At 44.7% G+C, this 143822-nt stretch overlaps 6 protein-coding genes, 1 long non-coding RNA gene, 3 other non-coding genes and 2 pseudogenes across 14 annotated transcripts in view; 9 read left to right on the forward strand and 3 right to left on the reverse strand.

The window, feature by feature from the left end:
* The first annotated feature begins 20518 nt into the window (after positions 1 to 20518).
* LOC136521525 (pathogenesis-related protein PRMS) lies at positions 20519 to 21257 on the forward strand. The gene has a single exon (XM_066515270.1). The coding sequence runs from the start codon at positions 20579 to 20581 to the stop codon at positions 21080 to 21082; it is 504 nt and encodes a 167-aa protein (XP_066371367.1). The 5' UTR covers positions 20519 to 20578; the 3' UTR covers positions 21083 to 21257.
* A 13272-nt stretch (positions 21258 to 34529) lies between these two features.
* LOC136525075 (small nucleolar RNA snoR134) lies at positions 34530 to 34676 on the forward strand. Its single transcript, XR_010776403.1, has one exon. It is a non-coding gene; the product is annotated as a small nucleolar RNA snoR134 (small nucleolar RNA).
* Positions 34677 to 34741: 65 nt separating this feature from the next.
* LOC136525070 (small nucleolar RNA U36a) lies at positions 34742 to 34828 on the forward strand. The gene has a single exon (XR_010776399.1). It is a non-coding gene; the product is annotated as a small nucleolar RNA U36a (small nucleolar RNA).
* A 78-nt stretch (positions 34829 to 34906) lies between these two features.
* On the forward strand, positions 34907 to 34998 carry LOC136524983 (small nucleolar RNA Z223). The gene has a single exon (XR_010776323.1). It is a non-coding gene; the product is annotated as a small nucleolar RNA Z223 (small nucleolar RNA).
* A 3623-nt stretch (positions 34999 to 38621) lies between these two features.
* On the forward strand, positions 38622 to 40310 carry LOC136521878 (uncharacterized). The gene is made up of 3 exons (XR_010775702.1): positions 38622 to 38721; positions 39698 to 39841; positions 39955 to 40310. It is a non-coding gene; the product is annotated as an uncharacterized lncRNA (long non-coding RNA).
* A 1132-nt stretch (positions 40311 to 41442) lies between these two features.
* LOC136521877 (uncharacterized) lies at positions 41443 to 47197 on the forward strand. Its single transcript, XM_066515648.1, has 13 exons — positions 41443 to 42152; positions 42234 to 42331; positions 42868 to 42896; positions 43261 to 43501; positions 43575 to 43670; positions 43754 to 43869; positions 43948 to 44028; positions 44715 to 44838; positions 45663 to 45712; positions 46160 to 46250; positions 46360 to 46395; positions 46471 to 46571; positions 46760 to 47197. Exons 1-13 carry the CDS (start codon positions 41860 to 41862, stop codon positions 46874 to 46876), a joined length of 1473 nt encoding a protein of 490 aa, XP_066371745.1. The 5' UTR covers positions 41443 to 41859; the 3' UTR covers positions 46877 to 47197.
* Positions 47198 to 48169: 972 nt separating this feature from the next.
* On the forward strand, positions 48170 to 68380 carry LOC136523312 (protein ALP1-like; annotated as a pseudogene).
* A 9635-nt stretch (positions 68381 to 78015) lies between these two features.
* Positions 78016 to 84524, forward strand: LOC136519995 (serine/threonine-protein phosphatase 2A 65 kDa regulatory subunit A beta isoform-like). 3 transcript variants are annotated; one of them, XM_066513399.1, is made up of 13 exons: positions 78016 to 78251; positions 79578 to 79988; positions 80974 to 81220; positions 81608 to 81720; positions 81912 to 81991; positions 82123 to 82264; positions 82346 to 82426; positions 82523 to 82627; positions 82802 to 82984; positions 83116 to 83208; positions 83800 to 83939; positions 84017 to 84083; positions 84191 to 84524. In XM_066513399.1, the coding sequence occupies exons 2-13, from the start codon at positions 79596 to 79598 to the stop codon at positions 84296 to 84298; spliced, it is 1752 nt and encodes a 583-aa protein (XP_066369496.1). In that variant the 5' UTR covers positions 78016 to 78251; positions 79578 to 79595; the 3' UTR covers positions 84299 to 84524. The 3 variants fall into 3 exon arrangements, with proteins under 3 accessions (XP_066369496.1, XP_066369495.1, XP_066369494.1); XM_066513398.1 differs by having other exon boundaries at positions 78016 to 78246; positions 84179 to 84524; XM_066513397.1 differs by having other exon boundaries at positions 78018 to 78251; positions 84179 to 84524.
* A 3676-nt stretch (positions 84525 to 88200) lies between these two features.
* On the reverse strand, positions 88201 to 89156 carry LOC136523313 (uncharacterized). The gene is made up of 2 exons (XM_066517033.1): positions 88821 to 89156; positions 88201 to 88743 (listed from the first exon to the last, which is right to left on the reverse strand). Exons 1-2 carry the CDS (start codon positions 89154 to 89156, stop codon positions 88201 to 88203), a joined length of 879 nt encoding a protein of 292 aa, XP_066373130.1.
* A 303-nt stretch (positions 89157 to 89459) lies between these two features.
* On the reverse strand, positions 89460 to 90806 carry LOC136519655 (protein ALP1-like; annotated as a pseudogene).
* Positions 90807 to 133802: 42996 nt separating this feature from the next.
* Positions 133803 to 140832, forward strand: LOC136520187 (LRR receptor-like serine/threonine-protein kinase SIK1). The gene is made up of 26 exons (XM_066513628.1): positions 133803 to 134440; positions 134824 to 134895; positions 135110 to 135181; positions 135284 to 135355; positions 135771 to 135842; positions 136049 to 136120; positions 136202 to 136273; positions 136362 to 136433; positions 136523 to 136591; positions 136700 to 136771; positions 136868 to 136939; positions 137021 to 137092; positions 137171 to 137242; positions 137328 to 137399; positions 137485 to 137556; positions 137664 to 137735; positions 137852 to 137923; positions 138000 to 138071; positions 138151 to 138222; positions 138309 to 138380; positions 138463 to 138534; positions 138618 to 138688; positions 138769 to 138900; positions 139012 to 139350; positions 139459 to 139829; positions 140045 to 140832. Exons 1-26 carry the CDS (start codon positions 134196 to 134198, stop codon positions 140405 to 140407), a joined length of 2958 nt encoding a protein of 985 aa, XP_066369725.1. The 5' UTR covers positions 133803 to 134195; the 3' UTR covers positions 140408 to 140832.
* A 2228-nt stretch (positions 140833 to 143060) lies between these two features.
* The window catches only part of LOC136522264 (protein TPX2-like), a 6618-nt gene continuing 5856 nt past the window's right edge, over positions 143061 to 143822 (reverse strand). For 2 of the 3 annotated variants that reach the window (XM_066516088.1, XM_066516086.1), the window contains exons 13-15: positions 143745 to 143787; positions 143544 to 143635; positions 143061 to 143462 (exon numbers count right to left, since the gene is read on the reverse strand). In XM_066516088.1, coding sequence (XP_066372185.1) covers positions 143749 to 143787 — 39 coding nt within the window. In that variant the 3' untranslated portion in view covers positions 143061 to 143462; positions 143544 to 143635; positions 143745 to 143748. The remainder of the gene's footprint in view (positions 143463 to 143543; positions 143636 to 143744; positions 143788 to 143822) is intronic. The other variant, XM_066516089.1, reaches the window with a different exon arrangement.

Below are 143822 nucleotides of genomic sequence, written 5' to 3' on the forward strand. Positions count from 1 at the left end.
CTTGAGTTTTGATCTTGATCTTCCAATTTGAGTACCGAAGGTGTGCAAAGTACACTCCACAATCAAATGGCCTTGTACTCTTTGCTTGTCATGCTTTTAGATCATCTCAAAACCAAACTTAGGTACCTCAAACACTTGTAAACATGTTTCCAACTTGAGAACCTTTCAATCAAAGTGACTCTAGATCAATCCAACATTTGTTACTTTTCTGACATATTTTGTACCCTTCAAAGAAATAAGCATATATCCCAAAGTACAAATCCAAATACCACTAAATTTGGTGGAGGTGTGCAATACTAAGTTATCTAGCAGCTGTAAAAATTTGAGCTTCATTTGACTTCTAGATTGCTGCCATATTTCAATTCTTCCACCACTGCTACATGCTAAAAACTGTTGCACTATAGCTGACAAGATCCACTCCAAAACTGAAGCATTTCTTATCCAATTCTCATGAAAATTTTACAGCATCTTATACCATAAGTCTAGAGCATATACACCAATTTTTATGCCAATCCAATAGGTTTTGATTACTCAAATATGGCTAAGATCACAACTAGCTCAGATTCTCAATTATAGGACAGATTTCAACAATTGAGCTATACTTCATCAAATATGAATCAAATTTGAAACTAACTTGTTTGAATACTTCCATAAGACATATATCCATTCAAACCACTTACTAAAAGTCATCTCATGAATTTATCCAACACAAATCAATCCAACCTTGACTACTAATCAATTATCCATTCAATCATCTCATAGCAAGCAACATTGCATATTTATCCAATTCAATCAACTCATATGCACCCAAATGAAATGATCAACAAGAGATATACCTTGGTTAGCTCATGATTATCCAACTAGCAAGCTTCAACTCAATTATTTGCAAGTCATCAGCTATATCCAATGAATTTCCAACAACTTGAATTATAGCACTTGTATGTTGATAGCACTTGGACTTCACTCAATTTTCACTTGGCATTAGGTTTGGATGTGCACTAAGCTTCATATCTTGACTCAACATATGATGATCAATATGAAATCAATTGAATCAAGTCTCCAATGCCGATGGTACCTACAATCAATCATCCACTTTTTGATGGTACCCAAACAAGTTTGGGTCCTCTCAAGTTAGGAGCAACATACTTAGGCAACGCCTTAGTATGAGTAGCGGGATGTTTTGCAATAGCAACCATAGAGGTACCATTACCATCCTTTCTAAGCACATTATTATCAACAATTGAAATAGGCTTAGAAATATCACCTAGGGGACATGAATGTGCCATGTGTCCCCTTTCCCGGCATGAGTAGCACTTTCTCTTTGCTTGAGCCTTCTCTTCTTTGCTCATGTGGTGCTTCTCATTGCCTTGCCTCTCATGGATTGCTTGAGCCTTCTTCTCAAGCTTGGTAGGACACTTAGAGGCAAAGTGTCCTATATTTCCACACTTGAAGCACTTGATGTGAGCATAATCTTTCTTATCATCTTCATTCTCGCTCATCATCTTGGCATCTTGAGTTTGCATTGGATGCCTTGCCTTTCCACCCCTTCTTGAATTTGCCATCATCCCATGTGGAGGAATCACCGAAGGTTTCCTTAATGGACTCCCATATCTCACGAGCGGTTCCCTTGATGTTTACTTGTTTCATCAAATCAAAGCTTAAAGCATCCATTAGAAAACAACAAGCATGTGCATCAAATTCATAGAGAACTCTTTGAGCTTTGATGAGATTTCTATGGTCCAAGACATGGGTGAGACCACTTGTGACAACCCACCAAAATTTAGGTCCCTTTGCACGAAAATGATCAAGCATGTGATTTTTCCAAAGTGCAAAGTTTGTGCCATCAAAAATGTGTGCCTCACAAACATCTAGCCCATTAGACACCATCCTCTCGGGTCGGTGAAGACCACAACTGAGAGACCTAGCTCTGATACCACTTGTAGGGTCGAGATGACAGACTAGAGGGGGGTGAATAGTCTTTTCTAAAATTAATCGCGTCGGCTAACCGAAACAAATGCGGAATTAAGACGATCGGTCTAGCCAAGACTACACCCCTCTATCTATGTTCTCTAGCACCTTCCAAAGATACTAATCAAACAACAAAGGTGCTGGGCTAGCTAGAGCTCACCTTACCAATTCTTGGAGCAAGGTCACACAAACCTATGCCACTAGTACTTTAAGCAACAAGAGAGCTCCTACACATGCTAGTAAGCAAAAGCACAAAGCCAACTAAGCTCACTATCAATGCAGAATAACAAGGCAACCAATGCTGAATCAGAGAGCGCAAATACTTAGCTACACAAACTAAACAAAGTGACTAACAAGGTTACACAAACCTAATTAGCCACGCAAGGGAGCTACTTCTATGCTACATAAGTAAGAAGGTAACTAGTAAGCTACACAAGCTAACTAGTTACAAGAGCAACTACACAAGCACAATATATATGAAAGTAATTACAAGCTTGTGTAATGAGGATGCAAACCAACGGGAAGAATAAGGTTGACACGATGATTTTTCTCCCGAGGTTCATGTGTTTGCCAACACGCTACGTCCCCGTTGTGTCGACCGCTCACTTGGTGGTTCGGTGGCTAATTGGCATCACCCGCCAAGCCTGCACATCGGGCACCGCAAGAACCTACCCTGAAAGTGAGGGTAGCTCAATGACACGCTCAACTAGAGTTGCTCTTCGTGGCTCCCGCGGGGCGAGCACAATGCCCCTCACAAAGCTCTTCTCCGGAGCACCGCACAAGCTTCTTGCAGGCTTCGATGGAGACCATCACCAAGCCGTCTAGGAGGTGGCAACCTCCAAGAGTAACAAGCACCACTGGCTTGCAACTCGATCACCTAGTGCCACTCGATGCAACCTCATGATGCAATCGCACTAGAATCGCTCTCTCACACAATCGAATGACCACTATCAAGTGTATGTGAGATGGAGGGCTCCCAAGCACTACTACACAAGCCACCAAGGCTCTAGTGTGCTCCACTCATGGCCAAAGGCCGACCACCACTTGTATTTATAGCCCCATGGGCTAAACTAGCCGTTACCCCTTCACTGGGCGTTTTTCGGGTTGACCGGACGCACCGATCGTGAATACCGGACGTGTCCGATCGCTATACCAGATGTGTCCAGTAGCTGCCAGACAGCCACGTGTCCCACTATTGCCTCCAACGACTCTCTGACAAGATGACCGGACGCTCAGCACCGAAACGACCGGACGCTCAGCCGTTGCGTCCGGTCAAGTCCAGTAAGCCTCCAGGGCCGACCGGACGCGTCTGTTAGAAGCTGACCGGACACTGAGCCTTAGCATCCGGTCGAGTACAGTAAGCACCCACGGACAACCGGACGTGTCCGGTCACACCGGACTGGACGCTTCCAGCGTCCGATCAACTGTTCCACCGAACACCGATTTTGCTGATTCACACCAGACACGTCCGGTCGCTGAGTACGTCGCCAAATACCGGACGTGTCCGATCACCATACCGGACGCGTCCGATCACTCTGTAACCAGCGCGACTAACTTGTTTTCAACTCTATCTTCTTCACCCTTGCTCAAATGTGCCAACCACCAAGTGTATAACCTTGTGCACATGTGTTAGCATATTTTCACAAACATTTTCAAGGGTGTTAGTCACTCAACTTGCCACGCCACTCGATCCTAGCGACGATGCAAAGTTAGATCACTCGAGTGGCACTAGATGACCGATATGCAAACAAGTTTGCCCCTCTTGATAGTACGGCCATCTATCCTAAACCCGGTCATAAACTTCTCTACACACCTATGACCGGTGAAATGAAATGCCCTAGGTTATACCTTTGCCTTGTGCATTCTATTCCATCTCCTCCAATGTCGATGCAACACATGCATCAACACGATCAACAATGATATGATCCACTTCATATCATCATGTGATCATATTGGTTCATCAATATTGACTTCACTTGCTTTTCACCGTTTCCTTCATCCATCGGTGCCTAGTCTTGCTCAAACTTCACCGCCACGCGGTCCATTGCTCCAAAGCCTCCGACTTGCCCTTCACGCTTGCAACCGGTCCATCAAGCCAAGTCTTGTCTTGATCTTCTCCACCTTGATCACATGACTCAATGTCATGTCTCATGTGCAATGAGCTCCTTCATCATCACATGTGTGAGCTTTGCAACATCTCTAAGTCATTTTCACCTTCATGGCATATGTTGCTCACACATATGTACCTGTGGACTAATCACCTGTGTATCTCACATAAACACAATTAGTCCACCTAGGTTGTCACTCAATTACCAAAACCACACAAGGACCTTTCAGATACCCCTTGGAGGACTACCGATAATATTCTGTCGACAAACCTATTCCGACTAGCTTTAGCCCATAGTTTAGGGGTCGCAACAGCTACGGATCGACCCCGCTCGACGATGAAGAGGCGAATGCGCCTTATCCGGTGGATAGCATCACCGAACCCATCAATGTCAGGCTGTACATCTGTCAGCAATGGACAACTGATAAGGTGGCGGTCCGCCAGGCCTAGCCTGCGGGAGACGGGACCATTAATGGCCACCTAATTCCAATAGGGTATGCCCACGTCAGCATTGATACTATACTTGATTAGAAGTATAACAAGATGCACACTAATTACCCCACATAGGAAGATAGGCAACACCTTGTTTAGAACAAGGGCGCTCATGTGGCCTTGTGCAAGCGCTTCATTAAGCTTGATCACCAATTGTCTTTGGATGATGATGAGGATGACAACGAATCTTCGCCGCCCAGAGATGATCGCTCACCATCTCCCAACATAGGAGATCACACTACCTTCCCTGCTTCCTTGACATCACCCCCAAGAAGATAGAAGTCTCCTTCTCTTCCTCCTTGTCCTCCATCTTCATTAGCCCCAACAAAAGAGAAGACTCCTCCTCCTCCCTCTTCATCACCCCCAAGAAAACATAATTCTCGTCCTCCTCCTCCTCCACAACAGCCTAAAACAAGATCTAAGGCATCGTTGCAGTCGCAGAAAAGATCCTCGGATTCGGTCGCTAATGCTCCCAAAGTGGACCAACAAAAAAGAAAAGGGCGATGAGTGGCAGCATTACAAACTTGATGAACCAACAAAAGCTAGAAGTAGCCTCCAAGGAAGACAAAGTTAGATTCTAGAATCTATTTGCCTCACTGCCTAAGTGGAGGGTGCAGTCCGAATTCAATAGGCAAATAGAGAGTAAGAACAATCAATTAAGAGTCGAAGAAATACACCATGAAGATCAAAGGAATATAAACAAGATTGTCAAAGACAACCCTAGATTATATAGGGATGATGCCACGAACATCTATTATGATTCACTATATGAGACGGCAAGACCGACAATGCAATTTCAAAGAGGCAATTTCTTCGTGGATGAGGAGGAGTATAAAAATTTGACAACATATATGCGTGACTTGCATGATTATTGCATGGCCCAAGCACTTGAGATGGGATAGGTGGATTTCGAATATATTATCCGCCCGCCGCATGTTTTCCATTATCCTAATGAAGAGAAACACTTTGTTGGTTGGGATCACTTGTTTAAGCTATTCCAGAGACGCGATCTCGATACACAAATGTTGACGCTGTGGACTATGTAAGTACCCTACTGGCACATGTGGGGGTATTAACCCCTATACCCTTACGGCTAGGCTTGGGCCAGCCCGGATCAGGGGGTCCGGTCCACTAAAAGATGACACGCGGCCTGGCCTACTTGTTCGGAGTCCCGCGCAAGGAGTCAAGACAGATTTGGAGATCAAGCAAGATCCTGGTCGGTTAGAATAGGAATCCTTATCCGGCCACCTATGGCAATTGTAACTAGCTGGGATTAGTTTCCAGATCTGTAACCCTGTCCCCCGGACTATATAAGGCGAGCAGGGGACCCCTCTAAAAAACATCTCTCATTGACATACAGCAATACAATCAGACATAGGACATAGGTATTACGCCTTCACGGTGGCTGAACCTGGATAAAACCTCATGTTTGTCTTGCGTCACCGTCTTGTTTGTGGCTTGCGCATCTATCTACCAACAATCTACTATCTTGGGCATACCCCTTGGTAGACTGCCGACCATATTTCATCGATAGTGGCATGCCAGGTAGGGGGTGTGCGTACTGCTCTCCGAGCAAACAAGATGGCCATCATCTCTGGCTCCATGGCTACGCCGAATGGCCTCACGTTCACCATCGGCCAGATCACCTGGACCACTGGCTCCGACGACTTCATCACCATGATCACGGAGGAGGCACGGACTCAATCCGCGTCGACCACTACTTCACCTACATCGACTATGGCTCCGACCACGGTGGACCTGGCTCCGACCACGGTGGATCTGGCCCCGACCATGGTGGATCTGGCTCTGACCATGCCCGCATCACCTTCAGCCACGCCGACAACCCGTCGTCCGCTTCCTCACTACAAAGGGAAGCAGATCGACAACACCGACCTGCTCGACTCCATCGATCGGGTCGGCACCAAACTCGCTGAAACCCAAGCTCTAGTAAGTTCAATTCAAAGTCAACCTAATGAGCAGGTAACTGCTCCCCACAATAGATCTACCCAACTAGCTCGGGCCAGTCGTCCTGCACGACTTGGTACAGATCTCGTGGTCATATCTACTCCTGAAGGGCGCTCCGCTCGTCGCCGGCCAGCCTCCATGATGGGTCTCCGGCTCTCCGAGTACAAAGCCTCGATGGAGAACTACCAGGCCTAGCCCTATGGCCTACGAAACGCTGCCTCCAACTATGCTTACAATATACAACGCTGCTCGGATCTATGTTTTATGCTTCAACCTCGGCCAAAGCTACGCAACTTCGTCAACATGGTCCAGATTGAGGATTGTCAAGAAGGATCGGTCCACATAGTTCAAGAGGGTGGCTCAAGCTCTTCGTCCGGCACCGCATCTAATGCCTCTGTTCGCACCTAGCTCCAGAATCACGACGATGAAGGCGTCGAATACAATCTAGATATCCCAGACCACGCCCCAGGATACCCGCGATTCTCGTCCTTCCCACCAAGGCGGGGAGACTTGATCAACATTGTCAGTAATGATGAACCACCGGCAGTCGGTGAGACAGAACAAGAAAGGCTGGCACACAAAGCACGCAATATTGATCGGTTTAATCGTCGACAAATCGAAGCCAAGGTGGAGGAGGAGGCCCGACGCATAAGGGTCCAGCCACACGATCTTAACAACGCCTTTGACAGGGTGGGGGACAAGCAGGTCTTTAGGACTCCAAGTGCCAACGTAGCCATTGCTATGGTGACAATGCAACGACTACCCAACACCCCGGAAACTTAGGCAGTTCGTGATGATATACAAGCTTACCTGACGGCTACCATGGCCCAGACCGCAGAAATTGTAAATCAAGCCTGGGCTCCATCTGTATCAGTCGAATCAAGCCACAGTCACCAGTACTCAAGTTGCTCACAGCCACCCAACCAACGTGGCTCACGCAACAATGACCTATCAGACAACCATCAAGGCAGAAACGGTGGCCATGATGGTGGTCCGGATGACAACCGCCGCTGGGATGACAACCATCGCGACTTCCGGGATGACAACCACCGAGACAACCACGATAATCGCCGTGATAACCACGATCGCAGGGATAATGGGGGGGGCAACCAAGATCGACGTGATGGCAATAACGATCTCCGCCATTACCTCAGAGAACGCGATCTGCGCGATCGCATCAACCAAAGAGCTAACGATCGTGCATCCCACGAAACTATCGCCGTATGGAATATGATACTGCCCACGGCCCTCTGGGTTTGAAGCAGTTTACTCCGCATCTTCGCCAAGTCATATGGCCCAAGAACTTCAAGCTTGAAAAACTTCAGAAGTACGACAGCAAGGAGAACCCTGAATTATGGGTCATGCTCTACGAAACCGCGTGCAGATCAGCCATGGCTGATGAGCATGTCATGTCTAACTACTTCCCAGTCACTGTTGGTCATGCAGGTCACCAATGGCTAGTCAGCTTGCCGGTGAACTACTTCGATTCCTGGCAAGAACTCAAGCAAGCTTTCATCTACAACTTCATTGCCACTTGCGAGCAACCCAGGAACAAATATGATCTATAGCGGATTCGAGATCGGAAAGATGAGCCACTACACGAGTACGTCCGACGTTTCTCAGAGATGCGCATCAAGGTCCCGTCAATCTCCGACAACAAGGCAATCGAGGCTTTCAACACTAGTCTCCGCTTCCACGATGCCCTACGGGACAAGCTCCTCCGCAAGAGACCCGAATCAGTCACAACGCTCCTTGCCACTGCCAAGAAATATGCGGATGCCGACGACGCTAAAAAGATAATCATCGAAGAAGCAACAAGGGTTCCACGCTCCGACCACCCCCCACACTACGACGACTACCGCGACAACCATGGTCAGAACGACAATTTTGATCGCCGCAACCAGCGCAACGACGCCCGTGACCAGCGTAATCAGCGGCGCAATCACCGTGATGATTACAGGGGCAAGCGTGCTCGGGAAGACGATGGCGAGGTCAACACCATTAAGAAAGGTGGCGGATGTCGCAACTACGAAGAAGACTACGCCAAAGCATTGAAAGGACCCTGCCAGCTCCACCCCAAGTCAAACCATACCATGGAGAATTGCCGTGTTCTCAAGTCTATCTACACGTGTCAATAGGCTCCGGATACGTCCGACAAGCCTAACGACGTAGGGGAACAGTGCAACAAGGACAACGATGATGAAGACGCAGATCCCCATCATAAGTACATCAAGCCAACCGATCGCGTCCACACCATCATTGGAGGCAAAGTGTCCATCGAGACCAAACGAGAACGCAAACTGCTCGCCCGTGCTTGCTTGAACGTGGCCAACACCGACAACCTCATCGCCGATCCGTGGCTCCCTCCTTGGTCTCACCGTGAGATCTCCTTCAGCAGAAAGGACCAATGGGCCGCAATACCTGAGCCAGGACGTTTTCCTCTAGTCCTTGATCCTTGTATAAACAGGGTCCAGTTCGACAGAGTGCTGATTAACGGCGGTAGCTCCATCGATATACTGTTTAAGAATAGTTTGACAGCTCTGAAGATAACCCCGACTGATCTCAAGCCATACGAGGCACAGTTCTGGGGTGTTCTCCCCGGACAGAGCTCTACTCCTCTTGGGTAGATCACGCTACCTGTGCAATTTGGTACCCCAGACCACTTCCGCACCGACTATGTCAACTTTGTGGTCGCCGACTTCGAAGGCACCTACCATGCTATCCTTGGTCGACCAGCGCTCATCAAGTTCATGGCCATACCTCACTACAGGTATTTGGTGCTCAAGATGCCTACTGAGAAGGGGGTTTTAACTCTCAAGGGCAACGTGTACGCAGCTTACACCTGCGAGGATGATAGCTTCAAAATAGCAGAGGCTCACGACCTCTCAATTCACATGGCCAAGACCACGCTCGACGCCAAGAAGACCCCAACCGACCACTTGGAGATCCCAGACCTTGAGGCCCCCTGCAAGAACGTCAAGTCCAAAGAGCACAAAACGATCCAGCTGGTCGATGGTGATCCCAGCAAAACGACCCTTATCGGGGCCAACCTGGATCCTAAATAGGAAGATGTGCTTGTTAGGTTCTTGAGGAGCAACGTGAGCGTGTTCGCGTGGAAACCTGCTGACATGCCCGGTGTACCTCGGAACTTGATCGAGCACTCCTTAAATGTCGACGACAAGGCCAAACCCATCAAGCAGAAGCTACGACGGTTCACTCGCGACAAAACAGAGGCGATTATGGTAGAAGTTACACGACTCTTGGCAGCTGGATTTATTAAAGAAGTGTATCATCCGGAGTGGTTAGCCAACCCGATTCTTGTATGCAAAAAGAATAATGAATGGAGAATGTGCGTTGATTACATTGATCTCAACAAACACTGCCCTAAAGACCCCTTCGGCTTACCTCGCATAGACGAGGTCGTAGATTCAACGACTGGTTGCGAGCTACTTTCCTTTCTCGATTGCTACTCTGGTTATCACCAGATCGCTCTCAAAAAGGACGACTAGATCAAGACATCTTTTATCACACCTTTCAGTGCCTACTGCTACATGACCATGTCGTTCGGGCTCAAGAACGCCGGGGCTACCTACCAACGCGTTATATAGGTCTGCCTCAAAGATGAGATAAAAGACGACCTCATCGAGGCTTATGTTGATGATGTAGTTGTCAAAACCAAGGAAGCACATAACCTTGTTGACAACCTGGAACGCACCTTTGCAGCCCTTAACGCATTCCAATGGAAATTAAACCCAAAGAAGTGCATCTTTGGTGTTCCTTCTGGCATACTACTCGGCAACGTCGTCAGTCACGACGGCATACGCCCTAACCCGGAGAAAGTCAAAGCTATCTTGGACATGAAGCCGCCCAAAAAGGTGAATGATGTTCAGAAGCTTACCGGATGCATGGCCGCTCTCAGCTGTTTCATATCAAGATTAGGTGAAAAAGAATTACCGTTCTTTAAACTGCTCAAAGCATTCGAGAAGTTTGAGTGGTCGAAGGAAGCAGACGCTGCCTTCACACAGCTGAAACAATACCTTACGTCACCTCCGGTCCTCACTGCTCCTAGAGAAGATGAAACACTCCTGCTTTACATTGCGGCGACTAATCGAGTGGTCTCCACTGCCATGGTGGTCGAGCGCGACGAGCCCGGCCACGTCTATAAGGTACAGCGACCAATCTATTTCATCAGTGAGGTACTCAATGAATCCAAGGCCAGGTACCTATAGATTCAGAAATTGATCTACGCCATACTGATAACATCCCGAAAGTTGAAACATTACTTCGATGGATATCATGTGGTGGTCATGACTGAGTACCCTCTACGAGACATCATCAGCAACAAGGATGCGAACGGGCGCATCGTCAAATGGGAAATGGAGCTATGCCCTTTCTTGTTGGAATTTGCAAGCCGAAATACAATCAAGTCTCAGGCACTTATCGATTTCAACGTCGAGTGGACAGACTTAAGCACACCCGCCTCTCAGGGGCCTGATGAGTATTGGAAGATGTACTTTGACGGCTCTCTCAACATCGACGGCGCAGGAGCAGGAGTCCTTTTCGTGTCACCATCCAAGGAGCAGCTCCGGTACGTCCTCAGGATTCATTTCCCAGCATCTAATAACGCCGCTGAGTACGAAGCATGCCTACATGGTTTGCGCATTACGATCGAGCTCGGTGTCAAACGTCTCTATATCTACGGAGACTCAGCTCCGGTCATCAACCAGCTCAACAAGGATTGGGACACGACCAGCGAAAAGATGGATGCATACTACAAATTGATCAGAAAGCTAGAAGGCAAGTTTTACGGCATCGAGTACACACATGTTGTCCGGGACAAAAATCAAGCAGCAGATGCGCTGTCAAAGTTAGGATCATCCTGAGCTAAAGTCCCACATGGCGTATTTGTTCAAGACTTGCTCGCGCCTTCCATCGAAGAGGAAGATCCCACAGTCAATAAGCCTCCAGACCAGCTTTTGGTGGCTATGGTTCTGGCGTCAAACACCATCGAACCACCTCCGATCACTAACAAGCCTGATTGGAGAGTACCTTTCATCAAGTACCTGACAGATGGTGGCGGTTACACCGATCGGACAGAAAACGAACGCCTGATGCGGCGCAGCAAGCAGTATCTGCTCGTTGATGGCAAATTGTGGCGCAAGAACGCAAAGGAAGAAATCTTGATGAAGTGTATAACCCAGGAGGATGACGAACATCTCTTGGACCAAATCCACTCTGGTTCCTACGGCAACCACGCGGCCTCTAGAACACTGGTTGGCAAGGCCTTCCGAGCAGGGTTTTATTGGCCGTCAGCTATAGCTGATGCAGAGAAGCTAGTCTGCCATTGTGAGGGTTGTTAGTTCTTCGCCAAAAGAGTTCACGTACTAGCACACGAGATTCAGACAATACCAGCCTCTTGGCCTTTCGCATGCTGGGGACTGGATATGATCGGGCCCTTCAAGCCGGCTCCTAGGAAATTTACATGTGTCTTTGTGCTGGTCGACAAATTTTCTAAGTGGATAGAGTACATGCCTCTGGTAAAGGCATCTTTAGAAAAAGCCGTCACGTTCATCGACCGGGTCATCCACCGCTTCGGCATACCCAACAGCATCATCACTGATTTGGGTACTCAGTTCACCGGAAACGCTTTTTGGGACTTCTGCGATGAAAGGAGCATAGTGGTAAAATACGTCTCGGTGGCACACCCTAGAGCTAACGGACAGGTCGAGCGAGCAAATGGTATGATCTTGGATGCACTTAAGAAGAGGATGTACAGAGAAAATGACAAAGCTCCCATAAGATGGCTCAAAGAGTTACTAGCCGTGGTCTGGGGCCTCAGAACCCAGCTCAGTCGCAATACCGGCGTATCACCATACTTCATGGTTTATGGTGCTGAGGCAGTACTCCCAGTAGATATAGCCTTCAGATCAACATGGGTAGAGAACTTCGATGAGGACAAAGCCAATGAAGCGAGGGAGCTAGAAGTGAATAGTGCAGAAGAGAAGCGGCTCGATTCTTGTGTACGTATAGCCAAATACCTTGCTGTTTTGCGTAGGTACTACAACAAGAACGTTAAGGAGCGGTCCTTCCTGGTCGGGGACCTAGTTCTGAAGTGGAAGAGGAATCAGGCTGGTGTCCACAAACTCGCAACTCCATGGGAAGGGCCCTTCATGATCAAGGAAGTTACACGACCTACGTCTTACAGGTTAGCTCACCTGGATGGTACGGACGTACCCAATTCATGGCACATCGACAAGCTTAGGCGTTTCTATGCTTAACTGCTAAGATATGTACTCCTCTTGTACTTTCAATTTAATTCAATAAAGCTACTATGATTTCTCCGACCACTCTAATGTGTTACTTCGAAGTCTACTGTTATTCTAACTCAACCAGTCAAAACCGACCACCATTCCTTCTCGGGTTTTCGGAGTAGGCCCTGTCTCCGATTCTTCCCAACGCGTGCATGGGATCTGCTCTCTATGCTACGGGTGATCGGCAGGTCTCCTCTGGTTTGACTTGTGTGTGTCTATGTGTGCATAGGCTACGCACCTTACACTCCGACCACATGGCAAACTAGGGCCGTACAAACCTTTCAGAATGATGTGTCGACTAAACTGGTACAACTAAACAGAACGCTAACATGTTCTCACTAAGTTACACCGACACAAGTTCCAAGCTTAAATACGTTTTCCAAAAAAAAAACAAGCTTATGCTGATATACAGTTACGTTATTACAAGCTTGCCTGAAAAGGTACAAGTTTACAATAACACAACTACATCCTTCTTCTATAGCTCTAGCCTATCCTGTTGGCTGGTCGGGGCACGCGGCACCTGCTGCTCGCTACTTCCGACATTCTGCTTGAGTCTTGGGGACTCTTGTACTAGTCGAGCTGAAGAGGATGGCCCCACCGATGCCTGGCTGGTCGAGACCGCATGCTTTGCCGGTTGGCTCACAACTGATGGCGTTTCTAGCTGACTTATTGATGGCGTACCCTGTACAGGTGCTGTCCTACCTCCACATAGGTTAATGTCGCCAATTATCTTTGAAGACAAGTCCAGCTAGGTCATCCGAAGCTCCTCAGCCTTGTCTGGATCTACCTCCTTTGGGTATCCAGCCTCCAGGCATTTGAGATCAATCAAGGGGTAGTGAGCACGCACCATGCTTAGCACATGTGTGCCTATGTACTCACCCGCCTCCTTCATGAACTCTTGGAACCATCCCCATGCCTTTCGGCACCTATCGACCAGACCGAGCTATAGCGTCCTTGGCACTTCCTCTGTAAGCGTTGGGTCGATAGGGTTGAGGACTGGCAAGATGCCCGTTGCCACCTCCTGGCACCGGTCTTTCCATATGTTCCGATCCTCGGTGATCTCTTGGCACCGCACCTTCCAGCCATCACGATCTTTCATCACGGCTTCCAGATGCATCTTGGCATTGACTTTTAAAACTACAAATCGCACAAGCAATTAAACAATCATATTACGACAAGATAAGGCGGGCAACAAAAGTGAGCATGGTGGTCTGGAACACTTACTTTTCAGCTCCTCCTTCATCTTGGTTGTGTGGTCCCAGAGTTATGACTGGTCGTGCGCCAGTTTCTTACTGTCCTCCTTTAGGCGACCACACTCTACGACCACATGGCTATTCTCCTCTTAGAGACGGACTACTTCGGCTTCTAAGCCTGCACTATAGCTGTGACTACCAACAATGCAACAACACGTGTCATGCACTCATTGTGATAAAGTGACAACTTACTTGTTTTTTCCTGCTCTTTGTTGCTGAGCTAGACGACCAGGTTCTATTTCTACGCCTCTTGCTCCGTCCTCTCATGGTTGGCGGCTTCAAGTTGGTGGCGCAAGCGTTCCACCTCAGCCGCTAGTTCTTTATTGCTTGCTGTGATCCCCTCAATCTGGTCGAAGCACTTCTTTCGGTACCTTGCGGTCTTCATTAAGTCCTGCATGTAAAAAGCTAAGTCAGACAGTTTGACTGGATAGCAGGATCAAGTGGTCAAGCAAAACATACCTGGACTTCCATCACCAGACGTTTCGCCACTCGTTCGACTTTCATAGTCTCTTCGACCTCTGGGATTTCCTCATGCACAACCCATTGGTCATTCCGCCAGCGCGACACATATACATGTTGTCGTTTGTCCTAGGGGCGGCCCAGGACCTCCTCTACTTCATCCTCTTTGGCCTCTTCTTCGAGTAGCGGTGCTGGTCTGGAGTTTGCAGCTTCTACGATCACTATGGCCTTCCCACGGGTCGTAGCATCAGCAAACATGCTCTGTGCCACCTCTGGTTGCTGCTGCTCGGTTTGGTCTGTTACCTTTGGCGCTGAAGTGTCCCCCTCAGCAGGGTTAGTGCTCGGAGCACCTGTACTTGGCTCGGCTCTCCCCTCGACCACCTGCTCGGGGACTATTGTCTGGCCGCTCGTCTGCTAGGGCTCCGGCAGACTTTCTGCTATAGGTTCCTCCATAGCCGACTGCTGGGCAGTTTTCTCTGACACTGCTGGCGGAGCCACGCCGCTCCCGGCTAGTTGGTCAGGATTTTCGGTGGACACCGACCTTTATATCCAAGATAAGTTCAGAAGACAACAGTATTCAATATAAATTGTAAGCTTACATCAAGGTTATAAATACTTACAGCTTGGAAGCGTAGAATGATGTGGCGAAGGCGCATCTCTTCGGCCGCGCTTGCTCCATGTGCTCTGCGGGTGCCACCTGGTCCCCCTCTATGACCAGCACCGGCGCCGGGGCTTGATGCTCGACCCCTTTGCCGCTTGTCCTCTGCACTGTAGTGGTCGGCGATGCGGGTTTATTTGGCACAGAGGAGCCACCTTGCTCCATCGACTCCAGTTGCCTCCTCCTCTTTCGAGGGACGAGTCGAAAGATGTCTGCATCCTCTGTTTCATCGTCTGACAATGTAAAGATCGCCTGACGACGCTTGCTGGCCGCCGGTCGTTTACCAGCAGCTCGGGTTGCTATCTCCTCCCTAACTCTGAGAATGGCCCAGTCGACGTCTTCGATCCCGGCGCTGGTCTGGGCAGTTGGGCCAGCAACTTGCGGCCAATCTACACCAGGGGGTGGAGACACGAACACCGTTGCTCTATCATGACCATTAATCTGGGAAACACAAAGGAGATAACACAGTAAGTTTCTGTTATAACAAAAAACTATGGGTACAAGGCAGAATGAATTACCTTCAGGGGAGGTCAGGCGAGCTTGAAAGCGTGCTCGATGTCGCTCAATCTGACATAATTTGGATCAGCTAAGTTAAATAGCTCTCCAATTCTGGCTTTGACTTTGATCTTGTCAAGCGCCTCTTGCCTGGTCCTCGTTGGGTCTACGCTACCCTGGTACTCGTAGCCAGGATGTACCCTCCTCTAGCAGGGCTAGATCCTTCGGCTGATGAAGTTTCCGACCACGCTCGGACCATTCAGTTTCCTCCATGGGATCATCCCAAGTAGTTCTTGGATCTATTCTAGGTGCTCGGGCTTTTCTGACCAGCTGTTCTTCTTCTCTAGAATGAACCCCACGTCGCATAGTGTGATCGTGTTCGGCTCTTCGCGGATGTAGAACCACTTCTTGTACCAGTCGTCCAGCGATGTGTTCCAAGGGCAGTGTAAGTACTGGGCCTTCATCCCGTCACGCAGATTGAGGTACACACCTCCGGCTATCTTTGAGCCACTGCTTCCTTTCTTCCGCAGACAGAAAAGATGGCGAAAGAAGTCGAAATGGGGCTGGAAGCCACCATATGCTTCGCAAAGATGAATGAAGGTGGAGACAAGAAGAATCGAGTTGGGATGCAGATTGCAAATCCCAATCTCATAATACAAACAGAGCCCCTGAAGGAAAGGGTGCACTGGAACCCCAAAACCCCGCTTGAAGAAATCTTCGAATACCACAATCTCACCTGGTTGTGGATCGGGGTATCCTTCGCCTTCCAGCGCGCGCCATCCTGCGAGTTCCTTGTTGTGGAGTACTCCCATGATGACAAGGTCTTCGATGGTCTGCTCGTTGCTTCTTGACTTCCACCACTCCTTCGCCATGACTCCGGCTTTCTTCTAGGCGTCACTCTTCGCCATGAATCCACCCTTACTGATGGAGGTGGATACGGTGGAGGGGTGATTGGTGATGATTTTGGAGGTATTAGGGTTGGCAAGAGGAAGAAGAAGGCTCCGGCGGTGAATGGTAATGGGGTTTGGTAAAAAGTAACTTACCAATTCTATATTATAAATAACCGAGAGTTCTGCCGTTTCGTCTGCCCGAGATTCTTGGGAGACGTGCGCATGCACCGCAGACGGTTGTTTTCACAACCTCGAGATCTATGCCAACATATGCGCCTCTTCGTTATCAGTGTATGCGCCTCTTCATTGTCAGTGTGAGAGGGCCCATACTGATGCACCTCTATACAGGTGCCAATTGACTGTTTGCTTGAAAGGACAAGAGGGCAGTATGACGTGCTATACCCATCTACTTTTTTGACCCGACGTGTCAGATTGGACTTGACAGAGTAAGAAGATAAATAAATACACCAAATAATAGTACAAGTGGCATTCATTTTTTCGGCGCATGTCTCGTGCTCAGGGATGGTCCAGACCACGGTTGTGCTCGGGGACTGCCCAGACCACTATCGTGCTCGGGGACTACCCAGACCACTACCGTGCTCGGAGACTGCCCAGACCACTACCGTGCTCGGAGACTGTCCAGACCACTATCGTGCTCGGGGACTGCTCCGACCACTATCATGCTCGAGGACTGTTCTGAACAATGCTCGGCGACTGCTCTCCTCGGCTACATGTGATGTGTACTCACATACAGTTGAGAGGCATTTATTTGGACCTTGCTACAAGGCTTATACTTCTCCTTCTAGCGAGCTCGGGGACTACATCGGTACGAAGCACCTGCCGGTGCATCTTGTATTGATTGTACGACGATTGGATTCTTAACTTCAGTAGAAATTCTTTTTAGACCCTGGCACCACGTGCCTGCGTCACCTACTACCAGGCTCGGGGACTAGGTGGGTACACTTCACCTTGCGGTAAATGTGTTTATTTAATCGACCCCTACGCTTTGACTGATTTTCAGGATTACTATTGTCATAGGGTCACTTACATTTCTTATCAGAAATACAAGTGGGCACACTTGATAAGGAAAGAAATCTTTTTCTTTTTTTCTTTAAGAGCACCATGCATTCTTCGGACAACCAGAATCTTCGGCTATAATCGTGGTCTACTGCTCTCTGTACTGATCAGAATGCTGGCGCATTTGATTGGTCAATGTTTCAATCAGTTGAAAATGGCATGAAGACAGATTGCATTAGTCGAAGGAGATCGAACGGCGTGTCGTAGCATAATACATGGTGCTCGGGGACTAGCTGTGGGGGTATTAACCCCTATACCCTTACGAGTAGGCTTAGGCCGGCCCGGATCAGGGGGTCCGGTCCACTAAAAGACCCGCGCAAGGAGTCAAGACAGATTTGGAGATCAAGCAAGATCCTAGTCGGTTAGAATAGGAATCCTTATCCGGCCACCAATGGCAATTGTAACTGGCTGGGATTAGTTTCCAAATCTGTAACCCTGTCCCCCGGACTATATAAGGCGGGCAAGGGACCCCCTCTAAAAAACATCTCTCATTAACATACATCAATACAATCAGACACAGGACGTAGGTATTACGCCTTCACGGCGGCCGAACCTGGATAAAACCTCGTGTCTATCTTGCGTCACCGTCTTGTTTGTGGCTTGCGCATCTGTCTGCCGACAATCTACTACCTTGGGCATACCCCTAGGTAGACTGCCGACCATATTTCATCGACAGCACAATATTATAATTAACTACTCTCTCGATACACAATTAGTTAACGACTGCACATTCCCCATGAATTATACAGGTGTGTAGCAAACCATTGCTTCAAAACAAAGTACGCTCATATGTCTTTCCTGGACCCCGAGCTAGTCAACGGGAGAACATGCAGAGGCATACATAGAAATAAAGTGGAAGATCTGATGGAGACACTGACTGCCATTTTCAAAAATTTCAAGATGAGTAATAAAACCGAAATACTTCTAGTCTACAACTGCGAGTATGTGTTCTCTGCACTTATTTTTATGCTTGTCTTTTGTAGTTACGATTATCCATTAACTAGGGTTTTGTGATTGCAGCAACTATTTTGTCTTCAGTGTTGTCGATATTAAAAGAAATCGTATCAAGGTGTGGGACTCAGAAGAAAAAACCACTTTCTTTGCTCGATCTCCTAGTCGAAGTGCTTAATGCGTAAGCGAACCTAATAACATATTATTTTCTAATCGCACATAGGATATTCTAATGTTGCCCCTTTTTCACACTTTATAATATGGCACAGTGTCCAGACAAGAATGGTCGGTGGGACGAAGGTTCCATTCCAGGTTGCACCAATGCAATTGGAGACCCTAGACCAGCCGGCGGGAAATAATGAATGCGGGTTCTACGTAATGTAGGCAATGCTTCGCTACCTCGGTATAAAATTGGTGGTAGCAGATGCTTTGGTGTGTATAATCCCCATTTCATTTATATCTGTTAATTCAACAAAATGATCTACTTATTTCTCTAACATTTCTGTCTTTCGAAACCAGTTTTTTTGAATGACAGCGCAAGAAATTTAAACACGATATGTTGTTAGAAATGAGGTCATAGCACTGTCATCAGAGCTAACAGCCTTCATCGTATCGGAGTGCTCGGAAAAAAGGAACATTCTCCATTGCACAGTATGTGAAGTACAAGGCGGAGTACGGGCCAGAGCGGCTCGCTAGAATATTGTAATTTCTTTTTTATTTCAAAGGATTGAGAACTTCATAAGTACATTTGAACTGGAACCCTAACATTTGTAATGTTTAATATTGACGGACTTGTCGTCTACGTAACGAACATAAAGCGAAACTTAATTCCACCAATAAAATAAAATAAAATAAAATAAATTATAAAACAGTAAAATACGAAAAGGAGATCATTATCGGTTAGCACAAAACCGACAGTGATGGTAAAGAGGGCACTGCCGGTTCATGGCACGAGCCGACAGTGTTGGTTGAGCCATCACTGTCGGCTTGAAATCCAAACTGGCAGTGTTGCTGAAGACAACACTGTCGGATTGAGCTACCAGCCGGCAGTGATGGCTCGACCAACACAGCCGGCTTGAGTCATGAACCGACAGTGATGGCTTGCTCAGCACTGCCGGCTTGAGACACCAGCCGACAGTGTAGGCTTGCTCAACACTGTCGGCTTGAGCCAAGAACCAACACTCTTGAAGCAAACATCACTATCGGTTAGGTCTACAAACCGGCAGTGTTGTTCAACTGGACACCGCCGGGTGGAGCCAGGAACCGACACTGTTGCCTGTAGATCCGTGTCGGTTTTTAGAAACCGACAGTGATGTCAACCTCCCATCACTGTCGGTATGCCACTGTCGGTTCAAAATCCGGCAGTGAAGGAGGTTTTTGAACCGACAGTGATGTCAAGATCTGGGGTAGTGTAATATTTGAAAAAGAAATCTTTTTTTCTCATCCGGCTTTGGTTGTAAATACAATTCATTTTTAGAAGGCAAGACCGGAGGAGTATTTTCAGATATGTATATACGCTAGCGAATAAATGTCGTAAGTCCAAACTTTGCATGCTCGTAACAGAAATAGATAAGCATGCATCCTTACGTCTGGCTAGCTTTTACTACGTTCTAGACTAGACAGCGTATATGCATGACTTAACCATTATTCCAAGAGGTCCTTTGATTTGTACAATGCATGCTGTAACAGAATCAAAGTTGCCTCAACGATATGCATGTCCTGTTCGTGGAATTCTACGCCCCTTGAATTCGTACGTAGAAAAGATTAATATTAGCACGCCGGCCATTTAGGTACGTGTGCAATAGGAGCATTTTTTCCAAGCAAACCGTAGAAAATCCACATGCTTCTGCCACTATAAATACCCCCACATACTTGCAATATATCTTCCACAAAACACACGCAACTAGGTCACACACACAGATCCCTGCTGCCTCTAGATAGCAGCTTCTACTATGGAGCCATCCAACAAGCTCGCTGTCTTGCTCGTGTCGTTGGCCATGGCTGCCGCCACTGCCGTGCACCCTTCCTACGCTCAGAACTCGCCTCAAGACTACCTCACTCCCCACAACAACGCCCGTGCCGCCGTCGGCGTTGGCCCGGTGACCTGGAGCACGAAGCTGCAGCAGTTCGCGGAGAGCTACGCCGCACAGAGGGCCGGCGACTGCCGTCTCCAGCACTCCGGCGGGCCCTATGGGGAGAACATCTTCTGGGGCTCCGCCGGCGCCGACTGGAAGGCGGCGGACGCGGTGCGGTCGTGGGTGGACGAGAAGCAGTGGTACAACTACGCCACCAACAGCTGCGCCGCCGGCAAGGTGTGCGGCCACTACACGCAGGTGGTGTGGCGCGCCACCACCAGGATCGGCTGCGCCCGCGTCGTCTGCCGCGACAACCGCGGCGTCTTCATCATCTGCAACTACGAGCCCCGCGGCAACATCGTGGGGCAGAAGCCCTACTGATCGATTGTGCCTGTGATGGACGGCTGATATATATATGGACACGTCCGTGTGCATGCATGCACCGCATGACTTTCCATATATATGAATAAGATTTTATTAGTAAATAAACGGCCATCTATAGTGGAATATCTATAGTAGTCATTAATAAAGAGGGTTGCTGTTTACAAGTTGTTTAGTTCCTCCTGTGTATACCAGTCGTACACCTACCACTAGTACAAAGATGCTTTCTACATGCTTTGACATTTTTCACTAGCGTACCGCCAATATGAAAGGCCAGGAAAAATCGAGATCTTCACTAGCTAGCGTCTAACGCCAAGGTGAAAGGCCAGTAAAATTCAGATCTTCATTGGCATCTATCACTACCGGAAAAACGTCCTTTGCTGAGATCCTAAATTTTTGCCGAGAGCAAAAACGCGGGCTCTCGGCAAAGAAAACTTTTGCCGAGAGCCCCTCTCGGCAAACACCGGCCATCGGCAAGTGACAGGATCGCCGTGGGTCTGCCTCTCGGCAAGCAACGGCTCTCGGCGAAGCGGGCCGTTTTACCGAGAGCCGCGCTCGGCAAAAAATGCCCGTCGGCAAAACGGTCGTTTGCCGTAGGCCGCGCTCTCGGCAAAATCAGGCTCTCGGCAAAACATTGCCGCGGGCCCATAGCCGTGACTTGCCCTGACGGCGTCACCTCTTTGCCGAGAGCCCCTACGTTACTGCTCGCGGCAAACATCTTTGCCGAGCGCCGCTCTCGGCAAACATTTGCCGAGAGCCCCTCCCAGGCTCTCGGCAAATGTGGTTTCTATATTTCATGTGCATGTGTTTCTCTTCTCCTAACTCTCTCCAATTAAATTATTTTTTCTTTCATATGCTCCAAACTTTTTTCTCTATAGGCATACTACAGGTTGTACTCAATATTAAAATTTTGTGTATTTTTGTAATTATTTGCTATATATAATTAATTAATTGCATTTCAAGGAGTTTTTTTAATCGATTAAAATTTGAACAGCGATTGATTTAAACACGGGAAAAAATTAAGTAGAAAATGATATTCATGCTATTTATGCATTATTGAGGGCAAATAACATCTTGTTGACGTTTTTTCGCCTTTTATTTTACGAATCGAAGACCACGAACATAAGTCGCCCAACGATTTAAAAATTCTTAAAAAAGGAAATGAAGTCGGAAAATTGTGATATTTGCAATGAAGTCATGGTATCACACTTGGAGGCTGTGATAAAAAATTGAAAATGTTTCGCACAAGTGGTTGCGTATGATTCTTACAATCTGAGACATCTCCGAATAAGTTTCATAAAGTTGAGAAGGATCCACTAGGATTTTCAAACAATGTCACGGTCGAATTAGTTTTGGAGTTCCAAACTTTTTGTATAGCCATTAGAGAGCATAAGTTGTAACACGGCAAAATTTCGTATTTTTCCGGAGCCGTTTGCTGTTTATTAATTTTTTTTGGATATTATTTGCCGAGAGCTTCAGGGGATTGCTCTCGGCAAAGGCTCTTTGCCGAGAGCAACTGGGCCCGCTCTCGGCGCAGATTTCTTTTTTTTTACCTGGCCTGGATCAATGGTTTGCCGAGAGCTGGCTCTCGGCGAATATGTTTGCCGAGAGCTGCTCTCAGGAAAGATTTATTTATTTTAGAAATATCATTTTTGTTCAGTTTGCCGAGAGCTACGCTCGGCAAATAATAATTTTTATTTTTTTTAATATGTTTTTGTGCAGTTAGCTAGTTAAAAAATTCGAACGAAATTTGAAAAAAAATAACTTTACCGAGAGCCGGATCTGGGGGCTCTCGGCAAAGGTGTAAGGTTTGCCGAGAGCCTCCCAGATCTGGCTCTCGGCAAAGTGGCTTCACATATTTAACCGGTTCGGCGCCTTATCTCTCTGTCTTCACGCACGCACACACACCGCCGCCGCCGCGAGCCTCTGCCCCCGCCGTTGCGTGGTTGCGTGGCTGCGGTCGATTCTGGCGGGCTCCAGCCTGCCTCTGCCCCCGCCGCACGCGTCCGACGACGACCTATGGGCCGCTCTTGCCGAAGGCTCGATCCTCGCCGCGGCGCTCCGCAGGCTCGCCTGTGCTTTGACGCCCGACCAGGTAGGTCCTCGATCGCACGCACCACTAGTATGGGCTCCATTTGGGTTTTGGGTTTGTTGCTCGCCCGTGATCGTACGTCATCGCAACTGCAGGGCGGAGCCTCGGCGGCGGCGGTGGGGACGGGGAGCGCCTGGGCCTTCCCCAGCTTTGCCGCCTCCGACCTTGACACGGTACGGTATTCTCCCTTGGACGACCATCAGCTGCTTCCGTAGCCTGTTGAAATTACTTCTGGACTGCACAAATGTATCGGATATATAAACAAATAATTTCTTCAATGATGGCTTTTTATAGTATCTCAATATGAACATCAGCCACGTTCCAGTGTGATGCCGTATTCGAGTACTATGATGATGCACGGGGTGATTTGTAGACCTTATGGAATCTTTTACTTGGGTTATTCTTCACTCTACAAAAATGCTCGAGCAAATTAGTTCTTATGAAATGAAAGTACAATTATGTGTCAAATTTGTCTTTCTGAAAATTTACATTCTTTTAATCATTTAGCCTCAAATTGTCTTATGTGAAAAGAAAAGCTGAATGCTACAAGGGGGTGAACACTAAAAGCTAGCTTATCAAGTATGTTATGAAACAGTGCTGTGATATCTTAAAGAGTTGGATTTCATAATTAGGCGCGAAACTGCAGATATTTGTTTAATGATGCGCTCTACTGAATGACCTACTATAGGCTTCTTAAAAGCATCCTATTGTGTAGAAAAAAGATCTTTTCCTTCATCTTGGTTTGTATTCCATAAGTCTCTGGCATTAGACTATTACCCTAGCAATATAGCATACATGAAAGTTAGTTGTGATCTTTAGTATGTGTTGACATGCATAACATCCAATGAAGCTCAGAGGTTCTTCCATCCAACTAGATTTGGCACTGTTTAGACACTCCAGTGACATGCATTTTGCAGCTTAGCATGTATTGCTTGCTGCTGTTCCTAGACATGCTAAGATCGTAGCTTTATTTTATAATGCAGCCTACAAGTACTGGCAATGCAAACTTGAAACCAGCACTGTCATTGTCAAGTCTGCATTTGCACATAATTGTTTCACCAACATACTTCTCATTTGGACGGTATATTTGCTTCATGAAGATTCACTACCGGAAAAACGTCCTTTGCCGAGATCCGAGATTTTTGCCGAGAGCAAAAACGCGGGCTCTCGGCAAAGAAAACGTTTGCCGAGCGCGGCTCTCGGCAAACACCGGCCGTCGGCAAGTATACCGTCCACCTAAGGTATAACCACTCTTTCTTTGTCCTGGTCATGTATCTCCACGTAACCCAGTTAGGTGTCTCCCATTCGAAAGAGATACAGTTAGAAATATGCAGATCTTTGCATATCAATAACCGTATCTGTTTCGAATTATCCACGTTTTTTTGGACAGCCCGAGGATGCGCAGATGGTGTTAGTTTCCATGGTCTGCTCCGATCCGAGACAGAGTTTCGACAGTACCTTCCTGTTGTTCTTCGGATACACAATCTCCCTGTCGGGACGTGTATTTGGAGAACAGTGGGGAGGTGCTGCCGAAATTCTGTTTCGGATAGGACCAGACCATGGGAACTAACACCATCTACGCATCCTCGGGTGGGATTAGGACCTATCCTTACCTATTAGATGGTAGGAACGACGTGTAGATGCAAGTCCATGGTTATATTTATTACTTGGTGATATATATGTTAGAGGATGGATGACTGTGAGTGGATGTACTCGGGCCACCGGAGCGCCCGTGAGATTACCAAAGAATGGGTCGACAAGACCGAGGCTTTCATCAAGCAAGTATTTGACCAGGCTCCCGGAGCGCGTGCCGTTTTTTGTCCCTGCATCAACTGTAAGAACAGAAAGAGGCAGACAAAGGAGGTGATGACTTCACATCTGGCTAGGCATGGATTTACGAAAAACTATACCCAGTGGACCCACCACGGTGAAGCCGATCGTGTGAGAGAGGAGGTGGTGAGACCACGTGTCGAGGATTACAATGCTGATGCCGGGGGTAGCAGCTTGGTTAGATGACTTTCACGAAGCACACTTCGCCGACGGACGTAGGCAGCAGGAGGAGGAGCCAGAGGCAAGCGCAAAGGCGTATTACAACATGTTGTCTGCGGCAGGGAAACCCCTTCATGGCCACACACAGATTTCAAAGCTTGATGGCATTTCACGCTTAATGGCCTTAAAGTCCCAGTTCAACCTCAGTCGAGAGAACTTTGATGAAATGTTGACAGTTATTGGCTCCATCCTTCCGGCCGGTCACCTTCTGCCACAGAACATGTACGAATCGCAGAAGGCCCTTCGTGCACTTAAGATGCCGTATGAGCAGATACATGCTTGTCCGAAGGGCTACGTCCTCTTTAGAAAAGCACACGCGGATGCAAAGTACTGTCCAAAGTGTAAATCCTCTAGGTGTCTGGAGGTAGACTCTGGTGATGGTGAGAAGAGGCAGAGTCCGTACCCCGTGAAAATCCTACGGTACCTTCCATTCATACCGAGGATCCAATGGCTATTCATGACAGAGGAGTCCGCGAAACAGATGATATGGCACAAAAATGGAAAAAGATACAGTCCTGAGAAGATGGTACATCCAGCCGATGGTGAAGCATGGCATCACTTTGATAACATTCATCGTAACAAAAGTGGGGAGGCACGTAATGTGCGTGTTGCACTGGCAACAGATGGGTTCAATCCTTATGGAATGATGGCTGTCCCATACACTTGTTGGCCCGTGTTTGTTATCCCTCTCAATCTCCCCCCAGGCGTCTCCTTCCAACGACAGAATGTGTTCTTGTCGTTGATAATTCCAGAACACCCTGGGAATAACATGGGTGTGTTCATGGAGCCTTTGTTCGATGAACTGGTCCATGCTTGGGACCATGGTGTATGGACATACGATCGAGCTACAAAGACAAACTTCAACATGCATGTTTGGTATCAATACTCCATGCATGACTTCCTAGCATATGGGATATTCAGCGCTTGGTGTGTTCACGGGAAGTTTCCATGCCCCTTGTGCAAGGCAGCTCTGCAGTTCAATTGGCTGCAGAAGGGCGGCAAATATTCCGTGTTCGACAAACATCAACAATTCCTCCCTGCTGAGCATCCATTCAGACAAGACATCAAGAACTTTACTAAAGGTGTCATGGTTACAGACCCCGCACCACAGATGATGACCGGTGCCGAGGTTCATGATCAGATAGATGCTCTCCGGATCAATGAAAAAGATGGTAGGTTCGTGGGATATGGTGAGGAGCATATGTGGACCCATAAGTCGCCCTTGATGATGCTCCCCTATTATAACGACCTTCTTCTTCCACACAACATTGATGTAATGCACACCGAGAAGAATGTTGCCGAGGCACTTTGGGCAACGATCATGGACATTAAGGATAAGACGAAGGACAATGTAAAGGCGAGACTGGACCTGGCAACGATATGTGATAGACCAAAGCAACACATGCAACCTCCTAGAAGCGGCAAGAAATGGACAAGGCCTAAGGCCGATTACATATTGAAACCGGAACAAAAGAGAGAAGTATTAGAATGGTTCAAAACATTAATGTTCCCTGATGGGTATGCAGCGAATCTGAGGAGGGGAGTGAACTTATCTACCTTGCGAATCAACGGCCTGAAGAGTCATGACTATCACATATGGATTGAGTGTCTTCTTCCGGCGATGCTCCGAGGCTATGTCCCTGAGCATGTGTGGAAGACGCTAGCCGAGTTGAGCTATTTCTTCCGCCAGCTTTGTGCCAAGGAGTTATCTCGTAGCGTGGTTGCAGAATTGGAAAAAATAGCACATGTGTTGCTCTATAAGTTGGAGATGATCTTTCCACCTGGCTTCTTCAACCCGATGCAGCATTTGATTATGCACCTCCCGTATGAGGCACGAATGGGGGGGCCCGTGCAGGCCCGTTGGTGCTATCCAATCGAGAGATGTCTAAAGGTTCTTCGGAAGAAATGCAGAAACAAATGCAAAATCGAGGCTTCCATGGCGGAGGCATTCGTTCTAGAGGAGGTTACTAACTTCACACAAGCATACTATGGTGACAAGCTTCCTAGCGTGCATAATCGACCCCCTCGTTACAATGCTGGTGAAAATGAATCAAAACTCAGCCTTTTCCAAGGGCAACTTGGAAGTGCGAGTGATGCGACCTCATTGTTGTTGAAAAACGAAGAGTGGCTCACAATCATTATATATGTGTTCACCAATCTTACCTAAATGGAGCCGTACATGCAGTAAGTGGCTTCTTGCACGAACTTGTTAATTAAATATGCCGTCAACATTCTGCATCCAACCTCCTTGTTTCTCGTTGTTACAGGGAGTTTATTAATGAGAACTGGCATCTATCAAGGGAACCTACCCCGCAAGAACGTGACACCATTCTTCATCAAGGTGCGGGAAATGGAATCTCTGATTTTATTTCTTGGTTCAAACAAAAGGTACTATGCAATTTAGCTCGTTCGCCGATTGATATTCCCAGTTGCTTGTACATTCCAATTTAACGATCTATCCTCCTTGACCTTGCAGAGCCAAACCGATTTGACTATGAATCCAGAGTTGAGACAGGTTGCCAATGGCTTTGAACATAGGGTCAAGTCATTTTCTAGTTATGATGTGAATGGATACCGATTTCACACAACAAGACACGAGCAGAGCCGGCCCAATCGAAGAACCACGAATTCCGGAGTTTTTACTGGCGGCCTTGATGGGGCCGAGTATTATGGAAGAATTGAAGAAATATACGAACTTAGGTTTCGTGGTCGCAAACCTCTTAACCCTGTTGTATTCAAATGCCATTGGTTTGATCCTCAAGAAACGAGACGAAGTCCTTCCCTTGGGCTAGTAGAAATTCGACAGGATTCCGTCTATGGCGAAAAGGATGTCTATATTGTGGCTCAACAGGCCACACAAGTTTATTATCTCCCCTACTCGTGCCAAAGGGACCCTCGTCTTCAGGGTTGGGATATTGTGCACAAGGTATCGCCGCACGGTAAAGCACCTTCCCCAAATGCCGAAGACTACAACTTCGACCCAAACACATATGATGGAGAGTTCTATCAAGAAGAGGGTCTACAAGGGACTTTTGAGATTGACTTAACCGGAGCTATGGAAATGGAAGTAGACAATGAAATGGATGTTGATGTGGACGAGGGGGGTGAGGTGGAAAATGCGAAGGACTTGGCGTTACTTGAAGGATTACATATTGGCAATGGCAATGATGACATAGTTGCTCCTTTGGAAAATGTTGAACATTTCGACATGGCTGATAGTGATGATGAGAGCTATGATCCAGCTAATCCCGATGGGGATGATTATTTCTAATACATGTAATATTATGTTATTTTTTAATTATGCTTTATTTATTTTGCATCTCTTTATAATAATGTCTTGTTTATGATCCATCTAATCCGATCTTATTGTTTATGTCTTGTAGGTGATTGTGCAAAGATGGCGGGCCGCAGAGCTTTGCGGGCGGTCAGGTCGCTTTACGACACGGGGGGCAATACACCAGGGCCCTCAGGTGAAGCTGGGGGTCGGCACCACCTCAGGGGAGGAGGAGGAGGGCGGACGGGAGGAGGCCTAGGGTACCACCGCCTCAGCCTGCAGCAGCAGCACCAGAGCCCGAGGAGGAGCGGGAGGAAGAGCAGGTGGACGAGCAGGCTCAGCAAGGAGAGGACGAGCTGCAGGCCGAGCAGGAGGCCGACCAGCTGGACGAGCAGGAGGAGCGGGAGGATGAGCAGGAGGCCGAGGTAGGAGGTTCCAGTTCCACCAAAACCTCGGGTGTCTACCAACGAGGTCCGGCGAGCCTACCTGAGCGGCCGATACCTGAGGCTCTACGCCCGGTCATTCGACCCGTTGGGCAAAAGTACGTAACTTTTACATTTTTTCGCTCCTACATATGATAGAATCACAATAGAAACTAATAGTTTTTCTTAATCACTTACGCAGGTCTTGGAAGGTCGTGGTCCCAGGTGCTCACAAAAGGTTGCCCAATGGCATCCTGGGTCTTCTCTACAGGGAACACTTCCCAGGCTTGGTTCGCTACGCCGAAGCTCTGGAGACAGCCTACACGTACGAGCACTACGTCGCCGCCCCTGATGCGGAGGATGAGACGGGCCGCACGTACGAAAGCGTGGCGGAGCGGGTTATGTGCGAGTTTTGGGTAAGTCTTCCTCCCACTACTTTGCTCAATACATTGCATTCGCTAGAGTTTCTTGAACCAGTGTATTGATACATCTTTTCTATATGCGGGACTTCTTCAAATGCGCCGAGGGCTACGAGGCAAGGGCGGCCAAGGCATTGGCCAAATCTTTTAGAGGTCGCATCTCAGACATGCATTACGAGGCGCGGCTCCAGGCCATCATCGATTACTGTGCCATCTACGAGCTTCGGAAGGTAAAGAAAGAAGATGCAAGATTAATGCATCTGACCAAAGAGCAGTACCTGAAGGTAAATATACAACATCAATATTGATTTCTTCTGAGATTGGGTAGGCTTGAATTGTTCTTATATCTGTCAATGTATTTGATGTCGTACAGGTGCCTCCTGGCTGGTGCGCCAATAAAACGCGGGCCTGGCAGATGATGGTCGACAGGTGGGTGAGTGGCAATTGGGCGGATAACCACACCGTCCTCCGAGAACGACGTTTGCTGATGCCAGGTGTATCACACCACCAGGGCAACCTTAACATCCACGAATTCGGGGCTAGATGGGTATGTGACTTGGTGTAGCTTCATTTATTCTTTCAAACGTTTATTCCTGCATGATTTATAATCGTCTTGTTGTTTTTCTCGCAGTCGGCTGCACATCAAAACCAGCCATGCGGAGAGCTCAAGTCATGGGTTCTGGCCCACAAGGGCAAGGCGACAGACAACATCAACTGGAACCCGGACGACCCAGTCGAGTCGTTCACCAACGAGAGCATCCCCGAGCGCATCAGTCAGTACACCAAGGCGGCAAGGGGAGTCCATGGGGCAGACTGGGATCCGCACACCGCGGACATTGACGGCGACATCGTCATGAGGGTGGGAGGAGGCAAGAAGCATGGGCGGTACCTCATCGGCAACAGCACGCTCGACCCACACACCACTCCCACTCTCTCACAGGTCCGGACAAGCAGCACGAGCGGTAGCGTGCCCATACGCCCAAGGCAGGACACTTCAACGCATCGTGTGGCAGCACTACAGGTTATTTCTGTTTTATTCGTCGATCATTGGTTTTACATTCCTCGAAATTGCTTGTAACAATGCGGTGAAAAATTATAGGCCCAGGTGCATGCGCTCGAGGAGCATAAGGCTAGGGTGGAGGAAGAGCGACAGAGGGAGTGGGAGGCCGAGCGATAGAGGTGGGAGGCCGAGCGGGCGAGGTTTGACGCCTTGGCTCAGTACGTGGCAAGTCTTGGCGTCACGATGGGTCGTCCAGCGCCACTAGAGCTGTTCGCTCCTCCACCGCCTTACCCATACCCACCTTACTCATACGTGAGTTCAACTTCTCTAACAAAAGCTCTTTACTGTGCATGTCGGCCATTGTGCCGTTGATATGTGATGGGAGGCCTTCGTGCCGTTGATATATATGTGTGCCGGCCATCGTGCCGTTGATATGTGGTGGGCGGCCATCGTGCCGTTGGTTTTCTTGCAGGTTTTGGAAACCCCACCGTGCAGGGGAGGTGCTGCCGAAATTTTGATGTGTCTAGGCTTAGATTACAATTTTATACCTAGTTCTGCAAATTTTGACTTGTCTACGCTTAGATTACAATTGCATGCCTTAGTATTACTATAATTACTAATTTTTCTTCTCCTTTGTGCAGAATCAATCGGCGGGTTCGAATGATGTGCCTGAGCAGCCGCCGTCGGGAGGGTCGTGGCACCAACCGTATCCACAACTTCCGCCGCATCAGCAGTTGTCGGGAGGGTCAGGGTACCAGTCGTATCCACACCTTCCGCCACAGCAGCGGCCGTCGTCGAGAGGGTGGGAGCCTTGGGGGTGAGCCTGTTGTTCATCATCATGTATTAGCACTTTGTGACATGAACTTGTGTGAGATGAACTTAGCACTTTGAGATGGACATGTGTTGTTGGATTTGAGATGTTTAGATGGATTATAATGTGAGACATGTGATGTGGATGACATATTTGTGATATATGTGATGTGGATGATGTGTTATATTTGTGAAATATGTGTTGTTGAAGCTGGAAATATAAACAAAAATAAAAAAAATGCTCTCTGGACTCTTTACCGAGAGTAGGGCTCACGGCAAAGAGGCCTCTTTGCCGAGAGCCTAGCTCTCGGCAAATATGCCTCTTTGCCGAGAGTTTGGTGGTCGGCTCTCAGCAAACCTATTTTTTTTTGAAACCACCTCGGCCGCAAATCTTTTTTTTAACAATTCTTTGCCGACGGTCGCTCTCGGCAAAGAAGTTCTTTGCCGACGGTCGCTCTCGGCAAAGATGCTGTCACACCGTTAGCGGTTGTTAGGTCGTTACTGGGGCGCGCCAGTTTGCCGAGAGCTATAGTTTATCGAGAGCCTTGACATTACTCTCGGTAAATATTTTGCCGAGAGGTGCTCTCGGCAAAGAATACTTTGCCGGTAGATGTTTTGCCGCCGGCTCTTTGCCGAGAGCTGCTCTCGGTAAATAGTTTGCCGAGCGTCAACTCGTCTTTGCCGAGAGCTTCGGGCTCTCGGCAAAGGCCGGGAGTCCGGTAGTGTATTAGACAACCGCTAGGTATTTGGCTTAAGAAAACCGCCTTCGTTAATCGATTTTCACGTTTTAAGTCACATATCACGTGATTTTTCGCGTGAAAACGCCCATTGCACGGTCACCGACGCTCGAACCCATGACCTCAGGCTTCATGCGTTCGTCCCCTAACCACTTCACCCATAAGACACTTGTGTCCATTTAGGATATTTGCCCTCCCCATTTATGTTTATCTGATTTTGAAATGAGTATTTGGGACCCTAAATAAATTCAAATGAAAAGTTTATCAACTACAAAGTTTTATAACTTTTCAAGACATACAACTTTTGTTTTGGTCATTTCTCCATGTAAGGTCATTTGAAGAATTTGAATTTCAAATGTGCGGAAATTCAAACATAATTTTTTTTGGATAGATGGTTTTAAATAAAAAAGTTGTTAACTACAAAGTTGTACAATGTTTCGAAATCTACAACTTCTGTTTTGGTCGTTTCTCCATCTAAGCTCATTTAAAAAATTCGAATTTCAGATGTGAGAAATTCAAATGTAATTTCGTTAGATAGATTATTTGAAATAAAAAGTCATGACAAATATGCATCGATCATCACCATCCTCCACAACATGGAAGACTTGAGTATAATAACCCGACACTTGTCATGTCAAGTTAGTGGAATTTAAGATGTTACGGAAGATGGGTCAAGAGGAAGCCGCTTCATCGAGCAAAAGCATAGCTCTCACATGTGATGAGCACAAGAAGATAACGCCACTGGTGTTTCTATGTAGTCGGAATGATCAAGCTAGGCATAAGAAGATGATGCCACTAGATAACGAGAGCTTGTACTAGCAAATAAACACCAAAATGAGTCTATCAAGATTCAAACAATTTCAAGCTAGGCACCATATGATAAAGCATGATTTTAGGAAAAGAAATGAAAGTAGTTTCATATTTTTCCAAGCTACAACAAAATTTCTAGGAATTTCCTAAGAGTAAAGCAAATTTTATGATTTTTAGTAGCAAATTTTATGATTTTTACTTGCATTATTTTCCATATAAAAGTTTTGAATATTTTTTTGAAAATTCATTTTTATGAACTTTTTGTATATTTTTTTAAAATATTTCTAGTCTATTTTACCTCTCTGAACTTTTAACTAGTTCAATTATATACATCCCTCTGATGAACCATCGTCAAGACCACACGAGGTGCAAAACCAAACGATTTTAAAAGTTATGAGGTGTCAAAAAATCAGTTTTGTAAATGAGGAAGGTAAATCGGATTGCCGCAAAAGTTAACAGAATTTCTAAATATCTTCTGGTAGTTTTTTGTTTCTGTAGTCTTCCACTTTTGTACGGTGCTGATTTATGTTAAGATTCGTGCTCAGGCAACCCCTTTGCTTTCTGTTTTGCTGTCCCTTTTCAGTGTTGTGGCTGTCTTTTTGCTATGTCTTTGAGGGCCTGTTTAGTTTACGAGAAAAGCATAGGAAAAATAAAGGAATCAAGTTTCTATGGGTTTTTCACTGTAGACGCGTTTGCATCAAAGGAATGAACGGTTACGTTTCCTTTGAAACGGCGAGCGATCCTCTACTTTTTGGAGGAAAAAAACATCCACGCCGAGCCGATGGAATTTTTTCTGCGGCGCTTGCATGCGGCTCACAGGCTAATCAAGCTCATGATGACGGGTGCTGCAGTTTACAGTAGCCATTGATTAGACAAGCTCGCTGTAAAGATGCATGCATCTCTATTTTTTTATTATCTACATGTATTGATTAGACAAAAGTAAGTGGTTGTATCATACGTCCATGTAGCACACTTTTTTGGATACTACACCTGCTAATAAGTAGTTAGCTCTTATTTACTCTAAACAACTATGCTTACTGCAAATCAATAGATTCCTATATTATTAATATTTCTGTGTTTTAAACACCAATTTCTATAAAAATCCTGTATTTTTCAATCATCTGTTTTATACCTCTGTTCCTTTCGTATTCCTGTTTTATCTGATTCATACGTTTTACATTCTTCTGTTCCACACCGGCCCTGAATTATCCCGCGACTTTTGTGAAATTATTCCGTTGCTTCTTTCTGGGAGCTGTAAACGTTAGCCGTGTCCTTCGCAGGCGCTGGCGCCGGCGGCGTTGTCGTCGGTGGCGGCGGCCGCGTCGTTCCCTGCTCAGCTCGCCTCGCCCGCGCGCTGTCTCCCCTGCTCCGCTCGCCTCGTCCGCCGTTGCCTCGCCAGCTCCGCTCGCCTCGTCCACCGGTGTCGCTCCTGCTCCGCTCGCCTCGTCCGCCGGTGTCGTCCCTGCTCCGCTCACCTTGTCCGCTGCTGTCATCCCTGCTCCGGTGGCCTCGTTCGCATCTGCGCCTCTCCCTCCCGCGCCGCAGTTTGTTTGTTGTCTGCGCCTCGTCCGTTGCTGTTTTCGTCAGTTCTGTGGTTACCGTCGCCCGTCGCTGTTTGTCCGCCTCATGTACTGAGGTGAGTCTTCTTCTCTCCCTCCGTCGTTCTCTGTTGCATCTGTCACCCCCAAATCTCTCCTTCCTTAGCCCCCAGTAGGCAATGTGATTGTTGCTTGACCACAGATCCGTGTGTTCCCCCTTTTTCAGTATTTTTTTCTTTTCGTTTTTTATGTTACCCATTTGCGATTAGAAGGGTCTAGACTATTGGATTAGATTGCTGCACGGTGGTAACCCCGGGCTTGTCGGATTTGTACCCTTTGAAGAAGGAAGCCCCAATGCCTGTGCTAGATCTAGCTTGCCATTCAGTGTTGCAGGCCCTGAAAAAACTTTTTTATCGGTCTGTGTCAAAGGAATGGATACAAATATTCATAGCATCTTTGTCATTTAGAGTATTTGTGATATTTTGATTTGCTTTGTTCGTTTGATTGGTGGCAGTGATTTGACATTAACCGCGCTTCTGATCTAACCCGTGAAGCAATGGAAAAAAATAATGGTTGAATTTCTTAATATGAGCTGTCCAAGAAAATAGCCACCTGCCCCTTCGTTTTAGTTGTTTTATATGCATCAGAATCACCATCTCTGCTCATGTGATTGATCTGGCAGTGATGATACAACCATTCAGCTTAAAACGCCAGTGCTGCTTCTGAGAATTCTTGACTGATGATAGAGCCGTATCTGAGCCTCATTTATTCACATGTCTTGCACGTTCATACTTGTTGTAGGAGCATTAGAGAAAAAAATGCTAACATACTAATTAGGTAGAATCTGATTATTATAACATATTTGATTTTCTTCTTTTTTTTTCTTGTACCTTCGGTTCAAGTTCGGTATTATTTTAGTAGAACTTATTTTCAATTTTCTTCAGTTCAAGTCATGTGTAATATGCAGTTCAAATAATTTCGTTTTAGCCCACTATAATCTATTTCAGTATAAGTTCAGGTTGTGTTTCGTATTTCAGTCTTTTTTCTTTTCATTATGTTTTGTTCAGTATAAGTTTCTGAATGTCCTAAAACTTTTCTGAATGATGGTGTGCTGGTTTCACTGCCGTATCTGCCTGTGCTAATTTCACATGTGAAAACGAATAGCCTGTTTTAGCCCACTAGAATCTATTTCAGTAATTTCAGTTTCTAATTGAATGAGTCAGTTTTTCTCATTGTTTCTTTTGGTTTCAGTTAAATGAATAATACTTTTTTCAATGTTTTTTTTTTAGTTTTAAGTCAAGTATCTTTAAATGTTTTTAGGGTGGTGCTTTATAGTCTATAATTAGATGTTCCTGTTTGGTTATCAAGTACTACTAATGTTAGATTAAGTGGTGCACTGAAATTGAAATTTGCTCTAAACTCTCTTTTTATTTCCGTTGTATACTACCGGTATGAGAATAGTTTGTGTGATGGCCTGTTGCAATGTGCTTTGCCTCATTGAGTCAGTTTGAATGAGGCATGTGGTTCTCTGAATGGGTCTATATTCAGCTTCTTGACTCATGGCTGTAGTGTGGTCTGATTAGGTGTGCTTAGTTGATGTCTGAAATCATACATATGTACATGTCCAGATACATATCTGGATTGATATTTTGAAATCTAAACCTCACATGTTGTCTACTAATCTGCTTTAGTTTGGGTTACTTAAGTGTTTTAGCTTATAAGAATTGCCTACATGCTGGTTTCTGGTTTATAAAATATGATCCAATAATCAGTTATAATTTTTTTTTGTTGAACCTGAACCTTACATGTTATATAGTATTGTATAATATTGGATCATGCATTTTTGGGTTATTGACATTTTGTTTGTTTTTTTCCAGTGTTGATTGTGGTATATTTGCTGTGAAGTTTATGGAGTTGTGGGACAAAAACATTGACCTCAGGCATATGTTTGACCAATCTGATATCCCAAACATAAGGGTGAAGCTTGCAGTTGATTTATTCTTCAGCAAAGGAAATTCTATTGACAAATCTCTTGTAATGAACTTCTATAAGCAGGTACTTTTTGCTATTCATACTACATATCTGCTATGTGAGTACATGTTTTTATTGTTGCTTCAATTTTTTTTGCAGGGCATTGATCCTCGTGTCTGTAATTAGTTTCTTGGTATTTTGTTTTGGAGGTTTTTTGAATCACAAATCTTTATGTAATTGGTTAGATACATGGCTGGAGATTTAATGTGGAGGAGTTAAATCCGTGTAAGGAGTGCATTTCACATGTACTGCAGAGATTATATCAAACAAATATGAAAAGTTACAGTACTCATAGTAGCATTACACAAAATGTTTGTGATCTCAATTCTCAGCTTTTTCATAACTTAATATTACATGTCTTGTCATAATATTATAATTTTTTTTATATTTCTTCGAATGGTCTTCAATCTTGTTGTCAACCCGATGTTTTTGATTCTTCTATCTATTGCCTTTCTGTTGAGTTGTTTCCACTGTTGTGTTGATCTTCTCCTGTTATAGTAAATCATAATAATAAGTATTGCAGTCCTTCAACAGATACATTTTTTTTATTTGTGCTGTTGTTTTCTTGTCCATGTATTACTCCATTAGTGATGCTTGTTGAAGTATTCACTTCATTTTGGAGCTGAAACTGGACATCTTCTTCCTCGAGTGATTGTATTTCGTCTTCCATAATTTTTGTAGCTTCAAGCAAATATCCAAACTTCGACTCTGTTTTGCAACTTTTTGTTGCCAATGTCAAAAGTCTTTGAGATAGCTGGCTAAGCACTTGTATATTGATTTGTTCACCTCCTGGATCAGCCACCATATCCATTTGATCCTCTAGGACTTTTGAAATCTCAAACATATACTCATACTGTCTCTTTTTCTTTGACCCTTTTGATGCAATTGTGACAAGCCTTCTGGACAGGTTGTTGAACCTCAGGGTGCTGCTATCTGCTTGAGTTAGCACATGTACTTCTTTACTCATCTTCTTTTCATTCTTTCTCCACCTATCTATTATGTACTTTTCCGAAATTTCTTTAATCTTCAGTTCAAGCATTATTTTTAGAATGTGAGAGCATAGGATCCCATCTTTGTTGAATTTCCCACATATGCAGCTGTATTCTTTCTCTTGTAAGTTAACAAGAACAAGGTACTTCCTCACTCGATATGGTTGTAGTGGCTGATTTTCGTCCACAAATACTTGAAACAACTCATACTTTTCAATTACTTCAGTTTGTAGTGCTGTTGTATCCTGTAGCTCTCGCTGGAATTTAACAAAAATGGCTTTATTGCATAATTCTTGTCCTTGTCGTTCAATGTTGTACTTGGAACACAACACCTTCCTCTTTCTGTTACTTGGACCACAACACCGATCTTTTCTTACTTGTAGTCCGGTAATTGGTTGCAACCACCAGGGAGAACCGAGCCATGTAAGAGTACTCGTTGCAGAATCTCTGTGCTTCATCTGCGCTTTTGAATTGCATTCCTATGCTTGGTATGTACTTGTCATCAATATCTGCTCCATCATTTAGCCTTTCTTCTTCTGTTTCATTTTCTAGGAATATTTCTATGTCTTCTTCATTTATATTGTTGTTGTCAATGTTTTCTGGCTGCCGCAGTCCATCATTAACATTCTGATTTGTACCAGTTTCCTGGTTTGAGATGTGTTGTTGATCCTCTGATCCAATAGCTTCCTGCATAATCAATTTTGTATAATAAACAATTATGTTAGTGTTTAGGTTATTGTTGGAAAAATAAATATTAACTAAACTAGCATCATTGTAGCACACACTTACTGTTTGAAGATTCATTTCATCAAATATGTCTTGACTCCAAGGATTACAGTACTCTTCACAAGAAAAATCGTCTTCATCAATCATGTTTGTTTCATCATAATTTTGTGTTCTTCTTTCAATTGATGTAGCCTCACATTCCTGCAAAATAATTTGTTATTTAGCTCCTCCTTGTAATGAAACTTTCTATTCTTACCAATACTTTTGTTGACACAAATTGAATTTGCTGTAAATTGGATTAATATGTTTCTTTGAATTAATGCATATTGATACTTGATAATGAAAGAACACACATGTCCTATATTATATATGCCTCCTTCATTGTGTATTGAAGTATTGTTTCTTGCAATATCCTGCATGATAAATTATAATTATGTCAATTTCCCTCTGATGTTTTATGTCTTTTTCATGTAAAAGGTGATGATGACTAAAATTACCTGTATGACAAATGATGTAGTTTCAGTATCTTCAATTCTACTTGATGTAATGTACATTGAATTCTGTAAATTTTGTTCATACATATCACATTATGGAAATATGTTTTTATACATATGTATTTCTTAATGTTTGTATTTCCAAATAGATGGCCAAAACTTATATACCTCGTTCTCTATGTTGGCATGTAGGAGAAGTCCAGTAAGGCTGCCTGAAATGTCATGTATATGTGCAAGATTATGTGCTTGTAAGTCAATCTGTCTGAAAATGGGATGCATATAAAAGTCTATTTTTTATTGATGTAGTTTAGTTACCTGGAAGGGCGATCCTGGTGCAAGCGGTAGAGTCATACAGCCTATGACTGGAAGGTCCCGGGTTCGAGTCGCGGTCTCCTCGCATTGTACAGCCGAGGGTAAGGCTTGCCACTGACACCCTTCCCCAGACCCCGCACAGAGCGGGAGCTCTCTGCACTGGGTACGCCCTTTAGTTTAGTTACCTGGAGCATGTACTTTTTTGTTTTAGTCAAGCTTTGTTCCACATATCTTACTATTTCCGTCGACTTTGGACTTAAAGTGATGCTTGTAGCATTTTGTTGTTGCTGTGTGCTATTTGACAATACAGATGTATCTTCAACCCGCAAAAATGTTAGATGATGAGATATAATTTGTTGTAGAAGTTGTCTCTCTCATAATTTTTCAAAAAAATGTATTACCTGTTTTTTTATGGTATCTAATCTTGAAGGTTGAAATTCCCTTGTTCTCGGTGATAGAATTTGGCTTAGTACCTTTGCGAACCCTGACCCCTGTCCAAATCCACTGTCAGTGGTAAACTGAGGACATGCTGTGCATGATAAAAACCCACTCTTCTCTTTTTGTACCCTTGCCAATTACCCTATTTAGGAATCATACCAACCAAAGTTTCTACTGTAAATGGTGGTGTACCTTATCCAAATTCCAACCAAAGAAATTCAGCTTAGACTGTATAAAAATTATCTGCTGTCACATTTTAATGGTATATAGTCATACATGCGTAAAAGTGATTTTATATCCTGCATTGAGAATAAAGCAGCAAGGAAAACTTTATTCTTTCAGGAAGCATTGTTTAGTAGTCCTTGATTCATGGGAAAACAAGGAGAAAATCCATGTGCTGGTTACACCTACAGTTTCTATATGTGTTGTTTCAGTTTTTCTCTGAACTGATGTGAAGTGTCCTTTTTTATTTAGGTTGAAACTGTTGATGACTATGATGAGTATTGTCACTATGGCCGGGTCTACTTGGTTATGGACTTTCCAGACTCTTCTATGCTGCTAGGACGAAAGATCTGGCTCCAGATTCACTGCCAAATTCAATGGGTCTATTTTTTACAGGTATGTTAATTGTTGTGAATGAACCAACTGAGCCATTTTTTGCTCCCTGTGTGGAATGGAATTTCTGTTTTAAGAATTTGTGTTGCTAACAATTATTTATCATCAAATTGCAGAAAACTAATATAATTAGGGACTATTTGGAGGACATAAATGAGATACCAAAGTCTCGCATGTTCTGGCCTCGAGATATATGGAGTAAATATGCAGAAAAGCTTGAGGTATACAAAATATTCAACTTGTTTTTACTGCTATTGAGTAGCTTCACGGTTGGCATATGTTCTAAAGACTAAATTATAACACATCCAGCAACATTTCATCATATTTGAAATTCCAAAAAAGTAGTACGGTGCTTGAATGTTATGGTGACTAATGCACTAATTCAGGCTGAAGAGCGTTCAGTACATGTTAGCCTTGAAGGATCATGCCATTTTCCGTTTTTGTGCAATACCCGAGGTACATAACTTGTTTGACTTTATTTTGCCTATTGAGGACCTAGTTTTTCAACGCTATTTCTGGTGCTCCAATGCTCCATTCATAAATCTAGTTCCAGATTGAACACTGTTATTTAGAATTTTAACTCAAATCTGCACATAAATCCTCTCTCAAAAAAGTACAATTAGATGTGTTTGTAGCTCTGGAATCTGAATTTGTTTGATGAAAATTAAAATTATTAGCTACTGCGCTAGCTTTAAATGATTGTATTTTTTACTACTTCTCTCTATTTCTCAAATGTCCATGTTTATGTCATCTTTCAGATTACAAAACAAGAGGTACCTCTTGTGCTGATGCTTGATAAGAGGACAGAAGTGTTTGGTAGGATTCCTTTTGCTGCTAGCTGGTACAAGCTAGTTCCCACATTGCGTTTTTTTATGCAGCCTTGTAGGTAACACGTGGAGATGCTTATTTTCATATATTTTAGATCTTTTACTATGCAAAAATTTGAAGACTGTGTCCCAAGTTTCAGTGAACCTGCATATCTTGATATATGACTGAGTTGGGATTTTGGTTTACCTTCTTCTGATGATTTTCTCCTGGATTTCGAGATCCTGTTGTTCTTAGTGATTCAAATGGATCTAGTGAGCCTGCACATCTTTTAGCATGTATTTGGGAAATTTTGGAATGGTCTTACTTTATTAGTAATTCCCAACAAAAGTAGATGCAGAACTTTTGTAAGAGAGAAGGTTCTTGTGGTGGATTGATTTAGGTGGAGTACCTGCTTTGCATCTTCTTGGTTTCCTTCTGATCTTGGTGTTAATTCGATGTTTGGTCTTGCTTTCCCTTTGGTCCTCATCGGCTTTCTCTGTCTCCTACGGCGCCGCCGCGGCCATGTACGTAGTTAGCCGCGAATGTGATTTCTTTTTGTTGCATGTTTTCTTTCTTGTCGGTCAAGTTGCTGCCTGCTGTACTTTTACTGATCGTTAGCTGGTTATGTGCTGCCCTTTTTGCCTTTTTTCTGTTGATTCTTTTTTGGAAGATAACAACTGTAAAAATCTTCCAGAAGATAACAACCATTAATATCTTCCAGAAAGTTAGTCATGTGACGTGCATGTGCTGTTATTTTAGTTGTGTTATCTCATGTGACGTGTTAAGCACTGATTGGTTGAAAATATGGAAGATAACAAATAACAAAATCTTCCATGAGATGTGTAGCTAGTACCAAAATTAAGGGGGTCGAAAGAACTATTATTTTCATTATTTCAGGTTACCAGCAACCACGTCCAGCCCAAGAAATTCTCTAGTCCCGGCCCATCAAGCCCAATAATGCGTAGACCCAGTAAACGTAGTATCGGCCCACGAATCCAACCACGCTTGCGCCTGCCTTGCCGTCCCTTGCCGCGGGCGCACGACTTTTCCCCCAACAACCCGATCGCCCACGCAAACCTCTTCCCAACTCGATCAAACCGCGGACGAAAAAACCCCACCAAAATTCCCCCAAATTTCATACCTCCTCAGCCCCAGGAATCTCGAATCCCGATGCTCCCAGCCTCCACCGACTCCCTGGCGGTCGTCACCAGCGCATGAGCTTCCTCCGCTCGCTAGCGGACTCCTTCTCTTCGCTGCTCTTCTCGTCGGGGGGCGGGGGAGCGCCCATGGACGCGGCTGGGGCTGCGCCGTCGCCGGCGGCGGTGGTGGGGGAGCGCGTGGCGGTGAAGCTCAGGGGCTACTTCGACCTCGCCAAGGAGGAGATCGACAAGGCCGTGCGCGCCGAGGAGTGGGGGCTCCCCGACGACGCCACCGCGCACTACCGCAACGCGATGCGCGTCATGCTCGAGGCCAAGGCCGCGCGCGTCCCCGACGCCGTCTCCTCCAGGTGCGCCCGGGTTCGGTTACTCGTCCCCGTCGCGGCTAGAGCTTCTACAATGGTTGGTGACTGACTAGTGGGAGCTTGCAGCGAGAGGGGGCAGGTCAGGGTGTACCAGGAGAAGATCGCCAAGTGGCAGGCGCAGGTCGAGGAGCGGCTCAGAGTGATTGGGCAGAGAAGTGGTGAAGGTGTGCACTCCTTTTTCTTGTCAATTCAGTTCCACTATGATAAGCCACTGCATCGCTAAATGTGATCAGCTATGTGCGCTTTGCGTCTATGATAATCTGCCCTACAGCCATTGTTCACTCTGTTATCTGCTTGAAAGTATGTGCTATCATCTAGACGACTAGACATTCACTTAGCGAGCTGTTCAAAAGTTTGGTATTTTGTTATCTGATTACTAGGGCGTGTTTGGCATGGCTTCTCGTGGCTCTGCTCCTTCTACATCTTTTGTACTGTAGTTCATAGGAGTCGTTTTTCTCTCTCCGTCAAAATGAACGGGGAGCCAGGAGAAGCCATGATTCGTAGCTCCTCTGGCTTTGGCTCCTCCGGTACTGTAGCGAGGAGCCGGAGGCCGAAGGAGCCCTGCCAAACACGCCCTAGTCAGCAGTGTTGTTAAGGGCTTCAAATATTATTTTGTTTCTACATATGGATTTTTTCCTGATTTCCTTGTTCACTGTACTTCCTTGGGAGTTAATTGTGTTATCTTGTCTGTGATTTTCAGGGGCCACTGCTGCAGTAGTGCCTAAGAAGGTACAGTTCTCGACTTCTAGCTGCATGTGGGTTTGTATCTTGTATCGAACTTTTGTTTCACAGCTTAAATATTTGTTACCTTCTGAATTTTAATGTCTTCATCTAGGTTATTTGGCATAGGAATGTGATATAATGTACCTAGTTTTTTTTAGTGAAATTAAAACAGGACTATATTCTATGCAAACTTTTCCTCCTTGCCTGACTAGCCCTATTTCGGTGATATGTTTAAATAGTGCAACAGACTACTTGTTAAGCTAAGTTCTTGTTGGGGGTGGTCGGGGAGCCACCCTCTATGGTATAATTTTTTTCAGTTTTGATATCAAAATATCAAACACTAGAAAAGTTACAAGTATCATTATTGTAGGTTGCTGCAAGCAATCCTATTGGTAGGACTGCAAGAACAGCGCCAAATAGCATCCAAAGATCTCCTTTGCAAAATAGTCCTACCTTCAACAGAGGTGGCCAAGCATCTGGACATCAGAAGATAGGAAGTGGAGCTTCCAGACCTGTTCAAAAGGCTGGTGGAAGCTATGATGACAAGCTTGTTGAAATGATTAATACAACAATTGTGGATAGAAGCCCTGCTGTTAAATGGGATGACGTTGGTATGCTGCTGAGTCCTCTATAGTCCAGTAAAACATTTGTTACAGTATCCTTGATCAGACGTTTGATTTGTAGCTGGTCTTGACAAGGCAAAGCAAGCACTCATGGAAATGGTTATTTTGCCTACTAAACGAAGGGATTTGTTCACCGGACTTCGGAGACCTGCTAGGGGTAAGAGCATTCTGAAACTGTCCTGTTTTGCACACTTGTTCTATTAATAGGAAGATCTGATTAAAGCTCACTTCATCTTTTAGGTTTGCTTCTCTTTGGTCCACCTGGGAATGGAAAAACAATGCTTGCCAAAGCTGTTGCATCAGAATCTGAAGCAACATTTTTTAATGTTTCGGCTTCTTCGTTGACATCAAAGTGGGTATGTGCTTATCCTTAACTTTGTGACAATTTTTCATTGTGAACAGTCTAAATTAATTCGTTTTTCATTGGAGAACAGGTAGGAGAAGCTGAAAAACTTGTCAGGACACTTTTCATGGTTGCAATTGATAGACAACCATCTGTTATTTTTATGGACGAGGTTCGTGTTGCATGCTGTTTGTACAGTAATCATTTGTAGTTAGCTTCTCGATTCATATTCTTTCTGAAATTTATGTAATAGAATTCTATATTTCTATTCAGGTTTGCTTTGCTTCCGTTTTCCCTAGAATCTTTTATTGACGGAACCTTTTGCGAGATTTAAAAGTACTCCCTACCAATTTGTTAGAAACCTAGAATGGTGATGTATCATTAAAAACAGAAAGGTTTGATCATTTGAAAAAAGTATAATTATTAGACATGGAAAAGATATAATTTCCATCCACTTGTTTTCCGTATGTTCTCCACAAAACAGTGGATTTCATTAAACATTGCATTCTGCCCTTAGATTTATGTGACATGTTTTTGTTAGCATTTAACTTCTTTTGGTTGTCCTGTAACTCCGTTGTTTCTTAGTTTGACATTTTTGCTGTGGCCTGTTCCAGAAATCTATTTGATATACACAGATTATTTTGTTTTAGTTTGTGATTTTGCAAGTAAAATCTTTCTGATATTAGTTCTGGTGAGCAAAAGGATGTCTATATCTTCTGTTAGTTCAGTTGCCATATGATATTCTTACAGTATTGAACTGCATTTCTTAGGTGATTTTATAGATTATCATATTTTAGTTGTTTTCTTGTAATATTGGAGGCTGAGGCTTCTTTGTGGTGGCTGGTTTTTACTTTGCAGATTGATAGTATCATGTCTACAAGGTTGGCTAATGAGAATGACTCTAGCAGGCGACTGAAATCTGAATTCCTTATCCAATTTGATGGGGTATCCTCAAACCCAGATGATTTAGTAATTGTTATAGGTTAGCATCTTTATCTTCCTCTAGTTGTTTAATTACGCTTAGCTTTTACAGTATGTTTGGATCTAGCTAAATATATGATACATCTTACATGTGCAATTGTAATTCTAGCTAAATATATGATACATATTACATGTGCAATTGTAAGTTACAACTAGATAGTCCTGAAACCCCATACTAAAATATTTATTTGCAAGTTCTGCTGTTTTGGATTTGATATCCAGTATTTGGCAGTCACTTCAATTTCAATGTAAATGACCCTTAACTTCAACTCCTAGTATTTGGTTTCCATTACTTAAGTAACCTTGTCTAGGACATGTTAGGAATTTTGCTTTGTATTTTGGCTTCTTGTGGGGTCAATTCTGGGCTCCGTCATTTCTGAAGCAGTTTTCAGCCTTATAGGGCAGGAGCTGTCATCACTACAACAACAACAAACAAAGCCTTTTAGTCCCAAGCAAGTTGGGGTAGGCTAGAGTTGAAACCCAACATGAGCTGTCATCACTAAATTAGTCTAATTAATATTCCACTTTACCTTCTCAGCTCTTAGTGACCACATTTCTCATGATTACTTTTTTAGTAAAGAAAAAGGAGCCTGGAAACTAATGATTGTTCTTTGTGTTACCAAAATATGACCTTTATTTTTGTCTTCTTTACATAGCGGCTGGTTTTATAGAACAACTCTAGATTAGCTGTGTTCACTATGTATATGGATCCTATTTGACATGACATTATCTGTATATAGGATTACATGTGTTTTTTTATTTTTTAATGCTGAATTATCTTTTCTTGTGTTATCTATATTTTGTTGATGCCAATTCTCTGTCCAGGGGCTACTAATAAACCTCAAGAGTTGGATGATGCTGTTCTTCGAAGACTGGTAAGATCTATTCTAACATAGATATGGTGTGGTACTGTTTTTTGTTGAGTTCAGAGTTTGTGCAGCATGGAAGCTTTACACCTGATTCCTGAGATACTTGTGCCTCAATCTCTATTGCATTAGTGGATTAGCCTGTGAGAGAAAATTTCTGAAACTGAGAATGGAAAAATGACAGTTTGAACTAGTTACAGTAGCAACTTGTGTTTGTCAATATCTTTTAGTAAAGTAGATGGCTACTATAAAGCATGGTTGATGACGCGACATGTAATTCATTGATACTGTAGTATCATTATTCTGTTCTGTTACTGTATTAGTCAGTGAGTGAGTTAGGAGCTGGGCCTTAGGATCATTGTTGAAGTGTTGTGCACTTATTTTCTCATTAATACCATACTATGCTGTCTTGTTTTTCTAGATATTGAATGCCACTTTTTTTTATCCGATAAATAGGTAAAAAGAATATATGTGCCACTACCTGATCCAAATGTACGGAAGCTACTTCTGAAAAATCAGCTCAAAGGACAAGCATTCAAATTGTCGAGTAAGTGCTCCAAGGTTTCTCTTGATAACTACTTGATCGTGGTGGTTGTATATATAGCATTTTTTTTTACGTTTGGCACAGTAGCTAACCTGGAACTGGTTCCTGACAGACTATGATTTCGAAAGACTTGCTGTGGAGACTGAAGGTATTGTATATTCTAGTTAGTATATGGTTGTTTTGAAAACATGGGCTATGTTGTTCCTGACAGTCCTGTTTGTAGGATATTCTGGAAGTGATCTGAGAGCCTTGTGCGAAGAAGCTGCAATGATGCCAATAAGAGAGCTTGGTCCACAGAATATTCTTACTATTAAAGCAAATCAGGTACGTTTTTAAAACAGTCTGAACTTAGATTCATTTGTTCTGAATTTTTTCACTGTTAAAATACCAGCTCAAACAGTCTTGTAAGGTATCTTTACAGATAACATAGCCTAAGCAGTTATTGCCTAGTAAAACTTGGGAATGTCCGGTATACAAAGCAGTTAACCCCGTTTCTAACCTTATATCTTCAGTTGCGACCTTTGAGGTATGAGGATTTTAAGAACTCGATGACGGTGATCAGGCCAAGCTTGCAGAAGAGCAAATGGGACGAGCTGGAGAAATGGAACGAGGAATTCGGTTCGAGCTGACAGCGACACACGCTGCCTGATGATGGTGATGGTCAAGCGGCCCTATTTCCTTCTTACATGATTTATGTCTCCCACATGGTGGTTCACAACACAAGTGGTCATGCACACACGCCCATTGATGCGTCCTCGTTGGGCTTGGGCAGCACAACATCAACAGAAGCAGATGGTATATAGTATAGCCACTCTGCTGCCCAAGTTATTAAAAAAAACCTCGTGCGTTACTAGTCGATGAGCTGCTTGGGCCGCCGAGTCCGAAATCGAAGTGTCGTCGTTGTGTAAAAAGACAAACACAAAAACTAAAGGCTTAATGGCTTGTATACATTTATGCATTTTAACAAACAGCTGAAGTTTAGGGTTTTGCTAAAAAAAAACTAAAGTTTAGGGTGGTGCCGCTGCAACGTGCCGGATTCAATCCGTGGGTAACAGCAGCGGCAGCACGGGCGGATGTCATATGCCGGTGCTCACAGTGTACCGTGTATGTAGGGGCTGATTGGTTGGCCCGACGGGACGGTCCTAAGGCCCATCCGGCACGAGTTGGTGCAGTCGGGCCTTGTTTTGCTTGTCTCCACTCATTCCCCTCCCCTCCGCCATCCCGGACGACTCCATCTTCTTGCCTCGACCTTCCCTCGTGAGCCAGGATTGAGTGATGCTTGGCGGGAACCCTTGGGGTGCTGCGCAGGAGATGGTGCCGTCCCGTTGATAAAAGCGCGTGCGTGGGTGGGCGTTAGGGTTACCGCCCCCATTTCTCGCCTCTCCTGCCTCCATTTCTCTGGTGCGGCCTCTCTTCTACCTCCCTCTCGCCCTCGGTTCTCCGCCACCGTCGACCACCTTCGGCAGACCCTTGTTGGTCCTTCGGTGCTTCGGACGGTATATGTCGCCTTCCCCCACCTTCTCTTCCACTGATTCGTATCATGATTTTGTTTGCGCCGTGCACTGGTATTAGGGTTCTTGCTGGTACCCACCTAGATCCATGCGATTTTGATGTAGATCTACCTGTTTCTACTTGTTTCGTACTCAGATTTGTGCCTATTTCGATGTGGATTTATCTTGTTCTTTTGTTGTCTGCTTAAGATGTTATGGATGATGATGCCTATTTCGATGTTCAAACTGAGCTCAGTGCCTAGGTCGATGATTTTCTGCATATGGCAGATTAGGCGCTGGAGGAGCACCATTTGGTGTGGCAGCCGCATCTACCTTAGTCATAGTTGTCTGATTCTTTGGTTACTTATTAGTTCACAGCACAAGTGGTTCATCCCTTTCTAACTTGTGGCTCCATACTGTCTGTTGATAGAGATGGACTTGGAAGGTAGACGTCGGGCGGCCGCTGCTATGATAGTAGCAGTGGCGGTGTTGTTTTTCATATGGTTTAGGAGAAGAGTTGCAGATGCCCAGTCAGTTACCTATGGCCCCATGGCAGAGAGGGACCAACAGAGGATTAACAACCTTAGGTACATCTACGAGTCAGATGATGTCCACTGTGTTAATCTGCTTAGGATGAGGAGGGCACCTTTCTTTCAACTGTGTGATCTTTTTCGCACTAGAGAGTTGGTAACTGACAGCAATCACGCTAGTGTTTAAGAACAAGTAGCAATGTTCTTGCATGTTGTTGGCCACAATGAGAGGTTCAGAGTTGTAGACCTCACATTCAGGAGGTCAGTTGAGACAATCAGCAGGTTTTTTCAGAGGCTGTTGTATGTAGTAGGGGAGTTGAGGAATGAATTGATTGTCCCTCCTAGCACCAATGTGCATCCTAGGATCCTTGGGAGCATAAGGTGGTACCCCTATTTTAAGGTTGGTGTCCCCTTGATTGCCTTGAAGGTCATCACTATTTAACCTATCTTTGACTTATTTATTTCACAACCTACTTTCTTCTGTCTATCTAGGACTGCATAGGAGCAATTGATGGAACACATGACTTAGCTAGAGTGCCTAAGAACATGCAAGCTGCCTTTAGAGGTAGGAAGCACACCATCACACAGAATGTACTAGCAGCAGTGGACTTTGATTTGAGGTTCATTTATGTTCTAGCTGGTTGGGAAGGCTCTGCACATGATGCCCTTATATTGTCTAATGCCCTTGAGAGAAATGATAGCCTTAGAGTCCCACCAGGTACAATCCAAACCACACCTAGCCATTCTTAGGGCGCGTTTAGTTCGTGAAAATTTTTGGGTTTGGCTACTGTAGCACCTTCGTTTGTATTTGGCAATTAGTGTCTAATTATGAACTAATTAGGTTCGAAAGTTTCGTCTCGCGATTTCTCACCCAACTATGCAATTAGTTTTTTCGTCTACATTTAGTACTCCATACATGTGCCGCAAGATTCGATGTGACACTTTGAGGTGAAAATTTTTGGGAACTAAACAGGGCCTTAGTACACTTCCATAACATACCTACTAAAGCATGTCCCTATGTTCACATTTTTAGGAAAATTCTATATTGTGGATGCTGGATATGCAGTCAGGCCTGGTTTCTTGCCACCATTTCGTGGTACAAGGTACCATTTTAGGGAGTATGGGTCCAACAGACCTCAAAACCAGAGAGAACTCTTCAATCTAAGGCACTCCTCACTAAGAGTAACAGTGGAGAGAGCCTTTGGTGCTTTGAAGATTAGGTTCAGGATTCTGGACAACAATCCATTTCACCCATACAAAACACAAGTCAAGCTAGTTTTGGCCTGTTGTATCCTGCACAATTGGATCCTAAGACATGGGTAGGATGAACATGTCCCTGATGAATCAGCCTGGACTCCAAACACCACTGACAATGCTTCACAACCAAGGCACAATAGAGGGAAGCATGGGCTGCTCAAATGTGGCAGAACAGGGGCTCTTCTAGAGTTTAGGGTCAATTCTGTTGAACCACTTGTGCTTTGTGTTCTAATTAGTAGCTGTGATGTCCACTTTATTTATTTATGAGACCTAAGGCACTGTGCAATGATGTGAAAACTATATGGTACCTGTAATAAGTTTGGATTATGTTTGTTTGGTACCAAATGAATTTGTTCACTGTTAATTGATTATGCACCTATGCTTTGTTCATGCTTGATATGGTGGTTATGTGGATAGGGAATGACAGGGTTGGGTGAGCAGATTAACAACATTGATGAGGGTGAGCTCCTTCTTGGGGCTAATCAGCCACTGGTAGTTGCAGTTGAGGATGACAATCCTGCAGCCCCTCGTCCCAACGGTCCTATGCAATGGACTCCTGTCCAGTCTGGGTTTATGCTAAAGAGGTTCCATGACCTAGTTGTGCAGTGTGGCAGAACCGCCCGAAATAACACGCTTTCGGGGGCGCTCGTCTTCCGCTAGACACTAAGCACCCCGAAAGTGGGCTACCTCGGACGGTTCCATCGAGCACACCTCAAGGGAGAACTCGAACCATCCACGTTTTACATCCAGGATCCAATAATGAGAAAGAGTTTACAATACTTAGTCCATTTCATACAACAAGAATTCTTGAAAATAAATTATTACAATACCAGGTTCAGAGTGTAGAAATTTAACAGCGGAATCGAAATAAACATCTAACGATAAGATACAAGGATCCGTCTATGCCCACTAGAAGAATCCTATGCACAAGTCACTCCTCAAGCTACACCTGCAACAGGGGTAAATAAACTCTGAGTACACAATGTACTCGCAAGACTTACCCAACTAGTGGGAATAATTTCCTGACTCCAAAGGATATGATAGGCTTTATGGTTTGCTGGGTTTCTTTTGTTTGCGAAAAAGCATTCTAGTAGCGAATCCTTATGTAAGTGTTTTATTAGCAGTCATGATTAGTTCATTAGCTAACCATTCTATGTAAGAACCTATTCTACTTTCAAGCATGAGTTGAGCAATCAAATCCATTCATCATCCTTCATCTTTCAGTTCTTACTACGGTGCTAGACCATAGCCAAGTCGTACCGCATCACATGGCGATTCGTGAACCAATGTATCCTAGCTGGGTACCCCGAAACACACGCCCCGCTTGTACCCTAGGCACAAGCAAGACCAACCCACCACTCTCCTGTCAAGGGGTCCAGGTCCCCATCCAAACTAGGACACCAAGCCCCAACACCTGAGTTCCGGACTCAGTGTGGTGCTTAACCTCCACCATCCCCGCCTCCAATCAGTCGGTCCAAAAAGAGCCGGAACCCATGATAAGAGAGTAATGAGCCTTTCCGCTCCCATAAGCAAGTATGTGCTCAGGATAATAAGTCTGTGACCTGACCACCATCCACAGCAATGAATGGTCCTTAACCGACACGGATAGGGAAACAGTATAACCAAGCCATGCCCCGTTGGCCGCGGGACACAACCTATTATACCCACCAATACCCATACAATATCCCTGTCCGGTCTCCATTTTCCTTTTTCACCATTTTATTTAGAGAGTGATAATAATAATCACCTATTGTGAGTAACGGTAGGTTACTCACGCTACCGAAGATTCTAAGCATACCAGCTACTCGACCTATACTAGTAGGACTCATAGGTAAAAATATCTATGCATGTAGTTTCAAAAAAACTTCGGTAACGTAAATGCACATCTCATACATATACAGTGATTATTCAAAATAAGGGTTATGCACCGGGGCTTGCCATGGGTAGGTGGGGTGTCAGATAAGTCAGTCGGTGGCGGCTCCGAGGCTTCCTCCAGTACAAAGATCTCCTCCTCGTACTCCTCGATCACCTCCTCATACTCCTGCTCGCCCGCGGTCACGAACTCCACCAACTCGTTCTCTACATGCATGCAATGATGGTGCAACACTTAGTACTACGACAGCAGCAACTCTTAAAATAAGAATACATCTACCAAGTTACTAAGCTAACTCTAATGACTAAGATGCTATGCTACCCATCCTTTCCACTAAACCGGTATGAAACATTCAAGTATTGTCTTAGCAACTAAAATGTATTTCTTCTTTTATTAACGATTTAATGTATATTAAAACAAGGAGCACCTAACTACCTTATTTCTCGGTCTATTCTAGGGCCACAAAAATGACAGTGAGCATATAATAATACAATGAACCTACTGTAAAAATTTCATGGTCAAAGCTATTACCAATTTGCCACAAAAATTCCTACCAATACTAATCTAAATAATACTAAACACTCACAATTGATTTAATAGGCCTCAGTATCAACTCAGACATGCATAAACTAACTATGCCATAAGATAGACAACATTTTTAGGAACTCAACAAAATTTATTTCACAATTTTTGGACACCTATGTGAATTGATATTAATTTTCAAAGTTCAGCTCAGAAATTAAAATATAAAGCTATTTCTAATTCCTTAAGAAAAGGAAAACGAATTCCACCCGTGCGGCTCACCACCACGCGGACGTGGCCCACACGCGCGTCGCGTGGCCCACAAGCACGGCCCACGCACACAGGCTGGCCCGCGGTGTGAGGGAGCCCGCGCGCGTGGCACTTTTGCAAAAGCACCCTTTCTCTTCCTAGTATTAACGCCGCTCTTATGCACACTATTCCTATAGTCGGGTCCTTTGCCAATAGGCCCTCGCCCCCAATCATCTTTACATCCGGCCGGTCCCCAACACCCCCACGCTCGCCGGCATGGCGTCGGCTGGCACGGGACCGCCACACCGTTCAACCGGGGGGCCTCCGACTCACCTAGGAGGCCGACCCCCACCTATAGGACGACGCAAAACTTTAGCAGCGGTTGGACGAGGCGGGACGCAGTAGAATGTCCTCTCCATGACAATGAGCACCCTAGGGCGGCGTCAACCAAGTTTCGGTGAGCTATGGCCTTACGGAAATGGTAGAGACAGCGAGTGAGTACCAGTGACTCACCACAAGCCTGCCCATGGAGATGGTTCGGCTAGAGATGCCCCGAGCAGGGCTGGCCACGTGCGACAGTGCCTTTCGACGATGCTCCACGGTGGCACGGACGCGTCAGTGACGAAGTGAGGGCGGTAGCGGTTGGACGGAAGCGCGCAGGGCGAGGAGGGAAGCAGTGCGAGTGCAGTGGCGCAAGCAATTGGACGCGGGTGGAGGAATTGAGGCCTGCCCTCGGTCATGGCCAGGATACGACCTTAACGGCACGCCGGAGGAAAGACGCCAAATTGGCGCTTGGCCAGGCCACCATTAAGGCTGTGCGGGTTCGGTTGGCGATAAGATGGGAGGACGAAAGTGCAGGTGCTAGTAATTGCTGAAAGGTGACCGCCTAATGGCTCACACGTGGGCGTGACGCGGCGGCGAGAACAGAGGAAGAGGAAGAGAGATGGTGCGGCAGGGCACCGCTCGGCTATCAACAAGAGCTAAAGAACGACATCACTCCTAAACTCAATTTTACAGAATAAATTACCAAACATAGCTTTGTCAATCTGTTTTCAGACTTAAGAAATTGACTAAGTCTTGAGTTGGATTTGCTTCAAATTCGATTTCCAAGCTATTAGAAATGTTAGCTAGCGTTATTATCTTGTTAAAACAAAAGTTGCACTATCTTCTACAAAATATGTACTTCAAACTTTATTAAGGTGTCACATATATGTTTTATAGCATTTTTGCTTAATAAAAATTGGTTTCCAACCTTAAGTGATATAACATGACTATTGAATTCTCTTTATGTATCATTTGTGTTAATCATTTTTTTCATGCCAAGAAACTTATTTTTGCACCTTCTCACATGCTGAAAGGTCCTAATGGCTAGAGGGGGGTGAATAGCCTATTAAAAATTTCTACAACAACACTTAACAAACCGGTTAGACAATTATGAGGCGAAGCAAGTGTTGCGCTAGCCTACTAAAAAAGCAAGCCACCTACTACAATTTTAGTTTATATAGTTTCTATCCACACTATAGCTATAACACTATACTAAGTTAGTGTGCTCTCAAAAGCTAACTAAAGAGCCACACTAATCAAACTAACAAGCTCTCACAACTAGATACACTAAAGAGCTTGACAACTAGTTTGCGTTAATGTAAAGAGAGTGAGCAAGAAGGTTATATCGCCGTGTCGAGGAAGGAGCCAATCAATCACAAGAATGAATAACAATGAAGACCAATCACCTCAGAATCAAATGATGAACACAATGATTTTTTACCGAGGTTCACTTGCTTGCCGGCAAGCTACTCCTCGTTGTGGCGATTCACTCACTTGGAGGTTCACGCGCTAATTGGCATCACACGCCAAACCCTCAATAGGGTGTCGCACAACCAACACAAGATGAGGATCACACAAGCCACGAGCAATCCACTAGGGTGCCGCACAACCAACACAAGATGAGGATCACACAAGATGAGGTCAAGAACCCTCCATAATCACCACGATCGGAGCCGAAGACAATCACCAACCTTCGCTCAACGATCCTCGCTGCTCCAAGCCATCTAGATGGCGGTAACCACTAAGAGTAACAAGCGAATCCCGCAGCGAAACATGAACACCAAGTGCCTCTAGATGCAAACACTCAAGCAATGCACTTGGATTCTCTCTTAATCTCACAAAGATGATGAATCAATGATAGAGATGAGTAGGAGGGCTTTGGCTAAGCTCACAAGGTTGCTATGTCAATGCAAATGGCCAAGAGAGTGAGCTTGAGCTAGCCATGGGGCTTAAATAGAAGCCCCCACGAAATAGAGTCGTTGTACCCCTTCACTGGGCACAACACGGGGTGACCGGACGCTCCGGTCATGCGATGCGTGCCACGTGTCCCCTCTCTTCAAATACAGAGCACTCGATCTCAATGGTCAAGTGATGACCGGACGCAGCAGCTCAAGGTGACCGGACGCTGAGCCCCAGCGTCTGGTCATTTCCAGTAAGCATCCAGAGACGACTTTTCACGACCGGACGCGTCTGGTCACTCACCTTCTTCACTGTGAGTTGCCACGTCATCATGACCGGACACACCCCTTCAGCGTCCTATCACCAAGTGTCCCAGCATCCGGTCAAAGACCGACGCCAGCGACTTTGTAGCTTCTACTGACCGGACATGCCAGTTCAACCGAGGCCAGCGTCCGATCGCTACGTGACCAACTCCTTTTCAACTCTATCTTCTTCACCCTTGCCCAAATGTGCCAACCACCAAGTGTGTCACCTTGTGCACATCTGTTAGCATATTTTCACAAACATTTTCAAGGGTGTTAGCACTCCACTAGATCCTAAATGCATATGCAATGAGTTAGAGCATCTAGTGGCACTTTGATAACCGCATTTCGATACGATTTTCACCCCTCTTAATAGTACGGCTATCGATCCTAAATATGATCACACTCACTAAGTGTCTCGACCACCAAAACAAAATGGCTTCTACTATTTATACCTTTGCCTTGAGCCTTTTATTTTTCTCTTTCTTCTTTTCAAGTCCAAGCACTTGATCATCATCATGGCATCTCCATCATCATGTCATGATCTTCATTTGCTTCATCACTTGGAATGTGCTACCTATCTCATGATCACTTGATAAACTAGGTTAGCACTTAGGGTTTCATCAATTCACCAAAACCAAACTAGAGCTTTCAATCTCCTCCTTTTTGGTAATTGATGACAACCCTTTCACAAAGATATGAATTGAAATTCAATTGAATCCATGTTGCTTGTCTAAGCATATTTACTATGTGTAAAAGGATATGGACAAGTTTCATGAACTCCAAATGGTAGCAATTGCTCCCCCTATATATGTGCTAAGAGTTTAGATTGTAGCTTGCACATATGCTTAGATAGGAAATATAGGAGACAATATCTACCAAATGATGCTAAGGTATAAAAGATGGACCTTTGAAGCGTGATACCAATCAAAGTGCACCATTATACTATCCTTAGCACCATGGTTAGCTTGATTGGTTGATCCAAATATGATGTTATCAATATAGATTTGCAACACAAATAAATCTTTTCCAATCTTCTTGATGAAAAGAGTGGTGTCAACCTTGCCCATCATGAACCCTTTAGAGAGTAGGAAGTTCCTCAATCTCTCATACCATGCTCTAGGTGCTTGCTTTAGGCCATACAATGCCTTCTTCAACTTGTACACATGGTCAGGCTTCTTGTCATCTTCAAAACCGGGAGGTTGCTCAACATATACTTCTTCATTGATGTAACCATTGAGAAATGCACTCTTAACATCCATTTGATAGAGTTTGATGTTGTGGGCACAAGCATAGGCTAGCAAGATTCTAATTGCTTCCAATCTAGCAACCGAGGCATATGTTTCTCCAAAGTCAAGACCTTCAACTTATGTATATCCTTATGCTACCAATCTTGCTTTGTTCCTTACTACAATCCCATCTTGATCTTGCTTGTTTCTAAAGACCAATTTGGTTCTAATCACATTATGTCCCTTTGGTCTCTCTACTAATTCCCATACTTGATTTCTTGTAAAGTTATTCAATTCTTCATGCATAGCATTCACCCCATCAACATCCTTTAAGGCTTCATCTATCTTGTTTGGTTCAATGGATGACATAAATGAGAAATGCTCACAAAATAAAGCCAATCTTGATCTAGTTTGCATACCTCTTGAAATATCTCTAATTATAGTGTCCAATGGATGATCCCTTGCAATATTTGTTGGTTGGAGCATTAGAACTTGATTGCTTGCACTAGCTTGATCATTGGGTTGAGATGATGTGCTAGCCACTTGATCTAGTTCATTATCATAAGAGCCACTTGTACTAGCTTGATTTGTGTCATCTTGCATATTTGAGTTAGAGAGCACTTGCACTTGATCATCTTCATCATCATTCACTTGCCTAGGCCTCAATTTACCAACCTCCATGTTCTTCATAGCATTTGAAAGTTGAATGCCTCTAACATCTTCTAAGTTCTCATTCTCTTCTCGTGAACCCTAGGTTTCATCAAATTCAACATCATGAACTTCCTCAAGAGTGCCACTATCCAAATTCTAAACTCTATATGCTTTGCTAGTGGTTGAGTATCCAAGTAGGAATCCTTCATCACATTTCTTATCAAACTTGCCCAATCTAGTGCCTTTCTTCAAGATATAGCATTTGCAACCAAAGACCCAAACACTCATTGATATGGTGTCTTCTCTTTCAATGGGTGACAATAGAGGCGGTTGCTACAATAGCAAGTCGTGTTGATAGCTTCGGCCCAAAAAGATTGACTCACATTATACTCACTAAGCATAGACCTTGCCATATCAATGAGTGTTCTATTCTTTCCCTCAACAAGGCCATTTGATTATGGAGTGTACTTGGCTGAAAATTGATGTCTAATTTCAAATTCATCACATAACTCATCAATTCTAGTGTTCTTGAACTCACTACCATTGTCACTTCTAACTCTCTTGATGGTTGTTTCAAACTCATTGTGAATGCCCTTGACAAATGATTTGAATGTGGCAAACACATCACTTTTGTCCACTAGAAAGAATACACATGTGTATCTAGTGTAATCATCCACTGTCACAAAGCCATATTTGTTACCACCAATGCTAGTGTATTGTGTTGGCCCAAACAAATCCATGTGCAATAACTCAAATGCTTTACTAGTACTCATCATATTTTTCTTAGGATGGGTGTTTCCAACTTGTTTGCCGGCTTGACAAGAGCTACAAAGTTTATCCTTCTCAAATACAACATCTTTCAAGCCTCTAACCAAGTCATGCTTAACCAATCTATTCAATTGTTTCATTTCAACATGACCAAACCTTCTATGCCATAACCAACCCATGCTAGACTTAGTGCACAAGCATGTAGATAATCTAGCTTCACTAGCATTAAAATCAACCAAGTATAGATTCTTATATCTAAAGCCTTTGAAGATCAAGTTAGAGCCATCTACACTTATGATCTTTACATCATCTACCCCAAATATGCATTTGAATCCAAGATCACACAACTGAGCCACGGATAGCAAATTAAAGTTCAAGCTCTCTACTAGCAACACATTAGATATGCTTATGTCATTGGATATTGCAATCTTACCAAGTCCTTTGACCTTGACTTTGCCATTGTCACCAAATGTGATACTATCATAACCATTATTGCCAATGGTGTTGATTGATTTGAACATTCTTGCATCACTGATCATGTGTTGAGTGCATCCACTATCAAGAACCCAATGCCTTCCTTCGGCTTTATAATTGATCTACAAAAGAAGATCAATTCTTTTTAGGTACCCAAACTTGCTTGGGTCCTTGAATGTTAGTGACCAAGCTCTTTGGCACCCAAATGGCTTTCTTCTTTGATATCATCTATGGTTTACCAATGAACTTAGCCTTTACACCATTTGCACCCTTGGTAAGCATATAGAAAGAATCAAGCTTAATAGAGGATACATTAGCATTTTTGCTCTTGTTTTTGCACTCATGCTCTTTATGACCAACTTGCTTGCAACTAGTGCAAAACCGACCATTGTTCTTCAAAAAACTAGTCTTGTGAGGAGCAAAGGCCGCCTTGCCTTTCTTGGGGGTATAGCCCAATCCCTCTTTGTAGAGAGAAGCTCTTTGGCTACCCAAGCACATAAGCAAGCGGTCATCACCACCATAGGCTTTAGCCAAGGTGTGAGTGAGCTTATTGACCTCCTTCTTGAGGTTCTCATTCTCAACCATTAGTGAGGCATCACAAGTGAAACCATCACTACTAGATGAGGTGGAAGTAGAAGTACTACAAGAAAGATTAGTAAAAGCAACAATGATAGGCATAGATAATGATTCATCAATTATATTACAAGTTAAGCCTATATTGCAAGTTTCAACATGCTTCTTTTTAGTTTGCTCATCAAGCAAAGAGGAATGAGCCTTTTCAAGCTTTTTGTGAGCCTTGCCAAGCTTCTCATGGGCTTCCTCTAGCTTCTCATGAGATGCATTAAGCTCATCAAAGGCTTGCTTAAGGGCTTTTAGTTCCTTATGCAAGCTTTTGTATTCCCTTCTCTTAATGTCAAAGTGTTCTTTAGCATCTTCTAGCATGTCAAATAGTTCATCCTTAGTCGGTTCATCATCATCACTATCACTTTCATTTTCGTTTTCATTATCATGTTCCTCATCACTTCCATCATCACAAATTTGTACCTTAGTGGCCTTAGCCATGAAGCATGATGGAGTGTCGAAGAGAGAAGGCTTCTCATTGATTGCAATGCTTGCAAGTGTCTTCTTCTTGATGGTCTTGTCATCATCACTTGAGGAGTCATCACTATCCCAAGTGACCACATATGAACCACCCTTCTTCTTCTTGAAGGTCATCTTGTCCTTCTCTTTCTTTTCCTTCTTGTCCTTCTTCTTGTTCTTCTTGTTGTCATCATCATTGTCGCTATTGTATGGACATTGAGCAACAAGATGATCTTTGCTTCCACATTTGAAGCACCTTCTTGACTCTTCCTTGTTCTTGGATGAAGATTTCTTTCTTCTAGCATGATACCCTTTCTTCATCATGAACTTGTCAAATTTCCTGATAAAGAGAGCCATCTTCTCATCATCATCATCATCATCCCATGAGCCATCATCTTCACTTGATGTATCTTGCTTTGCCTTGCCCTTGGATGATGTGGCTTTGAATGCCACACTCTTCTTCTCATCCTTCTTCTCATCTTTCTTCTCCTTCTTTTCTTCCTTCTCATCATCATCTCTATAAGTATCATCGATCATTATATCTCCCAACACTTGGTTTGGTGTCATGGTATCTAAACCACTCCTCACTAGAATAGTGACCAATGTGCTAAATCTTGAAGGCAAGCATCTCAAGAACTTGTGGGAGAAGTCCTTATCCTTCACCTCTTCTCCAAGTGCTTTAAGATCATTGACAAGCACTTGAAGCCTATGGAACATCTCCGGCACACTCTCATCCTCCTTCATCTTAAAGCTTGCAAACTTCTCTTTGAGAATATATGCCTTTGCACCCTTCATGGCTTGAGTGCCCTCAAATGATTCTTCCAACTTCTTTCAAGCCTCATGAGCCATCTCAATATTCTTGATTTGCTCAAATGTTCTTTCATCAATTGCATCATGAATGGCACTTAGAGCAATGTCATTGTTTTAGAGAAGCACTTCTTCGACCGCGGTGGGATTCTCCGGATCTTCAATCTCAATTTTGGTTTCTACCACCTTCCACACTCTTCTATTGATTGACTTGATATGTGTGGTCATCTTTGATTTCCAATATGGATAATTTGTGCCATCAAATTGAGGTGGCTTCTTGGTGTTGTTGATTTGAGCCATTTTTACACCGAAGGTTGTTAAGCCTCAAATCACGGTGACATCGGCTCTGATACCACTTGAAAGGTCCTAAGGGCTAGAGGGGGGTGAATATCCTATTAAAAATTTCTACAACAACACTTAACAAACTGGTTAGACAATTATGAGACAAAGCAAGTGTTGCGCTTGCCTACTAAAAAAGCAAGCCACCTACTACAATTCTAGTTTATATAGTTTCTATCCACACTATAGCTATAACACTATACTAAGTTAGTGTGCTCTCAAAAGCTAACTAAAGAACCACACTAATCAAACTAACAAGCTCTCGCAACTAGCTACACTAAAGAGCTTGACAACTAGTTGTGGTAATGTAAAGAGAGTGAGCAAGAAGGTTATACCGCCGTGTTGAGGAAGGAGCCAATTAATCACAAGAATGAATAACAATGAAGACCAATCACCTCGGAATCAAATGATGAACACAATATTTTTTTATCGAGGTTCACTTGCTTGCCGGCAAGCTACTCCTCATTGTGGCGATTCACTCACTTGGAGGTTCACGCGCTAATTAGCATCACACGCCAAACCCTCAATAGGGTGTCACACAACCAACACAAGATGAGGATCACATAAGCCATGAGCAATCCACTAGAGTACCTTTTGGCTCTCCACCGGGGAAAGGTCAAGAACCCCCCACAATCACCACGATCGGAGCCGAAGACAATCACCAACCTTCGCTCAATGATCCTTGCTGCTCCAAGCCATCTAAGTGGCGGCAACCACCAAGAGTAACAAGCGAATCCCATAGCGAAACACGAACACCAAGTGCCTCTAGATGCAAACACTCAAGCAATGCACTTGGATTCTCTCCCAATCTCACAAAGATGATGAATCAATGATGGAGATGAGTGGGAGGACTTTGGCTAAGCTCACAAGGTTGCTATGTCAATGCAAATGGCCAAGAGAGTGAGCTTGAGCCGGCCATAGGGCTTAAATAGAAGCCCCCACGAAATAGAGTCATTGTACCCCTTCACTGGGCACAACACGGGGTGACCGAATGCTGCACCTCAGTGCCCGGTCACGCGATGCATGCCACGTGTCCCCTCTCTTCAAATACAGAGCACTCGATCCCAATGGTCAAGTGATGACCGGACGTAGCAGCTCAAGGTGACCGGACGCTAAGCCCCAGCGTCCGGTCGTTTCCAGTAAGCATCTAGAGATGACTTTTCATGAGCTTGACCGGACTCACCTAGCGTCCGGTCACTCACCTTCTTCACTGTGAGTTGCCACATCATCATGACCGAACGCACCCCTTCAGTGTCCGATCACCAAGTGTCCCAGTGTCCGGTCAGAGACTGACGCCAGCGACTTTGCATCTTCTACTGACCGGACAAATACTTTCTTGATAGCTATTGTTGTAAGAAAACTCAGCTAAGTTCAAGCATTCATCCCACTTCTTAGGAAAAGAGATGACACAAGCTCTCAATATATCTTCAAGTACCTGATTTACCCTTTTTTGTTTGCCCATCCGTCTACGGATGATAAGCTAAACTTCGGAGGAGACGAGTACCAAGACATTTCTGAAGTTGCTCCTAGAAATGAGAGACAAAAGCTAACCCTCTATCAGAAATAATAGTAAGAGGAACTCCATGTAGGGTCACAATCCGATCAAAATACAACTTGGCATACTTCTTGGCTGAATATCTGGTATCCACTGGAAGAAAATGAGCTGATTTAGTGAGGTGATCCATAATGACCCAAATAGAGTCATAGCCCTTGGATGTGCGGGGTAAACCCACAATGAAATCTATGGAAATCTCCTCCCATTTCCAAATAGGGATAGGCAAGGGTTGCAAAAATCCTAGTGTACGCATATGGTCTGCCTTAACTTTTCTACAAGTGTCGCATTCCGCGACGTACTTGGTGATATCCTACTTCATATTTGACCACCAATACAAGTGGCGCAAATCATGATACATCTTGTTACTTCCTAGATGGATGCACAACTTGGAATTATGAGCTTCATCCAAAATCTTTCTTCTAAGCTCCTCGCTTGACGGAACCACCAATCTGTTCTAGAACTTCACTACACCTTGATCATCAATACTAAAATGAGGGTCACGCCCTTCGGTGATTAACTTCTTAATGTGAGGGATTCCTAAAGTATCTTGCCTTTGCTCGCTAATAAGTTGCTCAAGTAAATCCGAAACTAGAGCAATGTGAGCTAGCACTTCAGCATGATTGAGAGACAAAGGTGCTTCTTCCACCTGATGTGACTTTTGACTCAAAGCATCAGCTACCACATTAGCTTTTTCAGGATGGTAATGAACCTCCAAATTATAATCCTTGATTAATTCCAACCATCTCCGTTGCCTCATATTCAGCTTAGACTGAGTGAAAATATATTTGAGGCTCTTGTAATCCGTATAAATATGCACCTTATTTCCCAACAATTGATGCCTCTAAATTTTTAGAGCGTGCACCACAGCAGCCAGCTCTAAATCATGGGTGGGATAATTCACCTCATGCTTTTTTAGCTGATGTGAAGCATAAGCTATCACACGCCCACCTGCATAAGCACACATCCCAGTCCAGTTCTCGAGGCATCACAATACACATCAAATGGCCTATCAATATCTAGTTAGGCGAACAGGAGCAGTGGTAAGAAAATGCTTCAGAGCTTGGAAAGCTTCTTCACAAGCTGGACTCTATACAAACTTGACATCTTTCTAGAGCAACTTGGTCATTGGTTGAGCTATCTTATAGAAGTCAGGGATGAAGTGCCGATAATATCCAGCAAGACCAATGAACTGACAGATCTGATGTACTGACTTTGGAGACTTCCAGTTTAACACATCTTGCACCTTGCTTGGATCTACTAAGATGCCTGCGGGTGTCAGGACATGCCCCAAAAACTACACTCGATCTAACCAAAACTCACACTTGCTGAATTTGGCATACAACTTGTGTTCTCTCAATTGAGTTAGTACTATTTAGAGATGTTGGGCATGCTCTTCCTTGTTCTTGGAGTATATCAAAATATCATCAATAAACACCACTACAAACTTGTCCAACTCTGGTATGAAGACTGAATTCATGAAATACATGAAGAATGCAGGAGCATTGGTGAGACGAAAAGACATGACTAGGTATTCATACAGCCTATACCTAGTAGAGAAAGCTATCTTTGGTATATCTTGTGGTCTGATCTTAATTTGATGATAACCCGAACAAAGATCAATCTTGGAAAACACTTTCGCACCAGCCAACTGATCAAACAAAGTATCAATACAAGGTAAAGGATACTTGTTCTTAATGGTTACCACATTGAGAGGGCGATAATCCACACACATCTGAAGTGTGACATCCTTCTTCTTCACAAAAAAGGCTAGACAACCCCATGGTGAAGAGTTAGGACAGATGAATCCCTTTTCCAACAATTCCTCCAACTGCTTCTTCATTTCTGCTAGTTCCTTAGGAGCCATGCAGTAAGGGCGCCGCAAAATAGGAGCAGTGTTAGGTTCTAACTCAATGGTAAACTCTACCTCCCTATCCGGTGGTAACTTGGGTAGATCTTTAGGAAAGACATCCGGATACTCATAGACCACAGGAATAGAGGCAAGATTAGGAGAAGCTTCAGCATGAGCAACAACTAGTAAGGCGGGATCTGAGGGCATAAGAAGAGACATTCTATCCTCCGAAGAAGGAAGTCGTAACTCAACAACTCTCTGCTTAAGGTTCAAAACTACCCCATAAACTCACAACCAGTTCATACCCAGAATTGCATATATGCCTTACCTAGGTAGCACCATGAACTGGAGATGGTAAGTGTGAGTGGCTAACACCAACCTGACTGTGTTAGTCCGGGTATTAATGCACAACTGCGCCCCTAGAGTGCTGATTCTATAGGCAATAGGAATAGCCATAAGGGATATATTGTACCTCTATGTAAACCCCATGCTCATGAATGAATGTGATGCACCAGAATCAAACAACACATATGCTGGGTGGGAATCAACGGTAAACATACCAGCCATCACAGGTTCATTCTGCAAAATCTCCTCAGTCTCAGTGAAGTTAATTTGTCCAGAGTGGCTTACGGGCACCTTCTTCTTAATAATCATCCTCTTGACCAAACGAGAGTTGGCTGAAGGCTAGGAAGACTATGCAAACTGGTTCTGAGGACACTCCCAAGCATAGTGGTCTTCCTTGCCACACTTGAAACAAGCACCAAGTTTGTTCCCTTGTCCCTAACGAGGCGGAACCTGCTGTCCCTGAGGTTGCTGTTGCACCTGCTAAGTAGGTGCATAGTACTGAGTGAGAGGTGCCTAGTAGGTCTACTGAGGCTGACGGAACAACTACCCACTCGAAGACTGATAGGGCTCTCGCTTGACAACCTATACCTTCTGAGCCTGGGGGTGACTAGAAGACCCAGTAATCACCCGCTTGCGCTTCCACTCAGCCTAAGAGTCACTAAAAGCTCTAGTTTAGTTTTGGTGAATTGATGAAACCCTAAGTGCTAACCTAGTTTATCAAGTTATCATGAGATAGGTAGCACATTCCAAGTGGTGAAGCAAATGAAGATCATGACATGATGATGGTGATGCCATGGTGTTGATCAAGTGCTTAGACTTGAAAAGAAGAAAGAGAAAAACAAAAGGCTCAAGGCAAAGGTATAAATGGTAGGAGCCATTTTGTTTTGGTGATCGAGACACTTAGTGGGTGTGATCACATTTAGTATCGATAGCCGTACTATTAAGAGGGTTGAAACTCGTATCGAAATGCGGTTATCAAAATGCCACTAGATGCTCTAACTCATTGCATATGCATTTAGGATCTAGTGGAGTGCTAACACCCTTGAAAATGTTTGTGAAAATATGCTAACACATGTGCATAAGGTGATATACTTGGTGGTTGGCACATTTGAGCAAGGGTAAGAAACTTCACCGGCGGAGTGTCCGCCCATAGAGTGCGGTCAGTCCGATGGTGCCACCGGCGCCCTATACAGAAAAGATAGGATTTCACAGAGTGACTGGACGCTGGGTCACTTTGTGACCGGACGTTGGATATGTGCGTCCGGTCCTGCTGACGTGGCAATGCACAGAGGAGACTGTGTGTGACCGGACGCTGGGTGAGTCCAGTCGAGCATGAGTGGAGGCTTACTGGAAATCACCGGACGCTAGGGTCCTATGTCAGGTCATGATCTAACTGACACGTCCTGTCGCAGCTGGAACCTTATTGGAAGTGACCGGATGCTAGGGTCCTACGTCCGGTCGTGGCACTATGCTGCGTCCAGTCATCACTTGACCGTTGGAATTGGGCGCTCAATATTTGAAGAGAGGGATGACATGGCAACCATCCATTGACAGGACGCTGGCAGGGTGCGTCCGGTCGATCTGACCGGAGCGTCCGGTCACCCCGTGTTGTGCCCACTGAAGGGGTACAATGGCTCTATTTTGTGGGGGCTTCTATTTAAGCCCAATGGTTGGCTCTAGCTCACCCCTTGGCCATTTGCATTGACATAGCAACCTTGTGAGCTTAGCCAAAGCCCTCCCACTCATCTCCACCATAGATTCAACATCTTTGTGAGATTGGGAGAGAATCCAAGCGCATTGCTTGAGTGTTTGCATCTAGAGGCACTTGGTGTTCGTGTTTCGCTGCGGTATTCGCTTGTTACTCTTGGTGGTTGCCACCACCTAGATGGCCTGGAGTAGCGAGGATCATCGAGCGGAGGTTGGTGATTGTCTCCGGCTTCGATCATGGTGATTGTGAGGGGTTCTTGACCTTTCCCTGGCAGAGAGCCAAAATGTATTCTAATGAATTGCTCGTGGGTTGTGTGATCCTCATCTTGTGTTGGTTGTGCGGCACCCTATTGAAGGTTTGGCATGTGATGCCAATTAGCGCGTGAACCTCCAAGTGGGTGAATCGCCAAAACAAGGACTAGCTTGCCGGCAAGCAAGTGAACCTCGGTAAAAAATCATTGTGTCACCATTTGATTCCGAGGTGATTGGTCTTCATTGGTATTCATTCTTGTGATAGATTGGTTCACTCCTTGACTCGGCGGTATAACCATCTTGCTCACTCTCTTTACATTACCGCAAACTAGTTATCAAGCTCTTTAGTGTAGCTAGTTGTGAGAGCTTGTTAGTTTGGTTAGTGTGGCTCTTTAGTTAGCCTTTGAGAGCACACTAACTTAGTATAGTGACATAGCCATTCTGTGGTTAGAAACTATAGAAACTAGAATTGTGATAGGTGGCTTGCATTTTTAGTAGGCTAGCGTAACACTTGCTTCACCTCATAATTGTCTAACTAGTTTGCTAAGTGTTGTTATAGAAATTTTTAATAGACTATTCACCCTCCCTCTAGCCATTAGGACCTTTCAGTCACGCTGAAGTCCCTCCATGGCAATAGTAGCATTCATCATAGCACCAAAAGTCTGGTAGTTCCCTATGTACATCTCCTTCTGCAGACTACAAGAGAGGCCACGATAGAAACGATGCCTCTTCTTCTTATTAGTGTCGACGTGGATCCTAGCATACTGTGCTAGATGGTTGAACTTGTTCACATAATCCATCATAGACATGCTCCCTTGCTTTAGGTCCAGGAACTCAGTCAACTTTCTCTTTAGCAAACTAGCAGGGATGTAGTACTCTCTGAAAGCAGCGGTATACTCTTGCCAAGTCACACGGTGGTCCACCGGCTGCATGGCATTGAACGTGTCCTACCATGCACTGGTAGAACCCAACAGCTATTGTGCTACAAAGCGCACCTTCTATTCTTTAGTCATGTGGAGCAGCTGGAACTTTTACTCTAGAATACGAAGCTAATGCTCCTTATCCAGAGGCTCAACAGTCAGCGTGAACGTGGGTGGGTGCATCTTCAAGAAATCCTAGTAAGAACAGGGCCCCTCGGGACCGTGGGCACCACCCCCATTCCCGCCATTGCCTCCATGGCCTCCCTAAGTGAACCACCAATCACCTGGGCTAACATCTCCAAGGCACGGGCTGACTCATGCCGGGCAGCCAGCATCTCCACCATCATCTCTGCGTGGGTCATCGGAGGTGCCGGTGGTGGCGGAGGAGGACCCAAGAGTGGGGCCTCGTGACTCTCCCCGTTGCCATTCTCATTGCCACGACCACTTTCATCTTGCCCTTCGCCAAGGCCACGGCCCACCCCGGCACTGGTGCTCCCACGACCAGACCTCAGGTTCATCTGTAAATAGATAGGAACCCACTATTAGGGACAACACCTCCAGATCCGGAACAAGAGACTTAGAGAAATGATAAGGCTTTTTATGAAAGCATTAATTTTAGTTCTTAAAGCACTTTGCTAACCAAAGTTATATGTGAAGGAGGGTTTAGCTTAAATAAACTTCTCTTTTCATAATGCATGCACCGACCTATACACTCAAGCCGGAATATAGCGGCATTCGCAAAAAATTTTGGCACATCGCACACTCACTTTCCGCTTGCTAAATGATTCTTACGCAGCATAAGTTAGTGTACCTGTTGAAAATTGATTAGATAAAACCAGTGCCGCTATCCTAGATAAACCATATTGCTGGGGCTTATACTTATTTACATAACTTATCGCATCCTACCTTTTGCAAAACTTTTGTTGGTCAAATTTTAAGTTTTTGAAAAGGGTTCTTAAACTCATAGACTCATTATTGGTCTCTAATACCACCTGTGGCAGAACTACCCAAAATAACACGATTTCAGGGGCGCTTATCTTCCGCTAGACACTAAGCACCCCGAAAGTGGGCTACCTCGGACGGTTCCATCGAGCACACCACAAGGGAGAACTCGAACCATCCATGTTTTACATCCAGGATTCAAAAATGAGAACGAGTTTACAATACTTAGTCCATTTCATACAACAAGAATTCTTGAAAATAAATTATTATAATACCAGGTTCAGAGTGCGCAAATTTAATAGCGGAATCAAAATAAACATCTAAGGCATGTCCCTATGTTCACATTTTTAGGAAAATTCTATATTGTGGATGCTGGATATGCAGTCAGTCCTAGTTTCTTGCCACCATTTCATGGTACAAGGTACCATTTTAGGGAGTATGGGTCCAACAGACCTCAAAACCAGAGAGAACTCTTCAATCTAAGGCACTCCTCACTAAGAGTAACAGTGGAGAGAGCCTTTGGTGCTTTGAAGATTAGGTTTAGGATTTTGGACAACAAACCATTTCACCCATACAAAACATAAGTCAAGCTAGTTTTGGCCTGTTGTATCATGCACAATTGGATCCTGAGACATGGGTAGGATGAACATCTCCCTGATGAATCAGCCTGGACTCCAAACACCACTGACAATGCTTCACAACCAAGGCACAACAGAGGGAAGCATGGGCTGCTCAAATGTGGCAGAACAGGGGCTCTTCTAGAGTTTAGGGTCAATTCTGTTGAACCACTTGTGCTTTGTGTTCTAATTAGTAGCTGTGATGTCCACTTTATTTATTTATGAGACCTAAGGCACTGTGCAATGATGTGAAAACTATATGGTACCTGTAATAAGTTTGGATTATGTTTGTTTGGTACCAAATGAATTTGTTCACTGTTAATTGATTATGCACCTATGCTTTGTTCATGCTTGATATGGTGGTTATGTGGATAGGGAATGGCAGGGTTGGGTGAGTAGATTAACAACATTGATGAGGGTGAGCTACTTCTTGGGGCTAATCAGCCACTGGTAGTTGCAGTTGAGGATGACAATCCTGCAGCCCCTCGTCCCAATGGTCCTATGCACTGGACTCCTATCTAGTCTAGGTTTATGCTAAAGAGGTTCCATGACCTAGTTGTGCAATGTGGCAGAATCGCTCGAAATAACACGCTTTCGGGGGCGCTCGTCTTCTGCTAGACACTAAGCACCCCGAATGTGGGCTACCTCGGACGGTTCCATCGAGCACACCCTAAGGGAGAACTTGAACCATCCACATTTTACATCCAGGATCCAATAATGAGAAAGAGTTTACAATACTTAGTCCATTTCATACAACAAGAATTCTTGAAAATAAATTATTACAATACCAGGTTCAGAGTGTAGAAATTTAACAGTGAAATCGAAATAAACATCTAACGATAAGATACAAGGATCCGTCTATGCCCACCAGAAGAATCCTCCGCACAAGTCACTCCTCAAGCTACGCCTGCAACAGGGGTAAATAAACCCTGAGTACACAATATACTCGCAAGACTTACCCGACTAGTGAGAATAATTTCCTGACTCCAAAGGATATGATAGGCTTTATGGTTTGCTGGGTTTCTTTTGTTTGCGAAAAAGCATTCTAGTAGCGAATCCTTATGTAATTGTTTTATTAGCAGTCATGATTAGTTCATTAGCTAACCATTCTATGTAAGAACCTATTCTACTTTCAAGCATGAGTTGAGCAATCAGATCCATTCATCATCCTTCATCTTTCAGTTCTTACTACGGTGCTAGACCATAGCCAAGTCATACCGCATCACATGGCGATTCGTGAACCAATGTATCCTATCTAGGTACCCCGAAACACACGCCCCGCTTGTACCCTAGGCACAAGCAAGACCAACCCACCACTCTCCTGTCAAGGGGTCTAGGTCCCCATCCAAACTAGGACACCAAGCCCCAACACCTGAGTTCCGGACTCAGTGTGGTGCTTAACCTCCACCATCCCCGCCTCCAATCAGTCGGTCCAAAAAGAGCCAGAACCCACGATAAGAGAGCAATGAGCCTTCCCTCTCCCATAAGCAAGTATGTGCTTAGGATAATAAGTCTGTGACCTGACCACTATCCATAGCAATGAACGGTCCTTAACTGACACGGATAGGGAAATAGTGTAACCAAGCCATGCCCCGTTGGCCACGGGACACAACCTATTATACCCACCAATACCCATACCATATCCCTGTCCGGTCTCCATTTTCCTTTTTCACCATTTTATTTAGAGAGTGATAATAATAATCACCTATTGTGAGTAACGACAGGTTACTCACGCTACTGAAGATTCTAAGCATAGCAGCTACTCGACCTATACTAGTAGGACTCATAGGTAAAAATATCTATGCATGTAGTTTCAAAAAAAACTTCGGTAACGTAAATGCACATCTCATACATTTACAGTGATTATTCAAAATAAGGGTTATGCATCGGGGCTTGCCATGGTTAGGTGGGGTGTCAGCTAAGTTAGTCGGCGGCGGCTCCGAGGCTTCCTCCAGTACGAAGATCTCCTCCTCATACTCCTCGATCACCTCCTTGTACTCCTGCTCGCCCACGGTCATGAACTCCACCAACTCGTTCTCTACATGCATGCAATGATGGTGCAACACTTAGTACTACGACAACAGCAACTCTTAAAATAAGAATACATCTACCAAGTTACTAAGCTAACTCTAATGACTAAGATGCTAAGCTACCCATCCTTTCCACTAAACCGGTATGAAACATTCAAGTATTATCTTAGCAACTAAAATGTATTTCTTCTTTTATTAATGATTTAATGTATATTAAAACAAGGAGCACCTAACTACCTTATTTCTCGGTCTATTCTAGGGCCACAAAAATGACAGTGAGCATATAATAATACAATGAATCTACTATAAAAATCTCATGGTCAAAGCTATTACCAATTTGCCATAAAAATTCCTACCAATACTAATCTAAATAATACTAAACACTCACAATTGATTTAATAGGCCTCAGTATCAACTCAGACATGCATAACCTAACTATGCCATAAGATAGACAACATTTTTAGGAACTCAACAAAATTTATTTCACAATTTTTGGACACCTATGCGAATTGATATTAATTTTCAAAGTTTAGCTCAGAAAATAAAATATAAAGCTATTTCTAATTCCTTAAGAAAAGAAAAATGAATTCCACCCGCGTGGCTCACCACCACGCGGACACGGCCCACGCACGCGCGCGGCGCACGTGCGCACGCACGGCCCGCAAGCGCGGCCCACGCACACAGGCCGACCCGTGGTGGGAGGGAGCCCGCGCGTGCGGCACTTTTGCAAAAGCGCCCTTGCTCTTCCTAGTATTAACACCGCTCTTACACACTATTCCTACAGTCGGGTCCTTTGCCAATAGGCCCTCGCCCCTAATCATCTTTACATCTGGTCGGTCCCCAACACCCCTGAGCTCGCTAGCGTGGTGTCAGCTGGCACAGGACCACCACGTTGGGCAACCGGGGGCCCCTCCGACTCACCCAGGAGGCCGACCCCCACCTATAGGATGACTCAAAACTTTGGGCAGTGGTTGGATGAGGTGGGACGCAGTAGAATGGCCTCTCCACGACGACAAGCACCCTAGGGAGGCGGCAGCCAAGTTTCGGTGAGTACCAGTGACTCACCACAAGCCTGCCCGTGGAGATGGTTTGGCCGGAGATGCCCCGAGCAGGGCTGGCCACATGTGATAGTGCCTTCCAGCGATGCTCCGTGATGGCACGGACGCGTTAGCGACAAAGTGAGGGCGGTAGCAGTTGGACGGAAGCGCGTAGGGCGAGGAGGGAAGCAGTGCGAGTGTAGTGGCGCAAGCAATTGGACGTGGGTGGAGGAATTAAGGCCTGCCCTCGATCATGGCCAGGATGCGGCCTTAACAGCACGCCAGAGGGAAGACGCCAAATTGGCGCCTGGCCGAGCCGCCATTAAGGCTGTGCGGGTTCGGTTGGGGATAAGACGGGAGGGCAAAAGTGCAGGCGCTAGTAATTGATGAAAGTTGATCGCCTATTGGCTCACACGTGGGCGCGACGCGGCGGTGAGAACAGAGGAAGAGGAAGAGAGATGGTGCGGCAGGGCACCGCTCGGCTATCAACAAGAGCTAAAGAGCGACACCACTCCTAAACTCAATTTTACAGAATAAATTACCAAACATAGCTTTATCAATCTGTTTTCAGACTTAAGAAATTGACTAAGTCTTGAGTTGGATTTACTTCAAATTCGATTTCGAAGCTATTAGAAATGTTAGCTAGCGTTATTATCTTGTTAAAACAAAAGTTGCACTATCTTCTACAAAATGTGTACTTCAAACTTTATTAAGGTGTCACATATATGTTTTATAGCATTTTTGCTTAATAAAAATTGGTTTCCAACCTTAAGTGATATAACATGACTATTGAATTCTCTTTATGTATCATTTGTGTTAATCATTTTTTTTCATGCCAAGAAACTTATTTTTGCACCTTCTCACATGCATTAACACATAAACATGATGCTCATAAAGTGTTTTTAGTAGAAGATTTGCAGTGTAACACCGAGGGTGTTACATGCAGGGTGTGAAATTTGATAAGGGGTTCAAAGAGGTACATGTTAGGCAAGTTGCTAGCATGATTTCTGAGTTTGTTGGGGTTAATGTATCCACCCAGCAGATTTACAATAACCTGCACAAGTGGAGGCAAAGATGGGTTAAAAATGTTAGGCTAAAGGATCTGAGTGGTGCTCTTTGGGATGTGGACCACCACATGATAGTGCTAGATGATTAGCACCTCATTGACCACACTAAGATTAGAAAATAATTGGTTAATCCAGGCACTCCTTCTTAACATATGCTTACCTCTTTCTAATAGTTTACTGTCTTTCACTACCTAGGATCACCCTGCTGATGTTAAGTTCCTGAACACATCTATTGAGAACTATGTTCAGATGGAAGCTATCTTTGGTGGCAGCCAGGCCACTGGCAGATACGCAATGGGTTCAAATGGACCTCTGGGTACACCTACTGACATGGGGCAAGGTGATGTAGAGACTGGTGAAGAGAATAATGACTTAGGTAGGACAGAAGCCCAATCTGGGAAGGCCAAAGAAGCTGGTACTAACAGCTCTAAGGGATCTGATGAGAAGGAAAGGGGTGGGAAAAGAAGGAAGCTGGCTCAGGAGGAAATTGACCTAATGAATGACATGATTAAGGCTGTGGACTGTTGGAGATGCCCTCAAGGCTCCACAGCACAATGAGGTGCATCAGGACCTTTATAGCTGTGTCATGACTTGCCCTGGGTACTCACAAGAGTCACTCATGTTTGCCCTTGTCTACCTACTAAAGAACAAGGCAGAGGGACTGTGCTTTGTTCAAATGACAGAGGCTCATAGGATCTTGTGGTTCAGGACCTACCTGAGCACAACCTATTTTGCTTAGAAGCATATGTGGTAGCCTCTCCACTTTTGCATATAGCCATGCTAACTGTCTTATGCTGTAGAAATTCTTTTGAGGTGTGGCACTGACCACCTGTGGTGCTAGCAGGAACCATGTGTAGCCTGACCAAGGCTGATTCTATTTTTGTATAGCATAGGAGACATGGTGATGGATGTGAGGCTGTGTTCATCTATGTGGTGTAGACATTAACACCTGGTGATGGATTGTTACTTTGTTGGGGTGAGACATTTCAGATGTTGTTAATCTTGTTATTCTTATTGTTGGAGTTTCTATTTGACTGATGATGCAAACTATAGCAATCTAAGGTGGCTGTGCTTATTCTTCATGTTGCTGCTTTATTGTCTTCTTGTGTTTACTCATGTCTATCATCAAACCGTGCGATACATCCATTCCCAAGCAACTGTTGTAGGCATGCCTACTAGATGGCTGAGATTGACGTATCACATGCTTCCATGGCAGCCATGAACTTGCCTCACCAATTTGTGTCCTTATTTGCCACCTGGGATGATTGCATATGATATAAAGTTAGTTTGCAGTTAGCTAGGGCATGTATTTTTATGTGCCTATGATGTCAACCATTTTACTTTATTGTCATTTTGAAGCACCTCATTGGTGAGGCATCGAGGATCAATGATTTGGTTCCATCCAAATCGTAGATCTTCAATGTCGCACTCATGGTATGTTTCTAATTTCTAGCTTGACTGAGGCTAATATAATTGTGAGATTCTTTTTATGCCTACGATGATAACAGTGCCGGTTTGAGTAATGGATTATACAAACTAATGACCTTCGACTTGTGAGGTACTGGAGCATTGTTTCTTCTATCTTCTACTTATGGTTCTTATGGTTGTCATCAAATCATGAGAGACATCCATTCCCAAGCAACAACTAGGCGATTGTGATGATCTGATGGCTAGGCTGGACGTCTCTCATGGTTCCATGCCTGTCATGATCTTGGTTTTCTACTATCTGTTTGAAGTTTGTTGCTGTCTATGTTTCTTAAGCTCCAAGTTCAAGGTCAAATGAAAAGACAATTAAATCTGAGGCAAATCGATTGAACTAGCCCTCATCTTATCAACATCTTATACTTGGTTTTATGTGTTTTTTAAGGGACACATGGCTTGGTATGTTGTGTACCACGGCAAGCAGCCTAGGGTCTATGCAATCTGGGCTAGATGCAATGCCCAGGTAACTGGTTTTAAAAACAACAGCTACAAGAGTTTCCCTACCAAAGAAGAGGCAGAAGCATCCTACTTGGAGTTCATGGGTTGTGAAGATGACAAAGTTTTTGTCAAGCCTCCACCAAAGGTGGTCAGGAACACACCGGTGTTATTTGTTGTGGCTATGGTGCTGTCTTTTTTTCTTGCTGGTGCTCATGTGGTTCGTTCTTGCTTGTTGCTACAACTGCCTGTGATGCTTAAAATGTGCCGTGTAAACTTATAATGACAATGACCTTATGAGGTACTATAACCCTAATGTTGTTGACTATTAGATGTGAAAATTGTTGTATGCTTGTATTTTGTCATTAGATGCTCCAATGTCATTGGCAATGGCAGCGCACAATGACCTGATGCGCAAAAACATCTCTATTGTCTGTCTTGTACTATTGAGTAGGGTGGTAACCTCACCAAAACCATACCTGGGTGCTCACACCTTCTGTCGTGCGCCAAACCAAACACAGCTGGGCACACCAATTCATACCACAAAACATTCCACACAAGCAACTAAACACGATTCCTATGATCCAGTATGCTACACTCATTTGCAACCAAACGGGCCAAAGTGCATGGTCTCATCTGGTATGGTTCGAGCCTGCACAGGCCCTCCATCCCGACTGGCAGAGCAAGAAGCAATCAATCACCCCCGTAGTGTATCGGTGAATGGTGTGATATGGTATTCGCAGTGTGGCATGTGGGTACCCGAATGTTCTTTTCTTCCTGTGATCTGCTGCTGCTGCTATACACATGCGACTCACGTCCAGCCTCCCCAGCCATGATGAATGGGTAGAGCGTACTACAGCGTAGCAACATATGCCTCGGCTCCGGAGGCACCGATGGGTGCTCGCGTCCCGTCAGGGCCATCGGCGACGATGATCCGGCCATGGCCGCTGCACCTGCACTCCTCTTTTCTTCTTCTCCTTTCACCTCACTACTCGCTCCTGAATTCCTTGCACGCATCGAGAGGTGAAACTGAGATCTTGTTTAGTTGGCCGAATTCGGCGCCGCCGGATTCACGGTAGCGCACTGTAGCATTTCGTTTGTATTTGGTAATAATTGTCCAATCGTTGACTAATTAGGCTCAAAACGTTCGTCTCGCAAAGTACAACCTAATTGTGCAATTAGTTTTTTATTTCGTCTATATTTAGTACTCCATGCATGTACCACAAGTTTAATGTGACGGAGAATCTTCTTTTTATATAGTGCCAAAATTGGGAGTTAGGAGCAACTAAATAAGACCTGAAAGAGAGCCTTCAGAGATAGAGGCATCTCTCTCTCTCACGGGGCCATGCAATGCAACCGACTGTGCGCCCTCCTCTAGTCACCTAGGCACCTTAGCTCAGCTAGTGTGTGTGCCTATGTCACTGTGTGTGGGGTGTCACGCCCTACCCTGCTACCACTCACACCACAAAGTGGCAAGGGTGCTACAGAAGATAATGTATATTGTTTCTCATATATGCCTCAACAATTCACGTCCATTTTTTCATATAAGGGACTTACTATAGCGTCGTTTATATGATGTGCATATCATTCCATAAAAAAGCAACCCATCTTTGCTCGTTAATGTCATAACGGCCTGTCATTTCTCCACCAAGACCCGCGGAGCAGCCATAAGAAGCACCGCAAGACAACGATACAACTGATGTGTATAGGGTAAACTCTCTTAAATCTATTTTGTTTTTGTCTGTTTCGTATAAGGGTAAAGCACATTTTTCAACCTCTAACTCGTATTGAAGTTCGATTTTCAACCTTCAACTATGAAACCGGATAACAGACACCCTCCAACTGTCAAAACCTGACAAATTTGGTCCTTGGCTAGATTCAAAAGCGGTTTTCTATTTTCTAATAATAATAAACATCCGATTTGATCCCTAGAAGTTCATAATTAATTTATTTCAAATTATAAAAATATAAAACTAGTTCATGTCTTCTTCAAAAAATATTATATTTAAAACAATTTTAAATATAGCATCAACATATATATAACATTTTTAGAAGAAAACATGAACTAGTTTAAGATTTTTATAATTTGAAATAAATTAATTACGAACTTCTAGAGATCAAACTGAATTTTTATTATTATTAGAAAATATAAAACTGCTTTTGAAACCCACCGAGGGCTAGATTTGTCTGGTTTTGACATTTGGAGGATGTCTGTTACACAGTTTTATAGTTGAAGGTTAAGGCTGTGTTTGGTGCGGCTTTCCGGTGCTCCGGCTCTGCTACTGTAGCGCAACTGTAGCGGAGCCGGGAGAAGCATCCCTTCGGCAGTGGCTCTCCTCTGGGCTGCGCAGGAGCCGGAGCCTTTTTTTTTGGTCGCTACAGGATTGCACAGGAAAGTAACAGGGATGAAGGAGCCGGAGCCGAGCATGCAGGAGCCCAAACAAACGACCCCTAAAAATCGAACTTCAATGCGAGTTGGAGATTGAAACAGTCATCTTAAGTAGGCTCTTCGTTAGTCGGTGTATGTTACATACAACAAGTTTGTTCGAGCTTGTTCACGTGTTACATGAAAATGCGATGAAATACTTACAACCACATAATAGGGGTGCCTTATTGTAGATTTCTACATATCTTAAAGTTGATGCAAGTACGCCGGTTAGTTCCTCCACAACCAAAACACAGAAAAGCAGTACAAGGAAGAGGTTGTCTTCACTGACAAAATTTCCACCCCCTTTCCCCTTTCATATCAACCTTGTTTATACATAACATGATGTTCTACCTTTTAGGATTTATGGATGTTTGGATTCTCCAGACTCCAGTTAATAGACTCAGCTAAACTTTAATTGGGTTGAAGTAGCTAAACTCAGCTAAACTTTAGCTGATTTTTTAGCTGGGCCATTTAGATCCTTAGCGGCTAAAGAGCCTAATCACTGGTTGGTTTCTGGGCTGATAAGCTGAATTAGTGTTGGTTCGCTGTGAGAGGAAAACACTGTTGGCTGGCTGATAAGTCCTGGCTAAAACCAATAAACGAACATGTTGAAATTTAGCTATCTAAAATTTAGTTGGTGGATCAAACAGGCTCTTAGTAATTGAATCTCTCTACAAATAAGATGTTTAGTATTTACCAAGTATTGAGAATATAGTTCACGAAATGTGATGGAGTCCTATAAAACTAATTATGCTACTTTTAAACATTGCGTCATATGGATTTAAAATTTGGTTATAAAATTTAAAGGAAATTTATAAACGCTTGAAATGATAACTTTTATTTTAATATTACTGGTTACTAATCTATATCTCTTATAATCCTAAACCCCACAAAAATATTATCTTTACATACAAAGTTTCCACCTCAGCAGTCCACTGTCACTTGCAATTAAGGTTCACTAGCACAAACAATTATGATATCTACATCACCTAGACATATTATCCACTAGCATACATTTAGTTGTCCATGTCAGCGTTCTACGATATCCACCAAAATTAGTTTATAATAGTTAATCTCTTCATAAGAACTGTATAAATAGTTTAATTCACTAGTATATATTTAGTTGTCTACGTCAGTGTTTCAAGGTATGCACTAATATTAGTTTATAATAGTTAATCTTTTTATAAAAATAGTATAAATAGTTTAATCTCATTCTAAATCAGTAATTCCCGCAGCAATACAAGCAAATCACGTTGCAACGAAGCCTCCCGTCCATAGGAGCGGATCGTGTTTGCGAACGGGTCGACCCGCCCCTTGCAGGGCCCCTAGTTCCACATCGCACGCCCAGCCAGGCCTTCCAACATCCACTGCCTTCCGTCCGTCTCAATTCCCTCGTCGCATTCCGCAACACCTGCTCCTCCTCGCCCCCTTCTCTCAGCGGCGACGCCTCGGGGCGCTCCTACCTGCCCCCTCTCCGGTCTCCCCCGCCGTAGGCGAAGCAGTCGGCCGCCGCAGAAGCCCGATCCGGACCTCCGAGAGGTCAGGTGAGATACCGCTTCTCTTCTCCCTCCGCCTTCCACCGCTAGATCTGCGCACCTCACCACACCGCTCGACCACCTCCGATCGCCGCGCCCGGCCCTCGATACCGCTGCCGCTGCCGTCGTCGTTCTGGAGCTCAAGCCTCCTTCGTTCGCGCGTCTACGTGTGGTTCCCCTGCCAGATCTGGGTTGTTTTTGGTCGATTGCGCTGGTTTTGGAATGGTTGCCCTAGTTTGAGTTCTATTCTCGCGGATTGGATCAATCATTGCTCGTGATGTGTTGTAGATGAGTAGATCGCGTGTGCGCATGTTATCCATCACGTTGTGTGCATCAGCTAATCATCTCGTCGTATCGGAATTCGCTCATTTATTCAGGATCTGCGACCATGCAATTTAATTTTGGAGTTGAATATGTCGTTACATAAATCAGATTTCAGAAACAACATCCATGTAAAATTTTTTGGTTCCCAGAATTTTCTCCATGCCGATTGAGTGAGAAGAAAAAGCAACCAAAGAAGTAGAAAGCTATAAATAAATAAAATGCTCCTGGGGACCAAATTACCAGATCTATTCATGCCAAATTTTACTATCTCGGGGCATTTGCCTGCACTCGATTCAATTCCTCAGAATGCTTGGATGCCATAATGATGTTTCTTTCGTGAAATCCTATTTATAGGCAATATAAATAGGCATCTTTGTGTGGCATTTTTTCTCCCCGGATCAACCAATTATTATTGTTTGAACTGAAGCCCGTGCCATTTTTAATTGGGTAGTTGAGACTCACCTCTATAGATGTTATGAAATGTTTGACCCTTCGAAGTAATTTGTGAAATTGTGATGTTCTACTTGTCAACGTGAATCTTGAATTGGTTAGTTTTATTTGGATCATATGTATCACGGTAGTGAAGGGCGGGCCTGGTGCAAGCGGTAGAGTCTTACCGCCTGTGACCGGAAGGTCCCGGGTTCGAGTCGCGGTCTCCTCGCATTGCACAGGCGAGGGTAAGGCTTGCCACTAACACCCTTCCCCAGACCCACAGAGCGGGAGCTCTTTGCACTGGGTACGCCCTTTATATGTATCACGGTAGTATTCTTGTGTTGTTCAAGCAAGTCAATCCCAAGGAGCTTTTAGTTGTAAATTTGCAATAGTTTGGTTCATCTTCTTTGGTTATGCCATCAGAGATCTGATTTTTGTATATTTTATCCAAATGTTCCTTTCAAATTTGCTTCTATTTGTTTATGCAACCAAAGTTGTCTTAAATTTTATTTTTTTCTTAGGAATTTTATATAATTATATACAAAGCTCCTAATGTTGTTTCCAAATTTACCAATCCAGAAATCCTTGATATACCCGATGGCTATGATTGATGAGCCTCTGTATCCAATTGCTGTACTGATTGACGAGCTTAAGAATGAGGACATTCAGTTGCGTCTAAACTCCATTAGAAGACTTTCGACAATTGCACGGGCTCTTGGAGAAGAAAGAACCAGGAAGGAACTGATTCCCTTTCTTAGTGAAAACAATGACGATGAAGATGAGGTGCTTCTTGCAATGGCTGAGGAATTGGGTGTGTTCATTCCTTATGTTGGGGGTGTAGAACATGCTCATGTTTTGCTTCCACCTTTGGAGACATTATGTACAGTGGAGGAAACTTGTGTCCGTGATAAGGCAGTTGAATCTCTGTGCCGTATTGGTGCACAAATGAAGGAAAGTGACATTGTCGACTGGTTCATTCCAGTAGTAAAGGTAAGATGTTCATTTATAGAAAGTATTTGGTGTAATGCTATTGTACATAAATATGCTGCCATTGTTACTGCATTTAGTATTTGTGGATGTGCTTTTGTTGGATCAAACAATCAGCATTATATTTCATGGCACATGCACTATTCATCTAATTTTCCTTTACCTTACATGGCTAGTGCACTGCTTAGATGTGGCATTTTTTTCCCCACTCCCATGCTTTAGTAATTTAATGTGTTGTACTGATAGGCTTCATCAATTTGTTAGATGTCATAGCCAGTCAGCTAGACCACATAGGTCAGATTGGCAGTATGAGAGGCCCATTGGGTTTAGGATTACAAATAAGATTGCCACCTTGCTTAGGCATCAAGTAAGCCTCTCTATACAAGGATATGAGATGTATCAATCAAAGGCAAGCAAGAATTATCATTAGAGATCCTAATCTACTCTTGGGCCATGGGATTGGGCGTCACCATCCTTGGCGCGCCAAATATCAAGTGTTTGGTTTGGCTTGTACCATCAAACCCCCATGTTCTGCACGTCTCCCTAATCCAGGATGTGACATTAGACCTACTAACTATTGAGTCAAGCAAGCAGCATTTTTCCACATGCAGTCAGTGCTTTGCTTGCTGTACTATGTGCCCTATCAACTGATACTCTAATATTTCTCTGTTGTAGCTTTGCAATTGCTTGAACTTCAAATGCCAAATTATACATGCTTAACATTGATTGATTAGGATGCATCATTTTCTGAGTATAGCATCTCCTGCTATGGCACCACACGATGCCATACTACATGCCATTGTGCTACTTTCTATTTGATCTCGTATTTGTGCATATTCTCATACTAATACGGTTTTACCAATTCATTTTGTTTAACATTCAGTGTTTATTATTAGAAGTAATTTGTGCATGTTATTTCATGTTATGTTCTACTAGTACCTATATGTCCACCCATCAGTTTGAATTATCCATGTTTTACTCTGTTCAGAGGCTAGCTGCTGGTGAGTGGTTTACAGCTCGTGTATCGTCCTGTGGTCTTTTCCACATAGCCTATCCAAGTGCGTCGGACCAATTGAAAACAGAATTGAGGACTATCTATGGTCAGTTATGTCAGGATGACATGCCTATGGTCAGAAGAGCAGCTGCATCAAATCTTGGAAAGTTTGCAGCCACAGTTGAACAGAATCATTTGAAGACAGAAATAATGTCAATATTTGATGACTTAACCCAAGATGGTACACTTCTGTTTCTTGGTTGTTGCAGTGATTATGTCCTGTTTCTTGACTTTCTTGTTTGAGATAACTGTTTGTGTATCATTTTTCTCAAAATAGTTTTCCGTATGCATCTCTGATCATCCTTGGGGCCTGAAAGTTGAAAGAGATTTTTAAACATTTTTCTCTTTTGTGGCAAAAAAAAAAGGAGTTATGAACTTGAAAGCCTTTTTGTAATGCTTAAATCTTAAAGCCAAAATTTTCTCTGAAAGGCGCACTACAGCAGACCTAAAATCTACCTGTGTTTAACAATTTATTCATGCTTGAATCATTGAGTTAGTTTTTGCATAGTCATACACATTTGGGACACCATCAGGACTATGTCTAAAACGTCGTGGTCTTTATTTTCAGATCAAGATTCAGTGCGTTTGTTGGCTGTTGAAGGTTGTGCTGCTCTTGGTAAATTGTTGGAACCACAAGATTGTGTAGCACACATTCTTCCAGTCATTGTCAATTTCTCCCAGGTACATTGCTCCCATGTTAGACCCATACATTTTGCAGCAAGTAATTTGCTTTCTTTGTCTGGATAAATTATTGGAAGACATGTTTGTAGTAGCTTGATAATTTCTTGGAGTGACCTCTTAGTTTTTCAACTTATTGCAGTTCAGTGCATCACCACTGATAAATGCTACTTGCTTATACTCGCTTTGTTTAGGATAAATCATGGCGTGTTCGTTATATGGTCGCCAATCAATTATATGAGCTATGTGAGGCTGTTGGCCCTGAGCCTACAAGGTATTATTTGTCCTAACTGAATTCAACCTATTATTGCAGGGTTGTAAAACATGTATCTGAATTCTTGAGTATCATGTAAACCCATAACCTTTTCAACTGGATTAATTGTATTTCTCTGTTTTTGGGATTAGAGCTGATTTGGTGCCTGCATATGTTCGTCTCCTTCGCGATAATGAGGCTGAAGTGCGGATAGCAGCTGCTGGAAAAGTAACTAAGTTCTGTCGCATATTAAATCCACAGGTTTCAATCCAACATATTCTTCCATGCGTTAAGGTGGGGCAAAGCAATTATTGAACACCATTTCGTTGCTATTTTTCTTCTGAGTCAATTAACTAATGCCAATTGCATTTACAGGAATTGTCATCAGATTCATCCCAGCATGTTCGTTCAGCTTTAGCCTCAGTCATCATGGGAATGGCTCCTGTACTGGGAAAGGTGATATCAGTGATGCAGACATATGTTTCCAGAATATGGTGTTGACAACTGTTGGCATTCCATGTAAGCTGATCTTAATACCTGTTTTTTTGGCAGGATGCTACCATTGAACAGCTTCTTCCAATTTTTCTCTCGTTGCTGAAGGATGAATTTCCTGATGTTCGATTGAACATAATCAGCAAACTTGATCAAGTTAATCAGGTCAGTAACATTTTTGTTACTGGATTTATTTGCCTTTTCTTTTCCGTTTTGGATTTTTAAAGTCTTCTTTTACCAGCTATTAGTATGTTTTTTTTTTAAGTTGCTGTCCTTGAAAGGCTTGCCTTTCTCTTCAAAATTATCTGATGATTGGTGATTTTTGTTTTGACCTTTCAGGTTATTGGAATTGACTTGCTATCTCAATCACTGCTACCAGCCATCGTAGAACTTGCAGAGGATAGGCACTGGAGAGTCCGGCTTGCAATAATTGAGTACATCCCATTGTTGGCGAGTCAGCTAGGTGTTGGGTTTTTTGATGACAAGCTGGGGGCACTCTGCATGCAATGGTTGGAAGATAAGGTTTGTATCATTAGGGTTATGTCAAAACAGTAACTCTATATGGCTGTCTCCAGCATCTTTCCCTATATCTTATATCCTTGAGTGCATATAGGACCTTGTGATGTATTGACTAACCAAAATTTGGATTTCAGGTCTTTTCAATCAGAGATGCTGCCGCTAACAACTTGAAGCGCCTTGCAGAAGAGTTCGGTCCAGAGTGGGCAATGCAGCATATAATTCCTCAGGTTATTTATCTACTATCTTCTATTTCCTACAACTGTGCATAATATAATCCTTGATGCTAATTTATTTATCAGCAGTAGCTACAACCTCTGTAAATGTTAATTATCTCCAAAAGACGAGTAAAATTGATTATTATATCCAAAAGAATTGTCCACCCCAAAAATTAACATGCTGCTGCATATTATTATCCTGGTATCCAGCGACGGTAGCTAAAATTTAGGAAATGCGCTAAAAATGTTCTCGTTGTGATGACATGGAGTTTCTCCTAGTCTTAGAGCACCTGCAGTGTGCAAAAAACTGATGCTTCAATTAGGAGAGAACATCCAGGAATCATTTTCAACACTGCAAAGCCGATGCCTCGTTAAATTTTTCAGTCATCGACGCTTGAAGAAAGCATCGAGGCTTGAAGATTAAAAAATGATACACTCGCACAACAATTGTTCTGGGTCCCATGTTGTTCAAAGACATGTCCAGGCATCCAATACACATTGTGAGCAAAGAAAGATTTGAAGTATCGGGGATCCATGTCAGTGAGGTGACGTCTCAGCGTCGGAGACACTGCGGTTGCTCTTACAACTCGTTTGTTTTCCCAGGTGCTGGAGAAGATCAACAATCCACACTATTTGTACCGCATGACGATTCTGCAGGCTATCTCCTTGCTAGCTCCTGTCATGGGTGCAGAAATCACTTGTCAAAAGCTGCTTCCAGTCGTCATTAATTCTTCAAAGGACAGGTGAGTGACTACTGACTAGAATGTTAAGAAAAATCTTATCCTATCAGGTTCTCAATAACATGGTCTAAATTTTTCAGGGTTCCTAACATCAAGTTCAATGTTGCAAAAGTACTACAGTCACTTATACCGATCCTTGATCAATCTGTGAGTTCCTCTGGTTATTTTGCATGTTGCCATTTTTAAAGTGCTACATTTGTATTTCGTGTTATTGGGGAATATCATCAATGCTTACTCTGTAGGTTGTGGAGAAGACCGTGAAACCATGCCTTGTTGAGCTCAGCGAGGACCCTGATGTTGATGTAAGATACTATGCAAATCAGGCACTGCAGGCGTGCGATCAAATGATGGTGTCAAGCTAACTAGTCTTGTGTTAAGTATTTAGAGTTTGATGTTTCATAGTCCAATTTTGGATTACCTGTAATTTGGCCTTTAGATTGAGGAGTTCCGTGTAGCCTCAGTGACAGATCAACACTGCCATGCTGATAAATGGACGATCCTGATCCCTTGTTCGTTGTGTTATTAATGTTGTAATTGAGCAAGACACAACACGTTACTATGTGTGTTCACATGGCAGATTGAACGTTACTGTCGTCTTGTCCAGTTTGATGCTTGGGCCTTGCACTTTCGACCACTTTGGTCACTACTATTTGAATCTTGAATACACAGCTTCATTATGCAAGGATTTGTACGGTACTGTTCACCTGCTCACCACTCTGCTGCGCCTCTGCATTATCCACTGTACAGTGTACTCTACTGGACTGCAACAGCCCGTCGGTGGCTGGATTGTTGTGAGAGGAAAATATTATTGGCTGACTGATAAGTCCTGATAGGCTATCAGTTTGTTGCACACGACAAGGTGTAGAAGAAATTGAAATGAAATGAGAAACCATGAGCTGCATCCCGTCCTGCTCGCTTGGCTTATAATCTATTTTTTTTTTCAGTAAACGAATAGTGTTTTGCTCTTACAACAAATCACGGTGTTTTGCTCTCACAATAAATCAGTCAATAGTATTTTCGGCCATGCCTTATCAGCAAGCGAGGGTTGGGATAGGACGTGTGATCTTACACAAAATAAGGGCTTCTGTGCATCTGCACATCACAGTTGCAGGACAGCACACAGCAGTATTCGCAGCGCACTGTAGCTGTCGTTGCGCTTCAGGATACTGGAGTACTACTACTCTTTAAGCTGCATTGTTCAGACATTGTAGTATCATTATTACTCTGTTCTGTTACTGTATTAGTAGTCAGTTAATGAGTCATTATCCTCGTTACTACAAAAATCTTAGAGACTGCATTTTAACCTGCTGCTTAGAATAAAGTAAAGTAAAACTGAACATGTACATTTTAGTATCATTATTACCCTGTTCTGTTACTGTATTAGTAGTCAGTTAATGAGTCAGTCAGGACTAGGTAGATGGGCCTTGGGATCATTGGTGGAGTGCTGAGCACTTATTTTCTCATCATTACACCTTACTATGCTGCCTTGTTATGTTTCTCTATATCTTGAATGCACTGTTTTTGCTATCCGATAAACAAACAGGTGAAAAGAATATAATGTGCCAGTTAGACTGTCTCCAACAACGTAGGCAACGGCGACGCAAATGCAAAATCAATCGTGCACAGTGTTTTACGTCCTAAAATCACGCTCCAACGGACGACGCAAACAAGGCAACCATTTTGCCTCGCAGGCGAGCCGGAAGGCAAAAACGCGTCATCTCTCTCGACGACGCAAAACACTGTAGACGGAGGCGCCACCGCGTGGAGAGAGCGAGGCAAAGGGAGAGGGAGGAAGGAGGCGGAGGGGGAAGGGGCCGCGCCGCGCCACACACTGGATACAGCGTCCTCGCGCCACGCCGTCACCGGATATGGCCGGGGGAGGAGGCCCCGTCCCCGCGCCGCGCTCCTGGACCGGATCCGCCGCCGAGGATCCATGCGAAGCCGCCGCCCCTCGGACGCCGTGCTCGGAGGAGAGGGAGGGGTCGTCGTGCCGTGGTTGGAGGAGAGGCGCGGCCTAGATCCACCGGGGAGCCGTTGGAGGAGAAAGAGGGGTCGCCCGCGCTCCTAGGGCCGCGCACCACACTCGCCGCCGCGCTGCGCGCGCCGGGCCCGCCGCCCGCCGGAGACAGAGGAAGGGGCCGCGACGAGGGAGGGAGGGGCGCGGGGCTGGGAGCGCCGTGCTCGCGACAAGGGAGGGAGGGAGCCGCGCCACGCGCGCCGGGCCCGCCACCCGCCGGAGACAAGGGAGGGGCGTCGGGCTCACTACGGTGAGAAGGGAGGGGCGCGGCGATGGGTGGGCGTGGATTTAGGTCTGTCTGTTGGAGAGGAGATATTTAGGTCTGTGACTTTTTTTACTGTAGATGAACTACAATACCGAATGAGTATCGTATTTGGGTCCTCGTCGGAGTCGGTCTTACCAGATCCAAATGTGCGGAGGCTACTTCTGAAGAGTCAGGCTCAGCTCAAAGGACAAGCATTCAAATTGTCGAGTAAGTTGCTCCAGGGTTTCTCTTGATAACTAATAGTACTTGATCGCGGTGGTTGTACATGTATCATAGAAGAATATTCTTACCATTAAAGCAAATCAGGTAGGTACATTTTTAAACAGCCTGGACTTCCCGTTCGGCTTACTGGAAGTTGACTAAAAGTGGCTGAAAAATATTGTTCTGACTGAAACGTTGTGAGAGAAAAATACTGTTCCGGCTGAAAAAAGAAGCCGAATAAGCCAGATACAAGGTAAGCCGAACGGGGCCATTTGGTCTGAATTTTGTCGGTGTTAAAATAACAGCATAAGCAGACTTTTATTTGCTCTAGTATCTTTACATACAACATAGCCTTAGTAGTTACTGTAATTCCCAGTGAAACTTGAGAATGTCGTCATATGTACAAAGCAGTTTTTTTTTATCAAAATATGTACTGTAAAAAGCAGCTAAACCCCGTTTCTAACCTTGTATCTTCAGCTGCGACCGCCTTTGAGGTACGAGCGAGGATTTCAAGAACACGATGGCGGTGATGAGGCCAAGCTTGAATATCGAAGAGCGAATGGGACGGGCTGGAGAAATGGAACGAGGAATTCGATTCGCGCTGAGGGCGACACGGTGGCTGCCTGCGTGATGAATGCTGATGATGATAATCGAGCGGCCCGCCAGTGGACACCGGGCCGGGTGGTCCAAGTCCAAGGCTTTCCTCGCCTTGGCCATGGCCAGGCAGGCTTCCTTATCCTGGCTCTGGCTGTGATGCGACTACGCGAGTGAGATCGATCTGATCTGGCAGGGCAGCCCAATAGGCAATGCGACAGGTGACATGACAGACAACTGCCGGTAGTGTCTCGGAGGAGGAGCAGGTCGCCGGAGGAGAGCGACGACGGGCATCCATGTCCTCCTCCTCCCCCATCCTCCTCCTGGCATGCATCGCACGGTGATGATACAAGTGCTAACTGCTAGGCGACGAGTTAACGTCGAAGCTAGAGCAATGCTCTGGCAGCATATCACCAGCGTGAATGCAGTCATGGCTTTAGGATTCTCGTTTAGGTGAAACGGACTAATGAGTCAGGGCCATGTTCGCTTGAACTACTTCAGCGATACTTTTAAGCGAACGAACAGTGTTTTTCTTCTACAATAAATTAGTATAAGCATCGTATCAAATTTCAGCGAAACGATGTCTGCATCGATCAGTATTTGAGAGGGGTGTGGGGTGTGATTGATGTGGGCTGCAATGCATCAGTACTTTGCGTGTGTTTGGTTTGGGAGCCAAATGGAATGGGTTGGGTCCACCCCACTTCTCTGGTTTGAATCAACACCTCTCTTGTTTGGTTACAGGGATGGGTTCAACCCAATTTTCTGTTTGGTTGGAGGATACAATGGGTTCGAGTGGTACCATTCCTTGTTTGGTTAGAGGGATGAGGGTTGGCAGGGAATATGATCACCTCTTTGGTGAGATTACCACACATTGCAATTTGCAAATATCTTCACTTCCAATCAAGTTCAAAGCATATTCATGAGAGAAAAATAATATGCAATGACACGTACAGAATCCCATGCATCAGGTTCAAGCCTTACTTATAAAGCAAGTTCAAGATATTACATAAGTCCAAGCCTTACATGATAATAATTAGATGTAGCCTTACACATCAGGTTCAAGCCTTACTTAAATAAAGCAAGTTCAAGACATTACATAAGTTCAAGCCTTACATTACATAAGTTCAAGGCTTACACGGTTCGATAAGTTGTACCAAAAGAAACCTCCCACTCATCCAACATCACTCTTACACTCCAGGAAACTTATCACTGATGAACATTGAAAACCAATGAAGCTGGTTCTCATATGGCAGGTTATAGAAAGATTTAGCAATAGTAGGGTTGGAACACAAATGAAGATGGTACGCAGATACGTGGACCGAATTAAAACCAGGAAAGGTATTTAGGATCTGAAATAGGTCAGGTGGCAACTCATTTTCTGGTTTGCCAGCAGTTTTTATAGCTTCAGCGATGTTCTCACCTACACTTTTGAATACGGCAATCAACCCCTCCTCCTCAATGTCAACAACCTTGGCCTTCTTGTTGGGTCTAGTAGCAGATGATGGTCTACTAGTAGATGATGTTGCACCCTGAGTGGTATGACCATCACTCAAACCATTTCCAGTAATCTCCTCCTCATCTTGGCTATCGGCCTCATCATCTTCTCTACCCAGTGCTACACTTGAGTCCTTTGCAAAGTTTCCTATAGCCATACTATTTCCAAATATTGCCTCCATCTCTTTATAGTGCAAGATGGGCTTGTTCAAAAACTCAGCATCAGACTTATGATCCTAGAATGGAGGAAACATTGTAGTCAAAATATGAAATGATAGAGTCCAATTACAAAAGAATTGAGCAACAACTTTACCTTCACATGGCCATTGTAGTGCTCATCATCAAGTGTAATCATGCAGTTATCTTCATCAAACAGTGCAGCACTCAACTTCTTAAGTTTAAGTATCTTTGCCCACTTTTTTTGCCATGTCTTTAAATGATTCTTGACTTGGTCACTGGTGTGAATAGTGTTGAACTTCTCATTGATAGCCCTAGCACAACCATTGTAAAAATGTTTCTTGAATCCCTTTGATGTCTTCAAACCACTAGCCACCAAATCGGCCAGGTGACTAAGCATGAAAGCAGACATTGCTGATGTCCATGTAGCATGGCCGCTAGTTCCACCAACTCCCTCAACTGCATCCTCCATTGCCTGCCATACAAACACAAAATCAGCAAGATGAGACCCACAAATAGGAATTTCAGCAAACGTTACACATGATTGAGCAACAAATACCTCCTTACAAATGGAATTCAACAACAAATATAATCTTACAAATGGAACTCAGCCACAAATATATCCTTACAAATGGAACTCAGCCACAAATATGTCCTTACAAATGGAACTCAGCCACAAATACTGCCTTACAAATGGAATTCAACAACAAATATGATCTTACAAGTGGAATTTAGCTACAAATATGTCCATATAAATTCAATTTAGGAACAATTATTAATTAACATTGTTATTTTGCCGGTCTACCCACATTTGATCTGCTAATTGCTGCCTGAAATTAACCATAGCAGCATGCTCATTTGCTTGGCCAATGCGTGTTGAAGCATGGTTATAGCTAGGCAAAGTAACATCCTCTATAAAAAAAACTCATCATTCCCATCTTGTACGACCCAATTGTGAATGATGCAGCAAGCACAAACAATATCTACTTGTGTTGGAAAAGGGAAGAACGGGGTAGCATCATCAAGAATTTTGAATCTTCGCTTTAGTGCCCCAAAAGCACGCTCTACTGTCACACGAAGAGATGAGTGCCTAAGGTTGAATAATTCCTTCTCATTTTGTACTGGATTAGTTCCCCACTCATTCAAGTGGTACCGGACACCACGAAAAGGGGACAAAAATCCAAGTTTGGCTCCATATCCAGCATCCACTAGATAGAATTTTCCTATCATTTGATGGACAGATTAGTCACATGTCTATATACAAAAATTTGTATGGACAAGTTGAGAGACTGCTAATCTATTACCTTGTGGAACACGAAGGCCATTCTCACGTTCTAAAGCATCTCGTAAAACTAGAGCATCATGTGTTGTCCCCTCCCAACCAGCCAAGACATAGGTGAATTGTAGATCAAAATCTACGGCTAACATTACATTTTGTGTGGCAAAGAATTTCCTACCACGAAAGGCATGCTCAATATCCTTAGGTACAGATGCTCTCACATGTGTACCATCAATTACTCCAATACAATCCTATTTTTCAATATGTTTATATTAGGGACCATATGAATACAAATCTCAAATCTCCAAAAAACAAAACAAGTATAAGCCTCACACCTTAAAGTAAGGATCCCATCTGGAGCTCCCTGCAATTTTCTTGGTATGTCCATAGACGGGGGCCTAATTAGTTCCCCTCGTAGCTCACCAATAGCACGTAATACTTTGTTGAAATAGCGGCTCACTGTTTCTCCTAATTTATCAAAATTAGTTCCAACTAACCTATTCCGAAGGTTATGTCCCACAGTGTTTAGAAACATACCACTTGTTGCTCAACACACAAGTGGATGGTATCTTTAAGTAAACCACGATCTCTAAAAAGTTTGCAAAACCGAAAATACTTATCTCTGTTAAGTCTTAACATGTTTAGGCAAGTTGTATCATCCTTCCAAATTTTGTTGTTTAGATATTCTAGTCTAATCCTATCCCTTTCCTCCATAGGCCCATAGGTAATACCAATCCTTCTTGCATCACGCTTACGTTTTCTAGTCTGAATAATCAAGGCCATCATCGACAACAACATGTATGCAGCAGCTGCAAAAGTTACAATCTTGATCCTCTTATCCATCTACAATACAAGAATGATTTTTAAACCAATAATGCAGCCATGACATTGGTTCTGTTCAAAATCGATTAGCAAATAAGTTAAAATTTGTAGACCACACAAGATGAAACATGGGTTCCAATTTCTACCAAATACAGAGATGAGTTCACATGCTAGGGTTTCTTACCTTGGCTGTAGGGGACGAGATGGCCAGCCGTGGAGGCCCAACCGTGAAGGGCGACGCCTGCAGGGGAGGGAGGACCGGCTGGAGGGGAGGGAGGACCGTGCAGTGGAGGTGACGAGAGAGGGGCGGCGTCGGATCCCGGCGACGGAAGAACGGAGGGCGGCGGGGGAGCGAGGACCGGCGATGGGAGGCACGAACGGCAGCAGGGAGGGAGGCCGAGCAGTGAGCGGCGATCGGCTTCTGCGCTTCGCCTCGCAGAAACGAAGCCACGGGGGTGAGGATAGCGTGCGGGGGTGACCAACGCCAGGCGCAAGTGATGCGGGTCAGCGTGGTCCGCTCGTTTTGGAGGAATCCATTCAACCCGCATCTGGACAGCATATTCTCTACTGGGTCGAACCCAACCCACTTCATTTTTCATCCAAACACGAGTTGGCCTGGGTCGAACCCGCTTCAACCCAGTTAAACCCTCAATCCAAACACTACCTTAGTAGTGTACGGCATTGGCAGTGTGGCATGTGGTGTGGTGGCTGGGCCCCGGCATTGGTGGAGTGCTGAGCACTTATTTTCTCATCAATACACCTCACTATGCTGCCTTGTTTCTCTACTCTATATCTTGAATGCCACTGTTTTTTGCTATCCGATAAACAGGTGAAAAGAATATATATGTGCCAGTACCTGATCCAAATTACGTTCAAAAAAAAGTACCTGATCCAAATGTGCGGAGGCTACTTGTGAAAAGTCAGCTCAAAGGACAAGCATTCAAACTGTCGAGTAAGTTGCTCCAGGTTTGTCTTGGTAACTACTACTTGATCGCGGTTGTGGTATACTCTATGTAGCATAGAAGAATATTCTTACTATTATTAAAGCAAATCAGGTACGTTTTAAAACAGCCTGAACTCTAGATTGATTTGTTCTGAATTTTGTCGCTGTTAAAATAGCAGCATAATAAACAGACTTTTGGTTGTCCTAGTATCTTTACAGATAACATAGCGTTAGTAGTTACTGTAATTCCCAGTGAAACTTGAGAATGTCGTCCTTTGGATCAGTTACTGTAATTCCCAGCTGAAGTTTTTGCAAAGCAGTTAAACCCGTTTCTAACCTTATATCTTCAGCTACGACCACCTTTGGAGTACGAGCGAGGACTTGAAGAAGTCAATGGCGGTGATGAGGCGAAGCCTGCAGATCGAAGAGCGAATGGGACGAGCTGGAGAAATGGAACGAGGAATTTGGTTCAGCTGACGGCGACGCGCGCTGCCTCATGAGTGATGATCAAGCGGGCAAGCGGCCCGCCAGTCGACACCGGGCCGGGTGGTCCAGGTCCAAGGCTTTGCTCGCGTTTGCCTGGCTCATCTGGCAGCCCAACAGGCAAACAGGTGACGTGACGGACAACTGCCGGCAGTGTCTCGGACGGAGCAGGCCGCCGGAGTTCCTCCTCCCGGCATGCATAATGCATTGCACGGTGATGATACTAGTACCACGCTAGGCGCCAACGTTGGAGCTAGCTAGAGCATATCATCATCAGCAGCATGAATGCAGTCATGTCATGGCTTAGGATTCTCGTTTAGGTGAAACTGATTATTAAGCCGTCTGTGTTGCAGCATTTGGTTGGGGTGTGATGAGCTGAGCTGGGGTGGGCTGCATCGGTGAGTGGAGTACGTATACTACGTGGTGTACAGCATTCACAGTGTGGCATGTGGTGCGGTGGTTGGGCTTGGGCCCCGCCATTTTCGGTCCCCGAATGTTCTTTTCTTCCTGCGACGATCTGATCTGCTGCTGCTGGCCCTGCCCCTGGCCTGCGACACACATGCCGTGCCGGAGCACGGCCCTGCTCGGCGTGGAGTGCCCGATCCCGGCCGAGTGGTGGTGGGGTGGCCTGGATTCATCATGGGAATTTTTTATTATTTTTAATATTTTTTATAAACTAATTTTAAATTTAACACTGTTTTTTTTTCAAAACAAACACTTTTGGCTGGCGCGGCGAAACGCCTATCCCGCACCATGCATGGTGGCGCGGCAACAGGCTGACGTGGCGACGACCGGGGCTGCTGACCAGTGACGTGGAAGGATCTGCCGCGCCACCAATCTTGGCGTGGCACTGACGCGTCACGGTGCAAGACACGACAGTACCTGGACGGTTTAATCGGAACTTTCCGCATCGATAGTGGGAGTTACTCTACGCATTGCTTGACGTAAAATCAATAGTGCATTTGTTTCTGTGTTTTGTTGAATCATTTTCACGGCTCGATAGAGAATTTGATAAGCCAATGATTTTTTTTCCATCTTTCATAATACGGTTTAACCAGCATGTTAACTAATCAATTACGAAAAATTGGATCGGATTTTGCGGTTCTTTTTTCTGTAGTACCTCGACGTGACATGAGCGTGAAAGAGGTTCAAGAATCAGTTTTTTTTATAAGGGCTAAAAACGAATCACTTATTTTTTGACTGTTTGGCCCCATATTGTAGGATTGGCAGCGACGCGACCATAGACCCTAGCTTCCTCGACCCCTCGCGCAGCACGGTCGACTACTGCACATCTAACCAGGGTGACTTCTTCGATGATTTCGTGGTGGCGATGACCAAGCTCGAGAGGATCAGGGTCAAGACGCCGGCCACCGGCGTCGAGATACGCCGGGACCGCTGGTTCCCGAACTAGTTGCTACTTAATTTTGCCGACAGTGCTGCCGTGATTCATTAAAACGAATATGAAGTAAATAAATGAAGTCTGTGCGCAAGTTGACAAGATGCCACATAACATTTTCATTGGTTTGACATAAGTTCGACATAACATAACCAACTAAGCCTGTAAGTTTTTGACGCTAATATTCGTTCGACCTAACAAACTAAGACCCAGGAGTGTAAGGATTCCTCGGACATCTCTGTCTCTTCGAATTTGTTGGCAACACATTGGGAATGTAGCCAACGTCGGTGTGGTTGCGTCGCCGGTGCTTACGGCTCGTACCCTGTAAATATATGATATGCACGATTACTTATAATATTTATGATCGTTAGTTCATGGAGCCTACGTATTTAAAGAAACTACCTTTCTTAGTATATGTGAGGCTCCTTGGGTACCAAGCGGGGCACCACCTAGCTGAGACATGCCGATCTCGTCCTACGGCCAATCGTCCCACTGGTCATGCTGTCTACGGAAGCCCGGGGGATCATCGTCGTTCTCGGTTGCAGGGTCCTTCCCAGCGCTATAATGTGGTGGTGTACGCACTGCGGAAGTGACACCTGTCACCGGCTGAGAAGAGCCGACTGGTGTCCTCAAAGAGGCTGAAGATGTGTCACCCGACCGCGTCGGGAGTGGCGGTTCCACCCAAGGAGTGTCCATGCAGCTCAGCTTCTGAGCTAGCTTCCTACAGCTCTTCTTCACCTTCTGCATAAATAGACGTTAAAGTTAGTGCATTTCCCAAACGCATATATACTAAAGAAATATTTTTGGAATGGACAAGTTTATGTTTACCTCCACAAAAGCCTCGAGAACGTCTGGCCCCTGCCCTCTAGACTCATGAAGCCGGAACGCTGCTTCATTGGACATCCTTGACAATTGTGTCGCCTGGGTACAGAAACACGGTTGGACAGTTTTAGTACACATACTTAATACCAAATGAATAACAAATTGTACCATTCAAGTATCTTACCATGTATCTTTGAAGCGGGGCTCTCTGTAGCTGTGTGTCCTCCCTAGTGGCAATGTCGTACACATCTTCGATCACATCTTCCTCCGAGTCCTCATCAATCGCCTCCTTAGTGTACGGGGGACTAGATATGTGTCCTCGTAGACCTGTGAAGCCACCACAGGTACTCATCGAAGGAGTGTTGGTCATGTAGAGGACCCGCATGGACTGGCTGTCGTTCCCTGTTCTGACACAAGTGGATGTGCGCATTGTGTGTCACGCGCCAATCTTTAGTCTTGTACCTCTTCCTACGGTCATACCTGCAATAAAATGATGTTAGTTGTACCACACACACCTCTGAATTGTAGCTTTGTTATTAATCGATAACGCACCCATACAATTCTTGGTTGGTGGAGTAAAGCGATGGTGGGTAGCCTGTCATTCTTCCAAACTGTCTGCAGACCCTGATGGGCAAGTAAATCTCGACCACGTGGAAAAAAATAAGAGGGACGTTGCTGCGATATTCGTCTGACTCGTCCCTAGTGACAGGACTAAGATAGTACTAGAGCTCCGGAGCATTCCAAGGACACCAATGCACCTGAACATTTCATAATTGAGTTAGGTTGTGATATAGTGTACATCGAACAAGACAAAGGTATGATAGTAAAGAGAGCGTAACCTGGTGCTGTGTCAGGACGTCGAGATCATTCGTATACTCCCTATACTTGCGCCTCGTATTCTCTTTAACTAACTCTGCTTCTGTCCAGATATACAGAGCTGTAGGGAGTGTATCCTGCCCATTCTATTTGAAAGCTCTAGTTTGGTTTTGGTGAATTGATGAAACCCTAAGTGTTAACCTAGTTTATCAAGTGATCATGACATAGGTAGCACACTTCAAGTGGAGAAGCCAATGAAGATCATAACATTGACAATGGTGATGGCATGGCGATGATCAAGGGCTTAAGCTTGAAAAGAAGAAAGAGAAAAACAAAAAGCTCAAGACAAAGGTATAATTTGTAGGAGCTATTTTGTTTTGGTGATCAAGACACTTAGAGAGTGTGATCACATTTAGGTTTGATAGCCGTACTATTAAGAGGAGTAAAACTCGTATCGGAATGCGGTTATCAAAGTGCCACTAGATGCTCTAACTCATTGCATATGCATTTAGGATCTAGTGGAGTGCTAACACCCTTAAAAATATTTGTGAAAATATGCTAACACATGTGCACAAGGTGATACACTTGGTGGTTAGCACATTTGAGCAAGGGTGGAGAAGTTAGAAGTAAAAACGAGTTTGTGTCGCTGGTTATACAGTGACCGGACGCTGGACCTCTGAGGGACCGACGCGTCCGGTCATGTGTAACAGTGAGATGCTGGCGTCGGTCTATTGACCGGACGCTGGGTCGCTCAGCGACCAGACACTGAAGGGCTACGTCCGGTCAAGTGGTCGGTCTGCACAGTGCTTAGGGTTATGCATCGGACGCTGGGCTGTGTCCGGTCAAGCTTGACCGGACACGTCCGGTCGATAAAAATCGGTTTTGGACCCTTACTGGAAACGACCGGACGTTGAGGGTCCAGCGTCCGGTCAATTGACCGGAGCGTCCGATCGGTCAAGGTAGATGATCATTGGAGTCAGACACGTGGCTGACTACGAGCGACCGGACGCTGGGGGCTCAGCGTCCGGTCAACTGACTGGAGCATCCGGTCAGTTCGCGTTATGCCCAGTGAAGGGGTATAACGGCTATATTTCATGGGGGCTTCTATTTAAGCTCCATGGCTGGCTATAGCTTACATCTTTGGCCATTTTCATTGACATAATGACCTTGTGAGCCTAGTCAAAGTCTTCCCACTCATCTCCATCATTGATTCATCATCATAGTGAGATTGGGAGTGAATCCAAGTGCGTTGCTTGAGTGTTTGCATCTAGAGGCACTTGGTGTTCGTGTTTCGCTGTGGATTTCACTTGTTACTCTTGGTGGTTGCCGCCACCTAGATGGCTTGGAGCAGTGAGGATCGTTGAGCGGAGGGTGGTGAATGTCTCCGGCTTCGATCGTGGTGATTGTGAGGGGTTCTTGACCTTTCTCTAACGGAGCGCCAAAAGGTACTCTAGTGGATTGCTCGTGGCTTGTGTGATCCTCATCTTGTGTTGGTTGTGTGGCACCCTATTGAGGGTTTAGCGTGTGAAGCCAATTAGCGCGTGAACCTCCAAGTGAGTGAATCGCCACAACGAGGACTAGCTTACCGGCAAGCAAGTGAACCTCGGTAAAAATCATTATGTTCATCATTGATTCCGAGGTGATTGGTCTTCATTGTTATTCATCCTTGTGATTGATTGGTTCACTCCTCTACACAGCGGTATAACTATCTTGATCACTCTTTTTACATTATCGCAAACTAGTTGACAAACTCTTTAGTGTAACTAGTTGTGAGAGCTTGCTTGCTTGGTTGGTGTGGCTCTTTAGTTAGCCTTTGAGAGCACACTAACATAGGGTAGTGTCATACCTCTTGTGTGAATCGACACTATCTAAACTAGAATTGTGGTAGGTGGCTTGCATTTTGAGTAGGCTAGCGCAACACTTGCTTTGCCTCATAATTGTCTAACCTTTCGTTAAGTGTTGTTGTAGAAATTTTTATTAGGCTATTCACCCCCCCTCTAGCCATTAGGACCTTTCAAGTGGTATCGAAGCTGAGATCACCGTTATTTGAGGCTTAACAACCTTCGGTGTTAAAATAGCTCAAATCAACAACACCAAAAAGTCACCCCAATTTGATGGCTCCAACTATCCCTATTGGAAGGCCAAGATGACAACTTATATCAAGTCAATCAATAGGAAGGTTTAGAAGGTGGTAGAAACAAAAATTGAGATTGAAGATCCGGAGAATCCCACCGCGGCCGAAGAAGTACTTCTCTAAAACAATGATATTACTCTAAGTGCTATTCATGATGCAATTGATGAAAGAACATTTGAGCAAGTCAAAAATATTGAGATGGCTCATTAGGCATGGAAGAGGTTGGAAGAATCATTTGAGGGCACTCAAGCCATGAAGAGTGCAAAGGCTTATATTCTCAAAGAAAAGTTTGCAAGCTTCAAGATGAAGGATGATAAGAGTGTGTCGGAGATGTTCCATAGGCTTCAAGTGCTTATCAATGATCTCAAAGCACTTGGAGAAGAAGTGAAGGATAAAGACTTCTTCCACAAGTTCTTGAGATGCTTACCCTTAAGATTTGGTACATTGGTCACTATTCTAGTGAGGAGTGGTTTGGATACCATGACACCAAACCAAGTGTTGAGAGATATAATGACCGATGATACTTATAGAGATGATGATGAGAAGGAAGAAAAGAAGGAGAAGAAAAATAAGAAGAAGGATGACAATAAAAAGAGCGTGGCATTCAAGGCCACATCATCCAAGGAAAAAGCCAAGCAAGAAACATCTAGTGAAGAAGATAATTCATGGGATGATGATGATGATGAGAAGATGGCTCTATTTGTCAAGAGATTTGGCAAGTTCATGGTGAAGAAGGGCTACCGTGCTAAAAGAAAGAAGTCTTCATCCAAGAACAAAGAAGAGTCAAGAAGGTGCTTCAAGTGTGGAAGCAAAGATCATCTTGTTGCTCAATGTCCATACAATAGCGACAATGATGATGACAACAAGAAGAACAAGAAGAAAGATAAGAAGGAAAAGAAAGAGAAGAAGGATAAGATGGCCTTCAAGAAGAAGGGTGGTTCATATGTGGTCACTTGGGATAGTGATGCTTCCTCAAGTGATGATGATGATGATAGTGATGATCACAAGACCACCAAGAAGAAGGTTCTTGCAAGCATTGCCATCAATGAGAAGCCTTCTCTCTTCGAATCTTCATCGTGCTTCATGGCTAAGGCCACTAAGGTACAATCTTGTGATGATGAAAGTGATGAAGAACATGTTGATGATAATGAACATGAAAATGAAAATGATAGTGATAGTGATGATGATGAACCTACTAAGGATGAATTATTTGACATGCTAGAAGATGCTAAAAAACACTTTGACATTAAGAGAAGGGAATGCAAGAGCTTGAATAAGGAGGTAAAAGCCCTTAAGCAAGCCCTTGATGAGCTCAAAGCAACTCATGAGAAGCTAGAGGTAGCCCATGAGAAGCTTGGCAAGGCTCACAAAAAGCTTGAAAAAGCTCATTCCACATTGCTTAATGAACAAGATAAAAAGAAGCATGTTGAAACTTGTGATGTAGGTTTAACTTGTGATATAATTGATGAATCACTATCTATGCCTATCATTGTTGCTCCAACTAACTCTTCTTGTAGCATTTCCACTTCTACCACATCTAGTAGTGATGGTCTCTCTTGTGATGCCTCACTAATGATTGAGAATGAGAATCTCAAGAAGGAGGTTAACAAGCTCACTCACACTTTGGCTAAGGCCTATAGTGGTGAGGACCGCTTGCTTATATGCTTGGGTAGCCAAAGAGTTTCTCTCTACAAAGAGGAATTGGGCTATACCCCCAAGAAAGGCAAGGCAACCTTTGCTCCTCACAAGACTAGTTTTGTGAAGAACAATGGTCGATTTTACACTAGGTGCAAGCAAGTTGGTCATAAAAAGCAAGAATGCACCAACAAAAGTAAAAATGCTAATATATCCTCCATTAAGTTTAATTCTTCTTATGTGCTTATTAAGGGTACAAATGGTGTAAAGGCTAAGTTCATTGATAAACTATGGATGGGCTCAAAGAAAGCCATTTGGGTGCCAAAGAGCTTGGTTACTGACCTTCAAGGACCCAAGTAAGTTTGGGTACCTAAAAAGAATTGATCTTCTTTTGTAGGTCAATTACAAAGCCGGAGGAAGGTATTGGGTTCTTGATAGTGGGTGCACTCAACACATGACCGGTGATGCAAGAATGTTCAACTCAATCAACACCAATGGCAATGATGGTTATGATAGTACCACATTTGGTGACAATGGCAAAGGCAAGATCAAAGGGCTTGGTAAGATTGCAATATCCAATGACATGAGCATATCCAATGTGTTGCTAGTAGGGAGCTTGAACTTTAATTTGCTATCCGTGGCTCAATTGTGTGATCTCGGATTCAAATGCATATTTAGAGTAGATGATGTAGAGATCATAAGTGTAGATGACTCTAACTTGATCTTCAAAGGGTTTAGATATGAGAATCTATACTTGGTTGATTTCAATGCTAGTGAAGCTAGATTATCTACATGCTTGTTCACTAAGTCTAGCATGGGTTGGTTATGACATAGAAGGCTTGATCATGTTGGAATGAAACAATTGAATAGATTGATTAAGCATGACTTAGTTAAAGGCTTGAAAGATGTTGTGTTTGAAAAGGATAAACTTTGTAGCTCTTGTCAAGCCAGCAAACAAGTTGGAAACATCCATCCTAAGAAAAGCATGATGAGCACTAGTAAAGCATTTGAGTTATTGCACATGGATTTGTTTGGGCCAACACAATACACTAGTATCGGTGGAAACAAATATGGATTTGTGATAGTGGATGACGATACTAGATACACATGGGTATTCTTTCTAGTGGATAAAAGTGATATGTTTGCAACATTTAAATCATTTGTCAAGGGCATTCACAATGAATTTGAAACAACCATCAAGAGAGTTAGAAGTGACAATGGTAGTGAGTTCAAGAACACTAGAATTGATGAGTTATGTGATGAATTTGAAATTAGACATCAATTCTCGGCCAAGTACACACCTTAATCAAATGGCCTTGTTGAGAGAAAGAATAGAACACTCATTGATATGGCAAGGTCTATGCTTAGTGAGTACAATGTGAGTCAATCTTTTTGGGCCGAAGCTATCAACACGGCTTGCTATTGTAGCAACCGCCTTTATTGTCACCCATTGAAAGAGAAGACACCATATGAGCTCTTGAATGGTAGAAAGCCCAACATTGCATATTTTTGGGTCTTTGGTTACAAATGCTATATCTTGAAGAAAGGCACTAGATTGGGCAAGTTTGACAAGAAATGTGATGAAGGATTCCTACTTGGATATTCCACTACAAGCAAAGCATATAGAGTTTGGAATTTGGATAGTGGTACTCTTGAGGAAGTTCATGATGTTGAATTTGATGAAACCAAGGGTTCACAAGTAGAGAATAAGAACTTAGAAGATGTTAGAGGCATTCAACTTTCAAATGCCATAAAGAACATGGATATTAGTGAATTAAGGCCTAGGCAAGTGAATGATGATGAAGATGATCAAGTGCAAGTGGTCTCCAACTCAAATGTGCAAGATGATACAAATCAAGTTAGTGCAAGTGGATCTCATGATAATGAACAAGATCAAGTGGCTAGTACATCATCTCAACCCAATGATCTAGCAAGTGCAAGCAATCAAGTCCCTATCCTCCAACCAACTAATATTGCAAGAGATCATCCTTTGGACACTATTATTGGTGATATTTCAAGAAGTGTACAAACAAGATCAAGATTGGCATCATTTTATGAGCATTTCTCTTTTGTGTCATCCATTGAACCAAAGAAGATAGATGAAGCATTGAAGGATGTTGATTGGGTAAATGCTATGCATGAAGAGTTGAACAATTTCACAAGAAATCAAGTATGGGAGTTAGTAGAAAGACCAAAGGGACACAATGTGATTAGAACCAAATGGGTCTTTAGAAACAAGCAAGATCAAGATGGGATAGTAGTAAGGAACAAAGCAAGATTGGTAGCACAAGGATATACACAAGTTGAAGGTCTTGACTTTGGAGAAACATATGCCCCGGTTGCTAGATTGGAAGCAATTAGAATCTTGCTAGCCTATGCTTGTGCCCACAACATCAAGTTGTACTAAATAGATGTGAAAAGTGTATTTCTAAATGGGTACATCAATGAGCTTGTGTATGTTAAGCAACCTCCTGGTTTTGAAGATGACAAGAAACCCAACCATGTGTACAAGTTGAAGAAAGCATTGTATGGCTTGAAGCAAGCACCTAGAGCATGGTATGAGAGATTGAGGGATTTCCTACTCTCTAAAGGGTTCACAATGAGCAAGGTTGACACCACTCTATTCATCAAGAAGATTGGAAAAGATCTATTTGTTTTGCAAATCTATGTTGATGATATCATATTTGGATTAACCAATCAAGAATTTTGTGATGAGTTTGAAAAGATGATGGCTAATGAATTTGAAATGTACATGATTGAAGAATTTAGTTACTTCCTTGTTCTTCAAATCAAGCAATTAAAGAATGATACATTTGTGAGTCAAGGCAAGTATATCAAGGACATGATCAAGAAGTTTGGCATGATTGATAGCAAAGTCATTAGCAAACCAATGGGAACCACTGGCAACTTAGATAGTGATGTAAGTGGAAATATAGTGGATCAAAAGTTATATCGGTCTATGATCGGAAGCCTACTCTATGTGACTGCATCAAGGCCGGATGTCATGTTTAGTGTATGCATGTGTGTAAGATTTCAAGCCTCACCAAGAGAAAGTCATTTGAAGGCTACAAAGAGAATATTGAGGTACTTGAAACATACACCAAATGTTGGTTTGTGGTATCCCAAAGGAGCAAAGTTTGAGCTAGTTGGTTACTCCGACTCGGATTATGTGGGATACAAGGTTGAAAGGAAGAGCACCTCAGGCACATGTCAATTGTTAGGAAGATCACTTGTTTCATGGTCATCAAAGAAGCAAAATAGTGTTGCATTATCAACCACCGAAGCCGAATACATATCCGCCGGTAGTTGTTGTGCACAAGTACTTTGGATGAAGGCCACTTTGAGTGACTTTGGAATCAAGTTGAAGAAAGTGCCATTGCTATGTGACAATGAGAGTGCAATCAAGCTAACCAACAATCCGGTTCAACATGCAAGAATAAAGCACATTGATGTCCGCCACCATTTTATAAGAGATCACCAACAAAAAGGGGGACATTTGCATTGAGAGTGTAGGCACCGAAGATCAACTTACCGATATATTCACCAAGCCATTGGATGAGAAAATGTTTTGCAAGCTAAGGAATGAGTTGAATATATTGAATTTCTCAAACATGTGTTGATGCACCCCCACTCATATGACATGCCTCTCCTTCGAGCAATCAAAGTAAAAGTTGATTGGCATGGCATACATTCTTGCTAAGGACATGTTTAGTGCATCTAGTCATATTTTCAATCCTATTAGGAACTTTCGAGTGGTTCTATTTCATTAGGCTCATTCATGAAAATCAAATGTATTTGATGTTTATATGGTATCACTATTGCTTCACTTGATCTAGTGATAGCATATGACATGTTTATGGGCTTGTAAACCTAGTGTTTAATCTAGAATATAAGCTCTAAGTGTTTAACTCAACATGGTATAAGATAACCCTTATTAGGAGGTGTGAAGAAGCTTGTCCTTGGATCAAACCGAGTTAAATATCTTTGGTAAATGATCTAGATTAGACCAAAATTTGGGAAAATGATCCTCACCCCCATTGATTGACATTGATAATCTCAACCCTACAAGTAATACTATCTATATTTAGAACCTTTGTGATCATTGATGACAAAGGGGGAGAGAAACAAAGATAAGGGGGAGAGAAACAAAGATAGTGAAAAAGGGAAAGAAACATAAAGATATCTTGACATATGAAATAGGGGGAGAGATATGAAAAGGGAAAGGGATCAACTAAAATTTTAAGCACACAAGTAGGGGGAGCAAGCTCATGAACTTGTATGGTGCATTTGTATGTGCATTTCATATGTTTGCTTGCATGGCACAAGTATTAAATTTAAACATCCATGCTTGTGTGATGAATGATTAGTTGTAAGATTGAATGATGAAATAAAATCACTACATAACTTTCATTTCCAAGTAAGTCTTTACAAGTGGTATCTTTCTAAAGTATGTTTTCAAGTGGTATTGAGCTAACCATGGTGCTAAGGATGATATAATGATGCACTCCGATTGGTATCACGCTTCAAAGGTCCATCTTTTATACCTTAGCATCATTTGATAGACAGACTCCTATATTTCCTATCTAAGTATATGTGCAAGCTTCAATCCAAACTCTTAGCACATATGTAGGGCGAGCAATTGCTACCATTTGGAGTTCATGAAACTTGTCCATATCCTTTTACAATTGGTAAATATGCTTGGGCAAGCAACATAGATTCAATTGAATTTTAATTTATATCTTTGTATAAGGATTGTCATCAATTACCAAAAAGGGGAGATTGAAAGCTCTAGTTTGGTTTTGGTGAATTGATGAAACCCTAAGTGTTAACCTAGTTTATCAAGTGATCATGACATAGGTAGCACACTTCAAGTGGAGAAGCCAATGAAGATCATAACATGACAATGGTGATGGCATGGCGATGATAAAGGGCTTAAGCTTGAAAAGAAGAAAGAGAAAAACAAAAAGCTCAAGGCAAAGGTATATTTGTAGGAGCTATTTTGTTTTGGTGATCAAGACACTTAGAGAGTGTGATCACATTTAGGTTTGATAGCCGTACTATTAAGAGGGGTGAAACTCGTATCGGAATGCGGTTATCAAAGTGCCACTAGATGCTCTAACTCATTGCATATGCATTTAGGATCTAGTGGAGTGCTAACACCCTTGAAAATATTTGTGAAAATATGCTAACACATGTGCACAAGGTGATACACTTGGCGGTTAGCACATTTGAGCAAGGGTGGAGAAGTTAGAAGTAAAAACGAGTTTGTGTCGCTGGTTATACAGTGACCGGACGCTGGACCTCTGAGGGATCGGTGCGTCCGGTCATGTGTAACAGTGAGATGCTGGCGTCGGTCTATTGATCGGACGCTGGGTCGCTCGGCGATCGGACGCTGGGTCGCTCGGTGATCGGACGCTGAAGGGCTGCATCCGATCAAGTGGTCGGTCTGCACAGTGCTTAGGGTTATGCACCGGACGCTGGGCTGTGTCCGGTCAAGCTTGACCGGACGTGTCCGATCGATAAAAATTGGTTTTGGACCCTTACTGGAAACGACCGGACGATGAGGGTCCAGCATCCGGTCAACTGACCGGAGCGTCCGATCGGTCAAGGCAGATCATCGTTGGAGTCGGACACGTGGCTGACTACGAGCGACCGGACGCTGGGGGCTCAGCGTCTGGTCAACTGACCGGAGCGTCCGGTCAGTTCGCGTTATGTCCAGTGAAGGGGTATAACGGCTATATTTCGTGGGGGCTTCTATTTAAGCCCCATGGCCGGCTATAGCTCACATCTTTGGTCATTTTCATTGACATAGCAACCTTGTGAGCCTAGCCAAAGTCCTCCCACTCATCTCCATCATTGATTCATCATCATAGTGAGATTGGGAGTGAATCCAAGTACATTGCTTGAGTGTTTGCATCTAGAGGCACTTGGTGTTTGTGTTTCGCTGCGGATTTCGCTTGTTACTCTTGGTGGTTGCCGCCACCTAGACGGCTTAGAGCAGCGAGGATCATTGAGCGGAGGGTGGTGATTGTCTCCGGCTCCGATCGTGGTGATTGTGAGGGGTTCTTGACCTTTCCCCGGTGGAGCGCCAAAAGGTACTCTAGTGGATTGCTCGTGGCTTGTGTGATCCTCATCTTGTGTTGGTTGTGCGGCACCCTATTGAGGGTTTGGCGTGTGAAGCCAATTAGCGCGTGAACCTCCAAGTGAGTGAATCGCCACAACGAGGACTAGCTTACCGGCAAGCAAGTGAACCTCGATAAAAATCATTGTGTTCATCATTGATTCCGAGGTGATTGGTCTTCATTGTTATTCATCCTTGTGATTGATTGGTTCACTCCTCTACACGGCGGTATAACTATCTTGATCACTCTTTTTACATTATCACAAACTAGTTGATAAGCTCTTTAGTGTAACTAGTTGTGAGAGCTTGCTTGCTTGGTTGGTGTGGCTCTTTAGTTGGCCTTTGAGAGCATACTAACATAGGGTAGTGTCATACCTCTTATGTGAATCGACACTATCTAAACTAGAATTGTGGTAGGTGGCTTGCATTTTGAGTAGGCTAGCGCAACACTTGCTTCGCCTCATAATTGTCTAACCTTTTGTTAAGTGTTGTTGTAGAAATTTTTATTAGGCTATTCACCCCCCTCTAGCTATTAGGACCTTTCACCATTGCTGCATTGAATATGATAATGAATTAGCCATTAATAATCTCATCATATGTAACTGCCTCGAAGAATATAGTGAACCAAAGTACTTACCGGTAAACCAGTATTAAGGGGACTCCCAATGGGCCATCGTTCCCAACACCAAACCTAGAGTAGGTAGGAGCAATCCCCAAGGTTCGCATACCCTGAGGTGTGACGACAGACAACGCATAGCTATCGATACGTCCATGCTAGGACTGCGCTGCCCCAGCTGTACGTCGCTATGTTCTCCCACGGCTGGCGTAGGACGTCAAGGATGATCCAGCTGATGGTGTTGCCCGAGGCGTCTGGGGAGAGGAAAGCACCAAGAAAGTGTCAGAGCCACACTCTAGTGAACCTATCGATCTGAGCCTACTCAGCCTGTGGGTCCAAGTAATCAAAGCGCTCTGTGATCCAAAACGATGAAACATCGGAACTTTTTCTAAAATTCACCAAAGAAAATGAGACCCGGTGGCTGCAGAAAAGCAATGCAAATATTAAATAGGCTTGAATTGCTCACTTATTTTTCTTTGAAACCTCATCGTCTGGTGGAAGAAAGCCAGTGAACTGAGCCACCAGCTCCCTCCAGTGATCGTTGTCAACTATACCCGTCAATGAAAGTCCTCCCAACCGAAGGCCAAAGATGGCCTTCACGTCCTGTATGGTCAAGATCATCTCGCTGCAGGTAGGTGGAACGTGTGGGTCTCAGGCCTCCACTTATTATAAAAATAGAACGAATGTTAGTTGACTCCAATTTGTTATAAGAATGTTTACGTACAAAGAAGGCACTCGCACATGTCTACAGCTGCAATAGGTAGTGCTGGGTCAAGGGGCGAAAGACCGTAGTTAACAAGCTCGAGGAAGCCGGCACGCCGTATATACGGCGCGTAACGCTCGTTCCACTGGTGCGCCTTGGTGTGCGTGCGGGGCCTTAAAGGAGGCAATGCCACCTCTGCGTCGGTGTCACTCAAGATGTGTGCTCGGTGCTGGTCGTCGTACTCCACCTCAAGAATGGGATACAACGGGTGTTGCGTGGGAGGGGTCATTCTGTTACAAATTGATAAACAAATTGTTAGAGTATTCAAATTAACATTATATAGCATTAAAAAATTTGAACTACTTGTTATGCAATACGAACACAATATGAAAGCACATGTATATATTCAAAGTAACATTAACAGACATATTAAACAACTTCACTAGAAAAATAAGCATTTAACGAAACTTCATCAAGTCATCCAAATCGACATATCACGCACTACTAAGCACCGACACTTGAAAACTAGTATCTATACCCAAAATCCCTAACTAAATAACTAACTATAAACTAAATAATAAATAACTAATCAATCCATAAACCCAAAATCCTAACTAACAGTAACCTAAACCCTAACTACCAAAATCCTATTCTAAATCAATAATAATCATAAAACCCTAACTATCCTAAATCACTAACTATCCTAAATCACTAACCTAGCTATCATAAATCACTAACTATCCTAAATCAATAACAATCATAATAACATAAAATCGAGAGGGATATACCTTGATATGAGCGGGCGGCCGTGACGTGCCGGCGTTCATGGCGCGGGCGCTGCGCGGCGGGAGTGGGCGGGCGCGGCAGGCGCGGGCGGGCGGCCGTCCGAGCGCTTGAGGGCGCTGGTGGGGGGGGGCGCTGCGCGGCGGCGGGCGGGCGGGCGGACTCGCTCGCGATATTTAACTGGTCCTGCCGCGCCATGCACCGTGGCGCGTCAGTGCCACGTCAAGATCGGTGTCGCGGCAGACCCTACCACGTCATCGGTCAGCAGCCCCGGTCATCGCCACGTCAGGCTACTGGCGCGCCACCATGTATGGCGCGACAAAAAATGTTTGTTTTGAAAAAACGAACAAACAGTGTTAGATTTAAAATTAGTAAAAAAAAAAAAGGCAGGCTGGCCCTCGCCGCCAATGGGATCTGGGATTTGTCCATGCTCCGATCCATCGCTTAGCGCGTGCCCATCACTCATCACAGTTTGCAGCCAAAGCCGCGCGCGTTGACAAAACATCTGCGCCGGCCGCCTGGCACCAAACATTGGTCATCTATACAAAATCTAGCTCCACATCATCCAAACGATTTTTTTAAAAAAAGTGAAGTACTAGTAAATTTTAGTAGCTAACCTTTCAAAACAAAATTAGCGTAGCACAACTAGTAGTCGTTGTTACTCCCTTTTTTTCAATAGTCCATTGCATGTATCCAATAGCACGTGACTGAATTTTAGTCGCGTAAACTTCAGTTGGACTAGCTAACTTGGGCTACTACTACTAGCATAACACGAGTCATCAAATTATCTTACAGTACCTTGAAATGATTAGGAAGGAGATCGAAAGAAGAAGAACCCTAGAGGAACTTGGAACACAGAACACTCAACACTGGACAAATGCATTATTATGCTGAAAAGACTCAGAGCCCGTTTGGAGGGGTTTTTCTGGGCTCCGGCTCTGATACTGTAGCACGGAGCCGAAGAAGCTTGAAATCGTAGCTCCACCGGTTCTTTCTCTTCTCAGTTCATTTTCTGCCCCGAAACCTAAAACGACTCTGTGCTACAGTGGTGATACAGTGATTTCGAGGAGCCGGAGCTCCCGAGAGCTACCGCCAAACACAGCCTCAGTACAAGGGTGAAGTGTGTGCATCTCCTTCTCGCCAATCATCGCGTGTACTACTAGTGTGCTATTGTGGTCATAGGCCCCATAGCCCATAACCCCATAGGGAGACGAGATGGTTGGCGTGCCCATGGGGCCGCCGACCGAGGTGACGCCGCTTTCCGCTAGGCACCCTAGCCTCTAACCTAAAAACCTCACATCCCACAGCTACTTCTGCTAGGATCGGAGGCTAGCTAGATCGCACAAACAAACACGCCCGGTCGAGCACATGTCTCACGTCCATCGTTCACATGCTGCTGCTGCACCATCCGCCATCCATGGAGGCAGGCATGGAGCCGGCTGCCGGCCTGGCTGTTGCTCCAGGCCTCCCCAGCCATGATGGGTCGAGCGTAGTACTACAGCGTGGCAATGCATATGCCTCGGCTCCGGAGGCACCGATGGGTAGTGCTTCGCCTTCACGTCCCGTCATGGCCATCGGTGAGACGGTGACGACGATCCGGCCGCTGCACTCATCTTCTTCTCCTTTCACCTCACTGCTCGCTCTGAGTTCCTTGCACGCATCGATCGAGAGCTGAAATTGAAAGACACCTCTGATCTGATCGACCTCTCTTTCTCTCTTCGAATTGGGGCTGGCCGGCTGTGCAACCGAGTGTGAGGAGTCTACTAGTCACCCTCCACCTAGAGCTTAGCTAGTGTGTGTGCGCCTGCTCGTACTCCCCCTAGCAATAGCAACGTGGCGCGAGGCAGAGCACTGCTGGATGCGTACGCAGTGCTCTGCCCTAGGAGTACCTCTAGACGTGCTGAAACGAGCAGTTGCTATCGCTAGGGGGAGTTGAGAATCGGTAGGAGATGGACAGTACACTGTACATGCTGTAGGACCAAGATCTCAACAGTAAAGCTATGCCAGCTGTAGGGGATGCAGACAGAGAAAAAGAGAGAGAGCGCGCGCTAAACAAACGCACACAGGGTCTTTTGGCTGAATCGGTAGGGTTCATTCCGTTAGGGACGACGGTTTGATTAAGGCTCCGTGTGTTAATCAGAGAGAGAGAGAGAGATGCACGGCAGAGCAGCAGCAGTTCTGCCTTGTGTTGCTGTATGCATACTAGGACAAACTGACACAGAATGTGTAACTGTAACCATATAGTACAGTATAGGACATTTTTGCTGAACTAGTGGGGTTTGGTAAATGTTCCATTTGCAAATGTAGGCATGTGTTCTTGCAACTTTTCATGGACCAAGCAACACAGGCTTTGCCTTTTTTCTTCTTCTTCTTCTTCTTCTTCTTCTTCTTTTTTGCCTTGTTCAACACATCCATTTGTTTCCACTGTCAGGAAAACAAACAAATGTCATATGCTCAGCTCACAAGTCACATGCAACAATTTCATATGTTTGCAAGCTGTAACAACTCCTACTACTAAAGAAAAAGGAGAGCACTCAAATCCAAACAGCTCCCTAAGCTGGGCTACAGCCACAGCAGCAACAGTATTCCACATTGTTGGCCTCAGGCCCAGTTTAGATCCAAAAAATTTGGCAAAATGAGCACGGTAGCGTTTTCGTTGTTATTTGGCAATTAGTGTCCAATCATAGTCTAATTAGGCTTAAAAGATTCGTCTCGTGGATTTCATCTAAACTGTGTAATTAGTTTTATTTTTTATTTATATTTAATGCTTCATGCATACGTTTTCGTATTCGATGTGATGAAAAATCTTAAAAAATTTGACGTTTTGGGAGGGAACTAAACAGTACCTCAGCCCTCGTCTCTCTCTTTATCCTGCTCACAGCAGTGCAAGTGACAAACTTTTCCTCTCCTCCTAGCTCCCCCAGTTGTGGGGCTGCCATCATCATGCTGGCCTGGCCTGGCCCGCCTTCCCTTCCTTCCCTCACATCACATGGTCTGTGCCAGAGTAATGGGCCATCACAGTACCACTGCGCCCTTGCCCTCCTTTTCGTCTGGCTGGAAGGCACACTGCCTTTTGCAGATCACCCCCTCACAAGCTGGGATATAGCAGATGGTTCCTCTTTCACTCACTGCATGATGCTTTGCTTGGTGTAGTGCAAGGCTTAGTTCTCTTTTAATTACTACTTATACCTGGGGGGGCAGCCTGCATTGTGTCACTGTGTGTGCATGGCTGGATCAGATGTGGGGGGGGCTGGTGCATGCAATGCAGGTGTGGTCCATGTTGTGGCTCATTCTCTTTGTACACAACTAGCTATACAACAGCAGCAGATCATCAGCAGCTTGCTTGCTTGCTTATTTCTGTCTTAGTTATGGATAATATAAGGATGGGATGCTGCCAAGATCCAGTGGTCACAAATAAATCATGGCAAGAAAGAAAGTCAAGAACCAAGGATGGGGCCCTTGCTCCTTTTGAGTTGGGTGTGTAGATACATCACATATACCGGTATGTAGTATGTGCCACATCCTCTCGTATCTTGGTCAATGCCATCAATATTTTTAGAGTTCCATGCCCATGCATGGGCACATACACATGTGCCATAGCCACATTGTACACACACTACACTTTTTGGACGCCATATGTTCCTTCCACCATGCCTTCTTCATTAGGAGAGAGAGAAGAAGAAGAAGATACCCATCACGGATTCTATGATGGGTTCAATCAATCCATCCCAGATGCATACAGTTTCCACTCACGATGCAGGCGGGGCGGGTTTTTAACGTTGCCCACCAACCCGCCCCGCAAAATCAACGTTCGCGGACAACGCGGTTCAGCTGCAAGTTTCTCGTGGCCTAATATCGTTTGGTCCACCAAGCACACTGAACAACACAATAAGCTCACTAAGAACCCGCAAGAACCGCAACGCTTGGCATCTTGGTGCGGGTGCTTGGTGCGGGTGCTCAGTCTGGTACTCGTTGTCGGACGGGCCAAAATGACTGGACCGGCTTCGGTATCTTCGATAAGGCCTGATGGTGCCGTAACAGAAGCTCGCACGATCATCACAACAGCTTCGCAGCCTAGTAAACTTAGGACAGAAAAATGCACTTTCGAATTTTATTTGTCAGTACTCGTTTTCGAATTTTATTCGAAAAATGTACTTTCGTAAAATTCATCCGAAATTTCACCCCAATTTTTTTTTACTAGCACATGAAGTATATTTCAGTCAATGCAGAGTTGCAGAGTGACATCCATACGTTACGTCTTTGTTTAGTAATAATAACTTTTGTTACAGGATATGTGTCTTTGTTTCTGTACCTGTATTTCTTGATGTTGTTATATTTGAGAACGTACAATATATATATATAGCCGGGATATGAAAATTAAAATGATTAGTGCAAAGTTGTATCATCCTTGCTCATCGATTAACTGGATATGAAAATTTAGCTTGCAGGTTCCAAGTTCTTACAGGATATGTGTAGATACTGTAAGCGCAGAGAGATAGTGTACACGTAGCCTCCATTGCAGTGTAGAGGGTCTCGCGGGTTTTACAGCGTAGTCTCTTATGTCCGCGGAAAATTTGTCCGCAAAGTTTATAACTTAGCGGCTGACCACAAGACCGCTAACAAACTTTACGGCGAGCGATGCGGGTTAGCGGCCGGCCGCGAACGAGCCCGCCTGCTAGCAGAGTTTCCACTCCACACAGACAGAGTGCACGCGTAGTACATGGCGCGCACACGCACCATGAATGTATGAATAATACGAACCAAAAAAGGATATAGGGCCTTGTTTGTTCACTTTGCAAATTTTTTGAACTTGATGAATAGTACCACTTCATTTTATTTGGCAAATATTGTCCAATCGTGGACCAACTAGGCTCAAAAGATTCATCTCGTGATTTTCCAACTAAACTATGTAATTAGTTATTTTTTTTACCTACATTTAATACTCCATACAAGCAGCTAAAAATTGATGTGATGGAGAGAGAGTGAAAAAACTTGGAATTTAGATGGCATCTAAACAAGGCGTAGATACACACTACACTACGGTACGGTACTGTTCACCTGCTTCACCACTAACAACTGCTGCTGCACCTCAGCGTTATCCACTGTACGCTGGACTGCAACAGCTCGCCGGCCATTTATTTCAGTTTCAGTTTCTTGCTGCACTGCACTACACAGAAGAAAATTGAACCCAAACCATGCATCACTGTTCATTGGTCAAAATCTCCACCGGCCGTGGCTTTGAAAGCACAGCCACAGGCACAGGAAGGAGAAGGAGATAAAAGCTGCCGATCCAACTGATGGGATGAGACACAAAATAAGGGCTTCTGTGCATCTGCACATCACAGATTCACAGTTGCAGGACAGCAGTATTCCTCCCTTGGCTGTGCGCACTGTACCTGTTGTTGGCTTGTTGCATGCGCACTGTATCATCCTTGTTACAAAATCTTTAGAGACTGCAGTTTAACCCTGCTGCTTAAAATAAAATAAAATAAAAACCGAACATGTAATGGTTTTAAGTGAGCTAATGACTTGTTCTGAACATTGCAGTGAAATGAAACCTGAAAGCGAAAGCTTCCAGAGAATTGACACCAGACCCGGAGAAGATGGGAACAGTTCATGCTCGTTGTTCTACTGTTGCCTCGTTGGTCCCCTACTCCGCTGCCACGCAAAGCCTCTTTCTCTCCAATGCTGCCTGCACCGGTTCACCCTGAACTGAAACCGAGCAAGCAGGAACAGGAGACGCATGGATGCAGATTGAGAAACTTTGCCAAGAGCTGGCTGGCTGCTCGTATACATACACGACACACATGACACATGCGTCCAGCATTCCTGCTGGGATGGCAAACGCAGGCTCTGGCTCTCTCCACACTGCAATGGCAATATGGCATGGCATGGCATGGAGATGGAGCCATGGAGGCATGGAGCAGCTAGTATGTAGCAACCTTTTGTTGACTAGTCCAAAACTAGGCACGCAGCCCTTGTCCCATGTGTCATGCACTCATGCATGGGCATGGCCGGCCGCAGCTGACCTTGTGATGCGTTGCGACTTGCAAGGCAGGCAACGAGTGCAGCAGCGAGCTGGCTGGCTGTGTGTGCTGCGGCTGCTTGGGCGCTTGGCCTTGCCCAGCTCTAGCTCTGCCTGCCTGCCAACTGCCATGCATGATGCAGCCAGTTATTGCTCGGCAGGTACAAAGGTGCAACGCCTTTGCGCAGCACAGTGCACACTACACAGCCGTCGCCGTTGTACTGGGCTTGCGGCTCAGCTAGGCTTTCGGGCAGCAGGGCAGAAGAAAAGAGAGCGACGCCATTGGATGGTTCATGTTCATTGAAGGCAATGCAAGCTTGGATGCATCTTTACCTTTGTTTTAGCTCTCTCATTTCTCCTTTCTCCTTTCTCCTTTCTTCTTTCAGAGAGAGAGAGAGAGGGAGAGTGAGTAGAGAGAGGGGTTTTGGAATGTTCATATTTGTTCCCATGTGGTGTAGCCTAGCCAGGCCAACATCTCTCTCTCTCTCTCCTGTGTTGTGTATAGCTGCTGCCTAGCTGCTTTGTTTATGCATGTTTTTCCTCCATTGATGGTTGATGCTACTCTGCTTGGCCTGCTGCCTCGTGTTGTCACACACAAACACACACACAGAGGGAGAGGCTGGGTTGTGCATGCAGGCCTTGCGATCGATGCAGCTCCTATAGCTGTGGTGATGAAGGCTGCTGCAAAGCCTGAGGCTATACTTGCACTTTGGGTGAGCCTGATCAGCCTGAGCTGTGTGAGTTTATGGATCATGCATGCATACAGTACACGCATCAGGGCTAATATATAATTAAGGCATCTCGTCTAGCCTCTGCATGCTAATATTTCTGCTCTGCCGTGTTGTGTTGCTCCATCAGATCATTGATCGAGCCAGTACTTTCTTGCTTTGTCTCGCCTCTAGCCTACAACTGCATGCAAGGAGCCTGCAGGCAGCAGCCAATGTATGCATGCATTGGGCAGCTCAAAGGAAGACGGAGACGATTGAACCAGTGAGCAGTGCATCATCGATCAGCTTTGTCAGGGCACATGTTTAGAGCAAACGGGGAAAAAAAGAGACAGAGATTTCATTTGAGACGACATCTGGGCATCATGCGCAAAGGCTGTAGCAATTGTTTGTACGTGCGAGTTGCAAACTACTGCAAGCATTGTACTACGATCATATCTCTGATGTCTTCCTCGTTAGATATAGGTTAACTTATATATAACATGCAATTGATAGCACTGCGCGAGATGTCGCATCCATGGAAAATAACGGCCATGCTTCTTTTTTTTTGGAAAAGAATGGTACGCGCACTCTCCAGTTCAAATTATAACAGCCTATTCGTTTGGCTGTGGCTTGTCGTAAATGATCATAAATTTTTAGTCAGAACAGTATTTTTCTCTCACACAAACCAGCCAGCAGTACTTCTTCACGAACCAGCAATGAAACGAACCAGCCAACCGAACAGGCTATAAGTCATTTCAATTTTTCTAGATAATAAGGCGACTTACAATTTGAAACCGAGGAATTAATGAATTTGCAAGAATACGATTTGACGTACTACCTGTCGGTTGAAGCTTACAAAGTTTGACATTTTTTCAAATAAAAAATACGCACCAAATGTAGAGTCGCAACGTAACTAAACTAATGTTTTGGTTGTCCGAAGTCAGCTCTTCCAGACATACTCCCTCTCGGTTAAAAAAGAGTGCATGTCTCGTTTTTCCAATGAATCTCAAATTTAACCAAATATATACAAAAAAATAATTTTTATATTACCAAATAAGTATTGTTAGATTGATTATGTAATATATTTTTATAGTAAACCTATTTTGAGATAGAAATGTCGATATCATCTTTCTATAGAGATTCAGTCAAACTTAAATGATTGAATCATCGATAAACGAGATGCACACTATTTTAGGACGGAGGGAGTAGACTGACGGATACTTTTTCTTGGTTTAAATATAGAAAATATATAATTTTATGAAACCATCTTCGTAGACAGTTATACTCCCTTATATTCTAAATCATAAGATGTTTTGGCCTTTTCTATATATATTACATTTGTTATGTATTTAGATATACAATGTGTCTAGATATATAGTAAAAATAATATATCTAGAAAAGCCAAAACATCTCATATTTGAAACGGAGAGGGTATTTGTTTGTGACGGGAGGCCGCTAAATGTCGAGTCAGGACTAAACTAACGTTTTGGTTGTCTGAAGCCAACTCTTCCAAACATACTCCCAGGGTCCCAAAAAATACACGCCTCATTTTTCAAAGAGTCAACAAATCTCAACTAATAAATACAAAAAAAACACTAGTATATATATTACCAAATAAGTATTGTTAGATTGATCATGTAATGTATTTTAAAACTAAACAAATATCGAGATATAAATAGAGATATTATTTTTCCATAAGCGAGAGGATCATTGTTCATTGATAAGCGAGATACACACTATTCTAGGACGGAGAGAATAGACCAGCCAATATTTTTTTAGTTAAAATATAGAAAATATATAATTTTACTAACTATCTTTGTAGACAATTATACTCTCTCCATTCCAAATTAATTACAAAATGTTTTGGATTTTCTAGGTACATAGCATTTGTTATGAATTTAGATTCTAGATCCATCGCAAAAACAATATATTTAGAAAAGACAAAATATCTTATAATTTAGAATCGAGAGAATATTTATTTTATTTTTATTTTTTCTTTTATAAAGAGGGAGTGCTTGTTTGTGACGGGAGGGAGTGCACACTTGGGTACCCATTCCCAATATATTTCCATGGAAGACAATTGTCCAATGGTTATCAACTCGCTTCATCTTGGACAGTGGCGCAGCTAGCTAGTAGGGTGGTGGGTGGCACGGCGTGGGCCACATGGGCCCAAAGATCATTACACATCCTCGATCGTTTCTGTGGTTTATAAGTCGGTTGATGTTGTTTTATTGTGAGAAAGAAACACTGTATCATAACTGATAAGCATGGCTGATACGATCAAGTGAATATGATGTGTTGGACGTAGATATGGAACGGAGAATCCATACATCTGTACAACAACAACCACAACAAAACAAAAATTGAATGGTATGTAATGTAGTTTATAGGTACTGAAAGATGATGTTAAATTGGACCACCTTTTACCCAATATCATAGATATGTACGGCACTGATCTTGGATCCTACAACACATGCACATGCTCGCCTTGAATCGATCAATGGATTAAAGGATGGATGGATTAATTCCATTCCTTCCATCAGCTACCATGCATAAGGTAGTAGTATTATATACTCCTACAGAGCTAGACCCTGATCTATCTGCATGCAAGCAAGCGTACGTAGCACGAGTTATTATATTCTCTGCTTGCGTATGTAGTGTAACAACAGTGCATACGTGTGTGTGCCGCACGTCAATACGATGATGCAGAAAAAAGGCCATCGCATCGCTATTGCACTGCAACCCGTCTCTGGAATCGATCATGTACCAAGTGTGATCTGAGCCCCTGAATCCTTGGTGCCTGCTGCCTGCGGCAGTGCAGTGCGGTTTCTGAATCCCTGGTGGGGGACGGGGTACATGCTGCGTGCAGGGAGAAGTAGATGCTGCTCACGGAGCCGTCAGAGGGCCTATGCTTGTGTTTTGTGCATAGCGTTAATGGCCGGCCGGCCTTTTGGTACTTGTCGTACGTGTACGTACGCATGCCGGATTTTGGAAGGAAAAACGAAATGGTTCATTAATTGTTTTTTTTTCGAAATACTAAGGGCTCGTTCGTTTGGGACAGGATGACGCCAGGATTCATTCCGGCTGATGAAATCTTATACAATCATAAACTAACGATCCAGCCGGAACTATTCCTGGAGGCCATTCCCCAGGAAGCGAACGGGGCCTAAAGGTAAAAAATGACATGGATGTCCTGTGAATCTACTGAGAATGAAATCCTGGCGTTCAAATCATGTCCCAAAAATGATGTAATTCTAAGTTGTGATCAGCTTTTTGAAGTAGGACCCACCGAATATTTGTGAAGAATTCTTTAGAAGTTCTACTTGTGAAGAATTCTCCAGAAGTCCCATTCCCTCCATCCTATTTGTGAAGAATTTTCTAGAAGTCCATAAACAATGATGGAGAGTGGGGTACATGCGTAATTTCGTGTCTCTGCTAATCTCACCTTGAAACTCGAGAATTCCATCTTTTTGGGATGGAAGGAGTAGAAGTTTATCTTCATTTTTCCTGACACCTGTCCTGCTCAGTGGTCGTGGACTCAGGATGTGCGGTGAGCCTAGATCCAGCCCACACCTTCAAGGTGATCGCCTTCTCAGTGCCATGGTGGGCTATGGTGAGGAGTGGGCAAGGTGAAGGAGGAGCCGGCCGGCTGGCGAAATGGTAAACAAGGATGGGTGCTTGGTGTACTAGGCCAAAGCGACAATGGATTTGACTGTGAGAGGGGAAGAGATGGATAAGGAGGGAAGGGGAAGAATATAGGCCACGTTCGGCTGGTAGAATTTTAGTTGAAACTTGCTGAAAAATACTGTTCTGGCTGAATTGTTGTGAAAGAAAAACACTGTTCCGGCTAAAAAAAGAAGCTGAGCAAGCCGAATATAGGGTAAGCCGAACGGGGCCATAACAATGACATGTGGGACTACTTCCACTTGTCGTGTCATAATATTTTATTTATCTTAAATACTTTTTCCTAAATAATTTTTGTTTGTTTGATTGTATTAATAGTCATCTCTTTGTTCATCTAATTACGTTCATGGGTACCATCAACTATATATCTATCACCAAACAAATTTTATTTGGCTTAAAGTCATTAACGAATGTGATGGCTTTTTCTAACGCTGATGTATATATATAATCGATTTCTGGCTTCGCCTGTCCCTTCCTTGAAGAACTTGGCTAGTTCAAGGGATCAATCAACACCCTCGACACCTAATGCGCTCTCTTAGTCGATTTTGGTTGTTGGCCTTCAATCTTATGTGGAGATAAGTCATCATTACGACTTACAGGTCACTTAGGTGAGAATAATTTCAATCCCTTGGTTGTGTACTTCTAGTGCTTCTAGTGTCGTCGAAGGCTCCCTTCTTGTCCTTACATGTGAACATGAGGTACTACTTTGTTCAGTAAAAAACTGGCACTGCACTATTGTGCACCACGTTGGTCGTTAAAAAAACCTCACTCATGTAAGGAACACGAGGGAGAAGTGTAAAGACAAGGTTCGCCATGCGCTACAAATAAACTAGTATATATATGTAATAAAAAGTGTAATACAGTCTGAGTGTGTGGATGAATACGCTTTGGCAACTGACTAACAATGATACATTCTAAGGGTTCATTTGTTGGTAGCTCGGAGCGATTCTACTGGTAGTCATATGCGTGGCCAAATAGGTGGCATGCCACTAGCAAGTCAGAGGAACTTCATATTAGCTTAGGCGTGGCACTATAGATACTATACGGTGATTAGGCACTATGCCTTATTCATGTTGTATCTGCTGGCACATCCTATCAATAGCTCGGTCCAGACATGGCCCTTAGACCTCTTAGTCGTGCCGCTGGTACTATGGCTGTGGTGCTATAGTGTGCTTGTGCCGGCTCAGGCACAATAGTCCCGAATTTTTTATTTTTTTAGCTTTAAAAAAAATCATAAATATATCCTTGGAGGTATGATTTCAAAATCTGGACCCTTAGCTCGGCGTCATCGTTGGTGACGCCGAACTTACACGTCTCGACGTCATAGATTCTGGCGCCTAGGTTGGGGCCACTTTGGTGGCGTGGACGCTGACATGGCAGCCAGCTCGGCGCCGTGGATCTTGGCGTCGAGCTTGGTGCCGTGATTATTGGCGTCAAGCCCTGTCTTACGTATGGGCCCTCCCTTCCTTTCTCTCTTCCTTTCTCTCTTCCTTTCTCTCTCTACCGCTCCCGAGCCACCGCTGCCGCACCGCCGCTTCCGCCGCGCGCCATCGCCGGCTCCGGCCCCTGTAGCGCCCGGCCGCGCCACCGCCGGCCCGGCTCGTCGCCCTCACCCACGTCGGGCGTCCGCTGCGACTCCATCGTAGGTCCATCGATCCCGGCGTCCGCTGTGACTTCGTCGACGTCCGCTGCGACTCCGTCCTAGGTCCATTGATCCCGGCGTCCGCTGTGACTCCGTCGACATCTGCGACCCCATCCACATTTCTACCGCCGGCCGTCCTAGGGCCGAGGGCGGTGGCCTTTGCCAAGGGCAGAGGGGAGGGGGTGCTGTCCGCCTAGAAGGCCGCAGCAGCCACCATGCCCGAACAGTTCGGATAGGGCTGTTTGCCTACAACGTCGCCTGCTCAAGCTCTTGAACTCATCGGACAGGTAAAAATTGTGAATATGCAATATAGGTACATAGATATGTAGATAGATATTTAGTTAGTGATCTAGTGAGATAGATATGTAGATAAATATTTAGTTAGTGATCTAGTGAGATAGATATGTAGATAGATAAAAACATAGATACATAGGTACATAGATATAGTAAGATAGCTACTTAGATAGGTAGTTATATATTTAGTTAACTAAATAGAATCTAGCTATTTAGTGAGTACACTGTATATATATACGAAGTTATTATCTTATTTACTTAGTTTATAGTTAGAAAGTACTTGTTAGGTACTATCTATCGTCTAATTTGGACTAAAGGACATATGTTTCGTTATGTGTTTGAACTAGATGGACAACCTAGTGACCATATATCATGGAGACACCGTTGAAAGCGATCGCTATGGATATGTTGAGTTTGTTGATATGCAAAGCGTGCATGTGCTATTCAATGATAGGCCTTTATTTAGTGAGATGGTTGCAAGGGCTCAGAAGGAGTTGCATTGCCTTGGAGATGATGATGATGATGATGGCATTGTAGTTGAGGGTGTACTGCACCTAGGTTCTCCCCCCAACATCCTCAGGCGAATGATCCCAATTGGGTGTGCGGATCAGTGAGAGAACTATGTGAGATTGGCTATGAAGAGCCAGCTGTAATGTTTGGACGTGGTTGTGCGTCGGGTGGGTTTTCCCCACCAATGGGTCTGCAGGCACACTTCGACCCTCCCGTCCTGGAACCTGATATGGATGTGGAGGTTGCACCTACGGTTCCCGATGCTCAACCTGCCCCCAATGAGCTAGTTGGAGATGCTTGTCAGACTCATGATGTTGTGGCAGATCCTCCTCATGAGATCCCTTTGACACAGAATCATCCAAGTAAGTGTCTTATTCGCATGGTTATTGAGAGCTTACCCCCTTCCTTACATCCATTTTTTCACTCTTTTCTCATTTCTCTACTTATGTTGCAGGAGACATTCCTGACAATGTGGATGTGCCCCCTATTGTTGCGCAAGTGCACTGTGGAGATAGATTCCGTGGCTCCAATAGTGTTGAAATTATGAATGATTCGGAGCCATATGAGATGGCAAGGGCTCTTGATTCTGATGATGATCGCCCTATGGGAGAGCTGACAGAGAGTGATGTTGAGATACTGAGGCGTATATTTCCTGGCCGCCGTGATCCAAGAGTTCATGAGTTCAGCGATCTTGCTCATTCCGATCAGACGTGTGCAGAAGGACGTGATGATGAGCTCCTAGAAGCTCCTGAGGTTGGCCCTAACATGTTAATTGAGAAGGGTAGGGTATTCAAGGACCTCCCTGCATTGAAGAGGTGGTTGCAGGCGTTTGCAGTGATACGAAAGAGACCTTACAAGGTCTTGCATTCATATGCGGAGCGATGTTACATAGTTGTGTGTGACAAGGAACGTTGCCCCTAGAGGGTTTGTGCAAGGAAGCAAAAGATCACCGAAAAGTGGAAGATCACAAAAGTTGTTGGGCCACACAATTGTGCTGACCATGTGCTCACACTGAAGTATCGGCAGTTGACATCTACCCTCATTGCCAAGCAGTTGATGGGAATATTACAGGGAAAACCCAACATGAAGGTTAGGACAATTATCAGGACCGTTGAGGTGTTGTATGAAGGTTATGTGATAACTTATGGTAAAGCTTGGAGGGCTAAGCAGCGAGCGTGGAAGATGATATATGGGGACTGGGAGGATGGGTATGAGCAACTGTCAGTACTTTTTAATGCAATCAAAGCGGTGAATCCAGGCATGCATTATGAGTACATCCCAAAACCAAATGCATGGAAGGATGGGAGGCAGATATTCGTCCGTGCTTTCTGGTGCTTCCCTCAGTGTGTCGAGGCCTTTAGGCACTGTCGTCCCATCTTCTCCATTAATGGTACGTTCTTGATTGGCAAATACCAGGACACACTTCTTATAGCCATATCCTGTGACATGAACAACAAGTTGGTTCCTTTGGCATTTGCTTTGGTTGAGAAGGAAAACAATGATAGTTGGGGATGATTCTTGAGGCTAGTCCGGATACATGTGGTTGGGCCTAGCAGGGAGGTTGGCATCATATCTAATAGGCACTAGGGCATACTTAATGTCGTGCAAGAGCAGATAGAGGGGTATACACCTTTGCACCATCGTTGGTGTACTCGTCACCTTGTAGAGAATCTACTCTGGAAGGATAGTGTGAAGGATAACTTTGATCTGTTCTAGGAGGCTACTCGACAGCTTGAGGACAAGTACTTTCAGAAAAAGTTGGAGCAGGTTAGAACTGCATCAAATGTAGAAGGTAGACAATGGCTCACAGGTTTGATGAGGGATTTGGAGAAATGGACAAGAGATCACGATGATGGTGGATAGAGGTACGAGTTTTGGTGCAGCAACATGGCGGAGTCATTCAATAAGTTGCTATCGTGGATACGTGGTATGCCCGTGAATGCAATCGTTCAATTCACCTTCTATAAGATTGCTGCCTAGTTCAACGATAGACACGCCCATGCATTGAAGTTGCGGAGCGATGGAGAGATATGGGCTCCGAAACCAAAGGCACACCTAGAGATGGCAAAATGAAAGGGCTAGCACACATGAGGTTACATGTTTTGACCATGCCACAGGGACTTATCAGGTTGAGCATAGGGGCGGTACAACGTCCGACGGCGAGGTTCGAGAGTCGAGGGTGCATGTGGTAATCCTCCAAGATCTCACATGCACTTGTGGTAAACCAATGCAGTATCACTTCTATGTTCTCATTTGGTGGCAGCAGCTAGGCATAGTAACTTTAATATCAAGAGCAGGATACCTCGCGAGTTTAGTGTTGACACACTTGTGCACACATGGAGCCCCCGCTTCATGCCTTTCTGGGACCCTAGAGAGTGGCCTACATATGATGGGCCAAAGTACATTGCGGATCCAGCTTACCATTGGAACAAGCATAGATCAAGGAAGAGGACGAGACACAGGATGGTTATGGATCAGATACCCGGAAGAACGATACGTGGGAGAGGAACCCCATTTCTTACTGACCCCAAGCAGTACGAGTGCGGCAAGTGCGGTAGACTAGGCCACAACTCACGCACTTGCCATTGGCAAATTAGTGAGGTACGACTATTGGTTGTTTTCATTATTGCATATTTGTCGTATTCATTCACTTTTTTATGCATGTCTCAATTTATGCTTGTAATTGTGTCAATTACTTGTACATTTCTAAGTTTATGTTTCATTGTATATTGAATTTCTATTTCATTGACTTTTTTTGTAGGATGGCGCAATTCCACCTACTCGACCCGGCGTACAAGGAGACCCACCAAGGACGTCTCATAGCGGAGGGGCAGGTAATAATCTATACGTCTTGTTCAAGTTTTTGTGAGCGTACATGTGTTCGTGAAGTAACGGGAGACTATGTTTTATTCCATGCAGCACCTTCTGCACCTTCGTCCTAGAACCCACAATGGGTTCTTGGACATACAGTACAACAATAGGTACACTCCTTTCCTACAAAGAGCTGGCCTAGATGTCATCTATGTTCATGTTCGTCGGGGGTTGCCTGTAACACCCCCTTGGTGTTACATTGTACTATTTTTGCTAAAACGCTGCATGAGCATTATATTTATGTGCAATAGTGTGTAACATGAAGTATAAATCAATGTTCGGCACTTGAAACGTTTATCCAAAACAAGAAACAAATGTTACGTTTCATGTCGCATAATATCGTTAGTATTCTAAGCGAATTTTTATTGAACAAAAATGCTATAGCACGTTTATGCGAACTTTGATAGAGTTTGTAGTACGTACTTCGTAGGCGACGATGAAATAGGTGTGGTCGAGGACGAGGCTCGCTAGCTAGTATACCCAGTAGATCGGAATTGGAATTCGACGTGAAACCGTTCGAAGTTTAAGTCATTTCGCGTAAGTTTGAAAAGAGGTCGACGAAGCCATGTTCGGCACATTTTGTATAGCGATCGGGTTAAGAAGTGGTGAGATGTTTTGGCATGATTGGCTAGCCTTAGGTACCCTCTTCCGTGTAGAACAACTGGTTTGGCGGTTGTAGCATTCGAGTTTGAGTTTTGGGCCGCTTTAAAAAGCGTGCACGTCACATAGTTCAACCAAGCCGGCGCTGGCCGCGGTCACCGCCTCTACATGGCACTGCTACTACCGCTGCTTGCCACCAGCTAGCGTTTCCAAACTGGCCGCCGTCGCGCTTGCGCGTGTACTCCACGCGTTGGCCCAGCACTATCGGCTTGGGTCCCCTGCTGTCGTGCACTGGCACAGCGCGCGCGCTAGGCCCGGCCATGCTGGTGGCTCTGCTCCCCCTTCAGCATGTCCGCCGTGGCTGCTGCTCGCGTTGCGTCACGTCACGTTGCTCGTATTGCGTGTCGTCCGACGCTGCCGTCCTGGTACTGCTCCCGTTGACGTCGGTTGTGCGTGCGCGTGGGCTCGTCCAGCTTGTCGCGTTCTCGCGCTTGCGCTCAAGGCCACGCCAAAGACACTAGTCACTTCGCCTGCAAGGTCATCGGCCGGCCGAGCCACGCCAAGCAACCGAATCGATGTGCAGCCCTTTTCTGTGTATCGTGCACATGTGGTGGTCGCGTGGAAGGATGACGTCATGCCAAATCGGTCACTGTGGTGGTGGTACAAGGGAAGGATGCCAATTTGGAATTCTGTCGCCGCCGGCCACCATAAGTCCTTAGGAGTCGCCACTGCAATTGCCCACAACCACTCCACCGTTTTCCAATTAACCATGCCCACTACGAGCCCAAATAGTTAGCGTGTGAGTGAAGCCATCCCGGCTTTCGTTCGGCTTTCAGCGAGGTGAGATGGGGAGAATTTCCCCTCGGTGGGCTGCCATGGCCGGCGAGATAGAGTTCTCGGCCGGGGCGCTGCTCCTTGCTCGTTTGTTTCAATCGGGCACGGCGGTTGCCTCTCCTTGACTCACTTTCCTTATTCGTGCAGTGGCTCCACTGACAGTGCTGCAGATCATCAGGGACGTCCTCTCGGCGTCCGGCGTGAACCGGAACCTCACTCGAGCAGAGCAAGCAGAGCAGCCCGCGGTGCGTACTGTTGCTCTTAGCTTGTTGACGTCAACTCTGCGTCATCCCCGTGTCACACATGTTTTAGGGCCCTTTTCTTGTAGAAAAATAAATCCGTGAATACGTTAGAAATACGGTCGCGGCCTGCGCTTGCGCCTAGGCTAGCCGCGTCTGCGCCCTCGCCTACTGGGCCAGCTTGCGCTAGCACCCGCGCCCCTACCGTGGGCCGGCTTGCCCGCACCGCGCTCGGTCCGCTGCCGTGCTCGCGTCCGCGTTCGCCTGCTGGGCCGCGCTCGCCGCGCCAGGCTGCTCTCACGTCCGCGTCCGCCTGCTGGGCCGCGCTCGCCACGCCGGGCCGCGCTTGCATCGCGTCCGCGCCTGCCGCTTGCTGGGCCGCTAGTGCACGCCCGCCGCTTGCTAGGCCGCTCGCGCGTGCGCCCCGTCGTGTTGGGCTGAGCCGCTCGAGTTGGGCCGTGCAGTAGAATTGCGTTTTCCAATTTCCAGTGAACCGTAAATGCTTAATCAATTTAGTTTTCAAGGTAAACTTTGATAATTTATGGTAAATCTTGTAGATGTCCAAAAATAGTGAAACCAAGTTTGTTAGGTTCACAAAAATACCATCTACTTGTTAGTATAGTTAGATTGCAGTTAGCTGTGGAAAGTATTGGGTCATAAATTCAAAACTAGAGAGCTAACATTATGTAGATTAATATTTGTAGGAATATTTGTGGAAAATTGGTGATAACTATGGATATAAAATTTTTATAGTAGGTCCACTAGGTTATTAGGTACTTGCTGTAAATTTTATAGCCTTAAAATGAGTTGCTAAATAAAGTAGCTATTACCCTTGCTTTATCATATATAGCGTAAATCAGCAAATTGGAGTAAAAATACCTGTAGTTGCTATAATAATGTATGCCATACTTCATACTTGTTATTGGTAACAATAGATAACTTAGTACCGTGGTCGGTAGCACTAGCTTAGTGGTTAGACAGATGTACTTTTGTTTTAAGAGCTGTTGTTGCTATATTACTAAGTATTGCATCATTATGCACTACTAGAGAACAGACTTTAGAACGATGTCCCAATTTAGCATTAGCCTCGGCATTTTTTGTCCCCGGGACTAAAGGACCTTTAGTCCCGGTTGGTAATACCAACCAGGACTAAAGGTTCCTTTACTCCCGGTTGGAGCCACCAACCGGCACTAAAAAGTCCTTCAACCTTTAGTCCCGGTTGGTAATATCAACCCGGACTAAAGGTACACACTTTAGTCCCGGTTGGTAACACCAACCCGGACTAAAGGTCCCCCGATGGGTTAGTTCAAAAGGAAAGCATCCCATCCATTGTTAGATGTGTTGTGTAGGTGGGGTGGTAAGCTCCGCGCGAGGCAGGGCATGAGGTCTTGGGTTCGAATCTTACAGGACGCAGCGGTGGGAGACAGTATTTTTTTTAAGCTAGGAGGATCTTTAGTCCCGGTCAAACTGGGACTAAAGGTCCCCACCATTAGTCTCGGATTCATAGTCCCGGTTGGGAAACTGGGACAAAAGCCCTTTCCCAACCGGGACAAAAGCCACGTTGTGTAGTAGTGATGTCATGCATGTAGATCGCGAGTTGGTGGAGTTCGTGCCCGTCGACAAACAGGAGTACGACGAGGAGATCCTCGTGCAGGAGGGGGCTCAGACAAAACCCTCGCTCCCATCGCTAGATGTTTATTTAAATTCCGCTATTTATCATTCCACACTCTGACAGTTGGTAATGTAATAATGTACTTTTAAGAATCTCTGATGTATGAAATGGACTTGTATTATAACTCGTTCGTATTATTGGATCCTTGGAAAAAATGTGGATCTTTCGGGTTCTCTCTTGGGGTGTGCCTGATGGATACCGCCCGCTGTAGCTTGCTTTCAGGGTGCTTAGTGTCTGGTGGAAGACGAGCGCCTTCGTAAGTGTGCTATTTCGGACGGTTCTGCCACATTGCCCAAGTTCAACTCAACGGGCATAACTGCGTTGGCTGACAGGTGTTATCTTCAATCATTGCCTCCATTCATGGCCATTTGTTCATGCGCTTGCCTTTTTGACATGTAATCTTGCTTTGTCTAAAATATAGGTGGCGGTCGGAGACTCACAGCTTTCACTTGCCTTTCGGAGAGATGATAGTCATGCTCCAGGACTGTTAGAAGATGCTAGGTCTGAGGATTCACGGTAACGCAGTGACTGGGCAGCGCAGGTTAGAAGGTTGGAGAGCACGAGTAGAGGCCTTCCTTGGGCGTGAGGTTGGCGAGCAAGGGGCTCGCACTTCTGGAGTGGTTCGTAGGTCAACCTCCTCGTTGGCAGCCGACGTGGGCATAGCTTTGGGACAAGGTTAGGGTTCCACACGTGAGGTTAGAGCGGGCGTACATTGAGTTCACGAATGAGCTAGACATGCTCACGGCATCTAGTGTAAGTAAATTTTATTTTCTATGCTGGTTTGAAATGGTTTAGTATAGCATCTAACATCTTGTTTGGACATATTGTAGGTGTCCTGGGAGCCATACGATGGAGAGGGGGAACTTTCTTTTTAGTTGAGCAACATGTGTGGGTGCGACGACGACTTCTACAGGATGAGGTGCCCTCTAATTTGTTTCTATGCTGTCGAGTTCCACCTGCCAGATAGAGTTGCACGCCAATTTGGAGTGAGACAGCTTTGCCCAACGACTCCGTTCTCGACTGCCGTTGACTTACACAAGTAAGTGTTTTGCTATTTCAATTGTCTCGTGATGGTCTATTTCCATTAATTCCTATATAAGATGAAGTAATGATGACACACGTGCACTTTTAATATGGTGACATGTACATGGATTGAGAAACTAACATCGTACGTGACGTGCAGGTTGGATTGTCAGAAGAACAAGAAGATTTTTTATTGGGAGAAGCACCACCAGTACTACATTAAACAATGGGAGCTGTTGCACGACAACGTGGACGAGAACAACAAGCCACACACGAACTGTGAGTACATGCACTACCAAGCTTGGTACCAACGTGCGACATGTCGCAGGCTGAGGCTACAATAGATAGAAGATGACTACGTCGACATCGAGTCCTCCGACGATGAAGACACGGCGTATGACCAAACTACTCGTGTAGGAAGGCAGGTGGAGGCAGGACTAATCTTGGACAGAGTGGTCAGTCAATTGTCTTATTTTTCTATGTTAAGTTGCATACCAATACATTCTACGTTTGAGGTCTCTATTTTAGTTAATGGCACCTTCGAGTCGTAGCATCCTTATAATTAATTTAATCATGCAACATAATCATGCATTCAGAATAGGACTAGATGGAGTTTGATTTCTTCCATTCTTTAGAGAATCCGTTCTATTCATAAACCAAACATTTAGCTAGGTTTCCTTATCATTGGTCTGGATGCAAAAAATAAAAATTGAACAGACCTACTACTAGCAGTAGATGTCAATTAGCTAGGTGTTTTGAAGACAATTCAATACAATAGATAGAGTTGAGGAACTGGTCAGGAATTAACTAGTACTCCATACTAGATTAGTAGCATCCTCATTTTTCAATGTCCACCACAATCTTACTGAGAACTTTGTTGCAGGGCAATACCCTCAAATGCTCGGTTGAAGACATTGAGTGTTTTCGTCCGAGAGTCAGGGATGACGACACGTGTAGCTTCCTAGACGTAAGATTCAAAATATTCTTTCAAATATATTATTAATACGTTAAATTCTTTCAGTTAACATAATTTTGTACAACAGAGACTATCACGTCGGCTACGCCATGCGGCTGCTCGTTGTGGTTGCAGGACAGCCATGACACAAGACGTGCATGTTCCTTCCGTAGGCTTAGGTTCGTCTAGCCAAGTACCTACATGGTCCATAGGCATTGCGTACGAGGACGACGACGAGGTGGACCTGAGGCACGAGGAGCTTGGCCCGTCTCAGCTCTAGGACGCTCCCTCGACTCAGCCTACACAGCCTTCAGGCACTAGGTGACGCCGTCCACCTGACCCTTACACTCCAGGCACCGACGCTCTTGGTCACAAGGGTAAGAGTAAGACTAGGAGGCAGTGAGGGTTTGTGATAGATGTTATTATGCACTATTATGGACTTTGTGGACTTTCATTATGAACTATTGTGGACTGTATGGACTATTATTATCGAATATGAACTACTATGGACTATAATTATGGACTATGTGGACTATTAATATGCTCATGTATATGGTTTCAGATGAATGTAGCATATATTTGTATGTTTCAACATGTTGTATTAAGGTTAAATATTCATCTCATATTTGTGTATGGATTGCATAAAAAAATAGAGGAAATTATGCCGAAATTTTTTTGCCTAAAGTACGTATTAATCAGCGGCATCCGTTTTACCGGTTCAAAATAGTGATTGAAGTCTAAAATCGAATAGACTTTTCAGTCATGGAATCTAGGGGAAATAGCCTTTATAGTGAGTTGTCATGTCACCGTCGAATAGACTTTTCAGTGTCCTTTGAAATAGTGATTTAAGTCTAAAATCGAATAGGTTTTTTAGTCAAGGAATCTAGGCTCTCCAGTGTCCTGTGATGTAGGCTTTTTAGTGATTCTGAGTAGACTTTCTAGGAGCATTTACAACACAACACAATGGCTAGCAAACCTGCCTCCACCTATATATATGCGTTCTAGGATGCATTGCTAATCAAAAGGAAAACCAAACTAGTATTCGATTTCGTTGGAGTAGGAATGTCTAGAGGGTCATCTAGAGGAAAGGGTTTCGGGAGTGGGAGAGGAAAGGGGGGGATGAAGGGAACTCCCATTATGTGGGAGGGGTCTATTGGGCCTGATTTCTTTGAGGAACCAGTGTATCAGTTTCCCCCCGAGAGCAGGATTGATTTCACAAAAGAGTGCCCTCTCAGAGGATACGATAATAGGAAGGAAGATTGGCCAAAATGCATGAATGGTGAGGACTACTTAGTGCAGATGTTCACCGAGAGGATCAACGGAGGTCATCGCTTCTTCAAATGCCCACGAGCATGGGTAATTGCTATTACATTTCGTTTGTTAAATATGTTTCTCGAATACCCTTACAACTCATAGGACATACTTATTGTAGTCTTCTGAGTCCGAAGAAAACTATGGATTCACTAGGTGGGTCGATTCTCGATCAATTTATCTACATCAGCAGTACATCTACTATCTGTAGGACCAAATCTTCGATCTACAAAGGGAAGTTAGCAGCGGGTACAAGGAAGACGAAGACGACGACAACAACAATGGTGCAAGTTCATAGGAGGCACTCTGCAATGATCCATATTGCACCTGCCCTAATCACAAGAACAAGGGGCCTCCACCGTCACCCCCGCCATCACCACCACCAACAATGGGAGGCTATTGCGGAGAAGGTGCAACACAATTTGCTATGTGGCCACACTATTAGGACGACCCTATCTTATTCACATGGCACATCCATGTGTTTGTTGTATGGTTTAATTATCTAAGGCGTGTTAGGTTTAGTCGAAGGAACTATGTACCCTTGTTTGGTACATGTTCTCACATGCCATTTCTTGTGCTTGTTGTTCGCTTGAATTACCTAAGGCATGTTAGGTTTAGTTCAGGACCTCTGTACCCTAGTTCAGTACATGTTCTCACATGCCATTTCATGTGTTGTGTGTGTTGAATTATATAATGCCTACTTCGTTAGGTTTTGTTTGCAGCACGTGATGTGATCATATTTCACTACGTCCGCAATATTAAACTGAATATTATGACCACAAATAATGAAAACAACTACATAATAAAAAGTCCAATACTATGACACATTAAAAAACACAATAATACTAGAAGTACGTGCCGACAAACTAAATAACGCAGTACATGACCTAAGCGTGCCCATACTTAAAGTGCATTACATGACAATTGACAACACAATGAAAAGTCCAACAGTAAACAACATTGTTCATGAATAAACCATAGAATTAGCAAGTAATGGAGACTACTGAGTGCAACGAGCCCACTTTCTCTTTCTCAGGGCATCGGGATTCTCCTCCATCGCTGCTTTTGTTCAGCGTGCACGCTCAAGCTTCTTCTCCCTCTCCTCCCTGTATGCAGCAACACGCCTCCTTTCCTCCTCTTCCTTGTGCTCCTTTTTTGCAACCTCCTCTCCATGTCTCTTCTCCATCATCTTCTTGTCCTCTGTCTCCCAACGCAATAGTTTCTACATCTATTCCTTGTCTTTAGGCTTGATCTCAGTGTCGATCCACTGCTCAAAATCATAGAGCGGTGGAGGGGTCTGCAAAAAATGCAATTGTTACAAAACAAAAAAATCATACAAAATGTCATATGACACAAACATCAATTCCTTACCATCTTGTTAATGCGGCGCTGACGAAGTGTACGCTCAAACGCAAAATTGGAACACATCCAATACCTCTGCCTATATGTGTCCTCTTCATCAGACTTGGCTACCTTGCAAGGATCGCCGCAAAAGCACATGGGCACTGGAACACTACTAGGCAGAGGCAATAGGTCGAAGCATTTTTGGTCATCCGGCCATAACTACAATTTAGACATTTTCGTTCTAAGAACCGAAAATAATTAACATTAAACCCTACACCTAGGGTTTCCCATTTGATCCATAATAATGAACCCATATCATAACAACGTGCGCTGAGGTTACCTTGGTTTGGTAGCTTTTTCACGCCTTGGCATCCTACGGTTGTATAATATAAATATTAAAATTGTATGAAACCCTAAGTAATGATGATTCTTAAGTTGAAAAATCCGACTAATATATACCAAATCGATTTAAAAAAAATTAGGAGGGAGCGAGGATACCTTGCTCTTGAAGATCTACGGATCAAATCAAAGTTTCCAAGGTCCAATATACCGATTCGTGAGGTGTGGCGAAGTGGAGAGAGAAAAAACTCGAGAGGAAGGAGAAAGAAGAGAAAGAAGGCTCAGGCAGGAAGGTTGGGCGCTGGGTTAAAACAAAAGCTCGGCGCCAGGATCTTTGGCGCCAAGCTCGGCGCCAAGATCTACGGTGCCGAGCTTGGTGCCAAGATCCATGGCGCCGAGCTGGCTGCCATGTCAGCGTCCACGCCGCCAACGTGGCCCCGACCTAGGCTCCAGAATCTATGGTGCCAAGACATGTAAGCTCGGCGCCACCAACGATGGCGCCGAGATAAGGGTCCGGATTTTGAAATCATACCTCCAGGGGCATATTTGTGATTTTTTTTTTCAAAAAGGGCTAAAAATAAAAAATTTGGACAATAGGCCAACCAGGCTGGCTCACTCGCATTGTCATCATCATCGCCGTGCTTAAGGCCACGCCTCTCGCTTTGCCCCGGCCATCGTTGCGTCGCTCGCTCCGCCTCAACCATTGTTGTGCACCTTGTGCCACTGCGCCTTGCGAGTATGTGGGAGCGAGGCGGACTGACGTATGGAAGGAGACTAGACAAGGGAGCTAGGGTTTTGGAAGGGTTGTTGATATACTTCACTCTCCATGCATTTACGGTCCTAATGTACCCTAAGGCCATATAATGGTAGGAACAAATGGAGCCGAGATAGTGCCTAGTCCATAGTCGTGTCGTGCCTAGGTCAGCACTACGATCCAAGATGCCGACACCTGCACTATAGCCATTGGCATCGGGGCGGGCCGCGTTAGTGCTATGCTTTTTAGAGTTATATGCTTAGGGCCACTGAACAGGCTTAGCCTATTTGGCCATCTATATAGAAAGGCACAAACACTAGAATCAGTACCAAACGGGTAAAGATCAAAATGTTTAACTATGAGTGGACTACATTTTGGATTTTCTACCTATTTTACTTCTTGACTCCTCTTTATGCTAGCATATGTATTTGTTCCGTTAATCTTTATTTAGCAAAAAAGTTTAGGATTTTGTTATTCATATTTTCATTTATATGGCTTTTTGAGAAAAAAAAATCTTGTTAATCAGAATGTAGTCTACTTGCCAGAAGTAGTCATAAAGTGATTCTGATTCATCACAAAACGTTTCTAGAAAAATCTAGATCCTATGAGAATATGTATCTTTACCAAAAACATCCTGAATGTATCTTGCCATGTTAGAAGTAGCAAAATACATGTTTCACTCAAGTATCCCGTGACATGTACCCGCCTATCTTCAGGCTTCTCTTCTGCAAACCTCAAGCCACTAAACATTGATCTCCACGAGCACTCCAGTGCATTCTCTCCTCATCAAGAAAAAACAAAAAAAAAGGACCATTCTTTGTGCAAACCCTAATAATAACAAACACTCATGGAGTACTAATCCCATGGAGCCACGAGCACATGCATGCATATGGTGTGGTCTAAGCCTAAGACCGGCCGGCCAGGCTCCTCCAACCATGATTAATTAACCAATAATTGCAGCCATGGACCTCCCCTTCAATCATAAATCCTTAAGCATCTCCCTCGGTGTTTCGGCTGCACTTTAAGCTGACTTGTTCGGCTTATTTTTTTAACTAAAACAGTATTTTTCTCTCACGTTCTAGCATAAACAGTGTTCCCATATAAACAGTATTTTTTTAATCCCCCATGGGCGACAGTTCGCACGGCCGCACTGCATGTCTGCACGGCCGGTCTTCGTGGTCAGGCCTGGCCGGTGGGTGGTGACCGGTGACAACCACAACGACGAGGAGGACACGCCGGCGGCGGCGCCGGCACGACGCGACGCCACTCTGTCACAGTCACAGCCGCGGCGTGACCCCGTGGCTGGCCACACGGTACAGTACCGATCTGTACGCGCAGCGCGAGATGCCGCGCCCGGCCCTGGACCACGCCGGCGGCCACAAGGGAGGCCACAGGGTTCGGCGCCCGGGGACGATCCCAACGGACTCTGGCGGGCGGGTCCTTTTTACGCGCGCTCTTTATCCCCGCTGACAGGTGGGTCCAGGTAGTGCGGCCGGCAAGGCTTCGCCGGCTGACAGGTGGCGTCCGCTGCTGGTGGGACCATCGTGTCATTGAGGTCAAAGGCCGACGACCGCAACGAGCCAAACGGCGTGGAGGGGTTTTGATTTTTGAAAAATGAAAACAGGAAGGCCACGGCCCACGGGCCCCTACAGGCTACACGTATGCCAGGGGCCCAGTCTCTGACGCGGTGGGCCCGGGACCGTCAGCCTTAAAACACCCCTCCCTCCCGTCCTCCGTCTTCTTTCTCTCTCCTACCACCACCACCCTATGCTATGCTCTGATCTCCCCCTCCTCTCGCCTCTCGCTCTCTCCTCGCTGCGCGCAGAGCAGCGGCTGCCCCCCGAAAGCAACCCCACAGTCACGTCGCTATCGCCAGCGCCACCACAAAAACGCATCGCACGCAGAACATCTCGCACTCCTACTCCCACTCCCTCCCTGCCTCCTTCCCTCCTTGGTGGCCCGTCACATGGACATGGCCATGGAGCAACAGCAGAAGCCAGAAGCACTTGCGCCGGTGCTAGCTGCGACCTGAGCTCGTAGCAGCCAGTGACAAGGACTTCTTGGCCCTCCTGGTTTGGCTGTTGCCGGAAAGGCGGTGGCTTTGGGGCAAGAAAGCGACGGTTGCGAAAGGTTCTTGCGGATTCGCGCGCGGGAATGGCAGCAAGGGCGGCGGCGGTGGCGGCGGTGGCGGCGGCGGTGCTGCTTATTGCGGCTGTGGTGTCGCCGGCGGCGGCAGCGGCGGGAGGAGGTGGAGGGGACGGGGACGGGCAGGCGCTGATGGCGGTCAAGGCGGGGTTCGGGAACGCGGCCAACGCGCTGGCGGACTGGGACGGCGGCCGCGACCACTGCGCCTGGCGCGGCGTCGTCTGCGACGCCGCCTCCTTCGCCGTCCTCGGCCTGTGCGTGCGCTCTCCTTGACCTCTCCTCCTCCTCCTCCTCATCCCGTGCTCTTGGAATCTTCTCGCCCCGCTTCCTGCATTTGTTGCTCCGCTTCTTGCCGTGTGTTTCTTGCGTACTTGATCAGGAAGAAACACTGTTTTTTTTGGAACAAGGAGCAGAGGACACCTTGCCGCAGTTGTTCTTTCTTTTTTGCCATCGGAGCATGTTTCGGCCATTGAAGTTTTGTTCTCAAGACACTCCTTTGACGCGTAGTACACCATATCCGTATGGTGCTCTGTTTTTGTTGCTCATTTTGTTGGGGGAGAAGGGTCGCCTTTTTTATTTGTTTGCTGAAAAATAGAAGAATCTTCTGATGCGATTGTTTTCTGTGGGGAAAAAACAGGAACCTGTCAAATCTAAACCTCGGAGGGGAGATCTCGCCGGCTATAGGGCAGCTCAAGAGCCTACAGTTCGTGTAAGTGGATGACTCGGAGAAGCGTACAATTTCCTGCATCCGCTGACTATTACCTGCTTCTCTGTTTTTAATCCTACACCACCTCATCTGATTTGACCCCTCGTGCCATGATGTGACACAGTTCTTTAGTACTATTTTATTTACTTTAAGCTGACCCATCCTAGATTTGGCTTGCTGATTAGTTTATTTGTGTGCTAATGATTTGCTCGTGCAGGGATCTCAAGTTGAACAAGCTCACAGGCCAAATCCCAGATGAGATTGGGGATTGTGTCTCCTTAAAATATTTGTATGTCCCTAAATCAAGCAAGTCTTCTTTTATTGTGTTACTACCTTTTTGCTGTCGATTAGCCATTTTTATATTGGTTTCTGTTTTTTCTTGTCTCTGCAGGGATTTGTCTGGAAATTTGCTGTATGGAGACGTCCCCTTCTCCATCTCCAAGCTCAAGCAGCTTGAGGACCTGTAAGCGCTCTATTCCTGGTTCCTGACTGCCTTTTACCAAGAGCTATGACTTTTAGGATATGGTCACTTTTGCACCCACTATACTTGGTATATCAGCTTGTTCGTTTTGTCATAAACGATCGTGGACTATTTACCTTTAGCCGGTTTGGCTGGTTTGGTACGAGAGAAAAATACTGTTCTAGCTGATAATCCACGATCGTCGATCGTATAAGCCCAGCTGAACAGACCGGTGGTTACAGTAAAAATGGGAGGCAGTTGCATATGCTGCATTCATGATTATCTCGTGTGATGCAGACATTTGTTATGGTGCAAGAAATTTGCTTGTTTGTGGTTTGTGTCTTGCTAGTTGCTACCTACTCTTTCCAGTGCTTTTGGATTGCTGGTTTTGTGACATTTTCCTCTGCTTTCTTGACAGGATTTTGAAGAACAACCAACTCACGGGACCCATCCCTTCCACATTGTCCCAGATTCCAAATCTCAAGACCTTGTGAGCTTCCTGGGACCTTTTCTCTATCCGTGACTCTTTTACTTCTTTTGTGATTGCTGGACACATTTGGTGATTTTTGTTCCGTTTGTTTCACCTACTTTTTTGTGCTTTAGCGCGCACACCAAAGGAATTTCCTTTTCTGTACTTTCTTTGCCACTTATTATGCTGTCTTGGTAATGAAATGTTCGTTTGTTCCTTTGTAATAGGGATCTGGCGCAGAACAAGCTTACCGGCGACATCCCCAGACTCATCTACTGGAATGAAGTACTGCAATACCTGTAAGAGCTCTACATCGTTTTGTTTAGCCCACTGTAGGAGATGTTTCCAGGTGATAACATTTCTGTTAACTTGATCCTCAGAGGCTTGAGGGGTAACTCACTGACTGGAACTTTGTCACCTGATATGTGCCAACTGACTGGCCTGTGGTACTTGTAAGTTTACTGCTCTGCACCATTGCATGTCCTGATGCATAAGCTGCAGCTTGATCTTATTGACATTGGTTGCCTTCCATATATGCAGTGATGTAAGGGGGAACAATCTCACAGGAACAATTCCAGAGGGTATAGGGAACTGCACTAGCTTTGAGATTCTGTATGTTTGTTCTGGCAATTCTGTTTTGTTTTGGTTCTCCTTAGTTTAGGATGCTATGATGCGAATTTTCCTTTGTATTTGGCTTGCAGGGATATTTCATACAACCAAATCTCTGGAGAAATACCTTACAACATAGGTTACCTTCAAGTAGCCACACTGTAAGTTTTCCTGATGTCTTCAAATCTTCTATACTTCAGCAGACTTATGTCCTCATATATATGCACCATGCAATCCTTCCGTTTGATCCTTGTATTGTTGTTTTACAGGTCACTTCAAGGAAATAGACTGATTGGCAAAATTCCAGAAGTGATTGGCCTCATGCAGGCTCTTGCTGTCCTGTGAGTCCAAAAAAATGACACTTGAAATCCATGCTTATTGGTTTCTTTATCTTTACTAGCACATAATGGGTTCTTTTGTCCAAAATTGTTTCTCAGAGACCTTAGTGAGAATGAATTGGTGGGGCCGATTCCTCCGATACTTGGCAACCTGTCCTACACAGGCAAACTGTTAGTATCATCAACAATATTCTTCTTTCCCAAATCTATCTTCTTTTCTTTTATTAATAGTTTTATCACCATTCGTTTCAGCTATTTACATGGAAACAAACTCACTGGAAATATACCAGCAGAACTGGGGAACATGAGTAAACTTAGCTACCTGTAAGTTACTGCTAACTAAATAATTTTGTGCTGCTGTTGTGCGTAATCTTAATGAAGGTCAATATTTGTTCCATCCAGGCAGCTGAATGACAATGAACTAGTGGGCACAATCCCAGCTGAGCTTGGCAAACTCACAGAGTTATTTGAATTGTAAGAACCTATCCTGTATGGAAGTATGCAAATTTAGTGTTTATTTTGGTCTGTGCAATTTCTGATAAGTTCTACATTCCTCTAGGAATCTTGCCAACAACAATCTTGAGGGTCATATTCCTGGAAACATCAGCTCCTGCAGTGCACTGAATAAATTGTAAGTTTGCAAGCATGCATTTGTCACAGTATTCAACAGAACAGCTATATGTTTCTCATGCTTATTATTTATGTTTTGTTCTCAGCAATGTGTATGGCAATAGACTGAATGGCTCTATCCCTGCTGGTTTCCAGAAGTTGGAGAGTTTGACATACCTGTGAGTATTAGCAGCAGTTTGCTTACAATTGTTGCAGTTCACAACGCATTATTATTTCATTTTACCAGACCCTGACATGTAATTGAATTTCTTAAACAAAATTACAGGAACCTTTCTTCAAACAATTTCAAAGGCCAGATTCCCTCTGAGCTTGGTCACATTGTCAACTTGGACACACTGTAAGGAGATCCATTTTATCTGTTACCTAGTGCTATGAATTCTGCATTACGTGTAAGGTTGCAGGCTTGCAGCCACTTCATTTAGATAACTACCTTCTTCCTTCATTGTGGCACAGAGATCTTTCCTACAACGAATTCTCTAGACAAGTTCCTCCTGCTATTGGTGATCTCGAGCATCTTCTTGAATTGTATGTCGAGATCAACCTTTTAGAATTCTTATTATCTATGTGGATTGTTGCATAATGTCCACAACCGTTCATGCAGGAATTTGAGTAAAAACCATCTTACTGGATCTGTGCCTGCTGAATTCGGAAACTTGAGAAGTGTCCAAGTAATGTAAGTGAACATCCTTTGTGATGTGTTATAGTAATCGTGCAAATATATGATTCATCTGAACTATTCTTTAAATGTACAGTGACATCTCCAGCAACAACTTGTCTGGTTATCTCCCTGAAGAACTTGGACAGCTGCAAAACCTTGATAGCTTGTGAGTTCTCCTTCGTGGTACTATTATGTTGAATTTCTACTGCATACTGCATTAGAATTCTACTGAACTGTGATTTTATTGCACAGGATTCTTAACAACAACAATTTGGTTGGGGAGATCCCTGCTCAGCTGGCTAACTGCTTCAGCTTAATCACCTTGTATGTTTTTTGTGCTAACTTTGTCCTAACAGCATGGTTAATTAATTCCCCAGCATTAAGACATCTGTTATTTTCATTTCAGAAATTTATCATACAACAACTTTACTGGACATGTCCCATCAGCAAAAAACTTCTCAAAGTTCCCAATGGAAAGGTATAAACAAATGGCTCTCTCTGTGGTGTTTGATATTCCTTATTGAATCATAGTTTCTAACAGGAACCCATATCTAAATGCAGCTTCGTGGGTAATCCGATGCTCCATGTGTACTGCAAAGACTCCAGCTGTGGACATTCTCATGGAACAAAAGGTACCAAACAAGTCCTGTGCAGCCACTGGTCTATTTATGTCTAAGCTCTAACTCAAGCTTTTATATAACTTTTACTCCAGTTAATATTTCTCGGACGGCGGTTGCTTGCATTATCTTAGGCTTCATCATATTACTCTGCATTATGTTGCTGGCAATATACAAAACCAATCAGCCACAGCCACCTGAGAAAGGATCTGACAAGCCAGTGCAAGGTTTGTGCATATGCCAGTCACCCCTTGAATGGCAATATACTATTCCAGAGCCATGTCCAAATATGTTAAGTTGTTAACACTCATCTATTACTTTTCTTGATCATATTTCAGGACCACCAAAGCTAGTAGTTCTTCAAATGGACATGGCTACCCATACCTATGAAGAAATTATGAGGTTGACTGAGAATTTGAGCGAGAAATACATCATTGGTTATGGGGCATCAAGTACTGTGTACAAATGTGATCTCAAGAGCGGCAAGGCCATCGCTGTCAAACGTCTTTACAGTCAGTATAACCACAGCCTCCGTGAGTTTGAGACAGAACTGGAGACGATCGGTAGCATCCGACACAGGAATCTCGTCAGCCTTCATGGCTTCTCACTCTCCCCTCATGGAAATCTGCTTTTCTACGATTACATGGAAAATGGTTCCCTATGGGATCTTCTTCATGGTTAGGATTCCTGAGCTTTTATTCTTGTTGCTTCCTTCCATGCACTCTTTTGCAGCTGTGCCTCATTCAACGCATCTCTTGACTCTGATAACCCGGGTCATTTTTCAGGTCCATCAAAGAAGGTGAAGCTTGATTGGGACACAAGGCTGAAGATTGCGGTGGGTGCTGCTCAAGGACTGGCCTATCTTCACCATGATTGCAACCCTCGCATAATCCACAGGGATGTCAAGTCTTCAAACATCCTGCTCGACGAGAACTTTGAAGCGCGCCTCTCTGATTTCGGCATTGCCAAATGTGTCCCGGCTGCCAAGTCCCATGCCTCCACCTACGTGCTAGGAACCATTGGGTACATCGATCCAGAGTATGCCCGCACGTCGAGGCTCAATGAGAAATCAGATGTCTACAGCTTCGGCATCGTCCTTCTGGAGCTGCTCACCGGGAAGAAGGCCGTAGACAATGAATCCAACTTGCACCAATTGGTAAGTTGTCCCCATACTGAACTCCTTTACCAGATCTGTCCTTTAACTGTTACTATAGATCACATGCTAGTGAATGCTGAACAATGAAAATACTGTGATGCCATGTAGATTTATACTAGTCTTCTAGTGATTATAACATTTCAAAGTACTGTGATTTCTTGCAATGGTTTGCCTTGCATGAGTGATGCTATATGTTTGTTGCATTACATGTGTAGATACTCTCAAAAGCTGACGACAACACGGTGATGGAGGCTGTGGACTCGGAGGTGTCAGTGACGTGCACGGACATGAACCTGGTCCGGAAGGCCTTCCAGCTGGCCCTGCTGTGCACCAAGCGGCACCCCGTGGACCGGCCGACCATGCACGAGGTCGCGAGGGTGCTGCTCTCCCTCCTGCCGGCGCCGCTCGCCGCGAAGCCTCCCGCGACGAAGGCGGCGGCCGGCGACTACACGCGCTTCCTCGCGACGGCAGCCGACATGAACCATGGTGTGTCTGACGACATCGGCGATAACAGCTCCTCCGACGAGCAGTGGTTCGTGCGGTTCGGCGAGGTCATATCCAAGCAGACACTGTCATGATCCTCCCTCTCCCCCTAACTCCCCCAGAAAATTTTCTCCCAAGTAGAGATCGAAGCAAGAAGGTAGTAAAAGCATAGTAGCACAGTGCAGGAAATAGACGTAGGATTATGAGATCGCGGTAGATGGAGACGATCGATGCCACCATTGTTCTTGTGGATGTTGGTTTAGAAGTGTCCAAATGGAAGGAAGAACAGGAGGTAACTCCGGTGCTGCTAGGACGGGTTTGCAGTGGTTGGTTTGGTTGTCCTTGGTGTAATCACACGGCACGAGGTGTCCCGTGAACGCCATGAATCTGAGCCATTATGCGTCAGCAGAGCCGGACGTGAGTTTCTTGGATCCTGGAAGAGGGGCCGCATTGAATCGAACCATGCAACCTGCATTGTACAGGGTCGGTAAATGAAATGAGTCACCGTTTTTTTGGCTGCTATTTATGAGCTGCCCTGCGGCTCCCTTCCCCTGCTGTGTACGTTTCTGTTATGTACTGCCTCCGTCTAGAAAAAAAAATGTAATTCTAGCTCTCTGAATCTGGACACAACATGTGTCCAGGTTGAAAGCTAGAATTGCTTTTTTTTTGGACGGAGTAAGTATCAGTGTATGGGTATGGCTGCAACTGAATTTCTGCCTTGCTTGGCTGGTTCACCGTCCTGCTTGCTTGACGTGAGTAGCTGCCAGCACTTACGGGTGAACTCAGCAAGGGTGTAAACTTTGCACTGAAAGGGTGAACCCTTGGCTGTGCGTTTCTACTTTCAAGTTTCAACTGCTGCTGGAATCCTTGCTCTGAGGCCGTGTCGAAACCCTTGGCTGTTACAGCTGCACAGTACTACACACAGGCCGGCCGGACCGGCCGTTTCGCGAGTGGTCGAGCTCTGTCTCGTCTGCTAGTCAATGGCAGTTCTGCAACTGTCCTCTCGGCCTTCTCCGATTAGACCCATCCATGCGACCTGCCGGCATCCGGTAGATGCCGCTGCTCGCTTTGAGGTGGAGCATGGAAGGCTTCTGTTAGCAGCAGGTACAGGGGCAGAGCCATGTAGTTGACAGCGCACGCGCCGTGCGTGACGCATCGACGCGCACAGAGCGCCACTGCCCGCCCACTGGCATGTCTCCTGGTGAGTGGTGACTGCACTGTGCGCCACCGATGCAGCTCACGACGAGGCTGCCCCCGAACAGTGTCACCTCGTGCCGGAATGGAGCGCGACAGGTCGACAGGAGCATCGCGCAGCAGAGCACCAGTGCGCCACAGGAACGAACACTCGCGCGCCCCGTGATGAGGCGGCGGCCCGGAACGGTGGCGCGGCCCAATGAGGCAACGAGTCTGAGGAATATCGCAGCGGGCAGCCGGCGACGAGCCGACGGGGCGGGGTCCGCGGCCGACGCGACGTGGGAAGAGGCAGCAGAGCAGGTGCCGGGGGCCGTGATGGGACAAACCGATGTGCGCACTGGACCGGCGACCCACCCCTGGGTGGCTGGGTCTATGAGGCTGTCCGCACCGCGCAGCGGTAAAGCAGCCAGTACGCCAGGGGTAGCGTATCGGGCGTCTGCAAATGGCCTAGGAGTGTACGGCTGCACAGGAAAAAGCCATAGACCGCGGGCACGAGACAACCACGCTAAACACTGCCGTAACACTGTAGTAACACTGTAGCGCAGACAGAGAAAGAGTTGTGAGAGAGAAAGGGGGAGAGAGGGGAATAAAATATGGAATAGTGGGTATAGAGTATGGGATAGAGATAACACGGGTGCGAAAAAAATAGATATAGAATAGAGAATCTCGATGACTAGAATAGAATATTCCCTTTTAAAGATGAAAATAGAGGTGGACGAGTGTGGATACCTTTACCCTGAGCCGCACTGCCACCGGACACGGCGCCGGTTAGCACTGCTCGGCTCGGCTCGACACAGCTGTGAACCAGGTCACCAGGAGACCGGGAGTCCAGGAGTCCAGGACGTACTCCGGCAGAGATTCCTCATCCACAGTAACAGCGAAATCTTGCTCCAGTGCACCTGCAAGTTTTGTCTGTAGGCTATGCATGTGATTTAGGGCCGTTTAGATCAAAAAAAACTTTGGATTTTGACTACTGCAACACTTTCGTTTGTATTTGGCAATTAGTATCTAATTGTGGACTAATTAGGTTTAAAAGTTTCGTCTCGTGATTTCTCGTCTAACTGTGCAATTAGTTTTTTTTTCGTCTACATTTAGTACTCCATGTATGTGCCGCAAAATTCGATGTGACGGGTACTACACAAAATTTTTGGAATCTAAACAGACCCTTATCTGTGGCGGTTACCACGCATTGAGATTCGAGAATGGGAAGCACGGCGAAGAATCCGGCAATCTCGCCAGGTAATCGCAGCATGTTAGCGTTGCAGGACTGCGCTTTGTTCGTGGCTCTCTCAAGGCGTTAATCCTCCAGGGGGACCGGGAGAGCCGGCCATGCGTGGACTAGGTAGCGCTCCCAGGCCTCAGGCCTCAGCAGTCACCAGTCAGCACCAGCGGCAGGCCGGCAGCACTGCTCACATCGACTGTGATCCAGCCAGGAGATTCCTGGCGCTGGCACTACTGTTGACAGCAGCAACGAATTTTTTTTTGTCCTGAACCGCACAGCGCGATCCTGGGAGCTGAGCTTGGATGCATTTGGAGAACATGGGGGGCATGGCGAGGACGAAGAAGAGCACGACCTTGCCATGGCGATTGCAATATGTTACACTTTGGAGTCGCTGCCGAACGCCGCAGACTGCAGATACACCGGGTGAGACGCCCCACAGTGACACTATGCGCTATGGTTTATCTCTAACTGTACAAAAAAGCTTCCCATCACAGCCATGGCTCATTGGCTCCGGGCAGCTGAGAGACCCAATGGTAAACTGCAGCGGCCCAGCGGCAGCAACTCTATGGCCGCGACGAGAAACGGTGCTCCACACCCGATGACGCCGGACGACGCACCTCAGTGATGGTGCCCTAATGTCAGATAATGTATGGCTTCATCTTGTTATTCAAAACGAAGAGGATGCGAGCTTCCTTCTTAGTCAACTGTCCAAAACACCAATACAAACGCTCGGCCTGCACACGAGTTTAGGGGGTGCACTGTCAACACGACAACGCAATTATATCAGTGGCGATGGTGATGCGGTAAATATGTACCTTTTCTGCCGGTGGAGAGACGTTGAGTCTGCACCAGGCACTAACTATCAAAAGAGAAATCCTGTATATTCTACTTCGTCATTGACGCGGGTCTGGAAAGGGAAAACAAATGGAAGGGTGTCTGTCATGCATTAAAAGAGACTTAGTGAAACAAACATGATAGTTATCTCATCAAGTAGATGGACATTGCCGGGTACTTACCATACTAGCGGTGCATGTTACCGTTCATGTTCTCTTTGCAGTCCTAGCAATACAATAAAAGAGACCTTTGAGCGCTTT

Source organism: Miscanthus floridulus, chromosome 18 (assembly GCF_019320115.1).
Source record: "Miscanthus floridulus cultivar M001 chromosome 18, ASM1932011v1, whole genome shotgun sequence".
NCBI lineage: Eukaryota > Viridiplantae > Streptophyta > Magnoliopsida > Poales > Poaceae > Miscanthus > Miscanthus floridulus.

Excerpts from the sequence above, each read along its gene's own strand:
- LOC136521525 (XM_066515270.1), top strand. The coding sequence starts at position 20,579 with ATGGAGCCATCCAACAAGCTCGCTGTCTTGCTCGTGTCGTTGGCCATG.
- LOC136523313 (XM_066517033.1), bottom strand. The coding sequence starts at position 89,156 with ATGGAGGATGCAGTTGAGGGAGTTGGTGGAACTAGCGGCCATGCTACA. Across the intron at positions 88,744-88,820 it reads ACTACAATGGCCATGTGAAG|GATCATAAGTCTGATGCTGA; the intron begins GTAAAGTTGTTG and ends CCTCCATTCTAG.
- LOC136520187 (XM_066513628.1), top strand. The coding sequence starts at position 134,196 with ATGGCAGCAAGGGCGGCGGCGGTGGCGGCGGTGGCGGCGGCGGTGCTG. Across the intron at positions 135,182-135,283 it reads TGTGTCTCCTTAAAATATTT|GGATTTGTCTGGAAATTTGC; the intron begins GTATGTCCCTAA and ends TTGTCTCTGCAG. Across the intron at positions 136,274-136,361 it reads CTGACTGGCCTGTGGTACTT|TGATGTAAGGGGGAACAATC; the intron begins GTAAGTTTACTG and ends CCATATATGCAG.
- LOC136519995 (XM_066513398.1), top strand. The coding sequence starts at position 79,596 with ATGGCTATGATTGATGAGCCTCTGTATCCAATTGCTGTACTGATTGAC. Across the intron at positions 81,221-81,607 it reads TGATGACTTAACCCAAGATG|ATCAAGATTCAGTGCGTTTG; the intron begins GTACACTTCTGT and ends CTTTATTTTCAG. Across the intron at positions 84,084-84,178 it reads TACCGATCCTTGATCAATCT|GTTGTGGAGAAGACCGTGAA; the intron begins GTGAGTTCCTCT and ends CTTACTCTGTAG.
- LOC136521877 (XM_066515648.1), top strand. The coding sequence starts at position 41,860 with ATGAGCTTCCTCCGCTCGCTAGCGGACTCCTTCTCTTCGCTGCTCTTC. Across the intron at positions 45,713-46,159 it reads ATGCTGTTCTTCGAAGACTG|GTAAAAAGAATATATGTGCC; the intron begins GTAAGATCTATT and ends TCCGATAAATAG. Across the intron at positions 46,396-46,470 it reads ACTTGCTGTGGAGACTGAAG|GATATTCTGGAAGTGATCTG; the intron begins GTATTGTATATT and ends TCCTGTTTGTAG.